At 39.3% G+C, this 106,957-nt stretch overlaps 7 protein-coding genes across 11 annotated transcripts; 6 read left to right on the forward strand and 1 right to left on the reverse strand.

The window, feature by feature from the left end:
* The first annotated feature begins 5,196 nt into the window (after window positions 1-5,196).
* Window positions 5,197-12,974, forward strand: LOC140360977 (protocadherin alpha-C2-like). Of its 2 annotated transcripts, XM_072446519.1 has the most exons (3): window positions 5,197-7,791; window positions 8,719-8,755; window positions 10,205-12,974. In XM_072446519.1, exons 1-2 carry the CDS (start codon window positions 5,362-5,364, stop codon window positions 8,728-8,730), a joined length of 2,442 nt encoding a protein of 813 aa, XP_072302620.1. In that variant the 5' UTR covers window positions 5,197-5,361; the 3' UTR covers window positions 8,731-8,755; window positions 10,205-12,974. The 2 variants fall into 2 exon arrangements, with proteins under 2 accessions (XP_072302620.1, XP_072302619.1); XM_072446518.1 differs by lacking the exon at window positions 8,719-8,755.
* Window positions 12,975-21,623: 8,649 nt separating this feature from the next.
* pcdh2ac (protocadherin 2 alpha c) lies at window positions 21,624-37,506 on the forward strand. Its single transcript, XM_072446520.1, has 4 exons — window positions 21,624-24,428; window positions 26,474-26,535; window positions 29,039-29,127; window positions 34,285-37,506. Exons 1-4 carry the CDS (start codon window positions 21,894-21,896, stop codon window positions 34,602-34,604), a joined length of 3,006 nt encoding a protein of 1,001 aa, XP_072302621.1. The 5' UTR covers window positions 21,624-21,893; the 3' UTR covers window positions 34,605-37,506.
* Window positions 37,507-41,146: 3,640 nt separating this feature from the next.
* Window positions 41,147-49,900, forward strand: LOC140360980 (uncharacterized). 2 transcript variants are annotated; one of them, XM_072446521.1, is made up of 4 exons: window positions 41,147-41,539; window positions 43,214-46,013; window positions 47,499-47,573; window positions 49,479-49,900. In XM_072446521.1, exons 2-4 carry the CDS (start codon window positions 43,270-43,272, stop codon window positions 49,693-49,695), a joined length of 3,036 nt encoding a protein of 1,011 aa, XP_072302622.1. In that variant the 5' UTR covers window positions 41,147-41,539; window positions 43,214-43,269; the 3' UTR covers window positions 49,696-49,900. The 2 variants fall into 2 exon arrangements, with proteins under 2 accessions (XP_072302622.1, XP_072302623.1); XM_072446522.1 differs by lacking the exon at window positions 47,499-47,573.
* A 9,695-nt stretch (window positions 49,901-59,595) lies between these two features.
* On the forward strand, window positions 59,596-70,954 carry hrh2b (histamine receptor H2b). The gene is made up of 4 exons (XM_072445445.1): window positions 59,596-60,370; window positions 60,492-60,901; window positions 70,288-70,339; window positions 70,874-70,954. The coding sequence occupies exons 1-4, from the start codon at window positions 59,738-59,740 to the stop codon at window positions 70,952-70,954; spliced, it is 1,176 nt and encodes a 391-aa protein (XP_072301546.1). The 5' UTR covers window positions 59,596-59,737.
* A 911-nt stretch (window positions 70,955-71,865) lies between these two features.
* kcnip1b (Kv channel interacting protein 1 b) lies at window positions 71,866-87,977 on the forward strand. 2 transcript variants are annotated; one of them, XM_072446525.1, is made up of 9 exons: window positions 71,866-72,176; window positions 73,852-74,085; window positions 86,411-86,535; window positions 86,833-86,902; window positions 86,986-87,056; window positions 87,151-87,258; window positions 87,344-87,448; window positions 87,544-87,606; window positions 87,755-87,977. In XM_072446525.1, exons 1-9 carry the CDS (start codon window positions 72,086-72,088, stop codon window positions 87,800-87,802), a joined length of 915 nt encoding a protein of 304 aa, XP_072302626.1. In that variant the 5' UTR covers window positions 71,866-72,085; the 3' UTR covers window positions 87,803-87,977. The 2 variants fall into 2 exon arrangements, with proteins under 2 accessions (XP_072302626.1, XP_072302627.1); XM_072446526.1 differs by lacking the exons at window positions 71,866-72,176; window positions 73,852-74,085 and adding an exon at window positions 81,254-81,534 and having other exon boundaries at window positions 86,409-86,535.
* A 2,563-nt stretch (window positions 87,978-90,540) lies between these two features.
* npm1a (nucleophosmin 1a) lies at window positions 90,541-93,681 on the forward strand. 2 transcript variants are annotated; one of them, XM_072446527.1, is made up of 10 exons: window positions 90,541-90,752; window positions 91,647-91,726; window positions 91,794-91,913; window positions 91,986-92,079; window positions 92,173-92,288; window positions 92,370-92,425; window positions 92,653-92,770; window positions 92,828-92,935; window positions 93,002-93,076; window positions 93,153-93,681. In XM_072446527.1, the coding sequence occupies exons 1-10, from the start codon at window positions 90,704-90,706 to the stop codon at window positions 93,201-93,203; spliced, it is 867 nt and encodes a 288-aa protein (XP_072302628.1). In that variant the 5' UTR covers window positions 90,541-90,703; the 3' UTR covers window positions 93,204-93,681. The 2 variants fall into 2 exon arrangements, with proteins under 2 accessions (XP_072302628.1, XP_072302629.1); XM_072446528.1 differs by having other exon boundaries at window positions 90,579-90,752; window positions 92,367-92,425.
* Window positions 93,682-95,812: 2,131 nt separating this feature from the next.
* On the reverse strand, window positions 95,813-98,907 carry cldn7b (claudin 7b). The gene is made up of 4 exons (XM_072446529.1): window positions 98,502-98,907; window positions 96,786-96,950; window positions 96,627-96,711; window positions 95,813-96,532 (listed from the first exon to the last, which is right to left on the reverse strand). Exons 1-4 carry the CDS (start codon window positions 98,722-98,724, stop codon window positions 96,376-96,378), a joined length of 630 nt encoding a protein of 209 aa, XP_072302630.1. The 5' UTR covers window positions 98,725-98,907; the 3' UTR covers window positions 95,813-96,375.
* Between the last annotated feature and the right edge of the window lie 8,050 nt (window positions 98,908-106,957).

The raw sequence follows: 106,957 nt of genomic DNA on the forward strand, positions 1-106,957 counted from the left end.
AGGGGTGCTGGAAAGTGCACTGACCGGATTCGACAGGGGTACTCCAATGCCGATGTGATCAACGGGAGGAACGTCTTCTCCAATCTGAACCCAAGAAGTGTTTTTTTTTTTATTGGACTTCTGTGCTAGTCACAGTTTGACCATCAAGAACAACATGTTTGAGCACAAGGATGCTCATCAGTGCAAGGCCAGAGGTCAATAATCGACTTTATTGTCTTGTCATCTGACCTTCGGTAACATGTATTGGCCTCTGGAGAAGAAAGGGGCTGAGCTGTCAACAAATCATTACCTGGTAGAGATTTGGATCCACTGGCGTAGGAGGAAGCCAAACAGGCTTGGCAGACCCAAGCATATCAAGAGGGCTCCACCATCTGCAGATGGGAACATCTGGTGAAGCCCTCTGTCAGCAGGGGCTTCAACTCACGTCTGGAAGAGCTTCTCGGGGAGTCCGGGGACTTTGAGTCTGAGTGGACTTGAAACTGTGGTCGTATGCTTGTTACGGCGACAAACTAGGGATGGCACAGTGTTTTCTATATCCTAAACCGATATTTGTCATTTCTGATATTGCTCTCATAACAATCTCCAATCTGATACCAATATTCTTGTTTATTATGTTTTTATTACCTTTAGTTTAGTCTGATCCTGTGCCTTTATGATGAATTAAGAATGCAATGCTGAATTTGGCTCCAGTTTAATTAAATTATTACCAGTACAAAAAGGCCTACTTAAGAATAGCCAAATTATTTGCATATTATACTATATATTACACAATGTAGGAGAGACGCCTGAATTTAAGCTGAAGAAGGAGTCCTATCAGGCCTTAGGCAGATGGCAGGTATCGGCTGGCCAAGCGCACTGCAGCGGCCGCAGAGGTAAAACTTGAGACTGAGAGGAGTTCGGAGAGACCAGCACTATACTTTATGGAAGTTTGCCCAACTAGTCCACATGTGCTTTGTGGATCTGGAGAAGGCGTCCGTCCGTGTCCTGAAGTATGGGGTCCAGGGCCCTTTGCTCAGAACTGTCTGGTCCCTGTATGACCGGGACTGGCGTTTTGTTTGTATTTCCTGCAGTAAGTCAGACCTGTTCCCAGTCTATGTTGAACTCCGCCAGGGCTTCCTCTAGTAAACGGCTCTGTTGTTTTTATGACTGTGGCCATACCAAATTGTCAATGCCTGATTGTGTCAAATCTTGGGAGCTCAGCAGGGATGAGCCCAGTCCAGGTCCCACAGTGGGCTGGTGGCGCACACTATATTGTATCTAACTAGTAGAAATATTACACTATCCTAGTCTGTATGGATTTCAAAAACATTGTCCAGTGAACTTCCTTTGAAACCTTTTTCACCATAAATTTTACGTTGTTGTTGTTGTTGGGTCAGTGTCTAATGAAGGTGTAGAAAAAAATGGCAGCCGTGTGCAGACCAATAGGGTTAAACCATGGGTTGAACAGGAAACTTTACTGTTGATTGACACAAATCAGAGCTGCAGTTTTTTCTTATCCCAAATACACCTAATGAATTAAATATGAAATACAACCAAGATAAAATGCAACTATTATTTAATGATGTAGTACATCAATTAATCTATTAGGTTTGGGGCTTAGACCCCAGCAGGGAATGATGAGCAACGTGCAGCTGGTGCAGAGCAGGATATGATAGGAATCTTCCCCCGGAGCCTAGACACGTGGTGGTGAATATAAAATCCTGAAAGAAAATTAGACTCTACAAATATGGAACTGAGGTGCAAAGGTGGTGCTGGGGTGGAGAACTGCTGCACAAGTTCAAATGCTGAATGGAGAGGCAGAGGGCTAAGTTTAAAACAATTTGATCGGGGATGGGCTGGAGCTTAGCCTCTCAAAACGTAAGACAAAAAGTCTGAAAATACTAGTTAATAGTTACTTTATGATTTTAGATCAATATTTTGTCCAAAACTTAATTAATTAAACCTTTTAAAGTTTAAATAAGTTTTGAATGGCCAATTTTCTCTGAGCTCTGGCTAATAAGAGCAGGCAATGCAGTGTTGTGATATGTGTTTGCAGGTATGGCAAGGAGAAGAGTCTAGTAAGACAGCCATGTTTTGGGATTGTGACATGTTGTACTCTGTAACTGTAAATATAGCTATTTACAATAACATGGCAGGAATTTACTCATTTACAAGAACGTGTTGAAAAATCTACCAAAAAAGTGCAATTACCAAAAATAATCTACTTAATTATAATAACGAGTATTTGCGGTTAGTTAGTTTCCACCTCTGAACATAAGTTTATCATTATTGGTTATTCAAACTAACTAAAAGTAACTAAACACAAAGGCTTTTGTATGTGTTGCTACAAGAGGGGGCACTACAGCCCTACTATTTACACAATGTTTTGAGTTTACAATAAATTCTTCTTCTTCTTCTTCTTCTTCTTCTTCTTCTTCTTCTTCTTCTTCTTCTTCTTCTTCTTCTTCTTCTTCTTCTTCTTCTTCTTCTTCTTCTTCTTCTTCTTCTTCTTCTTCTTCTTCTTCTTCTTCTTCTTCAATCACAGCCTAAATGGTCATCACCTCAAGAACATATATTTGTTTATCTGGTCTTTGAAAACATTTTTTTTTTTAAAGTACTGTGTCGGTTATTTGACATTACAGAGCCAAAGAACTCAGTTATGTCCCTCATACTTAACTCTGGCCTGGAAATTATGTACATAAGCACAAAATGGGGGTCAGTGATGTGATGATTTATTCATTGTTGTTTCAATATTAGCATATCCTTAAATTAGGTCATAAACTTGTCCCAGCTGCATTATTGTTGTGTTTACGGCCAGCATCTGTCTTTAGTTTCAAAGCTTAATTAGCTCACTGACTATTTGAAGCTCTATTACCATTATACATACATATTTCATACTTACTGTCTGCAATATTGAAAATGCTCTCAGCTTTCTTTCTTATGGTGCTGATGGAAAAGTGCCACATGTTCAAGTCCCCGTAGATGCTGGGGAGGCAGACTACAAAGACAGTTGAAGACAGCCAGTGGTAGAGACAACCTGCCAACAAGCTGAGGCCAAGGCCCTTAAGAAACAACAAGGGCCCAGATGCCGAACAGAATAAAAAAAATCAAAAAAAATCAGGACAGTAAAGACAGAATACATTCAGTGCGTTTTGAAGTTTCTTCAAATGCCTTAGATATGAGAATAATGTTGTAATCATTAACCTCATTCGGCTTGGTTGTTGAAAAGTACATTTCAACTTTGAGACAATGAAAATAATTATAAAAATAAAAACGCATGCTGATTTAGGATAAATAATCATAAGCAAAAATGCTTATGTTATGTCGCTTTGTCCTTAACCACCGTTTTCTGGCTAGGCAGAGTGTGCAATTATAAACTCTAACCGTTAGGGGGCACCCAAAAGTTGAATGTCCATTGCTTATAGCCTTACCTTACTATGTTATATGTGTTGTTGTTGTCGTTGTCTATGTCGTTGTCGTTGTCGTTGTCGTTGTCGTTGTCGTTGTCGTTGTCGTTGTCGTTGTCGTCGTCGTCGTCGTCGTCGTTGTTGTTTATGGACAACATAAGTGCTAATGCTTTATTTTATTTTGGTGACAAAAATATTTAAAAAATTAAAAAAATAGAAGAAATAATGCCTTAGTACTTGTTAGTACTTAGCAATAAGTAATAGCAAATTAGTAAGATAATGTGAACGTAAACATGGGTTTACATTTTGACTTTTTTACCATTCAAAAGAGGTAGCATTTTGTATCTTTAATAAATAATCATGAATATTTGTTAATTGATTGTGTGTGTGGTGCTACATTTCCATGACTCTCACACCCATGGATACATTTTGACACCCAAACACAAACACTGCAGTAATTGCACTGTATATCCAAAAAGCTTTGAAGCTCTGTACTTTGATGTCTTTAGCTGCTTTTCAGTCTTCCATAAATCTTGTAGTTTCTAATGAGTGCATCTGTTTTTAAATTGCTCTTTCATACTTTTTATTGTAAATAGTCTAATGTGTGGATTGATTTAATGGTTTATCCATGTATTATTTGTATTATCACATTGCTCTGTTCTTTGTGCTGCCGCATCTTGACCAGGTCGATGTTGTAAATGAGAATTGGTTCTCAATCAGCATACCTGGATAAATAAAGGTTATATATATATATATATATATATATATATATATATATATATATATATATATATATATATATATATATATATATATATATATATATATATATATATATATATATTAACAATCGTATTGATTTACTTACTTATTTATCATCTGAAGGTTTTTACTGAGGACTCAAAAGTGCATTTGCGTTGGGTGACTATGTAATACTACAAATGGCCACTCGATGGAGCCAGTGGAAAGGCCCTGAAAGACTATCCACCCCACAGACATCGCGTTACACATTGTACTACAAATAATTAAACACGCAAAAGCTGCGCAACTTTTACTGTCTTTATTTATTTATTAATTTAGGTTAACAAGTTCCAAATAACTATATGGCTGTAATTCATCCTTCAGTCCTGAGTCAGTTTAATAACGGGAACTATCTGTATAGAAACACAGCTGCCCGGGGACTGATTGACAAAGATGGGCCATTATGGATCAACACCACCAATTTCACAGAAGCCAATTTGGATGACATGAAATACCAAGAGGGATGGAAACATTGATTATACTGAGACACAGTGACTGCAAATGAGCCAATTCCATAAATCTACCATCGACAGGAGATTGTATAATTGTGCTCCCAGTTCAACATATATGATTCATGATTTTAAACTTTCCTTTTGCCACTATTAAAAGCTGTTCAGCCCCACAAAGGAAAGGATGCCCCAATATCACATATAGGCTATTGTATGTATTCATGCACACATAAAACAACACAAATGCAAAGAATAGCCAAAATAGTAGTAAGAGTAGCCTACAATTACCTTGAAAATAACATAGTGCTACTCATGTACAAATAAAGTACACTGATGTGTTTAAACATATCAATTGAAAATACTGAATTGGCCCAAACATCTGATTTAACTAGGCCTGTGCTTATTTTTTTCATTTTCATTCGGTTAATAAAAATGCATATAACAGTCTAATTTTCTCTTACACCTGCTTGGTACAGTCTCTGGTACAGTTTATGCTCTTAGTTGGGGGCTTTATGCAGCGTGTTGCCGTGCGTGGTACAGCACCGTCTCCGCCCCTGCTGCTGTGGAGCCGTGCACCTCCAGCGGCAGTGCGCGCTGTGTATGGCCTGCTGCAGCTCCAGCTCCGAGGCGTGGGGGCGATGACACCGGCGCTGTCCTGCATGCACACGGTCTGATCTACGTGGAGTTTTTCCTCATTGCGATCTGTCCTGAATCGAAGCGTCACAATGGCGCTTTTAGATGCACCTTTACGCACACGTTGGATGGTAACTGCTTTCACGCTTATTGCACTGTGGGGCTGTGCGCTCTCCATCACACGCTACTCTATACCGGAGGAAATGGAAGAGGGATCCTTTGTTGCAAATCTGGCCACGGATCTGGGTTTGGACGTCCGCACATTGACGCAACGTGAGGCGAAGCTCGATTTTGTGAACAGTAAGAATTACCTTGACATCAAAAAATACACGGGTGAGTTGGTTATACGAGAGAAAATAGACCGGGAAAACATTTGCACGTCCAAAACCACGGCTTGTTTCTTAAAAATGGATGTCATTCTCGAGAATCCTATTCGTATTTTTAACATCGAACTAGAGATAATGGACATTAATGACAATGAGCCTGTGTTTCGCAGAAAGACAATGAATTTGGACATTTCGGAAGCCACCCCTCCCGGGGAGAGATTTTCATTGACAAATGCTGTAGATGCAGATGTGGGCACCAATTCAGTCAAGACTTACTATCTGAGTGAGAGCAAATTCTTTAACATTGACATCCAGACTGGCAGTGATGGCTCCAAATATGTAGATCTGGTACTAAATGGAAATCTAGACAGAGAGGAGCAGGCAGTTCATAATCTGATTTTGACGGCTGTAGATGGAGGGGTGCCTCCCCGCTCCGGCACAGCCAGTATCATTATCAATGTCCTGGATATCAACGACAACGCCCCCCTCTTCAGTCAGCCGGTATATACAGTCAACGTCTCCGAGAATTCTGCTGCGGGCACTGTAGTCATGGTGTTAAATGCGACAGACTTGGATGAAGGCACGAACACCGAGCTGCTATACTCGTACACACTGTACACCTCGGAGAAAACCCAGGAGATCTTCATGCTCGATCAGCACACGGGCGAGATCAAGGTGAAAGGCGTCATAGACTTTGAGGAGAGTCAAAGTTTCGAGATGCACATCCAGGCACAGGACAGGGGCACAAACCCACTGTCAGGACACTGCAAAGTCATGCTCTATGTCAATGACCTCAATGACAACTATCCTGAAGTCACCATCAAGTCTGTGAAAAACGCAGTCAGCGAAGACACCCCCATTGGCACTCTTATCGCAGTCATAACTGTGAGAGACCAAGACTCCGGAGACAATGGTGTGGTCCAACTAACTTTGAGCCAACAAGAAACTTTACCTTTACTCCTAAACAAAACGTCTAAAGGATTTTACGAGCTAATAGTTTCAAAACCATTAGACAGAGAAACTATCAGCAAATATGAACTAATTCTCATGGTGACAGACAAAGGCAGCCCACCCCTATCCGAAAATGAAACAATCATTTTAGACATTCTAGACATCAATGACAATGCACCAATGTTCCCTCAGGCTTTTTACACTATCCATGTTGTGGAGAATAATGTACCAGGAGCTCTATTGACATCCCTCAGCGCCCATGACCCAGATCTGAGCGAAAACCAATATTTAGTCTACTTCATAATGGAAAAAGAGATTGTGAACACATCCATGTCCATGCTGTTTTCCATCAATCCAGAAAACGGAGATCTTTATGCGTTAAAGACCTTCGACTATGAGAGAGAAAGGGACTTCTTGTTCCATATTGAGGCAAGAGATTCTGGTGTTCCGCCACTAAGCAGTAATGTAACGGTTCATATTATCATTCAAGATCAAAATGACAACACTCCTATAATAGTTTCACCATGGAGAGCTCAAGGATCTATTGTGGAAGAAGTAATTCCACGATCTACTGATAAAGGACATCTAGTAGCTAAAGTTATCGCCATTGATGCTGATTCCGAGCAGAATTCAAGAGTGACATACCAACTTTTACAAATCACTGACGCCTCTTTATTCAGCTTGGACCAGTACAATGGAGAGATCCGAACCACAAGGATGTTCAGCTATAGAGATCCAAGGCAACAAAGATTGATCATTGTTGCCAAGGACAACGGTGATCCGGCTTTGTCTGCAACAGTCACCATCAAGATTTCGACTGTAGAAAATGTGATGTCATTTTCGGAAACTACTGAGCTGCCAATTGAATATGACATGTTCACGGACTTGAACTTGTACTTGGTGATTGGACTAGGAGCTGTCTCATTCTTGTTATTGATCACCATCTTGGTGATAATTGTCTTGAAGTGTCAGAAACCAAAGCCAAAAGCTATCAAGCTCCCACCAAATGCCAACAGAAACAGTGTGATCAGTAGAAATAGCGTCATCAGTCAGAGAAGTTCCACCATCGCGGATTCGACCCTCATCTCCAGCGATGCCTACTGGTACAGCTTGTTCCTGGCTGAGACGAGGAAGGGGAAAGTGGTGGTGCGGCAGCCCATCATCCCCAAAGGTGGCTACTTTGTGTCCAGTATACCCCGGAGCATAGGCCCGAGTGAGACGGACTCCAGAGCATCCACGCTAGAGGTCTGTATGTTTTGGTTCTATCTGCACGTGTACATTCTTAAGTGATATGACTCTAATCCACATGTTCATTCTGTCTTATGTCTAGTCTAGCCATTTGTAAAAGCAAACAATAACAACTACTGCTGTAGATTATTACCAGGAAAAAAAAACTGTTAAAATATAGCATTGTAAAGCACCAGCTAACTTTGAAACTTTGAACTTTGAAATATAATATATTATCTAGGAAACGTGTCCTGCTGCAATATGAACACAATAATGAAGTGCTAAAAGGAAAAGAAAAAAACCCGCTGTCACATATGCAAAATTATTGCATTTTCTATTGATATAACGTAGCATTTTGATGGTCAAGATTTACTACTACTGGCACAATCTTCAAGTGTAACCATGCAAATGAAGCTGAGGAATCAGGTCAGTGTGTCATGGAGGATGATGTTACAAACATAATTGGCTTCTACTACACAGTGGAAAATCCTAACCAAGAGCAATTATAAAAGAGAAAAAAACACTCTTTGAATGTAGTCAAAATGCCACCAAATCACACCTGCCACCGCTCCATGCCAGTGTGGGTTCTACAGATGCACAGGGAGTAAACAGCCATTCTCTAGTGGGTGTGAGAGGAACTACTTCAAAGCATTGCAGCCTGCAGAGCTATGAGAGCTATAAGGACAAAAGATGTTTCCATACATGAGAAAAATCTTGCATCTCGAGCTGTGCCTCCTCACATAGCTCACACACGGCACAAATAGAGCAGCCGAGTTTTCCAGCAGATGTTGTTTGTTTTACTACAGCTGGACCTGCAGCCTCAACTCAACTCAAGTGTTTCACTGAAAGATTAAACAATATGAATATGCATGAGGACCCCCGTGTGTATGTGGCTATTGTCATTCACTTGTTCAACTCAATTTGTCTTTTCTTTCTGTTCTAAAGTATTCAAAATGAAAGGAAGTCCACCCCACAACTGGAGGTATGCTGGTTGCTAACTACATTTTGTAGAGCCACAATAATTTTCTTTTTTACCCTTTTGTATTTACTAATTTTGGTTTGGTCTAAAATTACAGAAAATTTGGTCATTTTAAGTCAGAGCATTACAATATACAGTATCATCTGGTTGCGATAAAATCTCGATTGGCCACAGTGTTTCTAAGAAGAAAAACTTTCATTTTAGAGATTAGAATTGGAATTGGCTGCCAGTCAGATTTTGGTGGTGCACATCTGGTTTGCTTGGCTCTGATTCAGGACAATGTAATGGCACAAATACAAAAAGTACACCTGTGAAACAACATATCATGGTTCATAAACCACATAATAGAAGACTATGATCATGTATTTGTGGCCATTGCATCGTAGTGTCACATGCTGACACTATTGGCCCACCAAATACCAAATGCCTGATTGTACATGCTTTGACTACAGTAGATCAGATTTTTTTGTGGATTGTGTGTGGTACTTCAATTATTTAAAGTGTGGGGAACAAAAGTTCTAGAAAAGTCTTTTATCTTACAGAAGTGCAGCATAATCTAGAAATCTATGTTCATTACATTCCACCATTGGAGCATTTCATGTATAGGTTCCAAAACCGTATATTGTCAAAACAACATAAAGCTCCATATTGCTTTGACTCCATGGCTTTGTGAAATGTATCAATTAAAATATAGTAAAATTGTAACACCAAAGCAATGGGAGGAGTACTTTTACGGACTACGACAGAGTCTGAGGACTACGAAACGTCTGAGGAATAAAGTCTGGCGGTAATGCAACACTCGGATGCCAACCGCCATAAAACAACAACAACAACAACAACAACAACAAAATTACAATTTCATTCCACAGATTTCATTCCACATTCTTACCTAATACATATGTGAGTCTGGAATCCTTTTTTTTGTACATGGTTCTCCAAAATGGTTCATGTGTCTAGGGCTACTACGAAAAGTCTGAGGAATAAAGTCTGGCGGTAATGCAACAATTGGATGCCAACCGCCATAAAACAACAACAACAACAACAACAACATGTTTCTAGGGCTGTTTCATTTTGAAATCAAGTGAAGTTGTAATCAGAATCAGCCAATTGTTTTATTGTCTCATTCTTTATACAATGCATCACTCCACAAAACGAAAACAAAAGTACCCATACAGCCCCACTCAAAAATCTGTGCTGTGAATATTGAATCGCTTTATTAGTTTCAATGTTAGTTTCTGTGTTTAGTTGTCTACAGTAATTTCATACCAAATTTCCCCAAATCTCTCCAAATGTTTGCAAGAAAATATGCCCTTGTTCTAAAATGCTTGTATTGCACTAACAGTGGCAGTAACCAGTCAGGATCCAGTGTTGCATGAGTGAGGACTTTCTGTGAGTTTGGAAGGATCAGCCTTCCTTTTTTGGACTGATTATATGCTATGTTTCTTTTCGCAGGGCCCCAGAAGAGAACTGCCATGATATAATCACCTCTTCACTGGTGACTCACACTGAAGACGTACCACAGCTGCCCACCCAACTTCCCCCTGCCCCTCATCAGCTACAATTCAACCCATACTTTTCTCAGATTTAGCATGAATCCGCATGGCTCTATGATATTCAGGCGTCAAATCGTGTATTGCAGAAATCCTGGACATTCCAAAAGTGGCCTCATGCTGTCATTCCTTAAGCAGAGAAGTGCTGCCTTCTCTCCAGCTTCACGTGCAAGATGTGTCCAGACAGTAATGCGAGTTAGACTTTTGCTTTTGCATCTGTGTCTGCAAAAGTGGCCTCTTATGCTAAATGGGACATTCTCAGATTATGCTAAATTCTGTTTTCCTAACCCAATATAACAGTATACGGTTTATTTGTGTTGGTGGAACTTGAAAGTACTGACACCATACATTTTTATAAATTTGAAGTACACAAAACGATACTGCACTAGCATCTGGTTCAATACAGAACAACAGAACTAGTCAATTTTAACTGTCTGGACACAGCTTGCTGTAGAAATAGATATCCCTCATTGTTAAGGTCATGTTCCCACATGATTCAGGTTGAAAAACTCCATCAAACTGTAGCTGGTAATAGTGCTTAGACATTAGTGATATTGATTTGACATACTTTATACAAAGCATTTCCACAACACATCTTAAGGCTCATAGTGTTACTGGTAAGAAAATAACAAGTGGTTCCGTTTTCATTACCATTCTTAAATAGTGAGTTTTCAAGTGTCTTGTTTGATTTAGTTGATTGTAAAGAAAAGAAAATGAGGTAACAGAAAGAAACGCACACCCATAAAAAATATCAGGTGCATAATTTATTTAGAAATATTAGCTTTATGCCTGACTGCATTAGGCAGAGCAGACCGCAATAATGCTACTTCTTAAAAAAAGAAAGAAAACTTTTTATTCAAATAAAGTATATAAATGGATTTAAAAAAATACAAATCATCAAAATATTGGTTTATAAATTTCACAACACGGACTTACAATACTAAAGAAAAACATTTGCTTACAACAGTCAGTTGTTCCAAGACAAACTAACAATTGAATCAGTAGTCAAAAAATATACAAAACTTTTGTAATACAATTTTTATCATGTACGATAAGGTCCAGACATAAAGTGTTGTTAATGACTGTTTTTATAAATATTTTATGTATCAGATTTTATGCTGCTTTTGTGAGCTTCTTCAAGGGCATTTTGTGTTGCGTATTTGTAGTTTGGTGATGTTTTGACAGTGTTAATATTACTATTATTAATTCAGTATTTTTCTCGACCTTTGTTGACCTCAAGAGTAGCGCCTATATTGCACTAAAGAAAAGGCCAGATTTGTGTTAATCAGAAAACAAGGAGCTTTTAAAAAGAACATTTATGCAGTAGGAATAGTGGACAGAGGGAGAAGACTTGCCTCTACAAACCTGACTATAAAGTTACTGGCATTTTATTGAACATAAATGGATCAGGCACAACTTGTGCAGCATATCACTGTGACCCTATAAGTGTTGAGGTATTTGAAGTAAGAGTAAAGATGTGAGCACATTTTACACAAAAGGGTAAATTGTGATTGGTCACCGATCATGGTGCCACTCAGTCTCTTTATACATTGAGGAGTTTCCCTTTCCTCAAACTGAGTATTGATCAAAATATATTGAGACTTAACATAAATAAACTGTCATCTTTAATTTCAAACACACCAAATTAATGGACAACTGTACCTCTGTCCACTATTAGAAAAATACGGTGCTAAGCAACAAAACCCTAGTGGTGATACTGAACATAGTTGTATTACATTAGAGGCCAGTCTAAAGCAGGTGGCTGCACTCTAAAACCCAGAATGCACTGATTGGGCTGTAAATGTGATTTGAGCGGCCTGTATTATTATGCAGTGGTTCTGAGTGGATGTATCAGGCTAAAGTCTGAGTCAGTGAAACCTAAGCTTCAGTTTCCTGGTGTGGCTGTAACACCAACACAGTGTACGCCTGTCAGACCAAGGATGTCACTTAATCAGGAAAACACTCGCCGTGGGGTACAATGGTGTGCAAGACTGGTGCAAAAAGAATTGCACATGCGATGAGCTCCTTGCGTGCCTTCTGCATTGTTAACTTCTGATGAATGATATTAAGGACAGTGCAGTGCTGTGCAAAAGATTATGTTTTTACAAAACTCTAAAATAATGATATTCCTTCACTGACCCACAAATAGTATTCACTAAAACTAAACAGCCTTTTAATGACTGGTCTTTACTCTCCTAAACCAATTTTATTTTTGGAAAGGTATTAATTAAATTCATTTCTTTAACATCTCACTTAAACTTTTGCACTGTACTGGTCTATTTCCCAGTTACAGTTTTCCCTATATTAAAACAATAGGAGCTCAGCCTTGTTTGTTCAGAATTAGACACGGTAGATGCATTTATTGTACATTCAACTGCTTTCTACTTTGTGTTTTTATACTGTTTTTGATATCTCTGTCTTCACTGTGACTGAAAGGCACAGTAAAGTGCTTCTAGATCTCTAAATATTCTCGTGTACATTTTAGGTTCTTCTACTCTTTATTTCTTTATTTAGATTGTATTAATCAAGCTCATGCCACTTTTAGAAGATTAGAAGTTTTGGGGAGAGAATGGCCTTGCTTTTTTCAGTTATTTGTCTGTTTTTTATGTTTCTGATTTGGCGTAAAGCATTCTGCCTGATCATGCTAGTTTGAATAAAGCTTTTTAATCTGATTTTTGTGTGTGATGAGAATTTGATCCAAAGTGACTCACTCTTCTGCTTTGCAAAAAATCCAGCACATAAACACGCATTGACCCATTTCGGTGCTAATTCTTGGAAATTGAAAAGCAAAAATAAAAGCCAAGCAAGCAGTCTGCAAAATAATAGCTTTGTCAGGATTAGCAAACGCATCATGGTAAATTGCACAGTCTGCTTCCCTGCCAGCACAGAGGCCTACACTATGTAGCAGATGTGGAACAAACTATACACTCAAAACTGTAAAGACTAAATATGGCTGGCAAATAGTTTGCTGAACTCAATTGAATAGAATTCAGCTGCCTGTCAAACTGCCACTGCTACAAATGCCTTTACTAAAACTATTTACTGTCATTCAGGGGTGGAACAAATACTCACATTTGTAACTTGGGGCAAAGTAACTTTTAAAGTATTTCACACAAATTTTTATATAAAAGCGTCAAATGTGGAGATGGATTAAGAATTGTGCAGATTTTTAGTGAGCAACTGAATTGATAACTTAATTTATATATTTTGCCTTTAACTAAACTAACCAGACATGTTAGATGTTCTCAAACCCTACAGAAAAGTACTTTACTTTTCATTCCAGTTCAGAAAGGTGGTGGAGTAAAAAGTACAGAAACATTCTTTCAAAGGTATTGAGTAAAAGTAAAAAGTATCCAATGTACATAAATAAAGTAAATTTAAAGTACAGTACTTTTACGTTTGTACTTCTTTACTTTCCACCACTGCTGCTATTATAAACTTCCACTGCTACCACACACTTATTTTTAGCACCACTACATACTTGCCCCAAAGTATAGTCACAAATATACATAAATACTGCATTTTCTTAAAAAAGGTTCAAATAGACTGCATAGAATACCTAGCAAAAGTACATTGTAAGACAGTCCTGAAAAGCTGGTACATCACTACACAGGCACGTCGCAGCGCCTAAAGGTTCCCGGTGTATAAAGAAGTGTAAGTAGGTCGACATAAGAAACAGTGCACCTGTGGCTATGGAATCTGTGTGCTGAGTATGCCTGTTATCTGTGCCATCAATTCCCTTCTCCAGAGCTCTGCAGGGTTTATAATGGGCCCTGTCCGTGGTGCTGAAATCCAGCTGTAATAAACCAGGCCATAGGGATCCAAAAGAGCCAGAGCAAGAAATAACTTCATTAGATGGGCAGGATTAAATCATGCTTTGAATGTTTTTCTGTTTTTGTTTTTGTTGTGTGTTTTCTTTATTTTAATATAGTTAGCTAAAAGTTAAGAACTATATAATGTTTAATGCATTTTATTGTAATTTGTGGGGGATAAAATTACGTGTTTAATTACGTGTTTAAATGTTGCAATAAAAGCTGCTAAAATTGATTTGAAGTAACTACAGGTTATAAATGCCCCCTGAAGGCTGTAACCCCCACCAGGGCGTTACAGCCTTCAGTCTCAGTGCCTTGACTATTGACTGGTTACTGATCATTTATTTTGTCAATATTTCTTAATAGGGATGAGAGAAGATCTCCTACCACATGTTTTCATATTTGATTTGGACTAAAAAGGGTTAAACACTGGTGAGTTACATATCTTTGATAAGCTATAGTTAAAAAGACAGTTCTTCAATGAATGCAAACATTTAGAATAAAATGGATAAAGCAACTGAACCGCACAATTATTATTTTTATGTCTAAATCTCATCTTGGCTGGACCTAATTTCATGTGTTATCTCAACTTCTGGTACCTGTGCCTAAGACACCGCGCGCCAAAGACTTCAACAGCTTCAGGCCAGTGGCTCTCACATCCCACCTGATGAAGACACTGGAGCGGCTAGTCCTGGACCACCTCCGCTCCACCGTGAGCTCAGCTATGGACCCGCTGCAGTTTGCATATCGGTCTGGCATCGGAGTGGAGGACGCCGTCATCTCCCTGCTGCACCGCTCTCTCTCTCACCTGGAAAAGCCTGGCAGCTCTGTGAGGATCCTGTTCTTCGATCTTTCCAGCGCCTTCAACACCATCCAGCCGCTGCTCCTGAGGGACAAGCTGGAGACGGCTGGTGTGGAGTATGACCTGGCAGAGTGGATCCTGGACTACCTCACAGACCGACCCCAGTTTGTGAGAGCCCGGAACTGTGTGTCTGACACTCGGACCTGCAGTGTGGGGGCGCCCCAGGGCACTGTCCTCGCGCCCTTTGTCTTCACCCTTTACACTGCAGATTTCAGACATGACACGGACAGCTGTGTCCTGTAGAAGTTCTCTGATGACTCTGCCATCATCGGACTCATCACGGACGACGATGACGCGGAGTACAGAGGACTGGCGCAGGACTTTGTGGACTGGTGTCAGCGGAACCACCTCCTCATCAACGCGGGGAAGACCAAGGAGATGGTGGTGGATTTCCGCAGACGTCACCCCACTGCCCCCTCACCAGTGAACATCCAGGGACGGGACATTGAGAGAGTGGACTCATACAAGTACCTGGGTGTTCATCTGAACCACAAACTGGACTGGACTCATAACATGGACGCACTGTACAGGAAGAGCCAGAGTCGGCTCTACCTCCTGAGGAGACTCGGGTCTTTTGGAGTGACAGGGCCACTCCTGAAGACCTTCTACGACTCTGTGGTGGCATCAGCCCTCCTGTACAGTGTGGCCTGCTGGAGCAGCAGCATCACAGAGAGAGGGAGAGGAAGAGGCTGGACAGAGTCATCAAGAAGTCCAGCTCCGTCCTGGGCTGTGCTCTGGACTCGGTGCAGGAGGTGGGGGACAGGAGGGTCCTGGCTAGATTCACATCTATGCTGGACCATGAGTGTCACCCCCTGCAGGACACTCTGTCCGCTCTGGAGAGCAGCTTCAGTGAGAGACTGATCCACTCTCGCTGTGTGAAGGAGAGGTTTCGTAGGTGAAGGAGAGGTTTCGTAGGTCTTTCCTTCCTGCTGCTGTCAGACTTTATAACAAACACTGTTAGTCCTGAACACTCGAAATACTGACCTAACCTAATACTGATGTGCAATTCCGTCATATGTGCAATTACTGTTGGAAGTCATGTGCAATTACTGTGAAATGCATGTGCAATCCATGTGCCGTCGTGACACATATTCATGTGCAATTACTGTCGTGATCACATGCAATGGTATTTATGTATTTATTTATTTATTTATTTGTCTATGGGAGTTTTTATTTATTTATAGTAGATCTTCTACTGAAAGTGTTTTTCAGACTTCCTATAAGTGATCTGTTCTTCTGTATCTACCTCTGTATCTTCCTGCGTTGCACCAATGAAATTTCCCCATGTGGGACAATAAAGGATTATCTTATCTTAACTTGTGTCTCTTTCCATATCCATTTCTTAATTTCAGGCTACTGTAATGATAACATTGTCAGTAAACAATAGCCACTGGTCTGTGACTTCACAAAAATATCTATTCTTTCCTTAGGCTATTGATGACCTTTGCTGCAAATATCAACACAAATAATGTTGTCCTCTCTTCTCCATAGCTCAGTTTTATTTATCATTAGACTTAATATGAAGATGGTGCTTCGCACATCATGTTCTAAAGCAGGCGCATTAGAGAAGGCGTGCGTGACGCTGGATCAACTGAGGAAATTGATTGAGATTTTTTTTTTTACAGGTGAGGAGGCAACATTTTGGCCATAAGACAAAAAAACATGCCAGTGTTTCTCAAAATATCATTTAGACAAAGTCTTTGGTGCAATATACAGTGGTTTAAGGTGGTTCTTGCCACCTCGGCGTTGTGGTTAGTCTCCCAGCCACAACTATTTGCAGAATGTCTCTACCCTCTCTCTTTATTTCACACTACAGCTGTCTAAAACACTTAAACCACAATATTATGTATGACATGAATCTAGTAAACTTCTAATTGTAATGGTAGAGGCAATGATGGTGTAATAGTAGCTGTGGTAGACCCATTAAGGTCTGCCAGTTCAGTCTTTTGGGACAAAAATGTGATCCTTCTTCTTTATAGGCCAAACCATATGCTACTCTGGTCTCAATAATGAAATATGGGGGTTTAGAGTCAGTGGGTTCAGAGCACTCATATGTAGCAGCAGCTTAGCACTAAGAAGTCAGCCACTCCTCTCCGCAAAACTTAAGCTGTGTATTGTCTGTCTGTGCATTTCATCATAAATCATGTAGAATCCCCTCTTCTTCCCTCAGCCAGATAAATGCTGGGTTTGCACACAGACCCTGAGTCAGGGAGCACTGTGCACAGTGTATTGATCCAGTAAGTGTCTCCTTCAGCCCCAATCACCAGGCAATGACAACGGACCTACTTTAATTATGACATTAACAGAACTAATAGCCTTGAAATAATTTACAAGCACACATTTTATTTAGACTTTTTGTATATTCATTATTTTACAAAGCCACTAAATACACTACTGTTAATGTTAATTGTTACAATGTCAAATTTCTAACCATCTTCATTGAAGCAAATTTAAACGTGTGCTGGTGCTTGGGCAGATACTGTGTGATTTAAGTAAATATTGACCAGCCATCTTGTTTAAAATTCTCAATTCAAGTCACTATATAGACAAAGCTATTGATATCGGATACAGGGGACGTACAGGTCAAAACACCAAAGTGCCTGTTATTGAGTAGGATGAATTTACAATGACTCCATGACAATCATTAAGCCCATTTAAAGGTCAAAGGTTGAATGTTAAAATGTAAAGACTTCATGAGGCAGGACTGATTGATTTGCATTGTTTTGTGTTACTGTATCCGGATGTACAGATTAGTAACCTGAGTCTTTAGTACTTGTACTTTGTAGACAAACATTGTGCAGATAATACATTGTTTTATTTTTTCAAACAAGTGGATTCAAGAATAAGACGCTGGAGACCTTGAGCTTGCTGACCCACTGATTTTGCGGCTGACAGAGATGGAACACAGTGGAGGCAGATTGCAGTAAGTGCACGGAGATTTATTCTGCTCTTGAGTGACGCCCATGGCAGGTTTTCCTGTGTGCGGCCGACCTTGCCATAGGGTCAGCGCTGCACCAATTTAAGATGTGCACTGGTTTTGTTTTTAGATGACTGCACTTAAGCACGAATCAAGAGCTCATTACATCCATTTTGAGATGACATTCCTGCAACTTTTAATGTCTCCTAATATGCTCTGATGGTCCTTGCATGGAATAGTAACCACTCTTTTGAACCATTTTAGGAAGCTGTGAATTGAGAATTGTAATGACAAAAATGTGTTGCTATGGAGACAGAGGTTGGAAAACAGACCAAAAAAAACGTAAACAATTGATCCATCAGGAATTTAATACATACATACACAGCACAATTATTTTAAGTCAGCTGTGAAACTGTGAAAGTCAATTTGAATGTTTGCATTGGTCCCACAGCCTTGTGAATGGAAAGGTTTGCACAACTCAAACGTATAGTACAACATAAATTATGTCATAACACAATAAAAATGAGTTGCTTGAGGGAGATGATTTGCGGCTGTGACACCAACAACATGCTGACATGGAATAAGTAGGTTTAAAAAATAAGTAGCTCTTAGCTTGAGTTACATGTGAGTTATGAATACAAAACGCAACACAGAATAAATGTGCAATTTTCCATTACAAAATGTCAGTACATTTTAAGAATTTCAGAATTAGTAACTATTAATCATCAAAAACTGTTTTGTTGTTCTCTTTCCTTGTGCTTTTTTATCACCAAAAGATGGAGAAAGAAGTCCTCTCAGTATGATGTAATTTTCAGCCACACAGAATTATTATTTCATTACATTTATCCATAATTTAATGTTACTGTTTTGTGCATTCGATATTTTGCCCTTTCTATGAACGTAGTCCCAGATGTCTGAGTCGTGTTTTGCTGAAGATGGCCTCATCATGGCACTCCTCCACTGGACTCATTCAGCCAGTAATCTATTCCGCTTAAGGCCATGATGACAGCCGAGCCCTGCCAGCTGTTGTGACCGACTTTATTTGTCTGTTTTGGACCCACACTCCACACTGATTGCATTCAACACAAATATTTTCTATTGTAAAACAAACTTGTTGTCCTCTTTTGAGCGGGCAAGTGCCTAATTTCACATCTCGGGCTGTAACTCATCATCTCATTATTGTGATCTCAAGGCGCTGGCTCAAAGTTTACACATGACAGCCATTATGGCTGATCTAATGATCTAATTTTGTCTCTGTTTTGAGGAAAGTAAAGAGTTTGTATTCTTCTACAATGAAAAGTCTTGTTAACAATTTAAGGTTGGACAATGATGATATAGCAATACAGACATTGTGAATAAAACATCTTAAAAAGGCTGTAATTTGCCATTGAATTGACTGCGTTGGTCAAAGTGGTTTACATCACTTTCATGCCCATCATGCCCCCACTTATTACTATTGTTGTCCAGACCACACAGTAAAAGTGATGCCCAAGTGCACAAAGCAAACAATTAGGATTAAAGAGCAAGATCTGAAAGAAGATAGAATATTATCCAAAACCACTCTCGCACAGACGTGGATGTTGGGCAAGAATGATGTTTAAGGGGCTGATTATCAAACAATTGGAATGGATGCAGAGTAAACCTAAGAGAGATTTCTTAAATGTATAATATAATTTGCCTTTGTGCAGTCAGTGTTAACAAGGCTACTCCTGACCCATGTAGTTATACTCAACAGGCCAAGTTCTGAAAACTAATTTCTCAGATCAGATCTTGTCTCCTGTCTAATCTTTTCTATTCAGAATGATGCTCAATTCCTCAACACCAATCACCTCACGCTCCTAGTTTGCTCTGGGGCATTGCAGTCTATCTTTGCGTGTGTCGTGTGAGACAGTAAATGATGTAGACAAGTCGTCTATGCCCTGGACCACCATAGACACACAGGGTCCTCTGCATTTAGATCACTAATGATTACTGCTGTAAAACGGGGGCCATGGTGAGACAGGCATCAGGAAAGACTTCTGTTTGAACAATAAGACCACTTTAATTGAAGTTTTAGAATTAAGCTGCTCAAAACTGTCAAATAAAATAAAATAAATCAAGGTAATCAATAACCACAAGGGGTCACAAATCAAAGTGTTCTCTGTACCATTTCAAAATCTTGATAAAAGTTGAATCTTGCATCAACAAGATCTAAATTGATAAATCTAAAATTCTAAAAAGAAAGAGAGACAGACTCTGACAATAAGACGTATATATATATGATTTTACATAGGTATATTTTATCATTGTTCATTGTTTTATGGTGCACCGAATCACCAAAGCAAGTCCCTGTGTTAGTGAATTCTGTTCATTAGCAATGGCAATAAACCTTTTCTGATTCTGACAATGGTCACAATATAGTCTAACAATACATCATTTGGTAACATTGTAACCAGCGGATATTAATGAACCCACATTGCGCTGCTGACCCGCAAACCCACTCTCTCCCAGACCCTGGCATAATGGGGGCCACCACAGGCGGCACATGTACAGCACGCTTGATCTGACCTGACAGTGTGGGCTCGACTGACAGTGATCCGTGCAGAGGGAAGCTTGTGATTGTCACAGCGATGCCCTGCTTTAAGTGCCAAACACGATGCGCCTGCCGTGGCCCCGTGCTGTTGATGCACCGCGGATGTATGGTGGATGTATGGTGGATGTATGGCCGCGTCGCAGAAGAGCACCCCCCCGGCCAGATGAAGAGCGCATGGCGACCCTAACGTTTACGGTTCAACGACGGGATGCAGACACAACGCAGAACTGTAACTCGCGCGTTCATTAGTGGGAGGGCGTGTTGCGGCTCGCCTTGACACCGTTATACGCATTTAATGATTCCAAAAATGGTAATTAATCCCGAATTATTCTAAACAAAGCCTTCATTAGCATTCCAGTCATGCACCGGCTCTGAAGCGAAAACCGTGTGGTAAAAACGTGAAATAACGCCAGAGATCCACGCCGCTATTGAACAGAGGCACAAGGATGCTACGGGGGGGGCTTTATAGAGACTAGCCACGTTAAAGAGGGGGAAAGGAAATAGAGGGATGGGTGTGTAAAAAGAGACAGAGGAGGGGGGGGAGGAGGAGAGCTGCGCCATGGATGATAGGGGTCTGGAGTCTGAGCGCGCACAGGGTGGGATACAGTGTAAAGGCGGGGGCATTGCATCAATCAACTTCCTCTTTGCCATTTCACCGTAAAATGTAACGTGAAAACAACATACTGGCCGTTTAGGAATCACTATAGCCTATAAAAACTATAAGCTAGTACAAAAACACTGCACCACTGCACTAAATGCAAATTTAACTGAGCAGGGAATATACTTTAAATCTAAATATTGATTAAATAAAATGTAGATAGCTAGTATATCATTTTCAACTACTGGTGGGTTTGATGATAAAAGTGACAGCCAGATTGTTGATGTAGCCTGTGTAGGGGAGATAGTAGGATTTTTTTTTTTTTTTTGTAATAGGTTATTACAGGCTGCTTCATCACAAGTGTGGTCAAAAATATTCCAACTAATCTGTCAGACACAAAATAAAAATCACACGTTATAGCCTACAAAGTGGCATGATTAAAACTGATCCAGCACCGTTCTTCTTTGCTGAAATAAAACGCCACACCAAATGAGAGCTTTTACTTTAATAGGTGTGGACGTCTCCACCGGAAGCGCCGACTCCTAACTCTTTGCGTCTTGACGTTTCTCACAGCTCCATCGGCAGGGAAACACCCGTCAGCAGCGCGCAGCGGAGACAAAAAAAAAGAGCGCATCACGGACAAAGGGAATATGGGCGCGCTGGAAAGGATTCACCTGGGCTTGGCAACGCAATGGATGAGCCGCTCGCGTTCGGTTCAGCGGGACACCAATTAGCCCACCTTAATGAGGTGTTGGGACGCGAGGTACGGCAAGCTAAAGAGGCGGAAGGAAGGCAGCGTTTAATCCATCTGCGGATCCTATGAGCTTGCAATGGCTTTGGCGGGCATGTGCAACCGGATAGGGGATAATGTGCCTTTTTATTTTCTTACATTGTTTTTATTTTGTGGCCTTTCGTTTGGACAGTTGAGATATTCCATCACAGAAGAGCAAGAAAATGGGGCACTGGTCGGTGATCTGGCGCAAGACCTGGGGCTGGATATTCGAAAGCTCCCTAGCAGAAAGATGAAGGTAACCTCGAGTAGTGGGAGGCGCTACGTGATTGTCAACTCCAAAAACGGTAAACTGCTCGTCAATGAGAGAATTGACAGGGAATCGCTGTGTGACACTATGAACACCTGCCTGATTAATTTGGAGGTGATGTTTGAAAACCCCACAGAGGTGCACCATATTGAGGTGGAGGTCTTGGATGCCAACGACAATGCGCCACAGTTCCCCAAGGATGAATACCAATTGGAAGTCATAGAGTCTGCCTCACCGGGCTCTAGATACCAAATTGAACATGCTCTGGATCCAGACACTGGGTCAAACGCAGTCCGTATGTATCAGCTTAGCACAAACGACCATTTTGCGCTGGTATCAAACAAACCCTCCCTGAACACAAAGCACATTGAGCTCGTGCTCAAAAAGCCTCTAGATCGTGAACAGACGCCTTATCACCAATTTATTTTAAGTGCTGTGGATGGTGGCACACCAGAGAAGACTGGTACTGCGAAAATCAATGTGCGAGTGCTGGACTCTAATGATAATCCTCCCAAGTTTGACAACTCTGTGTATAAAGTAAAGCTGTTGGAAAACTCTCCCAAAGACACCCTGGTGATCAAACTGAATGCAACTGATCTGGATGAGGGTACGAACTCAGAAGTGTATTACTCTTTCAGCAGTTACACTCCAGAAAGAGTCAGGCAGATGTTTAGCATGGACACTCACTCAGGAGAGATACGAGTGAGAAGTAATGTTGACTATGAAGAGACAAACTCCTATGAGATGTACATCCAGGCCATGGATAAGGGCCCTGGGGCAGTGGCAGCCCACTGTAAGGTGGTGGTGGAGGTGGTGGACATGAATGACAATATCCCTCAGATAGTGCTGTCCTCTCTGTCCAGCCCTGTGAGGGAAGATGCTCGTGCAGACACAGTTGTGGCTCTCATTAGTGTTACGGACCGAGACTCTGGCGCGAACAAACAGGTGAGCCTCGAGATCCCAGCAGGCCTTCCTTTTAAGATTAAGTCATTCAGAAATTACTATACTCTGGTTACCTCAGCCTTTCTGGACCGTGAGACCAAGGATGCCTACAATGTCACTTTGAGTGCCACGGATGGAGGAAAACCTCCCCTTTCCTCTCAGAAGACCATACAGGTGGACGTGGCTGATGTAAATGACAACCCACCCAGGTTTGAGCAGACTTCTTACACTGTCTATGTGACAGAGAATAATGCTGTCAGGGCTTCACTGTGTACTGTTAAAGCTCAAGACGCAGACATCAAGGAGAATGCTCGCATCACCTACACAGTGCTCAATGACAACAATCATGGCATCCCTGTCACCTCCTATGTGTCTGTCAAGGCCGATACAGGCGAGGCTTACGCCTTGCGAGGCTTTGATTATGAGTCACTGCGAGAGTTTCATTTCCAGGTCAAAGCCCAAGATGGGGGCATTCCTCCACTCAGCCGCATCGCCACTGTGTACATCTACATCATGGATCAGAATGACCATGCGCCACTTATAGTTTCACCTGCGGGGAATGGAACACGCTCCCAGGAAACAGTACAGAAGAATACAGATCCTGGTGCCTTGGTGACCAAAGTGGTGGCCTACGATGCAGACGCGGGTCCGAATGCCTGGCTGGTGTATGTGCTCCACACAGCCACAGACATGGACTTGTTCAAAGTGCATGAACACACAGGTGAGATCCGGACCACCAGGCGCATCCTTGAAGACAACTCCACCTCATTTGCTCTGACTGTTATTGTTAAAGACCATGGCCAGCCTCCTCTCACCTCCACCGCCACTATCAATGTGGCAGTCATCGAAGTGCCCCCCAAAGTAGCCCCTGACCCCAAGAGGATCATCCGCCCTCACAGCACGCTGCTTTTTTCCAACGTCACCCTCTACCTGATTGTGGCGCTAAGTGCTACCACCTTTGTTTTCCTTGTGACTGTTGTGGTTCTGGCAATTGTCCGTTGTCATGCCTACTGCTCTCAGCCTGGGTCCTGCTCCTCATGCTGCGGCTCACAAAAGCCCCCTCCAGATGGGGGCAGCAGCAGTGTGAGTGCAGGTGCCGCTGCTGCTGCTGGTGGACAACCCAATAACAATGTGATGTTGAGAAGAGACCTAAAAGTGGAGCCTCATTACATTGAAGTGCGAGGAAATGGCTCGCTCACAAAGACTTACTGCTACAAGACTTGCCTGACTGCCACCTCTGGCAGTGACACGTTCATGTTCTACAACACAGGACGTCCCATTAGTGGCACCTGGGGAAGTGGTGCAGAGCGCTTCTTCACCAGTGGCAGTGGATTTGTACGCAGACTGAGCATGCCCGATGCCTCGCTGCAGCTCTGTCCTGAGGTAGGAACATCTTTACTTCACTTGATACAAAATAACATGCACTAATTGCTGGTCCTTTCCATCACTCCGGTGCAGTGTTTTGAGTCCTGCCCCACTCAGCACTCACTTTGCATTAGTGTCACTCTTGATGCGTTTCAAGTTTCCAATGTAATTTCTGATGATTCAGAGATTTGGGTTTCGCTTTGAGCTTGTCATCACATCTATGAACAGCCACACACTGTCTGACTTGCTCACACTATATACACTTGACCTGTTGGTGGGGGTTGTGGTGTGTCTGATTAAAGCACTGGATACTTTCAGTCATTAGGTTTAAGCTCCAGGTAATTGACAGCAATAGTGGCAAGATGTGTAAACCTTTTAATGCTTGTTGTTTTGTAATAAAAATACACCCATTCCAACCATTACAGGATACGAGGAAAAAAAATAATGAATTAAAAGCAATAAAGTTATTTATTGACCTATATCTAACCAGGAAAGTCATCATGAAAAGTGAGAGGGATGTACAAGGTAGGAGCAAAGTTTTTACATAAAGCTTCAAAAATAAAAAAAATTATGATGTTCATGGGGGTTGTCTTTATTAATTAAAAGTTGTCCAAGAAATTTAACAGTGGTAAACTGAGAGGACCAAGAAAGTGTTAAATGTGACAATGTCAGTCCCCTTTAACAAGGAGCTTTATGGTTCAAATACAACTCCAGTGCCTTAATGTTGTTGTTTCCTTGGGCACGACAAATCCCCCACCTTGCATACTTAAGTGTATCATTGGTTGTGAAGTGCATGACAAAACTTCACAATACAAAATGAGAAATCATTAATAATGCTGGTTCTGATCAGCCAGAACACAGATTTTTCATATAAAGCTACACATCACTACAGGTGGTCATAACACCTTACATCATGACAGCAGGCGAGATTGTCTCAACTCTGCTACTCCCTTGTCTGTACTGCAGTGTTCATACAGTATGTGGCAAACTCACTTTGGATTAATTACTGGTTAGCTCCACAGAGTCCAGGTTCCAGATGGTTAATGGCATTTACAAAAGCAGATTAAGAAAACAAAAAATCCTCAGGTCGACAATCACAACCTTTCGGGTGCCAGTCACTGGTACATTAGTTATACACTAAGACAATTTGAAGCTAGGGAAATGAGATTAACTTCCTGCTTCTCTTCCTCAGCCTCACAAATTAGATTTACACAAAGAACTGACAGAAAATACTCCCCACTGAATTGAATGGGAGCACATAATGTGCCATCTCTTTCTGGGACACCTGCTTCTGCCGGGGCAGGTTCTGGATTCAAACAGGGCTCTCTTAATACTGTTTACTTAACTCTGATTCCCATTAGGGGAGGTTTTTTGTTCATCAAAAAATTAAGTTCTGCAGTTTTTAAAATGAACTCCATGAACCTGTTTCTATTATTGCGGTTTACATGAACAAAATATAATACTAAAAATGTCTTCTTTTAAAATCATAGTATAATTTCCATATTCTAGACTGATGAAGCAAACGCCTCCCACTGGTCTAACACAGGCGACGAGACAAGCATGGAGAATGTGGTTGCCCTGGTGACAGTGGCTCATGGTGATTGGACATGTGAAAACTATAAATCACAAGATGGCCTCTGGATCCTCCAAGCAACCACCCTTTTTATGCTGACCAATGCAAATATGCACACATAGATTTTTATAAAGTGCAATTTTGGTTGTTCTTTGTGGGCCAAATTCTGCACTGTAAAAACATTAGTCATCACTGTCACGATAGAGTGACTGTCCGATACCTTATCAATATGACCCTTTTAAACCCTTGTGGGCCTCTTTAAACATATTATGTGTGTCAGTGTGTGTATGGGGAACACAGCTGCAGTGCTCCTATCACATTCAGAGCAGGGATGTGTGTCATGATTAATTGATGAGACCATGGCCTAGCCTGGATCTGCACAGTATGAAATCAAACTAACCTCTCTCCTCCCTCTCTCCCATCTCCACCCCTCCCTCGGTCCTTCTCTTATTCTCCTCTGCTGCGGTTTCTCCACCTCGGGCATGTTCAGCCAAAAGCACCCAATGCTGACTGGCGATATTCTGCATCTTTGAGGGCAGGGATGCAAACCAGGTAAGCACTTCACACACATGTGTAACTTCCTTTAGTCTAAAAATAATCACATATGTTGAAACCCTATCCACTCACATAGAGACACACCCTTACTATGTTTACTTAATAGTATATTGAGATGCATTACAAAAATGCCATGTCATGATTATAGGCGGGCCCTATCAAAGTGTCCCCTGTATTCATTTTGCGAAAGCAGTAAACATTGTTGTTTTTCTTTACTTTACATTACCTAAAATAAGTTTGGCGTTATTATACATGTATATACAATTTATTTTAAATGCCAAAAATCTGCACATTCACAAACAGAGACCTTGAGCTAAATTGACTTTTGCTGGTTCAATGTCTTTCACCTGAACAAAAATAGAATAATTTAACTGCAAAGTCACTTTAGGCAAACAAAGATTTAGTTAAATATTTTGGAACACTCAAACTGTGTGCCAAGTTTAATACTAGACGAAGCCTGAGATAGATCATTCATCATCAAAACAAAACATTACAACAGCTAGTTATTGGCCTGGCCTGTACGGGCTTATAAAATCCAAAATCCATGCTTCAAATCTAACATAATCAAAAGGGCCAATCCTTCTTAATTTTTTTTAAATCAAAGCCTTATCCTCACAAATAGTTTTAACAAGCAAACAGACCTCCTTGGTGGAGATACGGATATAAAACAACTAGAACCATCTTTACCAACTGTAAAAATCGCAGGCATAAACTTTCTACATAGCGGTGCTCCTCCACTGCAGCGTAACACTATATAGGTCATCTCCATTCAGAGTACTGCTTCCCCCAGCTCCAGACTCTAAGCAGGAAGCATGAAGGACAAACGAGCTGACTATGACCTTTCTTAGATCATCAGCTGCACGCATACATCCCCAGTCCACACACGTAGCAAGCAACATACATAAGCACTTTTACATGGGCATGGTAACAGCTCACGTCATCTTCGACACCTCCACTTGTTCATTGTCATGCAAAGGCTGTGCTGCTTTGCATGTCCGGTCTGGAGGTATTGTAGACTGTCAGAAAATATATTTCAATTGGGTAAGTGCATATACAGATTATTCTTGCAGTGAATATTAATGGAGCCAAGTCTACGAAATGGAAGCCAAGTATAGTTTTAACTTGAGCACTCATTCAGTAAAAGCAGCAGTATATCATTTAAGATTTAAAAATGCCAAGATCAGACTGTTTATCAACTTCAAATAGGCAGGCCAAATTATTAAAATTATACAGCAGTGTAGAAAACTAGGCAGAAGCTTTTAGGAGAAATCTTGTTATGTTTCTATCCAGAATTTGGGAGTATAATAATAAGAATAAGAATTCAAAAGTGCTTAAAGCAAGCCAGAACAAAACCATAACATGTTCAGTAGAATGCTTTGAATGTGATGTAAAATCAGCAATGCACTTCTTAATGACAACGCGTTATGTTGCATAGCTTCCAAATAACATGGCTCCCAGAATCTGACCAATGAACAATGTCTTTATTTGTCATTTTAATGGTGATCTGTATCCTCAAGGAGCATTATGAAGTTTAATGAAGCTGCTTTGATGTGCCAACATCTGGATCATAGAGCCCTAATGAGTTTTTGCTTCACGTCCTGATCCTTTGTACTGAATTTTCCTAATTTCATGCTAACAATGCGGGCTTCAGCTGTGACTCTGTGGCTCCATCTGACTTGGTTTTAATTAGATATTAGTGTTCATTTTGATGGTGTGGAGAGGGATCATAATCTGCATCATGTCATCAAGGCTGTGACGTGACATGACATGGATTAACATCAGGCATCAACGCAATTTACCACTGTCATCAAATTCCAAATGAACACAGATATGAAAGAAAATGCCATCCCTCAAAATGTAAAATGGGATTTATGGAAGTAATCAAACTCTAAGAAAGTTTATTTCAGTATTGCCCAAAGTAATGTATGAAGGGATAAACGTTTTTTCCCACAAAGGCTGTCTCCCCAACTGCCTTGAGACTGTCTTGAGACATATTATTAATGTTCTACATCTACTGTAGCTAGAAAATCAAATATAAAATACTTTTATTGCCACATCTACTAACTACAGTATTGCTAGTGGACTTTGATGTTAAGTTTGGACAGACAGTGCAAACATGGAAAATTTACATTTGAGCCTTAGGTCTACGGCCTATTTTTATTTGAATTAAATAAATCTGCTCATTCAATGCGGAAATTTAAAAATATATGCCTCGTCTTAATTGATGGGTGAACTTCAAATAACCAAAATCAAAAATGTTCTACTTTTTCTCATATGATGAGTATAGACAAAGTTTGTGACTGCACTCAAAATGACCAAAAATAACACATGAGACCACTCTCATTTAATCACTACAAATATTGGCCCTGCATGAGTTGCTTTCCTTTAAAGAATGTTTGAATTTTTAAGTGTATATACTTTAGTGTGCTTTGTAGTAAAAGTAATTACCGTGGTCTAAACTCCATGTATTGATGCTTTTGTCTGATGCTCTTACTTCCAGCTCAGTCCACATGGAGGAGTCGGGAGCAATGATGCAGGGAGCCCAGGGGATGCTGGTCCAGAACTGGCCCACTGTCTCCAGCGCTGCAGGTTAGTGCAAGTCTTCAAGTGGAAGAAACATTCCTACGGACATAGCAAACAGACCACTGTATACTTTTTAAATCTTTTTAAATGTAAGCTGAAGAATGTCAGTGGCTTTATACAAAAACATTCTTGTAGGAATCATGAGACGGCAGGTTTAATATACAGAAGAAACGTATCATTCCTCAGTTGTAACGACGTAGAGGACACGTAATGGTATATACTATACTATACTTCTAAAAAGTAAATATTTGTATCCGTCTTTTTATGTCATATTAATTTTACTTTCTCATTCAGAAAGTTTAAATTCAGAAAGCTGGTCACATTCTAGAGGAATGGCGATCTTTTAAACAAAGTGAATGGGCCAAAACAGTTTTGCTGTTGTGTGGTCATGGTATCAATTGTGAATAATCATAAAATTGTGATATTTCTTTTCACAATCATTGCACAAAAAATTTATATTGTGACATCCCTACTTTGCATAATAATCTAATATATACACCTTTAACCAACATTAAGCCCCCCTAGATGTTGCAGCTGCATCATTGCAGACAGAGTTCACTGGGTTCAAACTCAAGATAGTTGCATAATGTAGCTGAAGACAAAGAAAATACTAGTGAACTGTTTAACCAAAAGTAGAGCCGGTTCAGCACTGTGGCTCAGACAGGAACCACCATTACATACTAAAAGACTGCTAAAATTGACTGTCCTAGTTTCCATGGTTACCCCCTTTCTACCAAACTACTTCATCATTAATCCTGCAGTGTAGATGAAATGTCAACAGAACATAGCCAGTGTGTTGAGATTTTGAGATTATATATATATATATATATATATATATATATATATATATATATATATATATATATATATATATATATATATCTCAAAATCGCATTACATTGTCCTCAGTGGGTGTGGAATGCTGATATGAATTCACCCAAAACATAAAATATTTGATTTGATCTAATCTATAGATCTGCCAATAAACAACAGGTTATCATTTGCAAATATGTTACATTTATATTTGGTACCTTTTTAATATAATATTTCAAACAGCATCTCTACAACATAGGTTAGCTTCTGGTTAATATAAGTAAGATTTCAAGGTGAAAACCACAGTAAGGTTGTTTTGCCCTACTTCTGTTCATTGATTTTCTGTCAAGCACCAGAACTGTTAACACAGGTACAAGCAGGAGGATGAAGTGAGGCTTCACAGCCAATCACACAGTCGCTCTGTGAAGAGATATGTCTGTCTGTTAGGGATGCAAACACACATGAAGGCATTCTTCTCGGGGGGATGCCAGTACTGAGAAATTGTTCAATATACAAGTTTTGACACTTACATTTTGGGGCACAAACAAACCATTTATGTGGTTGGATGGAGCCTGAAATCAAAGGGCCATTTCCACTGCGGTCTAGTGTATGATGGGAAATAATTCAATAGAGAATAATGGTGGGGATGTACACTATATCACTTTACAGTAACAGGGTGCTATTATTGCCCGACATCCTGTGCTGCATCTAAACTGCCATTTTCTTCTAAAATGGTGTTTATGTAAGTGACCCATGGTGCAGATGAGAAGACTGTTGCCTAATGCCAGAGGGCCTAAGAAGCTATTATCAGCAGTAAAAGAGAACCGGGGAAAAGCTCTAAACATTAAAGCGATTTGGGAGAGGAAGACTCGAAGAGACGCACTAGGGATAGAGGGAACAGCATGGAGATGTTGGGGGGATGGAGGCAGAGAAAGGTTAAGAGGATTGGCAGGTTCCTGCAGCACTGTTGTTGCTAGGGAACGCCATGTGACTTGTTGCCTAGCAACTGTCTCACTGAGACTGCAGCAGCAGCCGCACCCTGCACAGCATTCTCCATCAACACCCTGTCAGCACGTACACCAGCTCCCTCCACCTGCCCCCTCTAACGTCCCCTCCGACTGTCTCCCCGATGAGCACCCTTCAACAACACCATCTTTTGTCACCTCCATCTGCTTCTCCTTGTAGCACCCTCTAGATACACCCTCTGCAGCATCTTCAATCAGTTGCCTCTACCTGGTCCCTCCATCATCTCCTACTTGTGCTCCACCTGGTACCTTTGCCTCCTCTCCCTGGCAGTTCATTTCACCCGCTTGGTCCATCCGTAACATTTTCCACTGCTCCCTCCAACATCACCCACCATCAGTCCCTCCGTCGTCAGCAGGGAGTGGGCAAGCCAGTTTCCATGGTAACGTGTAATATCTCTGAATGGGGAGCATTAGAGACGGGACAGGAGAGGGAAGGGGACTTGACAAGGGTAGGTAGCAGATAAAATGGAGGTCAGATAGTAATTTGGGAGGCATTCAGATTGAAATGAGTACATACGAAGAGTCTCATTCACAAAGCACATAATGTACTGCAGAGAATTTACACGCCCTGTGGATTTGTGTGTGATCTACAAGCCACTAGTGACACATTTAAATAGAACTGTGTTTTGGAGTACATATAAAAAGATATCCTACTTAAAATGTGGGTTAACGGAAATGAGGATTTAGACGCTCACGGGGCTAATATGGCTAATATGAAGTGGTGGCAAAGGTACACATAATCCTCCATATTAGAGGCACAGCTCCTTGTATGTCACATTATATCCAAAACACGACCTGCTTGTAATGGTATTTATTTTGTACATAAATATGATTAACACCTGAGCTGCATCCTAATTACCACGGACCTCAATTGGACTCAGTCTGTGAAGGAAGCAAACGGACATCAAGAGATACACTGACAGTTTGTAATTACTTGGACATCAAACAGCTACTTGACATTTTGGCTCGCTTGATCAGCGTGAGGATGACTCCATTTACTAGATTACCTCAACACAGTAATCCATCAAGACAGACCATGAAATCACCTCGTGTCTTTAGTTTACAGTCAAATAAACCCCAACAAGCATTTCGTAATAGAGTTATGTTGTTTGGATGCCTTACCAGTTCAAATGATCTCATGCACATGCAGCCCAACAGCTCTGACATTTGTTTGTCCTGCAATATTTCAGACGCACTCATGTATACACACATATAACCATGTGGCATATTTAAAATAACAACCCCTCATGCTCGGGTTCATACCTTGATCATATCACATAAAGACCACACACAGATAAAGGCATGTTTTAATCCAAGTAAAGGAGCATTAACTCTAACACCACTAATGGAAGCATAAACTGATAATGCCTTTTAATCATTAAATAAGCTTGATCTACTGGCAAGATCGAGCTTATTTTAAAAGATTAAGCCATGGCATGAAGTTGAGTATGTAACTTTGGTTCTATGAATCTATAGATGACAGCCAGATGGTGGCGCTGAAAGAAAATAGAACTTACAATATTTGTCCTCTTTTTCAATTATTTATTTCCATGCAAATTGTCATGATGTAGCCCACTCCTGTATTGTTGACGTTGTAGAAAAATAGCTTGAGATTATGTATTGAAATGTAGCTCTAACTTATAGGCAGGCTGTTCCCATACACAGCACTGCATTATTTCCCCCTCTGGTACCATGGGCACACATGCATACACACATTTTTGATGTTGTCCAAATGAGTATTCCTATTTTTAGAGGTAAGCAACAAATAATTTATATCTGCATTTATATTTTAGTATCCCATGGTTGAGCTGACACCGAGCATTGAGTTACATTTGCATTATTAGACTAAACTAAACTAATTTTAGGAGCGCTTAGCCAAACAGAATATGTCCATTTTTTTATTTTAATGTTCTAATGAGTCTTTGGACCGTTTAGATACAGTATTAAAATAGTGCACTTCCCACTGGGACCAGGCTGTAGTTCTGTCATAAATAGCCTACAAAGACGAATCAAAGGACCATGTTTGATCTAAATAAAATCTGTAGTAAAAGTAGGTCAGTGAAGAGGGAACTGGTGTCTGTGTAAACCCGCCCACCCCCACTTCCCTCATCATCATCTCGCCACATCCAGCATCATCCCTCCGTTCCTATTCTGACAACTTTCACCTTTTGACCTTAATAACTTGATTTTTTTGCTTTACGTAATCGTCTGTCTATGAATAGCTCCTTCCTGACATTTGCTATTGTCTTTGCTGTGTTTTTTCTTTTTTGCCACTAGCTGTCTGAAAGTTCTATATGGCATTTAACAGTAATGGCAGTCAAACAGCAAATACATATCAAGTTCAGCTCTTGTGTGCTTTAAAGGTCACTACCCCCTGGTGTTGTGTGTGGATTTGCAGTCCCGGGTGAATTGCTGTCCTCAAAATATCCGCTCTGTTAGGCTACTCCCCCAGTTCAAACACAGAATCTCCACTTGACTGAATGAGATTTGTCCTCCTGGGAACAAAACATGGAGACAAACCATTACAGCACCTCAAACCTGTGCAAACATTAACATTAATTAATGATTAGAATATGAATGGATGACAAGATGTTGGAGATTATTAAGAGGCGACAGCTTGGGAATGGCTCACCTGACAAGTGCTATAGCTCTGAAGCACAGCGTGTTCCTGAAGAAATAGAACTGAGAAAAAGGGGGAAGAGCAACTTAATGAAGAGGTGCAGATGTGTGGGGCAGGGAGGTGTTTAGGGCTGAATGGGTTCGTGGGCACAGTGCTCTCATATTGGCAGACTTCTATACAAGGTGTCTATATCCCTGCAGTATTCATACCTGACACTGCTTGGTTGCTTAGGTCATTTAGCTGAAGTAAAAGTAATCAGGAAAATAAGCAGGGGTTCAAGAAAGAAATGTAATAGTATAAATCACTAGCACTATCTCCTAGTTTAATTTATTTTTCATTATAGTCATGTATAGTATAATAGTGAATAGACCTAGCCTTCAAGTGAAAGAGAGTTAAAGTTTAGTCAAAACATGAGTCGCAAACCAAAAAATACATGCGGTATATATACATACAATTTTGCATAGTTAATATAATTAAAGTTATTCCTTCTCTAAACAGACATATATTCTAATATTATCATTTAGACCACAGCTCAATCAATACTACAATACCATACGTAAGTACAATCAGGCTTACTAAGTTACATCTCATCTTCCACTTTTCTCAATTAAAACTAATCTATAAATTGTGCCCTCGTAGCTGATTATGAACTTGATCCAGTACTTACACATGGCCCTCTTCTTTTGTGTCTTTGTGTCTGTGTAGATGGAGAGGGCGGTGGAGAGCTTTCTCCCCCAGTGGGCGCTGGAGTCAACAGCAACAGCTGGCACTTCAGATATGGAGCATCAGGCCAAAGCTATGTGCCTGCTCCCCAGCCCCTGAAGCCCGGAGAGATCCCCCCTGAAGCATTCATTATCCCGGGATCGCCCGCCATCATCTCCATTCGCCACGACGGCGGACCTGTGGATGACAAGGGAGACTTCATCAGCTTTGGCAAGAAAGATGAGGCCAAGAAGAAGAAGAAGAAGAAGAAAGACAAAAAGGACAAGAAGGATAAGGGCAAGGATGATGGGGGGGATGACTAGAGGTCAGGGGTTTCACATAAACAAACAAATACAGAGCTACCAACAAACTCCTGTCCCAATTACTGAGCCAGACCCAAGCCAAATGCACACTATCCAAAGTATGGGAGCCTCTTTGCACCAGATTTTTGCATAGACGCTGTATAGTGGCCAAACCCTTATTCGGCCAACCTTGGCTCCCCACACTATGCGAACAAATCCTTCTCGGCTCATTTGGCCCGGTTTTTGTCCCCTCAAATGTTTTATGGTAAACTATTTGTAAGATGGTTGGACCAAATTTGAACAGAAAGGATATTATTAAATGAGAAGAACCTTTCTGTGATTGTGCTGCCCCTTTATATAATGCCACTCATATTTGTATTGAGACCACTATATGCGGGTGACGTTGGCATCTCTGTCTTTATGCAGCCCCCTCCTTTTGCAAAAAATAATGTAAAAATAATGAAACGGATGATTTTGTCTTGAACATTTAGGAGGCCTTGTAGAAATTCAGAAAAGTGGTCTTTTTTATAAAAACAAGAAAAAAAATTAAAAAGTAACAAGTGCATCACAAGATTAGCACCTTTAATTCCAATGAGAGGAACCGTACAGGGCCACATATTCAACAAGCTCTGTTTCCATGTAACATAGCACATCGCAGAGGCTCAGGTCAGGGTTGCACCAACTATGAGCAAGTTTGTTCCCAGGTCAAGTCGAAAAGTAGTGGGTTCAATGGAGGTTAGTGAGTTACAACTTTAAACAGTAGTAAAAAGTAATGCTACAAATATAGTTATAGATAAGTAATAGGAGACATAGCCAGTTCAGTGCAACACTGTGCTAATGGGCACAAATCACAAAGGCTTGTCTAACATCTAACATGATGGAATTGAAAATATTACAATTGGATTAATTACAACTCTGTATTCTAAAGGACTAAATGAGCATGCATGCTGAAGTCCTTCATCAACATAATATACTTTTCAGCTAACCAGCATTATAGACACCAAAATGTATAAAGGTGCATTTAAATGCAATCTTTAATAAAAGCAATTGTATATTCGTATTTCACAGGAAATGGTTAGCAATTACACAAAGTATATATAATTTGTATGAAAACATGTTTTAAAAAAAATCACTTTGTGGTTCTATAAGTTTAAATATTCAACAAACAGATATACCCTAAAAGAGAAAAAAATACACAAAAAAATACGCTTTATGGTTAGTGATTGCAATTCTGTGACTCTGTATCATTTGCACTTGCTTTTGCTTGCTTAACTATTTAGTTGTTACTTAAGGTTGCGTTTGTGTTGCTATGCTTGTGCTTTAGCAATGCCTGATTGGATTACATGCAGTAGGGACCATAGAATTTAAACTTAGGGAACCTAAACATGCAGCTGATGTAACCGGCCCGTGACCTTTGCCTCCTCTGGTAAAGTCGAGGAGGGTCACGAACCCACTGTGTATCAGCACAAACAAACACATACACAACACCTGCTTCTTACTTGAACCAACAGCCTCTTACACACAATACAATCATACAACACAATAAGAAAGATTGAAGCTTGGCACCATCCTCACTAAGGGAGTGTACAAAATGGCTGAAAGATGTTTCTGTTAGAGCCTGATCCCTCTATACTTCTGTCTCTGAATGTTATAGTTGTTCTTCGAGTTGCGGCCCCATTTGCACCGACTGCTTCAGCGCTTGTAAGATCTCCTGTTTCATCAAATCAACATGTAAAATATATGAAAAGAAAAGTCACTCTTGGCAAGGAGCTGTTCTTTGCTTTACACAAACACAGATGACAGTTGTGGCATCTCTATGGGTGATGTTGTGAGGACATGTGACAGGTTAGCAACGCTTTGGTGGATGCAAAGAGACAAGACAAAGAAGAGTGGTAGGGTGACTCTACAAATGAGGAATACAGAAAGAAATGTGAGTCAGTCTTGAGAGAAGCTTATGAAATTTGGGAAAGAGGACCACCTAAAAAGAAGGAAAATATTGTCTAGATGGAAAACTGACTGTATTGCAACAGTGACCCCCAGTATGGAGTGTATGTTATGTAATAGGGAGTGGCATGGTAGAAAAAGTGTCAAACCTTCTATCCCTTCAGTGTTCCTTGCTTTCTTGGTGCCATTAACGTCAGCGGTCACGGCGGTCCCTGCCCAGGTGTAACTTAACTTCTGTGCTGTCACATCACCAAGTGGCTGTTTGCATGTTCTTAAAGCAAAGGAAACCGAAAACTATATAGATAATATATATATACATAGATATGTTCTTTCTTTTTCAACTGGAAAATGCGTATTGGAATTACATATACCTCTGATACCAGTTCTCATAAACAACACACAACCATTGTATAAACTGATCCATGCATACATATAAACCGTCAATTGTGGAATAAAACTGAAAAGAAACACATTTTCTAACCTGTTGAAAATAAAGCTTCTAGATATACATAATGATATTGTGTTATGCTATGAAATGCCCTTTGCGTTTGTTTCATGATTTTGAACAACCCCAATTCCATTAACCTTGTGTTCTGCTTTGAAATGATTGAACAAAAACAATCGTGAAATCAAACCACTTATTTGACCTCCATTTCTCTCCCTTTCCCTCTAGATGATGTAAGTTGCAAAAAATGAGGAAAAGAAGAAAAAAAACTCAAAATGTACAAAACTCTTAAAAAACAAAACAAATGCTGTGTGTGTATTCTCTGCTTGTGTATAGTGAATGTTCCTCAGTGGATGTGTCTGTGAGTGGCACATCCCATTCGACAGTGACAGTGCAGATCTGTCCAGAACATCTTCTTTTGTACACCTGCTCATCATTGTAAAGGTGATAATAGTGGTTCTTTTGATTTACTCAAACTGGTAATGTGTTTTGTTAATAAGTCACAAATAAAGTTTTTTTTCTTAAATATCTCAATCTGGCTGAAGTGTCTGTGTAGAAAATGAAAAGTATACTGTATCTGGATAAATATAGCATGTTAGTAGTAATAATAATAATTTTGTTCAGAATTGCATTCAAATTACAAAATATTGTAGTGATTATAAACTCCATTTCTAAAAAATATGGGGTCACTGTATTTAAGGTTATTCAGATTACAAGTTATTTAAAAATATCCTAACCCATGTTTAATGTCAGGTATAAGTGGTAGAGTTAAACTACCTCATATGTATAACTGAATATCTTGAACAAATGTATTAACAATAGCAATTACTACTATTAAGGGCTAGAGCTCAGTTAAGCTCAATACCAGGCTTCAGTGGCATATCACACACAGGTTAGTCACATGTCACATAATGCTTTTAGCCATTTCCTCCCATTCAGACAATGACTTCATGGAGGCTCACGCTTGTGTTGTCTAGTAAACCGTCTGCTTGAATCTGTGCCACAGGCTCCATCTGTCTGTAGACTCATCCGTTTACACGCCCATTCATTTGCAGCGTCTTTCATCAGTGATACAGCTGCGTCCTCTGGTGGTGAACTGGTATTTGCCTTTTCTTATAACTAAATTAATTGTCCTCAGCTTCCAACTTACTCATTAAATTAGATGCATGTGCTCAAAACAACTTAATGTGTATTAAAGGTATACTATATATATCGCCAGGCAAAACAAGACACTCTCTTCCTCTCTTTACACTTCCAAAGCGTATAGTCTTGTCTATTAGTCCTGTCCATAATTAAATAGACTACAATTATTTCTGGTGGCAAAATACTTCAAACCTAAAGAAATAACATTTATCTAAATATGCAATGTGGTTTAATCTAATTTCACAAAACTTTGCAGTTTTTTTTATAAAAATAGACATAACACAGTGGGATTCTGCGGCCCCGTCCAGTGAGTCCCCCACATGGTAGGATCACAATACTGTCCACTACTCCATGGTCTGAGCCTGTGTTTTAGGCTGGTTTGTCAGGTGTCAATCTCACCAGGCCATTAGTGACTTGTTTAAAGGGCTGTAGATGTCTTTGGTAGCTTCTTTGTCTAGGCAACTTTAAAACTTTAATAAAAGAAGCTGACGTTTCAACTCCCCATGAGACAAAAAGTCACCATGGGGTTTATTAATTTGAGCTCCACCAAAGTATTATAAGGGAATTATAATTGTTGTTATCAAGCATTAAAGCACAGTAAGCATTTCTCTGTAAAGGCTTACGTAATCACCCTGAGACTCTGTGGTGATATCCTATTCACAAAGTGTGGCTCATGGTTCCCATGGGCCACAGTGATGGAATATGAGCGCAATATACTAAGCACAGCACACTCAGCAGTGCAGCCATTACAGTCAAATAGAAGTACTATTAAATATGATTAATTACCTATACGTACTACTCCATGCAGTAAACCACCAGGCTCCCCGATGCACAAACAATGAAATTCTGGAGTTGGTTCATGCAAGATTCCTTTCCTTTGCTCCACAGTGTTCTGCTTATTCTTGCAGCCCCACTTTCTATTCTGGGGTAACGATATAAAGAGGTTAATTAGTCTTTGAGCCAGACGAGACTCTAGTTAATTTAGAGCAGAAAATATTATGAGGCCCTGCAGCTGAATAATACTGAGTGACCACTTCTAGCTGTGGGCACACAACAAAAGTATGTTTATGTTTATGATATGCAATGCTGTCTACCATACTTAGTATACATGGCTAAACACTGATGAAAAAATATTGATTTCCATGGGATTTCCTCACCATGGTCCACTGTTGGCCTCAACTAATAGTGTGACAAAAGTAGAAGAAACTTGGTCAACCATGCATACAAATACTAGTATTCAAGAAAACTAATTCAAAGGTTTCAGCTTCCTGTTTATTGGTGACATTTTGAGGACTTTTAGGTATTTAGTTTTTGAATTGATAATGACAATGCAAATGTTTCACCACTCTGAGACCTATGGATAGGTTGTGTTCACATTCATTCAGATGGTTAGAAGAAATACCCAAATGTATGATCCACAAATGTTGACCTTTATTTGACCTTTATCATTATCTATTAAGGTTTGGAGGCGCACACTTGCCGTATTAATCTCATGGCTTAAAGTAATTTCAAATAACTACAATCTCATCTATGGGGTTGAATAATTGCACCAATTTCTGAATTTTGTCGATTATAACTTTGATGTATGTTTTTATTTGTTTTTTTATTTATGTATTTTTTGTCGTATGTGTGAGTCTTGCCATTAAACCTTGTATAGACCTCTGACGAAACTGGAAGTCCTGCCGCTGAAACATGTCAGGTAAAAGAGTTGTCTTATTAGAAGAAAAGTAATACTTAATTTGCCATTATAGCATTTGCATACGGACATCTGAATATCTCCTAAAAGAGATTAATAAAATATCCATCAGTTTATATGCTAATCTGTTTATCTGTGAAGACAGTAAAATTTGTGCCATTTTGTTTCTGTTTCATGTGGTTAGGCCCACTAATTACAGCGATATGAACAATAAACCAGGTCAACAAATCTGCACAGCACATTCCACCATGGAATTCTGACCTGTTCCAGCTCCATTTTAACAATAGGGATTCTGGAATTTTGTGTATCACACAAACACAATCTATTTGTCATGATTAAAATGGAATAAGAATTAGGGATTTATTACGTTATCTATGATATTGGAGGGTTTACCCAGATATCTGTATCGGTTCAATATTGAAAGTTTTGCCGATAATTGGAACCAATATTTTTTGTTTCCCAAATTCTCCCCAGTGCATCATATTTGTATTCTCAAACAGATAATAAATACAAATGGATTAATACTATAATTGCATTATTTTTTACAAAAGGAAAAGTGTATTTGTTGTCCTTGCTATAGATTTTAACATCTTAACATAAGTATTGACAAATATCTGATATCAGCCTCGGCTCAAAAAAATCCATATCTGACTTTCCCTCATAAGAATACAGAAGAACACATGTAAAAAAGCCGTCAGGGTAGTTGTAATGCATAGGTCTATAGACAATATGACATTAAGTAAATACAGAAACACATATAATAACTACATTTTTAATAGCCTTATTAAGGCTGCAAAAACAGAGACTTATTATTAACAAAGAGTTTATTCTATAAATTCAGGCTTAGTTACTAATACCTTAACTACTAGTTACACCAAGCCCGAACCATGCTTAATAAACTATTTGTTAATTATGTATCTGTTTATGCTTTGTTAAAGCTAATCAATGTTTAGTTATAATAAAGTCGTACTGCGAATACCATAAAACTGCAAGACAAAAGTTAAAACTGATAGAGCAAAAGTGGAAACGGCAGTGGTTTCTATACAGACATGTCAGCAACAAATCTACTGTCCATGATCTATAATGTATAAAGGATGAGGCACTTAAAACATTTCACTGGATTAAATGGCTCGCTCCGACTTTATTTCTCGGGAGAACAGCTTCCCATGTGCACATTACCCATGACCTACTTTTAGCGTGTGATGTAAAATTCATTGCACCTCATATAATCGCAGAGGAGTAAAGTTCTAAACTAACTAATTTTTTTGTGCTTTTTGAGGTTCGCAGTAATTCACAGACGCTCCCTAATGCGCCTGCAAGTCACTTCCTCTGTCTGCCTCACTCCGGAGCTCTCCTTCCCCACCCTGCTGTACAGTACATCAGGATGCGTGGTAGCTGGAAGGAAGGATGGAGACAGGAACACGAGGGGAAGAGAGAGAGGAAAAGAGAGAGACAGAAGTAGGAGGAGGCAAACAGGCAAGACATAGTAGGACGGGGAGTGTTGGAGGGCAGTGCACTGTAGCACACTGCTCTGTTTTTATCTAGTGAGGAGTGGACATGAAGCACGGGGACCAAAACAAGGAGAGAGGGGATACAGTGACCACACAGCACCTCCTGGATCAATACAGGATCGATCAGTTCGGCATCACAGCACTGGAAAAACAGGAGGAGCATTGCTTTGCGGAGTCGACAGCCCGGGCACCCCTGGAGTTGCACTACGCTGCTGAGGTATGAAATAAAAAAAACAAAAAAAACTCCTCACCACTTGGAGGGCACTTATGGGGAGAGTGGAAGTGATATCTGAAGCAAAAGAGGACAGGTCAGATTTAAAGCTGAGTCTGTTGGTGACAATTGAATGTAGGCAGGCACATGAATGTTTGAAAAGTGTGTGTGTTTGTGGGGACTGAAGGGGAATTTTAATTGCTTGGGGTAGTTGTCACTTTGGATTACACAGAGACTAATGACAAAGGTTGCTCGGTTAAGTTAAAAAGGCGCTGTTGATGAATTTTGTGTAAGTATTCTTGAGGACAGATAGTGCAAGGATGAAAGAGCAAGAAGAGTGCGTTTGCATGAATTTTAGGTGATTAGCACATAGCAATAATAATTCACATCCCTTCTTCCAACAGAATATTGTTATAATGGCATCCCGAATCTGAATGCTAACCCACTTTTCTGTATCAACACTCACATACAATAGTAAAACTGTCACTTCAAGGCTTACCACACATACGCGTGCACAAACAGAAAGCTCTTTACAAGTGAAATGCACACAAAGCAAGCAACTATATGCACCAGCGTGTGCATTATGGCCTGTGTCCAAGGTGAGATGAATGCAGAGGACAGCACCTACAGTCCGTGAAGCATTAACAGGAGAAAAAATAACTACAAAAATATACAGAGTTTACTGCAGGAGTTTTGCTTTGTCACTTCTAGCTCTCAAATAAATTATTCTCTATGCTGTCACACGTATGAGCGAGTACCCGAGCACAAATGTTTGAAATGCTAATACAATATAGAGCAGTTGTTTTGGCAGCACATCACTGTCTTGTTACACATATTAATGGCCTGGCGGTCAAGGGTTGTCAGACAGAGGGGAACAAGTTTGAAGACATAGAGTACATACATTTTAAATAGTGCAACCAACTATGGACGGGAGCACTGATCTGCAGCGATGAGGCTCCTTTGGCTCTTGTGTTTTTGGACAGTTGCAGCTTACTAATGGATTCAAATGCAGAACAGCAAAAAGGTTTAGGGGAAAGGGGAAAAGGGGAAAGGGAATGGTCAAATTTAGTGTACACTGTAAGAAAGACTAGCTAAGCAGGGAACATGTATGGACTCAAAAGCTATGACTTGTTTGAGTGGAATTATACGCACTTCACGACTTACTGGAAGGAGCATTTACTAGGGCTGTAGTCGACTAAAAACATTCTCGGTTGACTAAAAACATATTCTGTGATACTAATTCATCAATTAGTTGACTGAAAGGGGCAAAAGCTCTCAGACTTATTGAGTATCTGATTTAAGCCTGTATTTGTACCCAAAATGACAAGAGTTCCGGAGAACAAGCAATTACAAATATTAAAACCAAAAATTACTAGTATACAAAGTAAAAAAATGTATTTAAAAAAGCCAGATCCAACTCACAATTCCCACCCACATCTAAAAATGCCTTCTCCATTCTAAAAAAACTCTTAAATATTAGTTGACTAATTAAAACTTTGGTTGACCAACGCACTGTTGACTGAATAATTGACTAAACCACTAAGATCTAAAGTCCTAACATTAACATGAACAAAACTTTTCTTGCCGAGCTTTGATTTTTCTTTTACCGGTACTTCACTTTTCATTGTCACTTAACCTGCTCAGTGCTAAACTCAATAAGCGTGTCTCCCTTTCTCACAGATGGATCTAATGGCGTGGAAACCCTTTGGCTCTGTGGAATAATCTGACTTGGTGAGATGGGGAGACGTGCGGCCGACCTGACCACCCCTGTTTCTGTGCTGGGCGTCCCGGCTCTGGTTGGGGTGCGCGGCTGGAAGACTGTGGGGGGTGACAGGGGCGACGGCGGGGTGCTGCTGCAGGCCTGTGGTATTCAGTGCAGTGTGGGCGTTCAAACCTCCCCAGGGTTTTACAGAGGACCGACCACATGCTGCGCACAGCTACCCGAGTCGCGTCTGTCTGTGTCTTCAGAAACGTCCAACGGCTATTTCAGTGTGGAATCGGACTACAAAGAGACGTCGTCACTGCTAACGAAAAGTGACAGGGAAAAAAGGGCTATTTTAAAGCAGAAAAGTGGTGAGCCGAAGACAAAAAAAGAAGTGACTTTCAAAACAGTTGAACCCTGCAAGGATGTGCCCTCGAGTTGGAGGAGCGGGACTTATTGCTATGCCAGGGCAATCAAGACCAACCGGCAATTGGCCGGGAACCCTGCCAACGTCACCCCTAAATTAAAATCTATTAGCCGGTATGCTAACGGCAGTGTGGTTGACTCGGAGGCAATGGGTGGAATCAGCATTGATAATGGCGAATCAGAGCTGGTCTCGGGTGGAATGGACCTAAACAGACAAGGTCATTATGCAGAGCAGCCCGGGATAATGGCAGCGCTATCTGCAACTCGACCTTTTCCACACAAAATATACAGCCATTGTGGAGGGCGACAGCCAGATAGCGATGCGACTCTGGTCTGCTCAGGGAAGACAGCACATGACGCAAAGACACAGAATTTAAGATGTTCGCCTATTGTCAATCCACAAATATTGTATTCGACTGAAGATAGGAAGGACAGAAACATACCACACCCAGCATGTCCCGTGCATTCTCTTCACAGAAGCTATCACACCAACTTAAGCTCACATCAGGCCAGCGTCCCTCCTTCAAATACTCTTTTAAATTCAAGATCCGTCACTGTTACTAAAGCGACAATTGAAACAAAGCAATGTGGAACAATTCCCAGACCAACTAGTCTTCCGTTGACCCCGCTCATGGCTACAGCAACAAAAAGCAACAACCCACAAGTGAACACACAGTTTAAAACTTTACAACCAAACAGGCCTCCCACAAAACACCATGCCACATCTGAGACTTCTAATCTGCAAAAATATGTACAGATAAATGCATGCCTTTCAAACGGTGTGTCAGTAACAGAGAACTGTAAAGAAGACCAAAAGGAAAATACAAGTAATAATATAGCTAATCCAAAACTGGGGAAGGAATCGTGTGAAACCCCCAAGCGACACTCAGCTGCACGTTTAATAAAAAGTAGCATTACAGAAAAGACCAGTGCAACAGACGCGTGTGATAAATCAGACACGATGTCCTCCAAAGAAAATTGTCACAGTACATCGCAGGACACAGCACAAGAACTTACAACCTTAAAATTTTCAAGCAAGTCCGCCAGTCTAACTTCTACTGACAGTGGTGTAAACGCAGAGGCAAAGTTATCATGCCCCGCTGCACTTACTAACACACTGTGTACTGATGCAAGCTCCAAATCCTTTTGTACTAAAAAAGTCACGAACGATTCTGAAACTTTCTCCAAACTTGATTCGTCAGCACGTGTCAGCTCCTGCGTAAAAACGTCCAAAAGTACAGTTAATTCCACTGTTACATGCAACACCTTGTCAAACCTGGTTCAGTGTCCATCCCAAAATGTTTCTCATTTGGCACCATCGAAACTCCAGAGTCCAATTTGCACATATATATCTGCGGCACAAAATGAAGAGTTTGAACGTAAGACAAAAAATGAGGAAACTGACAAACTATCAACTCAAGATAGTACAAAACTGGTGCAAAGAAATGTTGATGAAGTAGATTCAAATATGTCAGAACCCACAATTCACAAAACAGCCACGTTATCAAATGTAAAAAATGTGATAGATGAGCGCAAATGTAATGGTAATTTAGTTCAAGAATCAGTTCTGAGGCAAAGAGGAGACAGAGAAAGCTCAGGCGACTCACAGGTCGGTAACCTTCAGAATTATATTTCCTTAATTAAATCAAGCTGTTCTTATCCGCAGGGTTGCATCAACACTAAACAGTGGCTTAAATATTATCAAGAACATGCAGAACTCGAAGGACAAAGCTCTACAAGCCCGCAGATAACAGATGCACAGAGAGATCCAAAAACTCAACAGTTTGCCTCGGGCGTAGCTGCTGTAGATAAAGATATTAGTTTTGAATCTGGCACAAACGACGACGCACGCAGTTCTCCACAAAACAATATAAGTGCAATAACAAATCAAAGAAACAGCTCAATTTCTTGCTCGCTCTCGCACTTAAGTCAGGGTTACACTTTCGCAGCACCCGCTTCATTCCACGGCACAACAGAGCGGTCACACGAGGACTTCAGACGCACTTCCACATTGTCATCGCCAACAATACGCCACACGGCAGCTCTCCCCCGCCTCCAACCCGGGCCGGCTGAGGAGATAGCGCTAGAGGATTCACGGTTAAGCCCCCCTCCTCCTCCTCCTCCTCCTCCACTGGCCCCCCAGCAGCGCTCAGAGGTGGTGGAGGGTCTGGCGCACGCTCACCCGGTCAGGGCGTCGGGGCTATTGCCGGCCTCCCCCCGCAGCGGTGGGTCGGAAGCACTGCAGCAGAGACTGGAGAGTGTGGAGGCCAGCCTGGCAGCCAACAAGGACCGGATTACCACGCTGCTCAACATCATCCATGACCTGGAGACGAGCCACGCGCCCACCTCCGGGTACGAGCCTGTGTGTGTTAGAGAGAGCAGAAAGGTGCACATGGAATACAGAACATACACTCTAGGGAGGTAACGGTATTGTAACTATTAGGGCTGCAAAAAGTAGGCAATTCATCGTGACAAGTCGATTTGGACTATACAGGCTTTAAAACACATAAGAAAATTGAATTCAAATGTCAAAAGATCATCACAAACACAATTTATTTGAAAATATTCTCTATTTAGAAGCCTTCAGTAACCTCATTTATACCTTTTTTGTGGTTTCTATTAAAATACTAATAAGTATTTAATGTAATTACTAGTCGACTAATTGAAAACAAAAAACACGATAATAATTGTTAGTTGCAGCCCTAGTAAATATTAAAGTTATTGCTGACTAAAAGATTTAGTGATAAAACAGGGAGTTACATTTACCATGATGCTTTGCTTTGTTTGAGACAGTGCAACATGAAGAAATGTGTGTTCAAGTATTGCAATCCTCCTCGCTTTTTGGTCAAAGCAGAAATATTGTGAAAATTCCAGGCTACCAGAGGCTGGATTTATGTGACAAGAATTTACACCCTCAAATAAAAAAACTACAGAAAATATGTTACACTGCGTCACAGTTAAATTAAACCCCAGCCGTAAAAGTCCAGCAGAGTGCCACAAATCACAAAAAGCTACAAAACGGTGTATTTGAACAGCCACGTTTTAACACATTTCTGCACAAAGAAATCCAAACTAAAAAGCTGGGATCATTTGTTGTCTATCAATTTGAATACCGACAGCAGCTGTGAAAATATTCAGCAAATTCAAGGCAGAATTATCAAGAATACATAAGTTTCTTACACAGCAATAACCAAGACTAATAAAGAAATCCCTACCATTGCTTTTACTTTTCTCCCCGCCCAAAGCATTTGCACAAAAACATAATCTTTCACAATGTACCCTACCTTCAGTAAAATCCAGAATTATAGTAAATTAAGTTAGATAAATTACGTTAAAGCTGCTCTGCTGTGCTCATTGTGACCTGCATTTATCTTGCACAACCAATCTGCTGTCAAAGTTAAACAGTGAACCCAAATGTCTGCGTGTATACATCACCATGCTCTTGAAACATATTTCTCATTGAATCTGAGAGGACAAGTTTGCAAACACATCAGCTGTTGCGGGTGGGCAGACAGGAACTGAGTGGGCACTTGAAGAGAGAGGGCATGTCGGACACAGTTTTATTTAGCTGTAAAAGTCTTGTGGGACAAATAACAGGAATTAACACGGCCTTCTGGCAATGTGTCCGTGTCAATCAAGCTCATCCACTGTACTCGGCCTAATCAGATGTGAAAGTCTGAGAAGCAGCTCCTAATAAGCCACTGATGCCCCGACTTAATGCATGCTCTCATTACTGCCCACAAGAGTCATTTACAGACAGGACGGAGGGGGAGTTTAGGCCATTTCTGAAGGTCATTTAGTCTGATAGATTTTTCTTTTTATTATTATTTATTTCAGCCAATCCAGCACCAAAACTGGACAAGATCTGAAAAATTGCAAGATCTGCCAGAAAACGGCATGCATTGTGTACAGGTATGGCACACGCCTGATTCAAGATTAGCTTCTGTGGTTAACGCACTGCAGTCTGTTCCTCGATGCAAAAACATGCATGTATGACTAGGGCTGATCGATTAGAATCAAAACATATCCAACACTATCTAAAATCATTATGCATTTGGTCAGCTTGCTCATTCAATATATAAGCTTTGGAAACAACACTCTGCACCGGAAGATGTTTCATTATAATTCCATTTAATCATTTTATGTGCATAGCATGATATGGGAAATTGAAAGGTTGTTTTCTCCAAATGCATTTTCTCCCATATGTATATGAATATCAACCCTTCAAGTTGCAGCAGTACAAATGCCAAACTTTACGATAATGAACTTTTTGAATGATTGTACATAATACCAGTCATTTGTTCATATCAAATTTTAAGCCTGAAAAAAGGTGGTGACATTTGAATTTTTAGGACAACATGAAATAAGATTCCAAAATCCCCTAAATAAATTTGTTGTATATTATAATGTTAACAGAATGCAGCAAGCAATTTAAACCTGGATCTATATGTACCAAATATGTAATACATATGTGTCTTGGCCATTTTTATACATAAAAGGCCCTATTTATACATGAAAACATTACATGATGAAAAACTTAATATATTTTCTTACATTTATGTGAGGAAACAAAACTTTTTGTCAAGTTTCAAATTTATAATTCTAATTTCTTAAACCAGATCAACACAATCCCATTTTTCATATACATTGCTGAATGAGTTGAAGCCATGACTCCACCAACCGGGGTATGAGCAGAAAAATGAAATCTGTTATTACTCACATTGGATTTGGCATTTGTGTGTTTACTGACTAGATACAAACATTAAAGCTACTAAAAATGCATTTCAATTATAGTTTGTTGCTGACTTGGTAGACCAAAAATGCAGATAATAAATGATGAAGCATTATACGGTGGAGGTATATCAACGTGTGAATAAAATGACCATGTTCACTTTAACCTAATGTGCTTGAGATAGACATTTCAGGACTGGACCACTTTGCCAAGTTGCCAAAGCAGTTCTTCTGTGAATTAATGACTTTGTAGAATGGGCGGCTTCCCAAAACTGAAGCTCTGAAGCCCTCATTTGTTTCTTGCTGAGGATACACAGTGCGATTACATTTTCTTCTGGTGAATAAGCTATCAATCTTTTACGATGCAAACATTTTGACAGTTTAAGTGCTTACTGTATGTGCCACAAAGTGTTGATGGATGTGCATTTATCAAGAATATCAACAAACAACTTCTTGGCACAAGATGTTGTTTAAAATGTGAAATCCATACAAAAGTTGCATGTCTTATAGATTTTCTCCTGATATGAACTGCCCCACTTGTGTTGAATATGCAGCGTACGAAACCCGCAGCTAACTTTGCACCCATGAGCTTAGACATTGCATCAGGTGACAGCAGAACAACGAAACCCTCGACAATTGAGCCACAAATGAGGCTTAGGACGGCTGAGGAATCGAAACGTCTCTTGATTTAGGGAGAAATCACCCTGCGCGCTACGAAGCACAAACGTGTCTACTTATCTTGAAATATTCCAAACGTCTATTGTGATCGTCTTATTTTCAAAAAGTATCTTAGCATGACAAAAAGGGTTTGCATAACGTGCCATGGCACCTGGTCCTGAAAGGCCACTTATAAGATAAGGCTAGAGAGGAGAGCACATTCACAAAACTGCAGGAGGACAAGCACCAGTAACACTTTGAATTTCTGACAGCAAAGTTAACCGCATCCATTTACTACAGAGCCATGCAGCATCTAAGAGTTCATTTGCATTTGGTGGGGGTTGAATTTTACACCCTGTGCATGATTTGACATTTGGTTTTGAATTACTGTGTATGTGTGTGTGTGTGTGTGTGTGTGTGTGTGTCCAGTGTGGAGTACGACTTCAGGCAACAGGAAAGACGCTTCATGGAGGTTCTGAATCATGCAGCAACCGGAAAGAATGCCTTTTCCACGCATTCGCCTCAGACTGTCAACTTCAGCCTCCTCAGAGACGGCATCATTAAGAACCTGAGTGTATCAAAGATGAAACGTAAAAAGCTGTGCAAAACACTTTTTAAATGGCTGCCCAGGAAAAAGCAGGTCTGAGCCTCACCACCAAATCCACTGTAATGTACTGATGCATCTCCCAAAAAGTATTAAGATTATGCATATAATAGTGATCACTTTCCCCAATGCAAAAATGCACTTTTAACACCACTATTACAGAACAGCATTCAAATGTTTCCACGGTAATTTAAATCCTTATTAAATCCTACCATACCTTTTCTCTCCACGTGCATCACCCGTCACCGTTTCAGAGAGCATTGGCGTTATGAAGCTGGTTTATTTCTTTCTTCCACCATGACAACTTTGAGGATTATTTTCTTTTGCGTAAATCGTCTCTAAAAGCATGAAACTGAATCATAATTTACACAAAATCAATAAAAGACAATTTCCTCTCGCTAAACTTGTACTTCTCATCATTTACTTGTGCTGAGACTTAAACATTGATATCAAAGCTATTATCTAGAACAAATGGACCGACTCCCAGTTTATTATGAAGGCGTATGTATACAACATGCAGTAAATGTAAGTTGTCATGGGATACGACAGTGTTAAGCATAAATGTCAGACTTTTTGAGATGCACTTTTGCTCTGTATATTCTATACATTTTGTACTGAACACAGTGTTGTCTATGTCTGTATATTAACACTTTTGTGCACTTTATACCTTTCAACTCCTTCAAGCTCGTCTTACTAATGCTTCCTCTAAACCTGCTTTTTGCAATTTTGGAAATGTAAAATAAACTGAATTGACAAACTGTGATTCATCGTCAAATCCCTTCTTTTCCGTCGCTGCATGGTTCCATCCAAGGCCGATACTCAACACTACAGAAATCCCCTCTGACAAACAGTAATGGCGCTGCATCTGTTTTTCTGTCACACACCTGCCAAGGAGAAGGGAAAAATAGAGAAACATTCATTATGCCTTTGTCAATTGTGCCGGTGGTCTCAAAATCCCCAAACAATCTGAAGTCTCTAAGTGAAGTTCGTAAAAGCTTGAGGGCGAAATAATGACATGACAAAAGACTACAATGACGCGAGAGCGCGAGCTGATATTGTGGTGTGCCAATGGTATGAAACCAAACAGAAACGATTAACAAAGATTGAAGGAGTAAAAATACTTTGGTTCATTTGTTTTGTACAGTTATAATTGACATTGGACTGACTATCAAACAAAGCTAAAAGCTGCTTATCAGCAACGGGTTGTATTTCTAAATTCCTTTCAACTGCTACTTTTGAATGGAAGTTCGTAGTTCTAAAAATAAATAAATCAAAAAGTAGCCACATTGAGGATTAGCAATGCATTTTATCCAGTCAATAGTCCTGCAAATTGAGTTGTTAAGTTGAATTATCATTCATTTAAAAATACCTAAACACAGTGTTTATGATAATACATACACAGAACATTGCATATTCAGTACAACAGTTCTCAAAGTAACCAAGGCTACAATAGTGCCAATAACTTAAGTTACAATTCTATAAGAATATCTTGTTTAGTGTGAATACGTAATAAATGAAAACTTTTGGAGAGGCATTTCTGCTCTGTCTGCAGACTCTCCCTGACTTTGTACAAAAATCTGTTTAATTGATGCACAGTATCTCACTTATGTAATCACAAAAACAGTGTGTGTTAGAAAGGTCTTAACTATATTGCTAAAGGCACATAGTGGGTGAGAATTAACGGATCATTGCAAGCCAGTCTATTTCACAACACAAATGAGCCCTAATCGCCTGCTGTAGTCACAGCGCAGACCATTTAACTCAACGGTTTCTCCAATTAAATAAAAAGTGTTTTTTTAACTGGTTAGTCTACTTCGCCAAAGACACATTCAAACAACGATTCTAAGTTTTAAGGTTTAAATGGTATGAAAAACAGCAGACCTTTATGTAACCAGCAAAGTCCCACTGGGATTCAGAATCTCTTTTTCAGGGAGTCCTGCCCCAGAGGGGAGGAGCCTATTGTACATGTTTGTAGTGGTAGAGGAAGTCTACTCAGACACAGGCAGAACATGCAAACTCCACACAGAAAGGCACCGTGAGTCAAACACAGGATATATTGGCTGTGATGTGACAAGATTTGAAAAGTTGAAAAGATGAATTATAGTTGAAATATTGCAATGGTAATAGCATGTAGTGTCAACTTCGGAATGAGATGAAAACTTATTAATTCTAAAATTCTAAAACTAATTCTAAAAATATGAACATTTATGATTTTCCTACTTGGGAAGAGAAGTATCTCTCAAAGCAACCCCATTTTACTTGCTACTCAGTCCAAATAAATTGACATGTCAGTCTGCGTGAAGCTTGTCTTGAGTTGTGTGTAAGGTGAAGAGACCAGCAGCAGTGACAGCACAGTCAAGAGCTACACCTCAGCTCATTGCCGCCGTAAGCCTATTTCAGCTCATTATTTTGGTTCACTGGTCCGTCTGGTTCGGGTCCAGTAACCTTTAGCAGGCCCAGCAATAAAATCCTATATGGTCAGCTGCCAATGTACAAGCAAAACCGAAAGTCATGCAGCAGTCACGGTGTGTCCTAATGCAGTAAACAAAACCTACCCCAAAAGAATATAAATGGTGCAGTGTGCATGATGTTAGCATCTCTACACATCGTTTGTATGTGGGACAAGTAATCCATGCCTGCCTAAACCTGTAACATGAATACTAATCATTCAAGAGCGGGCTGTCAATTTTAACAACCGTACAAAGAATGTTACTCTGCCCAAGGGGACGTCCAAGTGCCAGTCACTTCGTTTAGAAAATTAAAATGAGTGCTCAGCTTTTAGAGGTCAAAAACATCCTGGATCTACTTTTGTCCCAAAAATGCAGCACAGGGCTTCCATCTGCTGGATCTTAAAGATTAGCTGATGCATGCTAGGTTTGGATTATGTAAATGGTAAGATGTGGGATTTTCATAAGAAATGTATGATTCTGTACAAGAATACAATACCTTCAATGCAGTGAAGAAGGCTATGAAATATTAAACCTCCCAACTATATGGGGTGGGACAAATTGTATATTATTTTTATGTCGCAGGCCTCATGGGAGACCACTTAAACTTCACTCTTGTGGAATCGTGCTGAACAGACAAGTATTTGAACATTTAATGCAAATTGGCACTTTTTAAACTAGAATTACATTCCATAATGAATTCTTTTAAATCTAACTCTGAGTCAGCGTACAAAGCACATTTTTAACTTTCGTCTTGTGTCACAGTCTAACAGCTTCTCATATCCATTATCACTTTATATGATTACAGAGTTTTGTCCTATAGAGCTGCCCTGACATTGTCACCATAATCATCTTTAGCACTATAAAATGGAGAAACCTCACACTCACACCCAACGTGTTAATCGCTCTATTAAGGTCAAGCTGTTAAATTGTAATAATAAGCAACAGTCACAGACAAGAAAGTCTATGTAATGTTTAATGATAAAACTTGACAAGCAAAACTGACTTTTTCAATGTTTACGCTGTCATCTATTATGCATGACATTAAATTATTCATGATGGCTGACTGTTTGTAAAACCTTTTCTGCTCTTCAATCACTGCATATTAACACTACATGGTTATTCTTAATGAGAGGGATTTGTTTCTAAGCCAGTCTCACACAAGAAAGTGCAAAGTAATATGCATCGCAATCTACACCCAGAGGACAGGTCTGATATTGCCCGAATGAGTGAGGGTTGTGCGCAGGTCGTTTCAGTGGAACGTTACCATGGGCATCGCACTGTACTGTAATGTAAGTCTGTGTCCTGTTCTCAGTGCAAGAACGATGGACAGAACTTCGAGTTTACCCAGTTTTCAGGCACTGGATGTGATAAAACATGAAATTCAATACTATGCTCTCCCAATTAAGAAAATAATCTTGATTCAAACAAATGATTTACTACGAGGTATTATCTATATTGACACCAGAAAATGCCTCACTGCCTTCTGCATGTTACCAGACGAGATGGAAGTGGTGTTGCCTAAAATGTTGGAGTTGATTCTGCACTGCACATATCACTAGTCAAACTAGTTAAACCCTAAATTATATCATCAGTTATAATGTATTGATATGGTGTTGCATGAATAAAGATGTCAGTTAACAGGGTGTGTTCTATGTGCTCATAAAGAAACAAGACTACTGGATCCTCTTTCACATGACAAATAATTGCAGAGTCTGAGGTGACTGCTGAATGTGTCCCTTGATGCAATCATGTGAATTGTTTTGACGTTGGCCTGCTGAAACAGCACTTTGAAGTAAATGGTTGAATAAACAATTTAAAGTGTTTGCCTTCACACTACTGCATATATACAACCCTCGAAAGCACTTTCCACGTGGAAACCACATTGTAAATTATGCAGATGATTTTATTCCCAGACCAATTTTCAGTTAACATTAAATGCTGTTGATAGATGCTATTTCAGCTCTAAACACACTAAACTGTACTTCTCCCTTATACATTCCTCTGCTCCATTTCTGGCCTTGCTGCTGTTAGTTGATTCACAGATGCAGCTAAATGAGTCACAATGACGTGGAGACTTAATGCTGGTGCTCCTTGGGGACAAACATGGGTGGAAAAGGGCAGAGAGACTTATGCCCTTGCTCCTTGTCCTGCAGTGAAGTGTCCTCCAGAGCAGGTTTAGACCCACTAATCCACTGAGATGAGGGAGATAGGCCTCCTCCTGAACAGAAATGCAATATGTCAGTGAAAATGAAGGAGAGAATCGTGTGTGTGTGTGTGTGTGTGTATGTGTGTGTGTGTGTGTGTGTGTGTGTATGTGTGTGTGTGTGTGTGTGTATGTGTGTGTGTGTGTGTGTGTGTGTGTGTGTGCGTGTGTGTGTGTGCGTGTGTGTGTGTGTAGGTGTGTGTGCGCGTGTAGGTGTGTGTGTGTGCGTGCGTGCGTGCGTGTGTGCGTGCGTGTGTAGGTGTGTGTGTAGGTGTGTGTGTAGGTGTGTGTGTAGGTGTGTGTGCGTGCGTGTGTGTGTAGGTGTGTGTGTGCGTGTAGGTGTGTGTGTGTGCGAGCGTGTGTGCGTGCGTGTGTGTAGGTGTGTGTGTGTGTGTAGGTGTGTGTGTGTGTAGGTGTGTGTGTAGGTGTGTGTGCGTGTGTGTGTAGGTGTGTGTGTGTGGGAGCGTGTGTGCATGCGTGTGTGTAGGTGTGTGTGTGTGTGTGTGTAGGTGTGTGTGTGTGTAGGTGTGTGTGGGCGTGTGTGTGTGTGTGTAGGTGTGTGTGTGTGTGTAGGTGTGTGTGTGTGTAGGTGTGTGTGGGCGTGTGTGTGTGTGCATGCGTGCATGTGTGTGTGTGTGTGTGTGTGTGTGTGTGTGTGTGTGTGTGTGTGTGCGTGCGTGCGCGTGTGTGAGTGTGTGTGTGTGTGCGTGCGTGCATGTGTGTGTGTGTGTGTGTGTGTGCGTGCGTGTCTTAAGGCTCTGCACCTCGGCTGTTGTGTTGTCCACATTTCAACATATAGAGAAGAGCTTTGACATTGTAGTTAAATATAATTTCTTAAGGATTTGATCTAACGCTCGATACTGAAAAGTCATATTGAAACTGTGATATACTTTTTATGAGCTGGCTCTAAATCATTTAACATAAAAGGTGAGTAGATGATTAATGGAGACCCCAAAAAAATGCTATCAGAAGAGCGTCCGTTGTTTTGTATAATTTGTGTCGCTGGCTTTCAGATAACCTCACAATCTTATTCAATCATAAATCATAAATAGACTTCCAGTCTCCCTTAAGTCCAAGTCCTTAAGGTACAATTTATTATCTCCTTGTAAACACAATTGCTTCCTCCCACTGGACACGGGGATGCTATAACTCTTGCTGCTAAAGTTTCTGTTGGGAGTATTTATTGAAAGTTTCCCATAGTCAATTCTGAGCTTCATCTATATCAGTCATCTTGTGTTTATAGGGGACACGGGTTGTTTAAACCTTTCCCAGCAAATATAAGCCTCAAGTGATCCCACGGGCAGCTAACAAAATAAGGTGAACAATCCATCATATTTGTCATGTTAAATGTGTTAATTGGACTATGAACATTTTCTGGTGAAATATAGCAGGAGCAGTTTTTGCCGTCACAGCTGCAAGACTGTACGGTAAAGATAGAAAGATCAATAAGATGGGGATAGGAATTGCCCAATACAACCAAACAACACTCAAGTATTCATATGATCTATTTTGTCAAATATTACCAAAAATAAAACCATGTACTGCCAGAAGGAGCCTGTGTTGTACCCACATTACACTTTGAAAACCATTGCTCCATCAGTGAGCATTTGAAAATAGAATAACGTTTTTCCCCCTTTCCTTTATTTCATTTGGACAACAGCTTTGATGATGGAAGAAAGCGTGTATGTGACTGTGAACTGGGTCAGACGAGATGCCCTTTAATACAGGAGAAAACGCTTGTTAGTGAGCGCCATCACTTCAGGTTCTCTCTGAGTGAAGGAGGATGACAACACGGCCCTGATGGCTCTTATTGTTTACTATGGGAAACTCACTTTGTTGTTATTTTTTCATATGCAGCTGCAGATTAGAAGTACTAAGATGCAGCTGGAGACTTTGCAATTCAAATAAGTGAACTGTCAAGGATAGTTTTGATAAAAGTAAGGTAGAGGAAGTCTATTGAATTCATCATCCTCATTGTTATACTTTCAAAATACCTATGTTAAATGCTAAATAACTATTAATGTGAAATTAAGAAAATCATTAAGACTTCAAGCATCTTAACTCCAGATGTATGTAAAATATTTTATTATCTTTAATATTATGTTATCATATTTCATAACTTAGGTCACACTGGTCTTAACTTTCAGTTAAACATTGAAGAGCTAACTGTACAAGCTAGCATCTGAATAATGGTTAACACGACACTCAGGGCATCTTATCACTGGAACATTTAGAGCAACAATTGGGGATTTTAAATGATTGATTAGTAAACAGTGATTGTGGTACTTTTAGAGGAGAGAACGGTTGTTTTGTGTGTGTTTGTGTGTTTACCCACCTCTCCTTTTCTTTAGCTCTTCGTTGGTCCAGACTCATGTTGTCCACCAGAGGGAGCCAAAGGACCTTTTCTTTCTTTCTTTTAGAACTATTACAGCAAATCTGTTTATCTTCCCGCTGGAGCCTCCAACGAAGAAACCTACTAAAAATAATAGTGTTGAAGGAAACATAATTATAATGCATGGATAGTTAAAGCTTTATATATCTGAATCCGACACAATGACTTGAACATACTGTACATCCTGTAGGACTTGTGTATCTGATCTACAGTTGTGTTCCTGCCTTTGTTCCATTTCGTTCTAACTTATGCTTTTTTTATTTCCACTTCCATAGGCCTACTCATGAACTCATTTTGCTGTGTTATTGTTTGATCTCCTGAAACCTCTTGAACAATGATGTCCACTTTAACTGTTAACCGTTCACATGGGGCAGTAACAGGGAACAAACTGGGGAAATCTAATAAATAGTGTTACGTAGCTACATGACTGAAGTTAAATTTGAAATAAGTTATACCTGTGTATCTTTCCTGCTGTACTTATATCGTGCAACATGTTCCGTGTGTTTCGGTGAAAAGAGGAGGAGACACAGAACTCTGCACCGGAGCCACAGGAGGAAAGTCACACAGAAACTGGACATACAAGTGTTTGGACGCTGCAGTGTCCGGGCTCTAAGGACTTTTATAAACCATGAGAGGTATGCACTGCAAAGCATTCAGTATAATATCCTTAGCATACAGTATGTGCACTTATATGTTTGCTGTTTGTCATGGTAGGCTCTAGATTTTACTTCAATACTTGTTTAGACTTTTAGGCAGATAGCATTTTGTGACTATCTTAGAGGCAGTTAATGTTAAAAATGTATAATAGTCTATCTATTGTAATTATATAATATATACATTACCGTATATACATTATTAGTATGTAGCATTTAGTGACGATCAAATGGTTCATTACAGCAATTATGAGGCAGCAATTTGGTTCCTCAAAAATTATATTTAGTCCTGATAGAGTTAAAAATAATTTCCTGGTTAATGCCATTGAAAGGGACAACATGAGGGCACCAAGGATACAAATCATGTTGTTTCCAGGATATATTATTCATGTGAGTCAAACATTGGCTTATCCATGATCCATTGATGAGAGCGAGGCCTGAGCCTCTTTGGGTTTCATTGTACCTCAGCTGGATGCGACCACAGACAATACATTTGAACCAAAACCACTTATTTGATTACCGGTATTAAAAAACAAACTGGTTATTGATATAAAAGAGGTTTTATCTCCAAACAAAGCAAGGATTACATCAAACTGACACAGGAAACATGTACATTTAGTGTTTCAGATGCAAATGACTTAATCAATATGTCCTCAAGCTGCATTACTTAAGCTTTATCAAGGACAAATGTAATTAAAAAAAATAAATATATATATATATATATATATATATATATATTTCCTACAATAATAAGATAATTGATTTATCAAAACAATAATTGCTAGATTATTTGAATAGCAAAATTATTATTAATTGCACCTTTTCATATTACAGGGCAAAACAGTATAAACACATCAAGGATGAAATCATTTTCAGGAGATACAGGACAATAAATTATGCATAATGTTAGCCAGCATATTGTGTTTCACGAGACGCTGTGATGGCACAATGAAATTAAGTTGTGTTTTATCCGCGCAGACCTTTAGGGAGGATTATTGAAATGTCTATGTCTCTAAGTGATGCAGGCTCAGAAAGCTCCATCCACAGTGAAAACCCAGCGTCACTATAAACTATCTCTAGTGACGTGTGGTGAAGAATTATTATCTTATAATACAGTTCAGTTTATAATATTTACTGACTGCGCTACCGTATGTTACAGGAGTGCAAACTAAAATGGATAAATTAAAATAGATATTACACTGCATCTATACATCCTGAACATTTTAGTTGATGGATTCTAAAATGTTCCTTGCTATAAAGCTGAAAGTACTTGCTATGTCTTGTTACCTGAGTGTAATCGTAGTATCACATGAACCTGTGCTAACTTTGATCCAACATAACCATGCTTTATACTGATACGTCCATCCTTATCACACAGGAGGGTGAACACACACACACACACACACACAACACACACACATGCACACACACAACACACACACACAACACATGCACACACACACACACACACACATACAGACACACACACACACGCACACACACACACACACACACACACACATGCACACACACACACACACATACAGACACACACACACACGCACACACACACACACACACACACACACACACACACAACACACACATGCACACACACACATGCACACACACACACACACACACACACACATGGTGAAGTTAGTTTATTACTATGTATATTATAAAATATGATTAAAAATGATGCTTGAGATGTTATGGCTCACTTGTGTTTGGATTAGATCAGTATATTTACATGGTTAGGAAGGATGTGTGTATTATGTTCATGCATTTTTAAAACATCAAGATTGTCCTATCTATCAAAGACTTCTAAATGTGAAACAATATATCTATATTCTGTCTACCTTGTATGAAATTAGAACTTTTTTACGATTAGCTACAGATACTATTGTTAAATGTAATATTATTATGTTGTTTTGAGTCTCTTGTCCAGTCCGGTCACTGTTAACTTTAATAAAGGACATGTCCTGTTGACATAAGCCGTGTTACCTATAAATTCTTTCCTCACCAAGGATTGAGTTGCACAGCCTCAGTCATATTGTAAAGGTCATATTGTAAAACTGTACTCATACTCATAGAGTATGAGGGTCAAAAGCTTCTCAAGGGAAACCACATCCAGGTCAAAATGGGTTTTATAACTGCACAATGCATCACAGACTGCGGTTTATTTGGCAGAAAAATGACTTTAAGATTAAATTAATTATTGTATTTTCTGTTTACAGGCATAAACTCAGCTGAGTGTCCAAATGCAGTGCTCTCTGACAGAGAAGGATCCTAACAAAAAGGATAATAGTTAGATGTTCCATGGTCCAGGACTGTCCACCTGCTTTTTATAAACTTTCATCTCAAGTGTGGAGCGACTCTGAGCATGGGACCCAGTATTATTGCCACAATACTGCTGTGGCTGGCCCTCATATTCCACATCATCATCACCATCACAGGCAACGTGCTGGTGTGTTTGGCCGTTGGGCTGAGCCGGCGACTGTGGCGGATCAGTAACTGCTTTGTGGTGTCTCTAGCGATTACAGACCTCCTCCTGGGCGTGCTGGTGCTGCCTCTTTCTGCCAGCGTGGAGCTGCGCAGGGGGCGATGGTCTCTAGGGGGTGTTCTGTGTAATCTGTACATCTCTGTGGATGTCATGCTGTGTACGTCTTCTATTCTAACTCTTATGGCTATCAGTGTGGACCGGTACCTGGCTATCTCCGCCCCTCTCAGCTACTCCCGCAGAGTGACCACGGTCAGAGTGATAGTGGCCATTGTGGCAATATGGACCTGTTCACTGGCTGCGGCCTTCCTTCCTGTCCACATGGGCTGGAACACAGCACACTACGATGTCCAGCACTGGGACTGGGCCATAGGAGGCGAGCACCAGGAGGGCCGATACTGCCTGTACGAATGGAACAACAACTATGTGATTATATATTCTACCGGAACATTTTATCTGCCCCTGCTGCTCATGACTGGGATGTATCTGTGTATATTCAGAGTGGCTCGAGAACAGGTTCGTTTTTTTATGAATGATGCTTGATATCAGTGACACAATTGATTATTATAACTTAGTTACTCATTTACATAAATACATTTAGCAATACATTTGGTGTTTATGTTTGTTTTTGTTACAGGTGCGTCGTATTCGAGCAGCCACTCCATTGTTTGCACGCACGGCCTCCACTGCAGCTATTTCCAAAGAGCACAAAGCTACAGTGACTCTTGCTGCTGTTCTTGGGGCCTTTATCATCTGCTGGTTTCCATATTTCACTTACTTCACCTTTATGGGCATGAAAGGCAGCGCCATCATTCCTAACACCTTCCACTCTGTAGTACTCTGGCTGGGCTACTTCAACTCAGCGTTGAACCCCATCCTGTACCCAGCCTTTAACAGGGACTTCCACAAGGCGTACAGGGAACTGCTCCACTGTAGGAGACCGTCTCAGAAGAAGCTGCACCTGTCAGATATTTCTGTGCACAAACCCTTAACCAACGGGTCAAGTATTTTGCACCATTCAAACAATAAAGAGCAAACTAAGGCAAGGCAAGGCAAGGCAAGTTTATTTGTAGAGCACATTTCATACACAAGGCAATTCAAAGTGCTTCACACAGCAGGAAAAATGCATTCAAATCACAAAGAAATTACAGAAATATAATAAAATTAACTAAATTAAAAATTATCAATCCAACTGATTTTCTAAACTAATAAAATCACAAACAAAAGAGAAGAGTGCAACGATAAAAATTAACTACAATAAAATTAACTAAATTAAAAATTATCAATCCAACTGATTTTCTAAACTAATAAAATCACAAACAAAAGAGAAGAGTGCAAAGAAAAAATCCCTTCAGTCATATGCGCAGCTAAACAAAACTGTTTTTAGCTTAGATTTGAACATTGTCAGAGTAGAAGCCTGTCTCACATCTTCAGGAAGACTGTTCCAGATTTTAGCTGCATAAAACTGAAACGCAGATTCTCCATGTTTAGTCCTGACTCTGGCACCAGCAGGAGGCCGGTCCATGTTTAGTCCTGACTCTGGCACCAGCAGGAGGCCGGTCCCTGAGGTCCTCAGAGTCCGAGATGGTTCATATGGCACTAACATATCCAAGATGTACTTTGGTGCTAGGCCATGGAGAGACTTGTACACAAGCAGAGCTGCTTTAAAGTCTATTCTCTGAGCCACAGGGAGCCAGTGCAGAGACCTGAGAACAGGACTAATGTGATCATACTTCCTGGTTCTAGTCAGGACCCGAGCAGCAGCGTTCTGGATGTACTGCAGCTGTTTTACAGCTCGTTTGGAGAGACCAGTGAGCAGGCCGTTACAGTAGTCTAATCTACTGGAGACAAACGCGTGGATAAGTCTCTCTAAATCTGGTTTTGACACTATATTTTTGATTTTGGCAATGTTTTTTAGATGGTAAAAAGCTGCTGATGTTATTGATTTGATGTGACTGTTAAAGTTCAAGTCTGAGTCCATTATTACCCCCAGATTTCTAATTTGGTTTGTAGGTTTTAGAGCGAGACTCTGGAGGTGACCGCTAACACTTTCTCTTTGTTTCTGTGGGCCAAAAACGATTATTTCAGTCTTGTCTGAGTTCAGCTGGAGAAAGTTGTTTTGCATCCACAAACTGATCTGTTGGATGCAGTGACAGAATGAATCTACTGGTCCATAGTCACCTGCCGATAGTGAAACATAGATCTGAGTGTCGTCTGCATAATTGTGATAGGACACATTTTCACTGCGTATCAACTGACCTAACGGCAGCATGTAGAGGTTGAACAGAAGGGGACCCAGGACTGACCCTTGGGGCACTCCACAGGTCAGGGTCATGTGGTCACAGCTACCAATTTCAACAAAGTACTTCCTGTCTTCCAGATAGGACCTTAACCAGTTTAGGGCAGTGCCAGTGATGCCCACCCAGTCCTCTAGTCTCTGTAAGAGGATCCCATGATCGACAGTGTCAAAAGCAGCACTCAGATCTAACAGAATTAAGACTGAGGCTTTGCCCGTGTCAGTGTTCAGGCGGATGTCATTTGTCACCTTGACAAGAGCAGTCTCAGTGCTGTGATGAGGTCTAAAACCTGACTGAAAAACATCAAATGAGTTGTTTATTAAGAGGAAATCTGTGAGCTGTTGGTAAACAACCTTTTCAAGGACTTTGCCCAAAAATGGCAGATTAGAGATGGGCCGGTAATGACTCAGTACTGCGGCATCAAGACTGCTCTTCTTTAGGAGAGGCTTTATGACCGCAGTTTTCAAAGACATTGGGAATGTTCCAGATTGAAGCGACATGTTAACTATGTGAGTGAGTGGTGCTAACAAACTGTTCAGCACAGACTTTAGAAATTTGGTGGGTAACACATCAAGGCAGCATGTAGATGAACTCAGACTGGTGATGATCTCATGGACAGTTTTGTCAGTTACTGGTGCAAAGTGCGTTAGCTCTAAGTGTCTTGGTGGTTTTAGGGTATTTTTTTGCATTGTGGGATTTATAGCATTTTTAATGCCCTGAACTTTGTCATTAAAGAATAATGCAAACTCATTACACTTGGATGTGGAAATGAGTTCTAACGGCAGCTGAGCTGGAGGGTTTGTTAATCTGTTTACTGTGGCAAACAGGACACGCGAGTTGTTACTGCAGCTTCCAATTATTTCAGAAAAATATCTTTCCCTAGTTCTACATAAGATTAGGTTGTACATGTTCAGCTTTTCTTTGTAAATCTCTTTTTGAACCTGGAGCTTTGACTTGCGCCATTTCCGTTCGGCCCTGCGGCACTCCCTTTTCTATGCCCTGACCGAATCATCATTTCTCCACGGCGCCTTCTGCTTATTTTTAACCATTTTAGCCTTTATAGGGACGATGGTGTCCAGAACATTCAAAACACTAGATGTAACAGAGTTCAACAAATCATTTACATTAGAACATGAGACATTTTCAAAGTTTATCATTTCCATAAACAGTGCACCTGTGCCATCACTTATGTGTCTCCTCTGAACAACTGCAGGACCAACCGGAGGTTTGGGAGAAACAGACAGGTCAAAGAAGACACAGAAATGATCAGACAGAGCAACATGATCACATTAACATTTGAAATATTTACCCCCTTTGTAATTATGAGATCTAGAGTGTGTCCTTTGCTGTGGGTGGGGCCTCTCACATGCTGAGTAAGACTGAAGGTTTCAAGGACAGCATCAAGCTCTTTAGCGTTTCTGTCACAAATATTATCAACATGCACATTGAAATCACCTGTAATGACCAAACCATCAAAGTCTGTGCATATGACTGAAAGCATCTCAGTAAAATCATCAATAAAACTTTGGCAGTGCTGGGGAGGCTTGTATAAAACAATGAAGAGAATGGATGGAGACCGTTTTAGCTCCATTTTAAAGGATACATACTCAAATGATGAAAACACCCCAAAAGACAACCTGCGGGTAATTATTTCATCTCTAAAGACAGCACAGACTCCACCCCCTTTTTTGTTTTCTCGTGTTTCAGATTCAAACTTAAAGTTGGGTGGAGCAGATTCTATCAGAACTACATTTCCTGTGTTTTTGTCAAGCCATGTTTCAGTTAAAAACATAAAATCAAGATTATAAGAAGAAATAAAATTATTAATTAAGAGAGATTTGTTACATAAGGATCTGACATTTAGCACAGCAAGTTTCAGACTAGTTTCAGTGAGACTGGGCTTTATCTTTTCACAGGGAATATGAATTCGCATTTTGTTTTTCCATCTGTGTGATGATGTGGCTACAGAAATAGCACTAGGGGGGGCTCTTTTTACATAGGGCCCCGGGTTGGTTTGATTTTTAATGTGACAATAAGTCCCGGAAACGCTGAGACCCAGTGCATCCTAGCTATGGGAGATACCAGGTGAAAGGCGAGGTTGGATGGGTGGTGGGGCTTTTGTAGCCAAGGAGAGTTTGGGACCAGGTGAGAGGCGAGGGGGGATGGGTGGTGGGGCTTTTGTTGGTGTAGTCGGCATAGCCCTTGCTATCTTGGGCGTGAGTGGAGCCATCTTAATGCCTGATTTGATCAGACTTTCAAAATGGCTGGGAAGGCCCATGGGTGAGAGTGGAGATGAGAAGGAGAATGATGAATCTTTAGTGGGAGTAGATGTTGCAGGGGGAACCCAGGGCTGGTGTGAAGGCAGGGGCGATGACAGGGATGTTGTTGGGCTTGTCACAGATGGGTCCAAGGCCTTTGAAGATTGTTCCTTTGCTGGAGGCGGTGGAGGTGAATGTGGAGCAGCTGGAGCTGAATCCTTTGCTGGAGGTGGTGGAGCAGCTGCTGATGAATCCTTTGGTGGAGGCTGAGGTTGTGGTGCTTTTGATGTTGAAACATTGGCTCGGTCTCTGGCTGATGGAGCAGGAATTCTTCTCTCATTCCTCTCTTCTCTAACTATCTGCTCAGGACCCTGTCCAGGCCCAGTCCAATGCCTCAGAGCGTGGAGCAGGTTCTCTGTCAGCACCCTCACTCCACCTCTGCATAGGTGGGGGCCATTTCTCTTAAACAGGTCCTCTCGTTTCCAGAATAGATAGAAGTTCTCAATATAGTGTAGTCCTCTCGGGGAACACTCTTTGGACAGCCATGTGTTCAGCTGAAGAAGCCGGCTAAACTTGTTTATCCTCCTGTCGATGTTTGGAAGAGGTCCACTTATGAATGTTTTGATTTCCATTTTATCAAGCACGTCGAATAACTTCAAGAAGTCTTTTTTCAAAACTTCAGTCTGTTCCCGCCGCATGTCCACTGCACCCACGTGCACAATCAGCTGTTTAGCTCCTCCATGCTTAGCCATAATATTTGGAAGGAGTGACGTTATCTCAGAAACAGTGGCGCTTGGAAGAGAATGTGTGTTTATCTTTTCATGCGTCACGTGACTTATTGCGCCGTCCCCAACTAAAACAATCTCCGTGACCTTGGCTCCTGGCACAGATCCTCCTCGCTGTATTTTGGCCACGTCATCTTTCCTTTTTTCATTTAATTCCATCTCTGAAAATGGTAAAAATCTGTTGGTGAGCTGTATTTTAGGTGACTTCACGTTATCTTTGTATCGTTTAGGCTTTGCTCCAAGTTTGTTCCAAGAAACAGCCTGGTCTTTCTGGTTTTTAGACAGTTTTGGAAACGACACAGAGTCACTGCGGTTTAGGTTGAAAGTAGCAGTTTTTCTTGTAAAAAGTGTGCTCTTCTTACCGTCGGTTGACACAGGAATGGTATCGTGAAGAACTTTTTCAGATTCCAAAACAAATATCCGTGTTTTCAGCTCATTAATTTCTTGTTGATATTTCCGACAGCGTTCACAGTCTTTCTCCCTTCTTCTCCCGGACATGTCGCTGGCGTCAGATATGTCGTTAAAACTGGAAAAATGTTCTTAAAATCCTTGGTTTACTTGAAAAAGTCTAAAGCAAAAATGTTTGGAAGACAAAAACTGATTAAAAAGCAAAATAAATAAGGAAAGCAGCGATAGCAAGCGGAGCGAGCAAAAAAAGCGTGTGCACTCTTCGGAAGCTGTAAGTCTGTAACTAACAGTAACAGTGCCTGAGCTTGTAGCTGTTTAGCACTGGACTTTGGACTCTTTAGTGTGGTAAATAGTGTTTTAACAAGAGTTGTGCACTCAGCTACTTTTTTTTTTGTTCAAACACATAATTAAAGTTTCATCCAGAATCCGGCATACTCTGACAAGACGATTACTAGGTTAATTTATTATTGGTTTGCATAGAAGCGATTGGCAGGTTTCGTCTTTACCTTGGACCTGAAAAGAATATAAGCCTGGTTGGAATTGATTGATTTGTATTTCTTTCTCAGTCTAATTTTTGACAATTTATATTTTGTGCTTTCTCATAAGTACTCCATTCAATTTTTTTTGCTTACCCTTCAAAATGAAAATATTATTTCTGGCCTTCAATTGTAAATTATGTCAATAAATGTATCTCAATGTGTGTGTTCACACACCTCAAAATAGGGCTTGATTAGTACTAAAGAAGGTTTAGAACAGGACCAAACCAAGTCTACATTCAGGACTTAAATGGGCTTAAACCAAGACCAAGTGTCTGTTTTAGAATCTGAGTAGACTAGATAGATGACCAAGTAGTTTTGCTGCAGGCAGAGAAGCATGTTTCCAGTAAATGTTCTTTAGACAATCCTTCTGCACAAAAACTCAGTAAATGATAAGCAAGATTGAGACCGGTTACTTTGAATCCTGTAACTGTGACATATTAACGAAATCTTTGGAATCCAAATACAAATGATCTATCTACCGATGCATTTTGCCATACAGAAATTAAATTATATGTGTTTATTTCTTCTCGTTCTGCAATTTGATGACAATATACAAGGTGGAGAAGATAGTGATAAGTATCTAAAGTAATAGACTCCTGGGCCTATGGAGCAGTGAGAAGGTAGATGGTATTAAATGTGTTCCAGGTCAGGTCAGGTCATTTGTGCTGAGAGTGAATAACAACCCCTCCTTATGGTGTCTGCCCTGTTTTTCAACTCTACTGTGCGGAAATTAGCAAGACATGTACGGTAATCTGATTTTTTAATTTCCCTTTACCTTTCTGAATGTCTGCCTTTGTGAACAGAAACTCTTCCACTCAATTAGAATAAAGGTAATTGCACTCAGAACAATATGGCACAATTTACCATAGTTTAAAAAGTAAAAAAGGCAAAATGTATGGTTTTCTGACTCTAATATTTAAATTTTCAAACTATTTCTTTAATGAATCTGGAGCGTTTTAAAAATGTACACTGTTCACGTCCAGTCACTGAAAACATTGCAAAAGCCTGTAATGATCTGTAATGAATTCAATGAGGATGTTGTGCATCATCAACATCATGTTTGCATCACTGCACACCAGATTCATGGCATCATTGTTAGTCTTTGTTTTGTAAATAAAATAATGGAATGCAACTACAAAATAGCATTACTTTAACTCATTCAGATTGCACATAATTGGGAAAAAATGTTTTATTGCGTGTATCATGTTCTTTTAGGTGGAATTCAATGTCGACATAGTAATATAATTGTATTTAAAATTGTTCTTATTCTTGTCTCTTCTAAATTATGTCTTCAATATCCGCCACATCTTCATAGCCATGGCCAGTCTTATTTACTAATTGTCAATAGCAGTGCCATTCACTGGAGAAACAAAAGGAAATTGAGAAAATAGAGCAAGTAAAGTGATTGAGTTCATGTTTAATCATGTCTAATCTATGTCTCTTCCCTGTTTGCTTTAATTTATTTCACTCACGTTTTTGAATTTGATGATGCCATAACCTCAAATGACTTTGCCATGACATATCTAAAAGGTAAATTCACAAAATCTGCATTTTAACACTATTCATTTTAGCTCAAATATTACTGTTGTCATGTCACGTGAACACAGCATATTGTATAAAGGTTGTCTACAGTAAAAAGTTCAACTATATTGCATTTATATAGCCTAAAGTGTGATGCTTCTAAAGTTCTAGACATGCTACTTTTTTCTGGTAATATTAGAACATCACCACCAGAGGGCAACACATACACATTTTCACTGGATTGTGGGCTTATTTGCTCTTGTAAACGTGCAAACAAACGTTAGCAGTGAAGAAAGTAAAACAAGACCAGCTCAGTTGGCCAAATGGGTATTGAATATAACAGTGGATTGTACTCTCTAAACATAGGACACAAGATCGAGGTCAGTTACATTAAACTTGAGCCCTTGTTAGTTTGTTTCATGATGGTGCAGTGTGGCATTCACTTTTTCTATCCAGCATTTAGAGGTGTTTGATTGGGAGGAAAACATACACTCTACAGATCTGACCTGTAAATTGGACCAATGAAGACTATTAGGCAAAAATATTACATATCTGTGTGGAGACAAGCAGGTGACTGCCCTTCCCCAGAAAAGTGACACAATCTTTAAATTTGCAGTTTGTTTTTGACCATGATGTTTGTGTCAGCTGAGGATCGACTTATTGTCACAGAGATGCAAGGACAGGTCTTAGAATGACTCTGTTCAATATATGCAAATTGCGTAGCCTATAATATTCAACTATTTTCTGCACTTGCTGGTCTGCTCGGTTAATTATGCAAAGTAATTCCAATAAACTGTATTTTGATTCTGTTTTGAATGAGGCGTCGCGGATCAAAATTTTATGTTTTAGATTTTGTCATGATTTATGTCCTTGAAGAAAACTGTAGGATGAACTACAACTTCTACAACTATGTGCTTCTTGCAGGACACTTAACTGTGAGTGGTTCTATCTAGCTGTCACTCACTCAGAGCAAGAGGCAGGCTGGCCAATAGGAAGAGTGTGTGCTCTATAACAATACCAGCAAAATAGCATATAATTTCAGATCAGGATTTGTTTTTATTGTCATATCGTCCAGTCCTATTTAAATGTAGAAAAAACAGACTATTTACCTTTGTGCTATACAAGTTACCATATCATATAGCCTATGATATCGCCTATTTTGATAAACGTTGCATAAAATCTTCATTCAAAATGTATTGGCCACATGTGTGATGTCCTATAGTGGTGGTGGTGCTGCTGCTGCACTGGCAGTATACGTGAGATTGACAGGAAAGTTATTAAAATCTGCAACAATTCATAACTGTCTGGAAATATAGACGTCACATGAGACAGTAAACAACATATTTCATTAGTTTATGATATGGCGTTATATACGTATTTCTAGGGACTCAGAAAAGTCCGCCACACTGGAACTTCAGATGAAGATTTATTGAGATAGTGTTTAATTGTATATTGCTGTTTTATTCAAAAGAAAGTTGCATATTGTTCAGACATGTAAAAGCAAAATGTTAAGCTATTGTTCTTATAAGCTTGTGTCTTAAACTGTATAGATATGTAATTTGTAGCTTTGAGCCCTATTTTGTTGCTAAAATTCTGGACCAGTAGAAATCTATTTTACGGTGTAGGATGGACATTTGAAGCTGTGTAATATGGTACAAGGAAAATTAATTTGACCCCAGTTTAACTCGTTTTGAGATTTGGGGAGTAGAAAAGCACAGATAATTACTTTTTTCCCATTAAAAGTGCATAATGTAGAAAGTGTACAATGTTAAGATATTTCAGAGTATTGGCAAATGTAGGAAGTGGGATTCTCACCATTTTGTTTGTTTGTGAGACTGTCTATATATGTATTATAGGTGTAAAATGGCTTAAGTAGGGTGCTGTATTATGTAACCCTGTGGGTTGTGAGGTGGGTGGTGGAAAACTGAAAAATTGTAGATGAAGTGAGTATAGCAGCATCAATTGAGGAATTATAATTAAAGTGACTAGTTGTTTCTTAGAACATAGTGGCATTGCTCCATGAGCAGAGGAGCAGGACAGTCTAAATCCATGTATAATTGAACAGACCTGTAACTCAGAGTGCATCAAGAGTGAACTATGAGGGGTGTCCTGCTGGTCAAAGCAGTCAAAATGGATCATCTTCAGTTTTGATAGAAGATTCAAATTACTTAAGTCTTTTTGTAAGGTTTTCAGATAGTTTTTACCACTAAAAGTTTGTACGCATAATTAGCACTTATTTAAGGATGAATGAATGAATAATGAATAATGAATGACCCTAATCATAGCCGTATACCGAATAGCCGTCTAGGGGAGCTAGGAGTTTGGGAAAAGGTTTGTTTTATCTTTGCCTAAAGAAAACGGCTTTTTCTGCTTTAAGCCACACTAAATGACTTACAGGAACTGAATATCCAATATCTTGTAGCTTATGTGTTTGTGAATCTGAATGTGGACAGTTATTTTGGTATTGGAGCACAGAGGATTTCTGTACAAAACTGAGTTGTACTGGATCCAAATGTCGCCCACACTTGACTAAAGCTGATTAAAACTGTAGCGATGACTTTGTGGGTGTAAGATTTGACTGTTTGCATACTTACAGTGATAAGCACCTTTCCCCTGTGTTCTTAGCTGTGGTCTCCAGCCTCCCACTGCTCCTGTCATTTCCCATCAATCCATGTGGGTATTAAACTCCTGACTCTTACAAAACGCTCAGTGGAAAGCGTCCACAGAACTTTAATCTGTGTAGGAGGAGGCACAGTGCTGCACAGGTCAGATGCACCAAAGTACAGACTTTTCTTCAAAATGTTGTGAACAGAGTAAGAAATAAATTGGAGAAAATGCATATCTAGCTTGCTGTTTTGTTATAAGGTAAAATATGACATTACCATATACTGTACCGGATGTATAACCAAATACTGAACTGATTGTTATACATACAATTGCAAAATGATTTAGTTAATGCATTTATAAAATATTTATTGCTAATTAATTACAAACCTACTGCATACAAACACAGTGATGTGCTTAAAAAGTCCTTCTGAGCCAGAGTCGCCGACAGTGCTTCTTTCGGAGGATAAACAGGGCTGTGTCTGAACAATCACCTCTCGTCACGAAAAGCCAAGGCCTTGCATGCTCCGCTCCTCCGAGACAGTGCTCCCAAATACTACAGCTGGCTGTGAAGTAGATAAATAGATTCTCAGAGCATTAAATATAGACGGAGCGCGAGAGTGAGGATCAGACAGAGGAGGCACTGCGTCATGCTCTGCCCGCGCCTTTCCCCAGTTCAGTGGAGTGAGGAAACCTAAAAGTCTCCACAGCAGACTGCAGGCTTACATAACCTTTACTGCCTTCATTGGGACTTGAGAGTCATGGTCACCTTATTAGACTGGAAAACATTTTTAATTCACTAAGCTTTGGCGGTGGTCCCATCTCCATAGTGACCACATATAATTTATGGGTATTGGCACATATTGTAGTGAATAATTATAGTACAGCAGAATTGTTTTATTTGGCAACACAATATCATAATGTACCACCACAGACATTGTCTGACTTCATCGCCACCACAGACATTGTTGATTCATTTCTCCCTGTGGCCCTCAGAGGCAACTGTTGTTGTGATTTTGGGCCTTACAAAAATAAATTGATTTGATTTGATTTGATGTACATCTGTACTTAGTGGTACTTTTTAGATATGTGCATATTGCATAAAGGGTATGCAGCTCATTCTTGCTTATCCCATTCAACATAAGTCATACAGCAATGATGTGTTTCATTTATAATGGTTAAAGGGCTGATGCAGGTGCTGGGGTCAGAGAGCCATAATCATCAACAAAATGTGGATGAGGTAGTGTCAAACTGTAAATCTCTGTATTTATGGACAACTTTATATTTTGTTTCCCTGTCTAATCCTATGAATCCCACCTGTGAAATAATAAAGATACAAAAATAATAGCAAAGAAATTGAGTCTTACATTAGTTAGTTAGTAGTATATAGCTTCTTCAGACTTCACATTATTGTTCACACATACACTATGTTTGATTGTATATGTGAACATTATTGTAGGCAAGCAAATTCAACAAGACTTTATTAGCGGAAGCTTTTGAGACTCCTTAAGTCAAGAAAGAAGAAAGAGCTTAAGAGAGAGAAAGTGTTAAACAGGAGGAGGAGGGGTACTTGTGTCGGCGTCACTGGTGGTTGCTCGCTGAAGTCCAGAGCTGCTCAGAGCACTCAGCTCCTCCACAGACCACAGCCGCAAGATTCCCTCTGCATCTCCCTGACCACCCTCTCCCTCAAATATATGTGTGTACAGGGGGAACACTAGACGACCACAGGGGACAGGAGAAGAAAAGTGACCCAAAACGTAACAGGCGTCGGGGGCTTCTCTTCAGACGAGCTCCAACTTCCTTCCATTAGGCTCTTCGGATGCTGGAGTTCAGTCAATTATTTATCTTCTGCCTCATTTCTGGTCTGGGGAAGACAAGTTTGCTCACCTTAAATGTACTTCCTGGATCGGGTATAGTACACATTCTTCTACTCATTTATGTACTTGTCTTGTATGTCTTCCTTTTTCACTTACATTTGATATCACTGAATTCATTGTTAGAAAAGAGTATTATTTTCTGGTAAGTAAGTTATGATTGTGTGATAATCTTCTGTTATGGCTGCACACAATTATGCTTAATGCTCTACTGTTACATTAGATGAAAGAAATAGACAAGTATCAGTTACTGAATTGTCAAACATGTGCGGTAATCAAAACTTGATGAGGGCTAAAACAATAAGTGAGAGTTTGTTTCAGAGCATTGTCTGTATTATTGCTACAAGTTTAGTTATTGGTCATACAGATTATGATTTCTTATGATTTCTGGTTAGTTCTTCACTTCACTATTATTATTTGTTTTGAGATACCAATCGCCTATGTCCCATTTAATTTCAACTAGTGTTTAAATGTTGCATGTTTAGGATGTATTAAAGCCCAACTAAAAAAGGTGTGAAATTGACAAAAGCTCTCACAACTATATATTATTTGACCATATATTAAACTCAAAGTGCCCTGACCAGACAGTAAAAGCACCAGTGGAAGCAGAATAGTTACGCTCGTGGCTAAGTGGATGGCACATATGCCCGATGTGTGGGGCAGGCCGTGGCGTCGTGAGTTCGAGTTGTGTGTTGCATGTCCTTCCCCAGTCTCATTCACACTGTCCTGTCAAAAAAGATTAAATTAATTATTTTCCAAATCTCCAGCTGACTTATTCCATGCCTTCTCCTTCTGCTGTGGTCCATGTAAATAATTTAAAATCCTTATACGAACTCTGTATAATCCCAATAAATGAATTAGTCGACTAATACAAATGTTAGAGTGAATAATTGGCTACCCGACCCATATAGCGCTAATGATTACATGATCTACAATGTGTATGAAAGTGGCTAGAATTAAAATACCAAGAAACCTGCAGAAATAAGGCTTAACCTTTATATAAACTAAGAGCAAGAAAAGAAGTCTAGTCTTGTTTTAAAACCAGCCATCAGCTTGCCTGACCAGCCATACCCAATGCGTTTTGTGGGTCTGGTGTGGGTCTGGGGCTCGACCGCTGTGGTTCAATTTCTAGGGCGGAGTTTAGAGAGCAGAGACAGAACCAATCACATAAACCCAGAAGTGACACGCTTAACCGGATATTACGTAGCCCATGTCAACAAGGCGTGTTTCGCGTTATCCGTCCCCGAACGCAGAACATGTCTCCTGAATCGCGATGACGCCCTTCGTATAACCGCATCTAACGCACTTTCATCATGGCGAGTAGAGCGGACTTTCCTGATTGTTCAAACCGAAGCGAGAGCAGAAGTAAACACTCGGTCACGAGCCGGGTCCACCATCTTGAATGTTTTGGAACGGGGGTGGAAAGCGCTACTTCCGTATATCAGTGTGACGCATTAAAACCTCCGACTGGGATTGGTCGGTAAATGGATTACCGACGATTTCATTGGCTCTGACTCCGATTCCAGACCCTTACGCATTCGAACAGAATGTGGGCGGGGCTGGCGGGTCAGGCAAGTCATCAGCAGTGATTGTTTCACTGTCTTTTTGAGAATATATTTATTTTGAATTAATTGTCATATACAGTATTACGCCGCCCCAGAACAAAGTGTATTCTGTGCACTTCTTTCATCACTGTTTCTATTCAATGAAGGAACTTCAGAGGTCAGATCATCCGTTCTGAAGATTCTTTGCTACAATGGACCACTCCCCTCAGTAGTAGACGCCTTGCCCTTTGCTGACACACTCTGGTGGATAGACCCTTCCTCTGTGGTGGACCCTCTCCTCCTCTACCTCAGGATGGCCGGCTGTACGGCTCGCTGCAAACAGGGCATCGCCAAACTAATGCAGTCGCTACGGAGACTAGTCTTTGGGACTCTCACTAAAGGTAACCTCTTTTGCTTTTTCCTCCTCTTACTTATATCAATCCAAATAATTGTGTTAGATTTTTATTTGAAAAACAAACAAAAATAATATCTAAAAATATATATATATTTATCCATCCAAAATAAATGTATTAGAACATGTATTTAAATGCTTTTGTTTAGGTTTAGGCATCAGAAAACTGTGACATAACTGTAAAATGACCCACAAAAGAGCAGAAACATCCCTTAATACCCTGATTTGGAAGTTTTCAATTTTTTGGATCGTTTTGGATCTTTTTTTTTTTTTTTTTTATTAAAAACTAAACAATATTCAAACATTCACAATATTATCTATATTTCTGTATTTAAGTAATTTGAAAATCCTGGCTCTCTGCCTTAGTGCAACCACGTGGTGAAAGACAGCTTTGTTCCCTCGAGAGCTAAAGTGCAGTGACTTGGGCAGAAGTGTGTTCTATGTAGCGCACTGTCCTTGATACCGACAAGAGTCTTCAACATGGAGCGCTGTAACATTTTAATTTATTTTTTGGCCACTATATTGTCCACTCTCTCTGCTTTTTGAATTTAGCATAATCAATTTATTGTTATTTGGAAAGAATAATATAATTTGAAGTTTACAATGGATTCTAATGTGCCTTGTTTCTATAGAAAAGTATCTGTATGCGTCCTGATGATAAAAATGGTTATAAGCACTGTCAGCAAGAGACCTTAAATAGATCAGGCTGACTACTGTAGATAAACCACATTTATATTTAAAATGTATCGACTATGCTGTACACAGTCTATTCACAGCTCTATAAGCCTGTGTGCTTTTACCAGTGCCAACCTTCCACTTACCTTACCCTTTGAAAAGTTTCTAATCTTTGCCAAAGCCCAGAGTACAATAAAATTTGAGCTTTCTATACTTCGAGTTGACCTTTTGTTAAAATGGGTTAAGACAATGTGCTTTGGGCAGCACAGGGAACACAGCTTGGTTTTTGAATGTCATTGATTTAATTAAAGTGCCTCCAGTAACACACAGTGGTGATTTGTCTAATAATGAAACAAGGGAGTTAGTTTGAGCTGGGAAATTAAATGTGGCAAGTATTTAACAGTTACCATGGCAGCTGCTATTGATGGGGACAAATAAGGCATGAAGAAAAAGTGTAATGAAACAGCTAAAGGTCTATCCATACATTATAAAGACCATAAACTATGATATTATATGGCCAACTGAACTATAAAGGAACTTCTTTAAACAAACTTTCACATAATAAACCTTATATTTTATGATGTATGATTGAAGCTGCCTAAGAACATTCATAATAGAAATAACAAGGGCATCTAAGGCTCAGGTTTGCAGTGAGACAGCGTTTTCCATGTTCTTTCATTACATATCAGTTGGACAAATCTGTTACATGGCAGGACACAAGGATGATTCAGACAAAAACAGTATGTGCTGTATATTCCTCGCTGGAGGCTGCCTGCTAGATGGCACAGGCTGACACACTGGAGGTGGATGTTTTCTACATTAATGGGAAATAAATGCAAACCTTCATCAGTGAAGACTCATTTTGCAAAATTTAAAGTATTTACTATCAAAAATACTATCATTTGTATTTGATTTGATGAACATTTTATAAATCTATTTGCATTTTGTTTCAGATTAGAGAAACTTAACTAAAATGACAATGTAATACTAGCAGAATCAGAATTAGACTGTATCACTATGTTCTGCATGGACATGAAAAGCTGCAGAACCAGCATCCCACGCAAGCATGTAGACTGAAAAATTCAAGTCCCTCGCCTCATATTCTTGCAGTAATTTGATTTGTTCTGCACACTTGCCTGTACATACAAGACGAGGAGAGAGTGTATAGAGTAATGGGAGCTGAAGCATGAAACCTCTGCTCAGTCACCTCTGAAAGGCCGTGCTCACAAATGCAGCAGCAAAGCAGTAAACCTTTAAACTCTGAGCACAGAGCACGGCATGTGGAGAATGGGTTAGGCCTCAGGGCCACACCGCCAGAGATGAGATCTGTACATTTATACTGCTCTTACGACATCATCTTTGTTACATGTATATTCCTGACCTAGACAGAAGATATATGTCCAATCCAGAAAATCAGTAGCCTACAGTGTTGAGAAGAAAGAAAATAAAACACAAACCATTGAACATATTGAGAAGGGAAAATGGCTAGATAGCAAGCAAGATTTATGTTTACTCTGTAGCACAATTCCTACACATACAAAATACAAAATACAATCTCAAGACAAACAAATAAAAACATAAATAGTCAGTTTAGAGTTAAAAGAGACCTGAGCACTGGACTAATGTGTTCTTCCTGGTTCTAGTCAGGACCCGAGCAGTAGCGTTCTAATACACAACCAAGACTTAACACTTTTTTATGCATACGTTTAATTGTTTGGATACTCAAGGACATCAAATAAGATAGAAAAAACAGAACAAAAGAGAAGATACAGTATATAAATGTAATGAAAGCATCAGTCAGTGGAGAGAAGATGCAGAGGATATGGCAGTATTATAGAGACTGGGGATTTGCTAAATGAAAGGACCAAAAACCTCTAAGATTATTATCAATAGCAATCAAGTAAAAGGGTTTGTTTGTGTTGTGTATTGAAATAAATAATAATAATGTACAGTAAAAATGTATTAATTAAAAAACAAACACACAGTTCTTGGGTACAGTACGTGCAGAGGCAGAGCGTGCCCAGTCTCATTCATGCTACAGCGCTCTTGTTTTATTCCACCTCACCTGTGTCCTTTGAGTGCATAACCTTGCAGGAACAACACAGCACGCCATGGACATAAACAAAGAACTAGAGCCCCTTCAGATGTAACCTCTCCTGCAATATTTCAAAAATGATATATCGTTTATGACCTGTCTTCCCCCAAAACCTCTCTTCACCCACTGTGTGTGGCTCTGCTTTTAATTTTTAAAGTCACCTCACTACAGGCATTTATGTAACCTCCTTCATCTAAATGTATTTATATCTCGCAATTCAAATTCCTAGCATTAAGTGTGGTATCCATGTTGTGTTTATTTATTTTGTTTTTAGTTAAAGGAAATACTGTTTTGAGCCTTTTCTTACCTGGCATGGGCTTAATCATGTATGTAAAAATACCTTGTCCATCTGAGCTTCTCTGCTGTAATGAAGCGCCGCGAAGTGTTACTACTACTGTAGTTTGCTGCCATCTCTTGGTCAATAAGGGACATTGCAATGTCATAAAAATACCCTTTTTATATCTTTGATGGGGCCAATTGTTTTGGACGACGGAGTAAGAGGGCCAACCAAAAAATAAATGCATGGCACTACGAGAATAAAGTCATTAATGAATGAACGTTAAATAACGAGTGTTGCATAAGTGTTGCATAATAGTACAGTCTGTTTTGTATGAACTGTGTTTAAAGCTATGAAGCCGATCTGACAAGTCAATACACTGAGTCAAATGCATCTGTCTGGAGTCTTCATTATACACACTTATAAATGGCGCTTGGTTGAAAGTTAATGCAAAAGACCACAATAGATGTCGATCATTACAAACGATAATTTCCCCGGTGCAGTGCCCCATGTCAGGTCCTGGGTGCTGGCGTGTGTGGAGCTCATGCCATGATGTATGGATGATGTATGGATGATGTATGGATGATGTATGGATGATGTATGGATGATGTATGGATGATGTATGGATGATGTATGGATGATGTATGGATGATGTATGGATGATGTATGGATGATGTATGGATGATGCGTGTGCGTAAAACATTTCGCTTTTTGGCTGTGCCAAACACGATCCTGGCGTCAGGAGGAGCTGAGGAGGCACAGACAGATGTTTTGTGTTCTGTGTGTTTTACTGAGTTTGTCCAAGGGATCACAAAAGGTTAGAATCGGAGCATAAAACTTAAGTGCACACAATGAGCACGTGAGAATAGTGACTGAGCGCAAAGTGCCCACGTAGAGAAACAACTTAGAGGAGCAGAGAATGTGTGAATAACATGGAGGCGTCTCCTCCTGTCTCCGGGCAGCTGTGGCGCGGAGCACGGCTGCTGTTTGAGCTCATGGTGCACTACAGCTGCATCATGGAGAAAGTTTGATCCAACAGTTTGTGAATGATGCGACACGGGAAAGCTGCTGCTGCTGCTGCTAAACTGCAGTGTCTTGTCTTGTAATAAACACACACGTAAGACATCGTTTTAAAGGCCAGGAAACACTTTAACATCTATTTCAGGCTTTTATGTACTTCCAAACCGTCAACTCATCCAAGCCCGTTCTTTTGCGTCCAGACCGTGGTGCTGAAAGTGAACTGCTCACGTCACTTTGAAGCGGCCTCTAAATTCTGAGTTTATTCTCGCTAAATTCTGAGTTTATTCTCGCTAAATTCTGAGTTTATTCTCGCTAAATTCTGTGGGAGGGTCAAAACTGATTTAATTCCCACATTATTACATGATACATTGTTCTGTACCATTGAAAATAACCACTTGTACATTTTTGTTAATAAAATTCTATCAATCCAAATTTAGAAATCATATAACGTACAGTTGTTTTAGGAACAAAGTACAAAGAACAAAGTACATATGAACAAATATCGAGTGTTATTTGTAAACAATTGCCTTATTATCTTATTTATTTATTCATAGTACTCCATATTTTTATTTTCCGTTTGAAATACATTTTCTGTGATTTTGACTGAAAAGTAATTCAACTTTGATGACTCTTAGTCATAAATAATAAATCATTTGTAAAATGTACTTCTCCTTTTCCCTCTGGGCAACAGTTCAAGTTGTTCATAGATAGAAGTATCATTAAACTGTGCTCCTCTGAGTTTATAGCATAGAGAATAAATAACATTAAGAAACAACTGAGATTTAATAAGGAAAGTATAACAAAGATTCATTCATCATTACCAACCTGAACAAAAACAGGAAGAAGATAAATCTTATAAACCCTGCTCCTTTATTCATCAGTATTAACCACATAAAGTAAGTTAAAACATATAAAGCTGTTGTACAGTTTTCACAATAAGATAAGCATAAGAATATGTAAGACTCATGGGCTAAATTAAAGAAATATAATTATAATATCTTAAGGATTTTATGCAAATTACATTTCCGTATTAATTTAACACTGTTGTACAGTTTGAATATATTGTGGAACTTTACAGACAAAACATTTTCATGACACAAGTAGTTCACCTTTATAGGTGTGAGACTTAAGAGTGCACTCCAGGGTGTTACAGGTGTCACAATGCACATTCACAACTTTGTGCATGAATATGACTTTAAACTAAATGAGTTTGTTAAAATATGGACTCAGCTCGCCCAGTTGCATGACAGCCCCCGTTCACCAACCACGTCCTCCAAGTGAATGAAGGAGAGGAGCACATAAACTCAGCAATGATAGTTTCCAGTCCTTTCATAACCTTGTTGCATAAATATTTAACAAGAATTTATGAATGGCAAAATATTCACATCATCCATATTCCACACATTTGTATTTATTTTATTTTATTTATTTATTTGACAGGGACAATGCAATCATACATAGTTATAAACAAAGCTTGCAGCCGATTTTTATAGCCGAAGTTTATAGCCAATTTTCAACTTCTGTCCCTGGTTGGGCTTTTCTAAATCCCCCTACAGATATAAAAGGCATTAAAACACATTTCTATTATTGTAAATAAATCAGTGATAAATATACACATCTACACACCTCATTCTTCTTCACTCATGCACGTCACTCATACATTCATAACACATACAGGTGGGTACACTTTTGATTTTGAATTAAGCACATAACTGTAGTATTTAAATCGATGTGTTTATGTTTACGACTTGTCTGCTTCTCAAATAAGGCGTGACTTGTAAGAAAACTAGAAAGCTGAAAAAAGGCAAGTCATGAATTTTTTAAGCGTTGAGAGGTTTTTCTGTAGCACTCACAGAAGTGGAGGAGCGGGGGCGAGAATTTACATATCTGGTTTTTACTTTGCAACCACCTCATACATCAAGACAACCGTTTTATAGTATAATCTTATTGGCTTTGCCTCAATATTACTGTGTTAATTCTACCACTTAATAACAATCTGAAAGCGGATCAATGGGAAGACGGGGAAGTTAATTTCCTCCTTCAAATGCAAGCGCAGTCTCATTTGATTTGCATCGAATATGCTGTTAAAGTCATAATAGACTTTTTGCATCTGTATAATGCAAGTGCTCACTCTATATGTTAGAACAGACTTAATTACAGAAGGACAGACTTTCAATTCCCATTAAGATCAGAAAATTACTCAAATAAACAAATAAATAAATGTGGCGATTACATTATATTCGATGAAAACTGTGATGCTGTAAATCATTGTAAAATCTTTGGGCCAGAGTCAGACCCCAGTTATGTTGCTAGTGAGAAACCGTCACCATGGCAACGGCCCAAGCTTGAAATACTTATATCAGAACATGGGGAGATTGTAGTTCAGGTAATGGGTCATTCATACTGAAGAAATCTCATATTGTATGTAGATATTGTGCTAACCCCTATTAAAAACGTATTTGATTTTTAAAAAAATTGTTTCTGGAGTTAATTGGCACGCTTTTTAAAATAAACGCAAAAAGGCAAACAAAACAAAAGATTGATTAATTGCCTTTATTTTGAGCTTTTGATAGAAAATATGGTTTAAAAAAATTACAGATTGTCCACATAACTTACGAACACACTGATTCAGACACAAGTTTGCACGTTCACATTTATACCTACGTTAGAATGCCCACCAAGTTTCAAGGGTCCACTTGTAAATACAAATAATAATAAACCATATTAGCTCAAAATGGAGTGGGAAGAAGGAAAACGTAGTATAAAATGCCACTCTACATCACTTTTCATTGTCTGGTTGCAGTGAAGTATCTTATATATACAATTTTAGGTTTTAATACAAATAATGGTTATTTTAGTACCTCAGCTATAACAAGTGCCTGCTTAGTCCCATTATTTCCCCACTCACTCATTACGCCTCAAACAACACCTCAGGGAGCCCTTTACTGATTTGTTGTGTAGTATTTATTCGCTCGCAAGTGTCTATTTGACAATGTGTCCTTCACCTTCTGCCCTTATGTTTTAGACATTATTTGTTGGCTCCAACAACATGGTGTAACATGTTGAGGGGGCAGGAGTAGGAGAGGGAGAGAACACCCTGACTGATGAGTAAAGGGGAGGGAGTGGCGCAGAGAGGCAGCGTTATAAACTGTATGTGCAACTGAGAACGCACCAGTCTCGTGTGTGCAGAAATGCGAGCGAGAAGAGGTTTGCAATAGCAGGAGATTTCATCCTTTCTAGGGAACGGGAATCGACACGGAGGACTATAAACGCTTGGGCTGTTGTTTGGCTTAGGCTGGTTTCCACAGCGACAACATGGGTGCAGTGGTGGGCACTTTGACCATGCAAACCAAACAGAGGAGACCGTCTCGAGGAGGTAGGAAAAAGTATATGAAGGAATATGAAAGTAGTTGAACGTAGATGCAAAAGAGTTGTACTGTAGCACATTTGTAAATTATGTGAGCAGATTGACTGTTTGGTTAGAGCATTAATTCAGCGTGCAAACTCTAAAGTGTGTATCAAATGATGAAAAAAAAAGTCTTCTTTAGGATTAAGGCAAATGTGGGCCACCAAACACACAATATAGTGATTATAGCGTGCCATAAAGTAGGTTATCCTTGAATTGAAGCAAAAGAGAGCTAAAAATCACTGCGGACTGTTGCATTATTATTGTGTGGCAGCTGAGCGTGAGGGAAGAGCTGGATCAGAGGTTGGTGCTGCGTGAATTAACACGCAGCTCACATATCATACGTCTCTCCACGGCCTTATGCTTGGGAATCGGGTTGTCATGGAGACTGGGTTGAAGGGGGCATAATAAAAAGGAGGGATGGTGAACAATGGACAGGACAAGTGGATGAGTAAGGCAGTGACATTGCTCCATAAAGGGTGATGGGCTTGGATACGTGTTAGCCAAAGCAGGCAGAGGACACACTGCTGTTTTTAGATTCATGCCTTTAATGGCTTTTAAGATAAAAACAGGTAGATATAGATTTAGTGAAGCCAAGTGTAAAAAACCCAAATACATTGTCAATGCTTACTTGTTGCACTTAAATGGCCAGTCAGATGATGATTATTATTATTGTAGCATTTGTAGTGTGAATGATTTTGTGACTTATGTACATTAGAGGGCTAAAGTTACCAATTCCAATTTTGTTTGGAAGTATCCCTCAATGTTGTTTCTATTTTTGTCTTTAATTTGAGGTTTGCTTCTCTAACCTTGTTGTTATTGCCCATCACTTTGCCCCAGATGTTGCCAAATAAGCGGTTTGCACCGCTTCAATAGACAGTTTAACGACGGAGGCGCACAGACCTTGACATTAACCAGGTTGAATGTCAAGATGTTATTGCCAATGTAGACATTTTTAAGATATGACCTCTTTTGTCTATAATTTGAATGTAATTGTACAGTTGCTCTCATTTTATTTTAATATTTAATTTTTGTATGTACACTACATCTTAAATTCATTTAGGACATAGGCAGTAAATGGACAGTTTAGAGCTGAATTCAGGCTTGTTTCCTTGATCAAAATTACTCCATTATGTCCATTTTCTTCTTGTATTCCTTGTATTGTAGTTTTGTCCTTGTAGATTTCAAGTCCTTTCAGTATCAAGCTAAGGTTTTGAGTATGACCAAATTTGACCTATATTTTGTTGTTACTGACAGGCATCAACATCAGTAAGATAATATTATAAAGCCAGTGAGCTGAATGTAAAAGAAACATTTAAAACAACGATTCATGTACACTTTGCTTTTAAGTGGTAAATAAAGTACTTTGCTTTTTTTAGTGCATAATCTTTTATTGGTTAATTCCATCACTCACTTGGAGCCTTAGAGAGATTGTCCAATAGGAAAAGTGTTATGGGAAAAAATATAATTTGGCCCTCACTTTATGTGGCACGGCAGTTCAAACCTGGCCCCTCCTGTTAGCATATAACTGATCATTACATGTGCTGTGATTCTTTTGATCAGAGAACTCTCTCACTGTTCACTTTCTGTACTACATCTGTAAATTCAACTGTAAATTTTGTGTACACAGTTGGCCTATTTTCATTTCTATCAGATTTAAATTGTTTTTCTTTTTGACTTTATATAGGTTGTTTTATCATTTTGACTTTATATAGGTTGTTTTATCATTGTTCATTGTTTTATGTTGCCCCGAATCACCAAAGCAAGTTCCTATGTTTGTGAATTCTGTTCATTAGCAATGGCAATAAACCTTTTCTGCTCCGGACCTGCCTAGAATTGTAGAAGTGTAAAGGATGGGGACTGAATTAATGCAAATGTGACCAACTGTCCCATTGTTGTGGCCTTTTTCTTTCTCTGTTTTCAAACCTGATGGTAAGAATGTAAATGTTTCTATGGAAGTAGGTCACGTGACCATCTGTTTGACCTGTAATCTATAAGATGGACATGAATCCCTTGGTGGGGATTTGATCAGTGCAGGGCGAGACAGACGTGTGGATGAATCGGTTCTGCACGAGAGTGACTGATGAACCCATACGAGGGAGAGATTAATTCAATTCAATCCGATTGTACAACAGAATTAAACATTCACCTTTGAGAAAAGACAACTCTGTTCTATTTCTTGATGATCGTTAGAAGAGAAATCCCACAACAGAAGTGAGTGGGGAAAATTGTCTGTTTGATCATTTAGCTGCCTTAAATTAAATCACAAAAATAGCATATTGCCACACGGAGGAGAACACGATTCGATCATCCAGCCCTACTTTAATTATTTAAGATGGTCACTAATCACAAATACAGTAATAACCATATGGAGAATATTTACAATCAATATGTCTTTAACAACCCGGAAACCTATCGCCTGTGAGATCTTGTATGTTTGTCTTGTGCACATATGCTCAGCACTCCATCCTCACCCGCGTCTCCTTCCTGTCATCTATGTTCACACTTCACACTTCTCACCCCTCTCCCCAATCAACACCTCACCTCTTTGCACTTACATTTCTGTTACAAGGAAGATACCACTCAAAATTATTCACATTTTACGTAAATAGCTCAAGCTAATCTATCATGGTTGTCTATTTCCATGACAACAGATTTCCTGGAGTTTTACGTGTTTCAGAATGATGTAAAGTTAGGACTGTTGCCATAGAAATCAATATTTCAGAAAGAAAATATCTTATGGATGGTGAAAAGTCCTCAAAATGTTGCCATGAGTATCAGGCATTTGCATTCCGTTCTGATTTGATGGATTTCGCATGGCAATGGTCCTATTGTTATAACAATAGTGCAATTCAAGTCAAAATATGATCTCCTTTGAATGGGGAAAGGTTATCGCAAAATCCCTCAAACCAGGAAGGAATCATTTGCCTGAAACACTTGAATAACAGGAAGCTGAAAGCTGAAAGCCATGAATAGAGCTGATGATTGTGTTGTGTCGTTACACCTCATAGAATTTTCACTTAGACTAATGTAAAACCAACCAAGATTCAAATGTATTCTGATACTAGTGTGATAAGCGTATTTACCATTCAGGATGTTCCTAGGCTCTATTGTTTACATCTTATATAGTTTTTGCCTAAGCATCTTTGTGCACGTTTAGCACACGGGCTCATGCATTTTTCTATAGGAAGAAAGATATGTTTAGGTCTCAATTCTGACATAAAGAAAAGAAAAGAAACTCCAAAGAGATGAATTTTGCAGCCAAGTGCTAAAATGATGCCACATTTCCCACACATGTAAATTATTTAAACTTATTTAACCATTAAAACTCCAAAGTGCATGACATGATCTATGTAAGGATTCAAACACCGATGGGGAACAACTGTTGGTCACTTTATTCTAAACCTGAACTAAATATCCAAACAGAAAACATATTTAGACATTTTTTTTTAAATAGAAGCAATGATTGCTGAATAAGTAAATTAAGTTAATAAGTGTCTGGCACTCAAAGCTGATTATTTTTGCACCTTGTTTGTGCTGTAGGAAATGATAAGATTATTTAGACAGGGATTGGCTCCAGGGTATGATGTGACGCAGAACAAATACTTAGATTTGACTTGTGGTTAATGAGACTCAATATAGCAGGGGTGTAGGGTGTTGATAATTGTATTTGGCGTTTGCTTTCCTTTCTCTTGTGCATCAGAGCAGTAAAGCAGAAGCACTATAAAGTATTTGTACCGTGCAAAACAACAGTGGCCTGGGTTAAAGTAGGGGATAATCTAGTTCAAGGGTGATTGATTTATTGAACCACGACTGCACGTTACGGCTAAGAACAAATCCTGTGTTACTGGAATCAGTGTTGAGTGTAATAATCAAGAGGTTTGTAAGTGTAAGTCCTGCAACTGCAACAAGATGAATCTGTTAATCAATATGTGTGATTGTACAGGGCACAGGATAATTCAAATTAAATATAGAAGAAATATCCAATCCAACTGTCCATCTGTATAGCATATTTTACCAACACAAAGTCTCCAAAGTAGAGTACAAAACAAGCACGAGCTAAATATGTTAAAAATGAATTAAACAATAACAATATAAAATACAAAGTAATAAGTAATTTCAATCCCATTAAAAATCCCAAAAAGTAAACATGACATACAATTGTAATGTTGCTACTCACAAAAAAATCTGTACCTACAACTATCCATTGTCAGTACATATTTAATATCAAACCCACAATACAACCTATGATCTTTAAAGTAAATTGAAAATATAATCCTGTATTGCAGTGCTTATCTCTATATGAGATAGTAAAACGTTATACATTGTTTCGCCACATGAAAGTGTATCCTGGCTCCATTTGACCTTGTTTTCCCCTTTAACAAACAATCCCATTTTCCTCTAATAATATATATCTCATGTCCATGACCTCCTTTCCTCTCCAATCTTCCTCTCCACACATTCATTATCACCGTCAGCTGTTCCTAATCAGCTTGATTCTTCATGGTATCGCTTGCTGAACTCAGGGTTTTCTCTGCGTTAATATTTCGCCCACAGCCCCGTGTAGACAGTCACAGTGATAAACATTAGCCTGGAGCAGACCCAACTCAACACACCATTAACTGCCATCGATCTCCATGTTACCATTAATAACAGCGCTCACCTCCTCAGGCTAGATAACATTTGTCAAACAGCACTCGCCAAAGCCCTCTTTCCATTCCTTTTTTCCATTATTTTCACTTCAATGCGGCTTTGACATGCAGTGCAGTTTAATTCCAATATTTCCATGAATATTGCTTAGCTGGCGTGCTGTATGAATTATAATTGTTTTACTTTTGTAGATAAAACCGATGAAGAACTGGAGATGACGATGGTGTGTCACCGACCAGAAGGCCTGGAGCAACTGGAAGCACAGACCAACTTCACCAAACAGGAGCTGCAAATTCTCTACCGGGGATTCAAAAATGTAAGCAGGCAAGCTGTTGTTTAACTCGAGTTCAACATGGATATCGTTTCACAAGTAGTACACATGCCTGGCACTTTTTTTTTTACACAGTAGTTGTAGTTCAGTGCAGTTATATTTATGCTGTTAAGTTGCAGAGACAGTAAATGGAGTGTTGCAGTATTAGACAGCAGGGACGATAGTGAGAGTACTCGTGAAATGTTAAGGAATATTTTGGAAAACAATCGTCAACAAATCAGCTCATTTTCCGTTAAAAGTTGAAAGGCAGTCAATCAGTAAATCAATCTCTTGTTCAAACAGGAGTGTCCGAGTGGCGTGGTGAACGAGGAGACCTTCAAACACATTTATGCGCAGTTCTTTCCACACGGAGGTACAGTTCTGTTTCCTATCACTGTCTATCATCACTATTTACCCCTTTAAAATAAAACGTTTAATGCAGTATCGCTCTTTCAGATGCAAGCATGTATGCTCATTATTTATTTAATGCATTTGACACGACAAACAATGGCTCCATCAAGTTTAAGGTAGGCTTTTCTTTTATCTTTTTTTTTTTTGTTAAAATACTTTTGTCTTTTGACTAATGTGTTTTTTATTCTTTATTCTTTTCTACCCCAACAGGACTTTGTAATGGGTTTGTCCATACTTCTTAGAGGAACACTGCAGGAAAAGCTGGAGTGGACGTTTCACCTTTATGACATCAACCGAGATGGTTATATAAATAGAGAGGTAGTGGACTTTAGAACATGTCATAACGGTCTTCAGTCTTTATAATGAAACATCATCCTTTTCTGTGTATGTTTTCTTGGGTCAGGAAATGACTGAGATTGTCAGAGCCATCTATGACATGATGGGAAAGTACACTTATCCTGCCCTGAAGGGCGACGTCCCACAGCAACACGTGGATGCTTTTTTCCAGGTATGTCACATTCATTCATATGGAGAACAACTACTTATACATTAAGGCTTGGCATTAATAATCATGTTCCATTGTGTGCCATGTTTTCCCTTTAGAAAATGGACAAAAACAAAGATGGTGTTGTAACATTGGATGAATTTATTATAGCGTGTCAAGAAGTAAGTATTATTTACATTTTCGTAATGAAAAGTGCGCATTCACAATTGTCACAAAATGTTATCCTTTCCTTTTTGAGAGTCACCAGTGCTTCAGATTGTTCTGTAACTGAAATATTGTGTTCCTATATTTTTCTTGGTTTGCCTGAAGGACGAGACGATGATGAGATCCATGCAGCTGTTTGAAAATGTGATGTAGGAGCAGAGGATTCAACATGACACGAGAATCAAGGAGAACGTCCGGGGGCTTGGTGTGTGTGAGTGAGTGTGAATGTAGACTGTAGGAACCATATCTGGTCTCTAGACTCAGGATAATGGGACTATTAAAACTGGACCTCAGATTAAAATGCCACAGCTTATGCAGTGGCTGGTGATCTAAAGAAGAATGGTGCATACAAGAATGCATAAAACCAGAAAAGTGCTAATGCACATCCAGCTATTTACTTTACTTTGCCAAAATATGTTCTTTATTGTCAAAAAAAACCTGCATGATTTTGCAAGTACAAGTAAAAAATTTAAAGGAACAATGCCATAAAGGGACTTTACATCTTGCCATTGGCATACAGTACGTCAGGGGTCTCCAATCTCTTCACCCCAGAGAGCTACTTTTACAAAACAAAAAAGGCAGACAGCTACTTCTCATAACGGTTGAAGGAATTTAGTCAAAATAACAGCAACAAACCTTGGATGGTAAGGTAGATGCCCTCATAGCATCAACCAGTACTGACTGCATACATTTAAGCATCTACAGTGACATTTACATTCAAGTTACATTTTAACAATGACAATAAACATCTGATCAATAAAAAACTAGAATTATCGTTCCTAAATCTTTTAAATGTACTTGGAAGGGGGTGGAGCCAGAGCTACTGTAGCGCTGAGCTACAGGTTGGAGACCCCCACAGTGCATAATGCTTTATGTTATTTATCACAATTAGTATTTGTACTATACTTTGGCTGTCTATTACTAAGTAGGCTTCTAGCTTGCTGTTTATTGTCTCATTGGAACATCTTTCGAGGGTATTGTAAGTGTCTTGTATGCACTGTGCAACTTTTCTGCCGAAGAGCAAGCTACTTGTCTTCGTGGAGAATGTATTGCTTATAATATAGACATATTTATTTATTTATTTGATAAGGTCATGTCTGTACATTAAACATGTAACACATAGCAAAGGCTATTTACAATGTCTACGCCTAGAAGTGTTTTTAACAGGGTTAACATGCATTTAATCATTCTGTGGCAAAAATCTATCTCCATGGAGACATGCAGCTGTTACAGGTCAGATCCGTGGAGGTGAATGTGAAGAGTAAAATGCATGTTTTTAAAAGTATTTTTAGTAAGAAATTCACAGATAATTTAATAGATTTTACTGTGGAACATTCTGGAAAAAAGTTACATCTCCATGGAGACAAGCGGAAATCTTCACCAGAAAAGTTACATAATGCCCCTTTAAAGGCCAGTGAAGATCTTATGTATTACGTCTGACAAAAAAAAGTTTTTGAAAATAATAATTCCAAGAATAATTTTCTGCAGCTTTGTTTCTTGTAACTGTACTGTAAAAAAGTGTACCCATTTATTGAAGTGTCCGAAAATGTTCTTCATGACGCTAAAAGAATAGAACTGCATTTGAGAGGTGGTTGTATGTAATCCTGCAGGTAATGTTTAAAATATTTGCATATACTATAGAATCAGGCAGGACACTGAATGTAAGCCCATATTGGATTGTTCTGTGATGATGGCACTGAGGAGCCCCATCTGTGTTAACATTTGGCCCTGCCTCCTCTTTCCAACCCAAGTCATGATGTCAGACACAGTACAGGACTAAATGAGTGTGACTCATGCTGACTCTCTGCTGCTCGCTGTGTTCGTAGGAGGCCTTTTTTAAACACCACCATAGTAAAACCTCACTAGGATATGGACACACGAGGTCTAAAATATTCATCACTCTTGCTCTCAGTTGGCTGTAGGGCATGACATCAACTTGACATTAGAGAAATCTGTTGTATCTCACAAACATAACATGAAATTATTTGAAGCCATATAAATACATATTTAAGTTCTTAAATTGAGTTAAGAATCTCTGTTGTTGGTGTCAAATGTGTTATAAACTTTCTTGTTAAGCCTATTCAGTATTCCCCTTATTAAGTAGGCTACAACTACTTGTTTAATCTAGAATATTAGGATGAATTAAGAGACACTTGTATTAGTTTAACTGTATTTTGCATTTTTAAGATAAGATAAGATATTCCTTTATTGTCCCACATGGGGAAATTTCATTGGTGCAACGCAGGTAGATACAAAGGTAGATACAGAAGAACAGATCACTTATAGGAAGTCTGAAAAACACTTTCAGTAGAAGATCTCCTATAAATAAATAAAAACTCCCATAGACAAATAAATAAATAAATACCATTGCATGTGATCCCGACAGTAATTGCATATGAATATGTGTCACGAAAACAACGCATTACAAAGTATGAGGATAAAATATTAGTGATTGATACATCATCAGTTTCCACACCAAAGCTTTGCATTTCTACAGGCCAATCATAATTAATACAGATTGGGGCAGCTAAATTGTGTTGTTGGTATATAGTGCTACAAGTCATAATCAGGTAAAACATTTGGGAATTTACCGTTAAGAAATAATAATAGGATATATCCAATCCAATGTGTTTACATGTTGAAAACTGTTTCCTGTCCCCGTCTGAAAGTATATCTGAAAACCACTGATACAGTTTACTCTAACCCGCCAGTATATTCTAAAATAGCATTTATAAAAGCATGTAACATCTCTTCAATAAAATTCATATAGTTTGTATCTCTTTTCTTAGAATCCATCTTTGGGCAGTGGATTAGTTCTCCACGTTGGGAATTACTGCTCTAAACTAAAACAGAACCGAAACAGCGTGTGAGTTAGGTGCAGTTCCTGCACTGTAGAGTAGAGGGCAGTGTGGTTCTTTGTGATGGTGAGATCTGCACGAAACACAGAAAAAGATCAAGAGGCGGGGCTTCCGGGCATTCTGCGGAAGCACGTTTGGTTTAGTCAGTTCTGTCGACACTGAAGACGCTGCGACCACCTGCACGTTTACCACCAAGATGAACGGTTTAGAGGAAGAATCCATGGCCCCCCAGACTTTTCTTTACGGTGAGAATAATATATATAACATATGTCTTAGGTAATACCCCCAGAATGTCTTAACTCGTGCTTTTGTCATTAAGGCTAACTGCAGACCGCAGGGAAACACATGTCCTGAAATTACTGTGACGTTTATTCACTTTATTTAAATCAAAGTCTTAATGATGTAAGATAGAACGTGTTGTATTTGAAAGATGGTGAAAATGGGTTGTCATGTGGACAGGATAGAAAAGTTTATAGTTGTGAAGTGCCTACGCCGCACACGTGTCGCCACAATATGGCGGCTTTGGGTAAAGGGCTAAAAATGCAGTTTCTTCTTTCTAAAAATACATTTTTTAAATACATTTAATAACACTACACGGTACTGTGTGCTTTATTAAGTTCAATTCGGCATTAATGCCACAACGTGGCTTTATGCGATCACATGGGGCTAAAGCTGGTTTATAAACGTCTTCAAGGCTGTGCATATGTGCTTTGGATATTTTAAATATATATTTATTCAATAACATGTACATTTTCCCCGCTCTCCATTCGTTGATCTACTTAAACGTTTCCTGCGACTCTGCTGAGAGTCCTCACATGACCCATGCGCTGAGGGCACTGGGTCCCTAGTTTTCAGGCATCCTACTGGTCAGTTAGTTGAAGTAATTTCAAAAGCATCTTACTGCTTTGTTCAAAGCGTTTCACCCCAGTAATATTCTGGCCACCATATGCGTATGAATACAGATTTAAACAAATTTACCGTAGGTTTCCTTGTAAGAAAAAAAACCCCTGTAGCGCCATCTTTTGTGCAGACTCGTGCATTGCAGGCAGGCGTATTTTTTTTCTTTTTTTAAATTGCATGTTTTTTTTTGTAGATATATAAAAACATGAGCTCATAGCATTATTGTGACTGTTATTCAGGATGTACACTGGAACCTGGTAAAGATGAGGTTTTCAACCCTGAAGATGAGGACTTTGAACATCAGTTGGACCTCAGAATGGTAAGAGACACTTTTTAGAATGGTGTGTGTACAAATGAATCCCCCTAACAATATCTGTTATGTTCAGGCATGTGTGGACCCGAGCACAAAAGATGAGCTTCACATGGTGGAGGTTGAAGGACAAGACGTTGAGGGTCAGAAAATAAAAGCAGTTTTAGTATCACTCAAACCTTCCGTGCTTCCTAGCGTGAGTAAATGTTTGAACTAATGATTTTTAGTGTGTAAATTGTTTTGAAGACCTTTACTTTATGTGCTACAGGTCTGCCTGGGTGGGTTCACCTTAACACCTCCAGTGGTCTTTCGTCTAAAGGCTGGTTCTGGACAGGTTCATCTAAGTGGACAACATCTTGTTAGTGAGTATTTCTGATCAGAAATGGGCAATATTGGGAAAACTTTTTTTTTTTTTTTTTGGAAGAGTTTTCAAATATCCACAATTGTTCTTTTAGTGGGAGCTGACGGCAGTATAGATGGAGATGAAGAGGAGGAGGAGGAGGAAGAAGATGTAATGGATGTGAAAACATCAAAGAAAAGATCTGCTAATTCTCCTGCCGATAAATCAAAGGTTTGTATCATATTTAGCAGTCTACAGGTGTTTGGTTATGTCTGGTAATTTGAAATGTATATATATTTTTTCCCACAGAAAAAGATGAAGATGGAGGTGGACGATGAAGAAGACGACGATGATGAAGAAGACGATGAGTGAGTAACAATGTGGAATTGATACTGCTTTTAATATTCTGGACAACATGATACACTTCTAACATGAATCTCTCAAGTAGCTTTTACAGTGCAAAGTGTAAATTATGAACCCCAAGGAATGTGTGTAAACTGTCTGCCGTTTACCTGTAGCCCATGAATTAAGTTGCAGATGATGCCTCTTGGAACTTATTCAATGTTTTTTTTTTTTTTTTTTTTTTTTTTTTAAGAGATGAGGAGGAAGAGGAGGAGCAGAAACCTGTTAAAGTCAAGCCAGCGGCTGCAAAGCCAAAAGCTGCTGCTCAAAATGGCAAAAGCCTTAAACCGTCCACTCCTGCCAAAAATGAGGTAATGACTCATTTATGAATTTTGACTGAATTATTACTGACTCTTGACTCATTTTAGGTAAAGACTCCCAAAGGAAAGGGCAAGTCTCCCAAAACCCCAACCACTCCCAAAGAACCTATGACGCTTCCACAAATCAAAGAGAAGATGCAAGAAGCAGTCAAAAAGGTCTGTGCCACAATATGTTTAAATGTGAATGTTCAATATTTAATTGATTTTGACTTTTCCTCATAGGGAGTATCATTACCCAAGATACGGGGCAAGTTTGATAATTTTGTGAAGAACAGTTACAAAGTCGCAGATGAAAAGGTAATTATCATTTTTTTTTTTTTTTTTTAAGTCTTTAAAAAGTATTTTAACCAAGCAATCTTTTTTCCTCTTCTAGATTTTTGCAGACCTCTGGAAATGGAGGCAAACCGTGACCGATTCAAAATAATAAACCAGCCTTTACTTTTATTACGTTTTATGGCTTGTTTAGCCCCTGTTCAGCCGGTAAATTAACCCAGTGCCTCGTGTCAGACAAACGAGTTATCTTCAAATAAATATTTGTGTATGCCACCATTGTATTTGTAATGGGGTAATGTCTGATCTTTATGCAGTAATTTACTTAGAGTAAACTTCAGATTAGATTAACAGACATTAGACTAACAGAGCCATACAGTCATGACCCCAGAATGTAAAATGTCAGGTATGAAATTTGCAGAAAAACCCTCCGATGTCTGCATGTCAATTTGAAATGTCATGTTGAACTGTCCAAAAACCTGCCAGATTTACAATTTGTATTTTGACCAGGGTTTGTGTTTTGGTTAGTGTCAATTTTGTTAATGACTTATTTTCATAGGTAATCTTAAATATTGTGAGACCTGTGACTATCATTCCAAGTTCTCAATAAAAGCAAAATGTGAATGGCTGTAGTACATTTGTAATTGTGTTGCCACATTTGCCCACCAGATGGTGTTTTTGAGTGATTGTGGCCTTCACCCAAGATGGCTTCCAGATCTTGCTTCCATTTCCAGCCAGTCAATTCTTTTGCTACTTTGTTATACTATAATTTTTCATTGGTGTTTACCAAGGCCCATTACAGATTAAACATGTTTTGTATCAACCTGGCCCTATTTGCTGCCAGGACCTCAGAACCCTCTTGACAGTTTTTAACAAGGTCTTGGACAGAATGTTTGAATAAAAGTGGCACTTGAGTTGCTTAGTGTAAAAATGGCAATACAATTTGAATCAAAGGATACTGTTAACAAATGTTGCATTATAATCCTTTTAACTTAGTTTGTGGCAGATTATGACATTGCTGTTATACTGCCTTAATGTTAAGTCATTTTAGACCATCTGACTTGTTTGTCTCAGGTTTAATACCCCGAAGTACAGTGGGTAATAAAGTACAACTCTGTGGTAAAATAATCCAGATCCAATATCCATTCATCCTGACGGGATGTTAACATTCCTTAATGTGTTTAATGTTTATAAACATGTGTGCATCATCTTATAGGAATATATTCGTAACGATTCTGAGGACCTTTTCCCTCCATATAGGTTTATTAAATGTACTGTTAATAGACCTAGACATGACAAATTACCTTATTTACTTGTTATAAAATATTCCACACTTAAATTAGCAATAGAATTCCCATTGGATCACATGCACATTCTGATGTAAATTGTAAAAACAATTTACACTGTCACATCTTAAATTACATTGCAATTTTTGGTGAAAAGATGAAACAAGTGTCTCATAATTATACATTTCTATATTATATTAAACTGAAAATTGCAGCTTGAATTGCATGCACCTGAGTGAATACTTAATGCAACCAACTTTCTCTGCAATTGCAGATGGAAACCTGTTGGTTTGTCTCTACCAGCTTTGCACATCTACAGACAGAGCATCAGTAGTTTTCAACAGCAGTTTTCAGATCTTGTCTGGACTTCAGCTGGGACCGTTCTAACATGAATGTTTTGTTTAACTATTCTATTGTAGCTCTGGCTTTGTTTAGGGCCGTTGTCCTGCTGAAGGTGAACCTCTGCCCTAGTCTCAAGTATTTAACAAACAGGGTTTCTTCCAAGATTGCCCGTATTTGGCTCCATCCATCTTCCCTTCAACTCAGAGCAGTTTCCCTGTCCCTGCTGAAGAGAAGCAGCCCCACAGCATGATGCTGCATTTATAATTTTTATTCCACTACACAGTTGTGTGCAATTTTGTGTTGCTCTTTCACAAATAATGCCAATACAATTGATTCAATTTGGTGGTCGTGACGTGAAAAATGTGTTCTAGAAGTTCAAGGAGTGTGAACACTTTTCTGCCACTATTTTTTTCCTTTAGCAAGTGATGTCTAAGATAAGACTAAAATAACCATTTTAGTCTTAAATTTAAGCAAAAATAATTTGTAATTTCAATCAACCTGACCAGACGAGAACAATGTGCAGAGGGAAACAGTTTTACCTATTAAATGTTTGGTTGAAAGAATGGCATTTAATATCCTCCTTGAAGCGGGCTATTGAACATGACTCACAATTACACTGATGTCGCTTTAAATTCATGTTAAACCTCCATATCTTAGTTTTTTCCATAAATATGGATATTGTACAAATAGCTGGAGTAAACTAATAATTTGTCATGCGTTTAGGCCCAATTTGAAGCGAAGATGTAAGTTTTCTAATTGCACAAATTGTTTAATAATAGGACACAAACGTGCACAAAGCCCTGTTATATTCATGTATTTACCAGTCAGTATTCTTTGTTCAAAATGTTAGTGACACTGACTATAGGACCAAATGTAATTGAAACAAAGCCTCTGAACTCATAATGGCCTGAAGTAAACAGGAAAAACAACAAAAAGGGGGCCATTTCCTGAACTACATATTTGAACTGCAGCCACAGAAATCTGGTTAACTTGTAACTTATCACCTTTTCTGTAAATATTCAGTTTCACATGTTTTAGCTACTTGCGCAGGCTTACAACATAATGCTAGAAAAACATGCATTAGTTATATTTATTTATTACACAAATCAAACTTAAAAACAATGCATTTTTGGAACGCAGAAACACAAGTGGCACGCATCACATTGACGGTTTTGCTGATTCAAGCGTTGAGCATTATGTGCACAGAACATGACCTCTTGGCAATGTTGTAACTAGACAGGCTGTATTGTTGGAAATCCTTTTAGGCATCGATTACAAAATGTCTACTGTAGCAAGTATAAATAAAATGCACCTATACGATGTGTTAAATGGCAAGAAGATGATCATTTACTGACGTCTAAATGGAGACTCGTTCAGTGCATGCAGACATTTCTCCAAAAGTTGCACGAAACCTTCTGTACTGAGGTCAACAATGTGCATCACTAGTGCTTTTTTTGCTACAAGTACACAAGGCTGTATACCAAAAGCAACCACCGACTACAGGGACAAACCGGATCAACTGAAGTAAACAAGTATTAAAAAACATGAACGTTAAAATGTTTACAGCAACAAGTTAGACCTTGAAGTTAAAAAATCTAAGGGAGGCGATAAACTTCTGCCGTACGACTGGTCATTCTCAGGTGGGCTTAGTGTCCATGTCAAAGTGTTTTTGGGGCTTGTGGCGCAGTCCTGTCCCGCTCACACGTACTCCTTGCTGCTGCTTGGAGCTCGAGGATACCTGGGTTCGGATACAGATTTGGCTCCTCGTGGACATGACGCTGCCAGCATGGCGCCTCCAATGATGACGAGGAAGGCTCCGGCCCAGGCGATGAAGATGGCAGATCCAAACTCGTACCTTTGTGGAAGAATAACAGAAGCATTAGGCCACGGTTATGGAAGGAAGCCCGTTTAACGCTACAATCGTTTGCCATTTAGACGTTTGCACTTACTTTGTGTTGACGGGTGTGAAGGGGTTGTAGAAGGCTTGGATAATGTCATGGGCGTACCACGAGCAGGCAACAATGGAGCACAAAGCTGTTGGAAGAATGACATTTAAAAATTGCACTGCATAACAAGTCAATATACAATAAAGAGTTGAACAATCTTACATCCAATCACGAGAATAATTCCACCAGTCATTGCAATCTTGGATTTCTTGGCTTTGTCATCTCCTCCACATGTGGTGCACTTCATTCCCATGCAGGCCACACCCAGACCAGCCACAGTTACAATGATGGCCACGATCATGAGGGCGCGGGTTGCCTGGAGGGCACCTGGAACAACAGGCAGGAAGAGTTACTCAATGATAGAGGCAGCCATTTTACAGTTTTGAACATGGGGCAGGTGTGTATTGTCAACATTTCAAGAGCACTGAAGCAGCCGCTCAGAAAGGACCACTTGTTGCAGTCTAACAGTGGGGCCTTGTGTCTCCGGTGTGTCGTGGCCCCTCCCTGAAACAACGCTCCACAGAAAATGGCCCCAACCGGAAGCAGTGAGGAGCTGTGAGAGGCCCTTCTGTGTGCGCGTGTGCGCGATAGAACAGGTCTGACCAGGTTTCAGGTTTCATTAGAAGAAGACGCTCCCAATTTCACTACAACCAGAAACTTTTCAGCAGGTGGATGTTTTGTGACTTGAAACATTTACGGTCTTTTTGGATAATGTATACATTTAGATATTTCAAATTCCTTACATTCCAAAAATTGGTGCCTTGAGCAGGTGCGAGTATTTACTGGCCTAATATTTATTCTATCTTCTGATATCTGAACACATTATCAAAGTTTATCAAACCATGTTTGGAAATGCGATAAGACACGCAGCGGAGTGGATATTTTATCAAGTGTTATTATGAATTACAAAAGGCCCAAATAAAAGTTGTTGTATTGGCAATGTATTTGAACATGATGTAAAGAGATTAAAAAAAGGAGCATAGGAGAATTAATAGGCCTACAATTTAAGATGACATTTGGGAATTTTGTGGCCTGAAGGAAAACTAGGTGAGCCTTAACTAGCCCCTTACTGCCATGCTTTAAGTTGACCCTTAGTCACTGTGTTCAGAGAAACAATGCAGGTAGTAACTTATACATTTACCATAATAAAGTGTAGTCAATGATTCATGGGGAAAAAGTGCCTTCACTTTTTTCATTGAATGGGGAGATTTATTATGAATCCAACAAATAAAATAATTTGAACATTAAAGGCTATATAATTTAATATAGGCTAAACATACGACTTTGATATTGTGGAGTGCAGTTTGCTGACGTAGTGTTCCGATGTTGCCCCAACACAGGTGTCGTTTAACCTTCAAGTGTCTGGTGTGGCATACAAATGTTTGTAGTGGGGGTTTTCACAAGAGGGTGGTGCAACAAAGGAGCTTGAGCACACATACCAACAATGCAACAAAAACCCTTATCATTTTGTAGCATTTAACACAAAAAAAAAAGTCCCCACAAAACAGGCGAGGCTTTCAAACTTCAACCGACACTTGGGGAGGGAAAGGAAGCGTTAATCAGTGACAAAACCGGTTGGACGAGAACATATAAACCTGTAGGCCTGTGCGACCTAGCAGCAAACTGAGAATTGCAAAATACAACGGGTTTTATTGGCCAACAAAAAGGTAAATCAGAGTTACCGCCCACAATGTAAAGTTTATTTTACTCAAATTAAACAAATAGGTCAAAGAGGTATTGATCTGCCTAACAAATATGAAGGCTTATTGATAATTAAAAAAAAAAAAAAAAATCATTTGGGCTTTTTTCCCCCAAATTGGACTTTGACATTTTAAATAAAAAAAATGAAGCTATAAAACGCATTCAAACGTGACTTACTGTTGAGCTGCAGGATGGAGTCGTAGACCTTGCACTGGATTTGGCCTGTGCTCTGAAAGGCACAGGACATCCACAGTCCTTCATACATGGCCACCGCGGTGATGATGTTGTCCCCCACGTACGCGGACATCTTCCACTGCGGCAGGATCGTGCCGATAATCAGTCCGATCAGGCCCAAAAGAGCCAGGGCAAAGCCTAAAATCTGGAGACCCGCGTTTGCCATTGCACCTGTTGTTCCCGCTAAATCTGATCAAGCCACAAACACGGAGTCCGCTCGTCGACAGGTAACTTCTCCTTCTCCTTCGACACAAAACAAGATAAAGCTCTGAAAATGTGAAATCCTCTGCTTTTTTAGTTCTGCGAGTCTTTTTGTAAATAAACGGCTGGCGGTCCAAACGTCAATCCGCGCACCTGTCCTCGAGCCGCGCCTTAAACGAGGAAGCGGCGGCGAGCACGAGCTTATAGGCGGTTTCTGCGCGACAGGTGGGCGGGGACCGTGGGCGGGGCCACGCGCGTAGTTTCGCCTCCGATTCTCAGCAGCGCGCGCGGCAGTTTCATGACGTAAGTGTTTCCGCAGAAAGAGTCCGAGATTTCACACTTTTCAGGCTAAGTTGTGCGACAGAATGGATTGTGATAGTGATTTTAAGAGACAAATAGTAATAAATGGGCTTCAACAATTTGGCCAAGGTGTTTTGGGTTTAGGGTGGAGCCATGTTTCTCTAAACTGACGATCCGACGTGACTCCAACGTGGTATCAATGCTAATGTTGAGTACCACTTTCCAAATTAGACTTAAGTAATTCCTTGATTTTGGGTCATTAACTCCCATTATTATCTTTACTTATCTTTGGCTTTTCAAGTGTTACGTTTTGTTCCTCAAAACTTGGTAATCTCATCTAAATAACAAAATTGTCTATTGTATTAACTGAAAAAGTGTACGGCATATTTCCTATTATTTGAAGTTTTCTATCAAAGTCCATTGTGAAAACCGTTAAACTAAAGTTCCTTGTTTGAAAGCTTTGATTACCATAAAAAAGAAGTTGCCTTACTCTTTGCACAGTGATGCTCGAGCACATGTATTTCCCTCTTCCTACTTTTCTCTGTAATGAGTAATAAAGTCTTAGAGGCCTACAGTCCAGTGTAGGTGTGTACTTTAAAAACTTCAGCTGGCCTACTTAGTAATAGTCTATTCTTGTTATATTGCCATCTTTAGTGTATAACAGTTCCTTTACGGTCAAACTGGTTTGGTGTCTAAGTGCCCCGCTGCAGTTATTAGAAAAGACAACACAACATATTCCAAGAAAGTAACTGACACAAGTCAAGCACAGACATGCTCCATATATTTATTATACATCTGTTTTGGTTTACTTGGGACAGTGTACATTTAACATTGAGAAAAGAGGAAAGATGCTTTGTACCAGGTTATAGAAAAAAATGCTAGTTTCCACCTGGGATGACACTGACTAAAAATACCAGGAGCTTTAGGGTTTCGGTGGTATTGCACAACAGTATTTTGTTTATAGTCGTGTTTAGGTGAGTCATTACGAGAGGACCATAGGTAATGTTTTTCACCTGTCACAATGTCAGGTGACTCATCCCGAGTTTGAGTATCTACAATTTGGTCTGAAAAAATGCTTTGTGATTGAGGCATCAGATGAGATTAGTTAAAGCCAGGTCAGGATTTCTCTATGTCAAATGTTTGTGTTACGATTATTGTGAGAAGAAGGAAGGAATTGTTGGCGCTGTGACCAAACAAAAGGGAAATCCTTAATTTGCTTTCTTTTACAAATCTAATCTCTAGGATATTGTCACATAAACTGGAAGATAAAAGTACTTTACATGTCGTTGTGTAGATTGAACTGAAGTGGCTAATTATTGCTGCCTACGATTCTCTCGATTATTAGTTTTTAGTTCTTACAATGATATTGATGATATCCCTAAATAACTTGACACCTCTGAAACCAAGTCCAAAAATGTAAAAAATATATTCAAATTATTCACTTCAATTGACACATTTATATAAAGCTTTTCTATCTCCAATTCACTCAAAGCGCTTTACATCAAGGAACCACTCACCCATTCGTACACATTCATACACCAGTGCACACAGACACTGGGGGCGAGGAGGGTTAAGTCTCTTGCCCAAGGACACAATGGACCAGATGGAGCTGAGATCAAGCCACCGTAGGCCAGGGCATCTGACCGCTCTGCCAACAATGTGTAACGTCTATATTTATGCTCCAATATTTGATTATGAAACCTAGACTAATTCTTGAAATAGTTTTCTGAAAATGTCCTATACTGTCTCTGTTGTGATAGTTTAATCAAGATTGAATCACAACAACATCTTGTAAGTCACTATTTCTGTGCGAATGAGTCATATCTTTGAGGGAAACTAGCTCCTAACCAATTTTACATTATGTGCAACATCACCATCTAGTGCTCAGGGTGAGTACCACTTTATTATTATTATTGGCATGAGCTGATATGGCTTCTTTGCCTATTTGGGTTTCAGGGTGACATAAATTTAGCTGTGTTGCCATAGCAATTAGCAATTCAAAACAAAATATTTTGTATATCTCTGAAGGTTATTTTGTGTTTTTATTTCCAAAGCTTTTACTTTACACTGAACGTATCTAACCCTTCGGGGTCGACGCCCGCGCCGGCGCGTGTGAAAACATGGTCGGCTTTAGGACCCTGTAGCATAAAAACCAAACAACGTAGACGGCTGCCATCCACCAGATAAAAGTTTCTATTTCATTAAAAAAATGTGGAAAAATATGCGCTCTTTTCTGCGCGCGTTACATTTCTTATAATAACTTTGTCGTCTTTTGTGATAAAACGAAACGGAAAAAAACGTTAGCCTTGTGCTAACCCGGATGTTCAGAATGCACACGAGGAACGTAAACATTAGTCACATGTCAATTAGTCAAAGAGGAAGAACGAACGAGAGGAATTATGCTGTTTTTGAGTAGTTTTGGAGAGTTTTAGTATTTCAAGTATTTCATTGTCAGTAATATAGTTGTGAAGCAAAATGAGGGGCACACTTCATGTTGATCAAGTTTAGACCTGGTTTAGACCTGCTTTAGTCCTGGTTTAGTCCTGGGTTAGTCCTGGTTTAGACCTGGTTTAGTCCTGGGTTAGTCCTGGTTTAGACCTGCTTTAGTCCTGGTTTAGTCCTGGGTTAGTCCTGGTTTAGACCTGGTTTAGTCCTGGTTTAGTTCTGGTTTAGACCTGGTTTAGTCCTGGTTTAGACCTGGTTTAGTCTTGGTTTAGACCTGGTTTAGTCCTGGTTTAGACCTGGTTTAGTCCTGGTTCAGTCCTGGTTTAGACCTGGTTTAGACCTGGTTTAGTCCTGGTTTAGACCTGGTTTAGTCCTGGTTTAGACCTGGTTTAGTCTTGGTTTAGACCTGGTTTAGTCCTGGTTTAGACCTGGTTTAGTCCTGGTTTAGTCCTGGTTTAGACCTGGGTTGGACCTGGTTTAGACCTGGTTTAGTCCTGGTTTAGTCCTGGTTTAGACCTGGGTTGGACCTGGTTTAGACCTGGTTTAGTCCTGGTTTAGACCTGGGTTGGACCTGGTTTAGAGTTTCTTCTGAACATCACTCACATGGAAGTGCAAGGCCTGTGATGTGGCTCTCTATGCCATTTTGGACTGAAACTGTTTTGAGAAGTGGCACAAATAGAAAAACGCCTGAGGATTTACCTACTTTTTATTGTAAATAGTGGTTTATTGCTTGTATATATCACAAGAATACTTGTATATGTTCATATTTGCACCTTGTGGTTCAGTTTGAACCTTTTTAAATGCTTGGTTGAGCATGTTTGAGGGTTTCACAATGAAAAAAAACATAATTTTTCTAGACGGACTTTGTGTTTTCTGTGTGTGTTTAGGTCCAGTATGTTGAAATAGTATGTCAAAATGAAAAACTAACTAACTCATCATATAGGCGAGGTTGTGCTGAAAAAAAAGATACCCAACATTGGTCTGGTAAACATTTCTTAATGTAGTGTATCAGGGCAAAATTGAAGGTACCCAAAAACGGCCAAAAAAGCTCCGGACCCCGAAGGGTTATATCATTGTTTTGCATTTGAATTATGTAAACTGATTTTTTTAACACCCAATTAAGTAAAAAAGTATTAATTAAATATGAAAATTATGTTTAAAAAAAGTGTTGAAAAATGCAATGTTTTAAAAATCTATGGAAATGTACCAGTTCTCAAATATCACCTATAAACAGGAAGCTGAAAGCCATGAACTGGATTGTTTGTTTACTTTTGTCACGCTGCTCTTTGAATGCAACATTGAAAAAAATAACATTGAGTAATTATTTCTATGTGGTTCAGAATGTTAGAGAAAATACTCTGACTTGAAAATAATGTGGAGACAATATTGAAGTCTAATATAGACACAGTATAATGACTCCCATAGCAATAGGAGTTATTTGCATATAGTACTTAATCTATATTTGCTGATTTAAGAAAACTAAACATTCATAGTGTCAAAGTGCAGACCGGCAATTGTAATAATTGTTTAATGCATACACCATGTGATTAGAGACATCTAAATGAAGCAGAGGGAAAAGTAAACAAGTGTGACCCTGACTGAGGGCACCTCATCAGGAGAAAAGAAGTACGCACTAATCTGCCAGATCAATTTAGGTTGTTCCAGGGAAGAGCGCTATAGCCTAATTATCATAATCTCTAGGACACGATCTAACATCCATTTGCTATGGTTATCACAGTGAGAATGTATCGTCTAATTGACTTGTGGAGATGTAATTGCTGCTATTCATCTGTGGGAGACGTTTGAAGAGTTCATTTGCAAAAACAGATACCTCCATTATGAAAATGTGTAACAAAGTTGTTATTTTTTGATACCATCTTTTACAAATGGTAAGTAACAGTATAAGTTTCAAATGGCACTTATCTGTTTTGCAAATGATCTCTTCATTTTGGTTGAATAATCCAAACCGTTCAAACTGTTTATCCCCTTTTAAAAAACAAATAGTAAATAACCTCTCAGAGCAGAAACGTCCATCTGACTTATCAAAGCCCTTCACATATTGTCTTGTTGTAGACTGTATGGCTGGTGCATTGCTGTGAACTCCTCTTCTTGTGGCTGGATGAACTTCTTCTCAACTGGAACCATGTCACGCTTCATGGCCCAACACAAGCATCTACAGAGCTGAGGCGTTGGGGGAGGTTGGAATAGGGACCTCTACAAAGCTTAAGGGGTAAGTGGCCCATTAACCAACATTAATTTGCTCAGAAACTAACACTAATCACTTTAAATGGTTGTTTAGGGTACTGTAGTACAGTATATGCAATTTATAGAGGGCTCACTAAGCATGTATACATGCTGACTGATTATATATATATATATATACATATACATGTATGTATGTATGTGTATATATATATATATATACATATACATATATATGTATGTATATATATATATATATATATATATATATATATATATATATATATATATATGTATGTATGTATATATAGATATATATCTATATCTATATCTATCTATATATATACATACATATATGTATGTATGTATGTGTGTGTGTGTGTGTATATATATATATATATATATATATATATATATATATATATATATATATATATATATATATATATATATATATCATCTCTACCTAATCTAAGCCAATCAAGGTTGCTCTACTTTTTATTTACAAGATCACTGTAAAAATTAAATCTTATGTAAGACATTAAGTTAATACATGCTTAAATTAATTATCTTGATTTGAGTCTCAAAATATGGATAAAATATCTTAAATACATTTTAATTAACTTAATTCAATTTAAGTCAGACAAATATGTGCATTTTCTCTCTTGAAATGAGATAAAAACTTGTTAGATCCAATTTCAGCAAATCCAATGTTAAGAATTTCAAGAAAATTACTCAAGTCTAGTCAACATTTCCATTACTTTTTGGCCTTTTTACTCTTATATTCTTCTAGATTTCACATTTATATTCAAGTTGATCCAAACAAATGAAGAACTCAGACACTCAGATTACAATCATACAAATATATGTAATTTATTGAATAATATTTTAATATAAGACATCTCCTTTAAATTCATTTGTAAGTTAGAAATGTACACAGGTCCAATGGCAAACATGAAGGAATGGTGATATTTTTTAGGGACTGTGAGTTTACGTACGGAAAGAACCAACCCTAATGAGCGGGACAACAGTGACACGACATATGCATGCTTTGCATTAAAGTTCTCACATATAATTAGTATTGCAGAACAGCAAGTGCCTTTTGAAGCCTGCAGTTCATGATTGTTATGTGTTAGTCCAAAAATGTTCCCTTTCTTGAAGCGCAGGCTGTCATTGCATAAAACTGGTCTTCATTCCTGCATGGCTCTTTATGTTGTTTCCTGTGGCTCTTGATGTTTGAGTCCAACATGTGTCTGAGTACCTGGTAAGTCTTAAGAGGCGTCTGAGGATTCCCGTGTTTGTTCTGTAGCTTGTAACATTTATGGCTTTTTTGGTATTATTACTTATTTTCGTTAGGATAAGGGTTTGTTGTTTTAATGGAAGACCATTGAATTTTGTACAAGAAGAAAGTGGCTACGGACACTTTCTGGAAGACTTGCTTAACCGTAGCTCACCAAGGTCACCAAGGTCATTGCTTTACATGATGGGCTGGGATTGGCTTAAGGAGTTGTTACCCTGCTGTTTTATTTACACAGAGGTTAAACAGTTGAATAGAGGTTATCACAAGGAACATTAACAGTACAGATAAGAATCTAGGATTCACAGAAACAAACAAAAGTGTGTTGTCAAAAAGTGGAAAACTACAGACATACGAAAGTATTCAAATTAAAAGTTATGAAGCTGCAATGTAATGGAAATTGGATGGCACATTTCATGGAAAAAAATCTTTTAAGTAAATAAAAAAAATAAAACAAATTAAAGATCTTGATCACAAATCTCAAGTGCATCAATTGACTGATTGCTTAATGGATCACAGCGCAGTGTATGAGAGATTAATAACTGTAACCCTCAAAGACAAACCAAATCATGGGACAAATAATAAAAGACAGCACATTGTATTATAGTATCCCTGCCAGTTTGGTCAAATAATTGAATAAAATACATACTTGTTATCAGTCATAGCCACTAATTTTGTTTGCTTCTCTCCTCTGCATTTTGGGCAAACGTATATAAAAAAAAAAAAGTTTGCTCAGTAATTGTTTCTGTACACTAGTGATAAGACTCAAATATTACTTTGTTCTCTATTGTAGAGTGCAATAAAAGCTCGCAAAACATTCTTTCTTAAATTCTGATGATATGGCTCCAGATTTAATATTGCCTTTACACCCACCACTTTGATGAAGTCGAGGGCTTCCCTGGGTTTATATTTATGGCAATGGAAACCGCTTAAGGTAGTTTTAGTCTGCCTCTGTAGTACTCTTGACTCCTCAAAACTGCTATGCTGCTAATGTTAAAGTGGTCCTTTGGAGATGGAAAAACTCCTCTGTTGTTGTAGAGATTCTGCTTACATGATCCGACAGCCCCCCTGAGTTCATTACATGTCAGGAGAGTTGGCTGTCTGCTGTCGTCCCTGGGGAAATTTTGAGCGTTATCAGACAATGGCTGTGCCTACTCTCGGCCCTTATTAAATCAATCTATCACTGCTTTGTCTTTTGTCCTTCCAGTCAGCCTTGTCTTATCCAAAGACGACACACTTCTATGTTTGACTTCTTTGTGTCTATATTCATCTAGTGTTGTAATGATAACCCTCATTATGGCTAAGTGGCATAATATTTTTCTCCCCTCGGATGTATATAGATAGTTTGACCACGCATGCTCACTGTGACAGATTAAAATGTACATGCACAAGATTTACATTTACACCGGCAATGAGTTGTCTGGGCACTGAGGAAAATAATATGAATAGTAAAACTTTGTTCATTTTGTCATTAACTTTTCTTTTTTTTTGCAATATATATATATTTATATATACGCACGTAGTTTATATCACATCTGTTACTTCCTTCTATGGCTTTCAAAACCTACCATTAGTCTATTAACAGTCACTTATGACATACATGTCTTAAAACCAACTTCATTCAACATCACAATTACTATAAATTCAACTTTTCTGAATCTATCTAGTCTACTTGCTGCATTACAATCTCACCACACTTACAATAACCATCTTTAGTAATACAATACATACTGTAGGCTTCTCGGAAATATAGTATTTATTGGGCACATTGGGATCTCAAATCACAGCCCTGCTAGCGACAAACTGTGTTTTATTTATAATGGTGTGTTTTACAACCACAATTTGAAGACAACATCTCCATATTTGGACTGAATGATTCTCCCGGTGGAAAAGCTCACAAAATTAGAAACTAATTTTCTCCATAGACCCCTTTTTCATAAATAGCTCAGTGCTT

This window comes from Eucyclogobius newberryi, unplaced genomic scaffold (genome assembly GCF_026437365.1).
Source record: "Eucyclogobius newberryi isolate DKJ021-1_F unplaced genomic scaffold, fEucNew1.0.hap1 SCAF_15, whole genome shotgun sequence".
In the NCBI taxonomy this organism is placed as follows: domain Eukaryota; kingdom Metazoa; phylum Chordata; class Actinopteri; order Gobiiformes; family Gobiidae; genus Eucyclogobius; species Eucyclogobius newberryi.

Bases quoted from the DNA above. Each gene is read 5' to 3' on its own strand.
- kcnip1b (XM_072446525.1), top strand. From the start codon at position 72,086: ATGCTGGAGTTCAGTCAATTATTTATCTTCTGCCTCATTTCTGGTCTG. The intron at 87,057-87,150 runs GTAGGCTTTTCT...CTACCCCAACAG, and splicing joins ATGGCTCCATCAAGTTTAAG to GACTTTGTAATGGGTTTGTC. The intron at 87,449-87,543 runs GTATGTCACATT...TTTTCCCTTTAG, and splicing joins ACGTGGATGCTTTTTTCCAG to AAAATGGACAAAAACAAAGA.
- npm1a (XM_072446528.1), top strand. From the start codon at position 90,704: ATGAACGGTTTAGAGGAAGAATCCATGGCCCCCCAGACTTTTCTTTAC. The intron at 90,753-91,646 runs GTGAGAATAATA...ACTGTTATTCAG, and splicing joins CCCCCAGACTTTTCTTTACG to GATGTACACTGGAACCTGGT. The intron at 92,771-92,827 runs GTAATGACTCAT...GACTCATTTTAG, and splicing joins CCACTCCTGCCAAAAATGAG to GTAAAGACTCCCAAAGGAAA.
- pcdh2ac (XM_072446520.1), top strand. From the start codon at position 21,894: ATGGCTTTGGCGGGCATGTGCAACCGGATAGGGGATAATGTGCCTTTT. The intron at 26,536-29,038 runs GTAAGCACTTCA...TCTTACTTCCAG, and splicing joins AGGGCAGGGATGCAAACCAG to CTCAGTCCACATGGAGGAGT. The intron at 29,128-34,284 runs GTTAGTGCAAGT...GTGTCTGTGTAG, and splicing joins CACTGTCTCCAGCGCTGCAG to ATGGAGAGGGCGGTGGAGAG.
- cldn7b (XM_072446529.1), bottom strand. From the start codon at position 98,724: ATGGCAAACGCGGGTCTCCAGATTTTAGGCTTTGCCCTGGCTCTTTTG. The intron at 96,712-96,785 runs GTAAGATTGTTC...TTCTTCCAACAG, and splicing joins AATTATTCTCGTGATTGGAT to CTTTGTGCTCCATTGTTGCC. The intron at 96,533-96,626 runs GTAAGTGCAAAC...TCTTCCACAAAG, and splicing joins TTCACACCCGTCAACACAAA to GTACGAGTTTGGATCTGCCA.
- LOC140360977 (XM_072446518.1), top strand. From the start codon at position 5,362: ATGGCGCTTTTAGATGCACCTTTACGCACACGTTGGATGGTAACTGCT. The intron at 7,792-10,204 runs GTCTGTATGTTT...TTCTTTTCGCAG, and splicing joins CCAGAGCATCCACGCTAGAG to GGCCCCAGAAGAGAACTGCC.
- LOC140360980 (XM_072446521.1), top strand. From the start codon at position 43,270: ATGGGGAGACGTGCGGCCGACCTGACCACCCCTGTTTCTGTGCTGGGC. The intron at 46,014-47,498 runs GTACGAGCCTGT...TATTTATTTCAG, and splicing joins AGCCACGCGCCCACCTCCGG to CCAATCCAGCACCAAAACTG. The intron at 47,574-49,478 runs GTATGGCACACG...GTGTGTGTCCAG, and splicing joins ACGGCATGCATTGTGTACAG to TGTGGAGTACGACTTCAGGC.
- hrh2b (XM_072445445.1), top strand. From the start codon at position 59,738: ATGGGACCCAGTATTATTGCCACAATACTGCTGTGGCTGGCCCTCATA. The intron at 60,902-70,287 runs GCAAGGCAAGGC...CTGTGTTCTTAG, and splicing joins AAAGAGCAAACTAAGGCAAG to CTGTGGTCTCCAGCCTCCCA. The intron at 70,340-70,873 runs GTATTAAACTCC...CATTAAATATAG, and splicing joins TTTCCCATCAATCCATGTGG to ACGGAGCGCGAGAGTGAGGA.